General features: G+C 45.9%; 1 protein-coding gene and 2 pseudogenes across 1 annotated transcript; 1 reads left to right on the top strand and 2 right to left on the bottom strand.

Moving 5' to 3' along the window:
* Window positions 1–1,012: 1,012 nt before the first annotated feature.
* LOC148513520 (protein FAM118B-like) lies at window positions 1,013–81,534 on the bottom strand. The gene is made up of 7 exons (XM_088481870.1): window positions 81,486–81,534; window positions 80,140–80,228; window positions 24,317–24,569; window positions 21,180–21,407; window positions 18,789–18,917; window positions 15,315–15,600; window positions 1,013–1,495 (listed from the first exon to the last, which is right to left on the bottom strand). Exons 2-7 carry the CDS (start codon window positions 80,214–80,216, stop codon window positions 1,380–1,382), a joined length of 1,089 nt encoding a protein of 362 aa, XP_088337996.1. The 5' UTR covers window positions 80,217–80,228; window positions 81,486–81,534; the 3' UTR covers window positions 1,013–1,379.
* LOC148513522 (5S ribosomal RNA) lies at window positions 66,312–66,430 on the bottom strand (annotated as a pseudogene).
* LOC148513521 (5S ribosomal RNA) lies at window positions 74,438–74,556 on the top strand (annotated as a pseudogene).
* Window positions 81,535–105,903: the final 24,369 nt, after the last annotated feature.

Genomic DNA, 105,903 nt, shown 5'->3' with positions numbered 1-105,903 from the left:
GGGCTTAAGGTTGACGAGACCCTACCCTAGGGTCTCGTCGTAAGCCCCGATGGTCGCGATGGTCTTGACCATCGCGACCATCTCCCTTAGCGGTCGTTAGAGCTATGGGTGTTAACCCACAGCCTAATGACCGACCTGGAGGCGGCCGTTCAGGATGCAAGCGGCCGCCCTGTTTCTGAGCGACCACTTGCATCCTACGACCGCCTCTGAATGAGGCCCTATATCCCGTGTCTCAGCAGCCCCCTGAGGTGTTACGTAGGGGAACGCTGCTTATTACAATGTTTCTTCTTGCTGATGTGCAATATATGGATCACTGGGCCTGATTCAGACCCGCTCGCGAGCGCTGAGCGCTCGCAAGCGGGTCGATGGTGCCCTAGTGCGCATGCGTACGACGGAGGGAGCTCCGTCGTGCGCATGCACGAGACCCGGGGAGCGACGGGGAAGCCGTCGCTCCAGGTCTCGCACCACAGGGGGCGTGCTGTCGATGTTGATTGACAGCACGCCCCCTTTGGTGGGTGTGCCGGGGGCGTGGCTGCCAGACGGAGGCGTTCCCATGGGAATGCCTACCGCCTGGGTCTGGCCCCACTAACATCACTAGTGATGTCAGTGGGAGTGATTTTGGCTCTGATAGAGCCAAAATCACTCCAGGGCTTGCGGTCACCGAGACCCTACCGCAGGGTCTCGTCGCAAGCCCGATGGTCGCGATGGTCTTGACCATCGCGACCATCTTTTTGGCCGCTCGCATATGCTGTGGGTGGTCACCCACAGCTATGCAAGCGGCCAGGAGGCCGCTCCAAGTTTAGGTAGGAGGGCCCTGATTCAGAGCGAGTGCTCTGGTCAGAGCGTCCAGCTCTGAATCAGGCCCACAGTCCATATAAGAGAGTAAAACCTTATTTATAAGAGAATACATTTCTTACATAAGTGTGTTTCTGTGTACATTTATTTGCTATGTAATGTGAAATATCCAGTCTTATTTTTATATGTATACAAAGCTTTTATTTCTTATGCAGGAAAATACAACATGGTTCTGGAGAGTAGTAAAAAAAAAAATATCCATAGTTATTGCTGCTGTTATATGAATGTAACATACACATGTTTATAGGTTTTGAGTGTAAAATACAAAGGTCTCTATTTACTAAGCCTTGGAGAGATGTAAGGTGGACAGAGATAAAGTCCCAACCAATCAGCCCCTAACTTTACAGGCTGTGTTTGAAAATTGTCAGTTAGGAGTTGATTGGTTGGTACTTTATCCCCATCCACTTTATCTTTCTCTGTGGCTTAGTACATAGACCCCTTAGACGAGAACAGCTGGACTCCACTAAAGGAGCACCAAAGCCATTGTACAAGACTGCCACCGCCACGTGCAGCTACAGCTGGCGTTATAAAGAGTGCGCTAGTGCTCCGCCGTCCACGTCTCTCACTCCCAATCGCTCTCCCGCTGCAGCCACAGCCTCTGCCCTTTTTACAACGTGATTGCTGGATCCTTTGCTGTAACCTGGGGGAAGAAGTGAGGGGTTACTGAGTAATGAAATAGATGTAATAGTTGCCCACTAGATGGCGCTGTAATGCTGACACATGATCATGGAGGATGCTGTGTTTGGCCGTTTTCCTGTAGTTCTCATTTGTGGTAGGGATGGCCATCGGTGGTGTAACCATTGATGGTTCTCATCGATGGTAAAATAGCAAAGAACCATCGATGGTTACAAACTATTCACTGGATGACCATCTATGGTTTCACCAATGGATGGTCATCCCTGTCTTTTGTCTGACTGGCCCGTAGACCAATCAGAACTTGGGGGCAGGGCTTCGCAGGTGCAGGGGCGGAGCTATAACCTGGTGTCGGCACTTGGTAAAAAAAAACGAAAACATTCGGTTATGCTTTTACATCGATGAAGGGAAACCATCTGTTTCTCCCCCATCGATGTAAAAAAACATTCAACATCGCCCATAAACCATTGATGATTTTGAATCATCAATGGTCGGTGACAAGACTTGCCTACCCTTCTGAACATCGGGTGCCACTCCCAGCCCCCAAGAAAGGCAGGCAAGCCCCCCTGACCCCCCCCCCCCAGAGTAAATATAAAAGCCCCTGCAGCGGGAGGGTCGGTTACGCGACTCGCGGTTAATCACATAATCGTAGCCCCTCAACCCCTGCTTCACAATGCCGTTAATTTTGCCCCCGGCCCTGCCCCCAATACTTCATCATTGCCCGACCAAACCCTCCACTGTAGGCAGACTTTAAGCTCCCTCCCGGAAGGCAGGAGCTGAATGTCAGCAAGTATGTCGATGACCATCCCGAATTTGTGAAGAAGTAAAGGTGCCCATCCACTAGCAGACATGAAAACGACTGCATGATGACGACATTGTAATCGTGCAGTCGTTTGTCAGTCTGTGATGAGCCTGTACTGAACGAGCATGTCATTCAGTGCAGGCTCATCAATCATCTGCTGACATGCTGAACCTCACGTTATCGTCAGATTGTCCAGCATGTTTGCCCGATGATAGATGTCTATAGAACCAGTGGGAGCACGCATCGCTGGTCATTTTTGGACATTTTTGCGAACGATTTGCAAACGATTTATGAACGATTGAACGAATGAAGTATCTGTATCGTTCAATCGCTCAACTTTAATTGTCTAGTGGATGGGCACCTTTAAGACTTTACACTTAGTTTAGGACATGTCTGTGATGTGTGGACTAGAATTCAGGGCCTGGGCTGAGCGCTCACAAGCGGGTCGATGTTGGGCAAGTGCGCTTGCGCACAACGGAGGCTGCTCCGTCATGCGCATGCGCGAGACCCGGATAGCGACGACCAAGCCGTCGCTCCGGGTCTCGCACCAAAGGGGGCGTGCTGTCGATGGTGAGTGACAGCACGCCCCCTTTGGTGGGCGTGCCAGGGGCGTGGCTGCCCAGACGGAGGCGTTCCCATGGGAACGCCTACCGTCTGGGTCCGGCTCCACTGACATCTGGCCCCACTGACATCACTAGTGTCCGGCTCTGAATCAGGGCCTCAGTGCCCAGTGTTAGTTATTGCTGCTAACATTTCCTGCTATGAATAATGGTCCCCAGGTATTATCTTCTGTCTCAGATACCCCCTACATTACATCTGCAAACTTTGTAGCAGGAAAGCTCTCTACCCACCCCACTCCAGCCAATTTCCCTTCAGGTCTGATTTGGCTTATGCATCTTTGCAGCAGCCTACAGGCAACATGATAGAGAGATAGCGATGTGTCCACATACATCTTAAGCCACGAATCCACTAGACAATATTTTGAATGACTGAACGATAATGATATTGTTATCGTTCAGTCATTCACTATATTGTCCAGTGGATATGCCGTCAACGACCAACGATGCGCGCTCCCGCTGGTCGTTGATGACGTCGGTCATCGCCCGAACCACGTCATGTTGTGCAGGTTCGGGGAAGAGGGAGGGTGCTGGCACTGAAAGACATATCGTGAGTGATATTGTTCAGTGTGGGTGATCAATTTCATTAAGGACATAGGCCCTCATTCAGAGGCGGTCGCAAGAAGCGATCGCTCTCTCTGAATGAGGGCGGCCGCTTGATTTTTTAAGTGCGGCCTCCTGGTGGCTAGCTAAGCTGTGGGTTACCACCCACAGCTTTAGCGGCCGACCAGGGTGATGGCCGCGATGGTCAAGACCATCGCGACCATCGGGGCTTGCGACGAGACCCTAAGGTTGGGTCTCGGCAACCGCAAGCTCCAGGGAGCTTCCTGCTCTGATCGAGCAGGAAGCTCCCCACTGACATCACTGCTCATGTCAGTGCGGCCTACAAAACGGCAGCGTTTGTGTAGCCACCCCCCCACCCGCCTACAAAACGGGGCGAGCTGTCGATCAACACCGACAGCCGCCCCTTTTGTAGTGAGCTCTGGAGCGAGAGTTTCTCTCTCGCTCCGGGCTTGCGCACGTGCAGTGCGGCCGCTGCGCATGCGCAGGGCCTTAACATCGATCCGGTTGCGAGCGCTCAGCGCTTGCAACCGGGTCTGAATGAGACCCATTGAGCACACTACTGCCAAGGACACACTACACGATATCGCTCATGGAGCGAATCATGTAGTGGATGCGTGGCTTTACTTCCACGGTAGTGCCGACCATTTTTTCGTGCAACTTTTTGTATCTTATTCTCAAAGTGATGCTAATAGGACGCACATAAAGGTTCTGCTGAGTAAATGATTTGAAGCATGTTCTGTGTGCGGCTGCGGGTGTATCTGTAACACTGTAACGTAGCATTTCGTGCGCTGATACACTCGCAGTCGCACATATACAGTCAGGTGCATAAATATTGGGACATTGACAGAATTTTCATATTTTGGCCTCTATTCACCACCACACTGGCTTTGAAATTAAACAAACAAGATGTGCTTTAACTGCAGACTTTCAGATTTAATTTGAGGGTAATTACGTACAAATCAGGTGTAGGAATTACAACGGTTTCTATATGTCCCTCCCACTTTTTAAGGGGCCAAAAGTAATGGGACAAACTAAACAATCCTAAATCTAACTTTCATTTTTTAATACTTTGTTGCAAATCCTTTGCAGGCAATTACAGCCTCTGGAACGCATAGACATCACCAGACACTGGGTTTCATCCCTGGTGATGCTCTGCCAGGCCTCTACTGCAAATGTCTTCAGTTCCTGCTTGTTCTTGGGGCATTTTCCCTTCAGTTTTGTCTTCATCAAGTGAAATGCATTCTCAATCGCATTCAGGTCAGGGGATTGACTTGGCCATTGCATAACATTCCACTTTTTAGCCTTAAAAAACTCTTTGGTTGCTTTTGCAGTATGCTTCGGGTCATTGTCCATCTGCACTGTGAAGCGCCGTCCAATGAGTTCTGAAGCATTTGACTGAATATGAGCATATAACATTGCCCGAAACACTTCAGAATTCATTCTGTTGCTTTTGTCAGCAGTCACATCATCAATAAATACAAGGGAACCAGTTCCATTGGCAGCCATACATGCCCACCCATGACACTACCACCACCATGCTTCACTGATGAGGTGGTATGTTTTGGATCATGAGCAGTTCCTTTCCTTCTCCATACTCTTCTCTTCCCATCACTCTGGTACAAGTTGATCTTTGCCTCATCTGTCCATAGGATGTTGTTCCAGAACTGTAATGGCTTTTTTAGATGTTGTTTGGCAAACTCTAATCTGCTCCTCCTGTTTTTGAGGCTCACCAATGGTTTACATCTTGTGGTGAAACCTCTATATTCACTCTTGTGAAGTCTTCTCTTGATTGTTGACTTTGACACATATACACCTACCTCCTGGAGAGTGTTCTTGATTTGGCCAACTGTTGTGAAGGGGTTTTTCTTCACCAGGGAAATAATTATTCTGTCATCCACCACAGTTGTTTTCCGTGGTCTTCCGGGTCTTTTGGTGTTGCTGAGCTATCCGGTGCGTTCTTTCTTTTTAAGAATGTTCCAAACAGTTGATTTGGCCACACCTAATGTTTTTGCTATCTCTCTGATGGGATTGTTTTGATTTTTCAGACTAATGATGGCTTGCTTCACTGATAGTGACAGCTCTTTGGATCTCATATTGAGAGTCGACATCAACTGATTCCAAATGCAAATGTCACACCTAGAATCAACTCCAGACCTTTTACCTGCTTAATTGATAATGAAATAACGAGGGAATAGCCCACACCTGTCCATGAAATAGCTTTTGAGTTGATAGTCCCATTACTTTTGGCCCCTTAAAAAGTGGGAGGCACATATAGAAACCGTCGTAATTCCTACACCGTTCACCCGATTTGGATGTAATTACCCTCAAATTAAATCTGAAAGTCTGCAGTTAAAGCACATCTTGTTTGTTTCATTTCAAAGCCATTGTGGTGGTGAATAGAGGCCAAAATATGAATATTCTGTCAGTGTCCCAATATTTATGCACCTGACTGTATGTACAAGCCGCATATCATTTTACTCAGCAGAAGCTGGTCGTGCATCCTATGTGCATCGTTTTGAGAATAAAATGCATTTAAAGGTTAAAAGTTGCACAAAAATACGCTTTGCGCTACCAAGTTGTATTTCGCTCACGCGTTATGTTTAACTCGACTAGTAGCGCATGGAGGTAAGATGAATGTGGACACGTCTGTAAATAGACAAATAGCATTGGTGAAATGCAGATAGGATGTGATTAATAACCTTAATAGGCTGACAATGAGACTTGCTACAGAACTGTCAGTTATCAGCTGTATCTGTTATTATATAGCTACTGACCTTGTAATGCAAGCTTAAAGATACATCATAAATACATTATAAAGAGATAACAATGGCAAACTGTATGCAGGATTTCAGTTTTCACCTCAGTACACTGATAATTTGACTTGTTGCATCTTAATAGCCTTTGTGACGTCACTTACCTTTGGTAGCAAAGTCACCATTTTGTAAAAAACTGTCAGTTATTAACTGTACATGCTGATATGACATCTCACAATGTAAGGTATGCATATTTTATCTTAAATGTTATATATGGAAATAATGTTAGATGAACAGAGGTAGATAGATAGATAGATACAATCCGATAGATAGATAGATAGATAGATAGATAATAAATACATTATATATAGATAGCAATAGCAAACCGCATGCAGGAGGTGATTTTTTTCTAGCCTCAATATACTGACCATGTGATTTGTTACATCAAAAATAGCCTTTGTGATGTCACTCAGCTTTGGTAGAAAGGTCACCATTTTGTAAAGAGCTGTCAGTTATCAACTATACAAGCTGATTTGACATCTTACAATGTAAGGTATGCCTATTTTAACCTAAATGTTATATATGGAAATAATGTTAGATGAATAGAGATATATATGAGATAGATAGATAGATAGATAGATAGATAGATAGATAGATAGATAGATAGATAGATAGATAGATAGACACATATGAGACAGATAGATAGGTAGATATGAGATAGATAGATAGATAGATACATACAATCTGATAGATAGATAGATAGATAGATAGATAGATAGATAGATAGATAGATAGATAGATAGATATAGATAGATACAATCCCATAGATAGATAGATATGAGACAGATAGATAGATATGAGACAGATAGGTAGATAGATATATAGATAGATAGATATGAGATAGATAGATAGATAGATATGAGACAGATAGATAGATATGATAGATAGATAGATATAGATAGATACAATCCCATAGATAGATAGATAGATAGATAGATAGATAGATAGATAGATAGATAGATAGATAGATAGATTGATATGAGACAGATAGATAGATATGAGACAGATAGATATGATAGATAGATAGATAGATAGATAGATAGATAGATAGATAGATATGAGATATATAGATAGATATGAGACAGATAGATAGATAGATATAGATATGAGATAGATAGATAGATAGATAGATAGATAGGTTAGGGGGAGGGTTAGGTATTAGGGGAGAGGGTTAGGGTTAGGGTTAGGCACTAGGGAGGAGAGGGAGGTTTGGGGTGCGGGGAGGGAGGGTTAGGAGTAGGGAGAGGAGGGGGGGTTAGGATACCTACCAACAGGTCTGTACCCTAACCCTGTCGGGTTGCCGGGATCGGGATTGTGATCGCCGGGATCCCATGCGCCTGCATCCCGTACCCATCCCCTACTGACTATGTAGTGTCTACTGACCTTGTAATGCAAGCTTATTTTAATCTGATAGATATAGATCGATCGATAGATCAATACATAGATCGATTATAAATAGATAACAATGGCAAACTGCATGCATGAGGGGTTTCTTTACACTGACTATGTGACTTGATGCATCATAATTGGCCTTTGTGATGTCACTCAGCTTTGGTAGAAAGGTCACCATTTTGTAAAGAACTGTCAGCTATTGGCTGTACATGCTGATATAACATCTCACAATGTCAAGTATGCCTATTTTAACCTAAACATTATAAATAAAAATATTAGATGAATATAAATAGATATTAGATAGTTTTAATATAGAATGAATTTATGTTATTGTTTATTCTAGTTAGATTTTTTTAAATTAAATCTATAGTTTTTTTTTTTCAATCCAATAATTTTTTTATTTAATTTTTTAAACATACATACAATAATTAAAACATAAAATAAATCTATAAAGTTAATGTTAAAGCCTCCCTGTCACATTAGATGCAGCAATTGTGCAGGATAAAAAATATATTCAGTAAGGCAGAGTTTCCCAAACGCCCCCATTACAGTCCAGGTTTTAAGGTTATCCATGCTTGAGCAAATGTCACTTAATTAGTTCCTCAATTTGATTTAACCATCTGGACACAAGCATGGCTATCCTTAAACCTGGACTGTAATGGCAAAGTTTGGGAAACTCTGCACTAAGTCATGAGGCACTGTCAGTATTTCCTGAGAATAGTACTGGCTGGAGACACAGAAGGGGAGCTGGCTGGGGACACAGAAGGGGAGCTGGCTGGGGACACAGAAGGGGCTGGCTGGAGACACAGAAGGGGCTGGCTGGAGACACAGAAGGGGGGCTGGCTGGGGACACAGAAGGGGAGCTGGATGGAGACACAGAAGGGGGGCTGGCTGGGGACACAGAAGGAGAGCTGGCTGGAGACACAGAAGGGGGCTGGCTGGAGACACAGAAGGGGGCTGGCTGGGACACAGAAGGGGGGCTGGCTGGAGACACAGAAGGGGGGCTGGCTGGGGACACAGAAGGGGAGCTGGCTGGAGACACAGAAGGGGAGCTGGCTGGAGACACAGAAGGGGGGCTGGCTGGAGACAAAGAAGGGGAGCTGGCTGGGGACACAGAAGGGGGGCTGGCTGGGGACACAGAAGGGGAGCTGGCTGGAGACACAGAAGGGGGGCTGGCTGGGGACACAGAAGGGGAGCTGGCTGGAGACACAGAAGGGGGGCTGGCTGGGGACACAGAAGGGGGGCTGGCTGGAGACACAGAAGGGGGGCTGGCTGCGGACACAGAAGGGGAGCTGGCTGGAGACACAGAAGGGGGGCTGGCTGGGGACACAGAAGGGGGGCTGGCTGGGGACACCACACCCCCTTTGAGTGGCCATACCTCCTTTTTTATGGAGCGGGCGTCACTATCAGGCACCTTGCCCCCTGCACCTCTAGAGAATAAAAAATAATTATATATATATATATATATATATATATATATACACACATTAATATGTGATAGCATTTTTTTTAAGAAACAGTAACAATGGGCAGGATGTATGACACATCGCATTAGGGATGTGATGCATTCCGCCACCCTACGCCGGTATGCTTGAAGAAAATCACAGAGGACAGCTCTCACGGTAAGAGCTGTCCTTTGCTAGTGAGGGACCTCTGGGTCTATAACCCAAGTCCCTCTGGCATCCTTCTGCACATGTGCAGAAGGATGCGCACCACAGTGGGGGTCGCGGATAGTAGCCCACAGGCTTCTATTGAGCAACGCTATCCCACTGCCTCAAAGCCCCAGAATGTATCTCATTCGGGGCTTAATGCATATGAGAAATGCGGTCAGACATCCGGACACTGCATTTTCAGGGGTTTGACCGCATTTGTGACGTTAGTGCATCCCACCCTATATCTGACACGGTGCTAAAACTGGGACCACCCACTACCAGATCTCTAGTTTCGCCTATGCTTGCAGTGCAACTATCTTACTCTTTTCTCAAATCTGAATCAAACCTACAGATCTAAACAAAAGTCTTATAATGCAGGATCTATGCGGAGGGCACTGCAGTAAGATTATAAACAGAGTTTCATGTACAGTGCATCCAGAAAGTATTCACAGCGCGTCACTTTTTCAACATTTTGTTATGTTATAGCCTTATTCCAAAATAGAATAAATTAATTTTTGTTCTCAAAATTCTACACACAATACCCCATAATGTAAAAAGTTTTTTTTAGATTTTTGCAAATTTAATAAAAAAAAAACCCTAAAAAAATCACATGTACATAAGTATTCATAACCTTTGCTCAATACTTTGTTGATGCACTTTTGGCAGCAATTACAGCCTCAAGTCTTTTTGAATATGATGCCACAAGCTTGGCACACCTATCTTCGGGCAGTTTCGCCCATTCCTCTTTGCAGCACCTCTCAAGCTCCATCAGGTTGGACGGGAAGCATCGGTGCACAGCCATTTTCAGATCTCTCCAGAGATGTTCAATCGGATTCAAGTCTGGTCTCTGGCTGGGCCACTCAAGGACATTCACAGAGTTGTCCTGAAGCCACTCCTTTGATATCTTGGCTGTGTGCTTAGGGTCATTGTCCTGCTGAAAGATTAACCGTCGCCCCAGTCTGCGGTCAAGAGCGCTCTGGTGCAGGTTTTCATCCAGAATATGTCTGTACATTGCTGCATTCATCTTTCCCTCTATTCTGACTAGTCTCCCAGTTCCTGCCGCTGAAAAACATCCCCACAGCATGATGCTGCCACCACCATACTTCACTGTAGGGATGGTATTGGCCTGGTGGTGAGCAGTGCCTGGTTTGCTCCAAACAGAACACCTGGCATTCACGCCAAAGAGTTCAATCTTTATCTTTCATGGTCTGAGAGTCCTTCAGGTGCATTTTGGCAAACTCCATGGCGGGCTGCCATGTGCTTTTTACTAAGGAGTGGCTTCCGTCGGGCCACTCTACCATACAGGCTTGATTGGTGGATTGCTGCAGAGATGGTTGTCCATCTGGAAGGTTCTCATCTCTCCACAGAGGAATGCTGTAGCTCTAACAGAGTGACCATCGGCTTCTTGGTCACCTCCCTGGCTGGGGCCCTTCTCCCCCGATCGCTCAGTTTAGACAGATGGCCAACTCTAGGAAGAGTCCTGGTGGTTCCGAACTTCTTCCATTTACGGATGATGGAGGCCATTGTGCTCATTGGGACCTTCAAAGCAGCAGATATTTTTCTGTACCCTTCCCCAGATTTGTGCCTCGAGACAATCCTGTCTCGGAGGTCTACAGACAATTCCTTGGACTTCATACTTGGTTTGTGCTCTGACACGCTCTGTCAAGTATGGGACTTTATATAGACAGGTGTATGCCTTTCAAAATCATGTCCAATCAACCGAACTTACCACAGGTGGACTCCAATTAACCTGTAGGAACATCTCAAGGATGATCAGTGGAAACAGGATGCACCTGAGCTCAATTTTGAGTTTCATGGCAAAGGTTGTGAATACTTATGTACATGTGATTTCTTAAAGTTTTTCTTTTTTATTAAATTTTCAAAACTCTCAAAAAAACTTTTTATACGTTGTCATTATGGGGTATTGTGTGTAGAATTTTGAGGACAAAAATTAATTTGTTCCATTTTGAAATAAGGCTGTAACATAACAAAATGTGGAAAAAGTGACGCGCTGTGAATACTTTCCGGATGCACTGTACCTGGTGTTGTAGAGATGGACACCCTGACAGCACCGAGCTCTGTACCACTGCATCTAGCGTGCTTCAGGCAGACACCAAGTATGGTCAATACCCTTCTCCCCTGTGATATTTCTATTCACATGAAGCGGAGGCTCATTATAATAAACACTGTTTCAGATAATACAGACTTTCCTAAGAGCAGTGGCGGCCTGCACTCCTACACTGCGTGACACTGCGTAAGGGGTGTTTCTAAGCTGGATCAATAACTCTGCAACCGCACATTGCCTCCTCACTGGTAACTGTTCCGCTACTTAGGTGGTAGGGTGGCGTTAGCATTGTGAACTTAAAATCTTAAACAATAAACTCAATGAAACCAAACATAATCCATAAATAAATACAACATAACCGGGTGATAAACCCTAATAAGGCCAATATAACATATAATTGGTTAGGACAGACAACGGAAACGTCACTACTAAACAGAATGGTACACAAAAGCTCGCCACAGGGATGCGAGTCTCAGGGCCTGATTCTGCAATTGCAATTGCAAAGCTGCACGCAGGCTATAGATATATGATGTATGCAAGCAGGCTATAGATATATGATGTATGCACGCAGGCTATAGATATATGATGTATGCACGCAGGCTATAGATATATGATGTATGCAAGCAGGCTATAGATATATGATTTATGCACGCAGGCTATAGATATATGATGTATACATGCAGGCTATAGATACAGGATTTATGCACGCAGGCTATAGATATATGATGTATGCAAGCAGGTTATAGATATATGATGTATGCACCCAGGCTATAGATATATGATGTATGCACGCAGGCTATAGATATAGGATGTATGCACGCAGGCTATAGATATAGGATGTATGCATGCAGGCTATAGATATAGGAATTATGCATGCAGGCTATAGATATATGATGTATACATGCAGGCTATAGATATATGATGTATACACGCAGGCTATAGATATATGATTATGCACGCAGGCTATAGATATGATGTATGCACACATGCTATAGATATATGATGAAATGCACGTAGGCAGCTTTGCAATTGTGATCCTTTCAGATATGGTAATGCAGCAGGAGGCATCACACCTCCTGTGCATTACTTATCCCAGCTGCGTTGTCCAACGCAGCAATGGATAATCTGCGTAACCCATGGGGGTCACGCAGCTGGCCGCCGCAGTTTAGAGGAATAGGCCAGGAAATCTCCGTTGGCCGACGGAGATCCTGGCCTCTTTCCTCCCCCCCCAACGGCGGCGACACCCCCCCGTTTCAGGAAACAGAGACCATCGCCGCCCACTCCCGGCCCACAAACGGCAGCAGAATGTCAATTCCTGACAGTCTGCTGACAGTCTACAAGCGAGGTCACATACTCGTTCTGCACATGCGCAGAACGGGTCATGCGCCTGCACATCGGGAATCTGCGTTCAGAAGGCATCCCGGGAAATTGACAGTGGTAACTAGCATCATATGCCCCATAATTAAATGCTATGTTTATGGTGGGATTATCTCCCTCTCTCTCAGGTGTATCATTAGCCTATATATTATACTGAAGCCTGGATTATACATCAACAGCGCATCTTTTCTGAGTTTAACATCCCCTGCAGGTGGCGTGAACTTGGCCCCCTCTCACAGCTGCAGTAAAATAAATATTCTAGTTTTCAAACATTTTAATATTATTACAAACAAAAATAGGCTTTTCAGATATTTTCCATAAAAAAAAAAGTCCTTAAAAAACGCAAACTATCAACATAGGAGAGTTCAACAACACAACTTTTTATTTACGTCCTCTTTCTGCGGGACTTTGTCTTGTGTGTTTTCTGGCTCGCATAGAGTAGCGGTATTGGCTGTGCGGAGGATTTAAAGTGACGGTTACAGGCGGACTGCTGGGTGCGTTGCTCTGCGCATGTTGAACAAGGAACGCAACTCTCTCTGGTTGGCATTCTGTTGGATGGCCAAGAGCTGCAAGCTTGGGTCCAATTTACCAGTGTTCGTATTCATCTGCGAGAGCAAATGGTTTCGGTCGGTCTCCATCTTTAACATTCTCCTAAACACTGCGCTATTTTTGTTATCTCCCATGATCAGCTGGCATAAGTCTATGTGCAATGCATTCATCTTTTGTATTAGCCCCTTTCTCAGTACTTCCTGTGCATCAGTAAAGCTCTTGAGATGTTCCTCAAAGCTCCATGGAGTTGGTCATTGGCTGGAGTACTGACCAATTTGATGTCCTAGGCAAGATTTTGGCTGGTGCCCCCCTAATGTGGGACCCAAGAAGGGGGTATGGCCTCATCGAATGGGCATGGCATCATAACAGTGGGTGACTGGGGAGGCAGAGGGTGTCAGTTTCTACAGCCATCAAATCTATCCCCTTGTTTGTCTCCAGCCAAAATTTATCCCCCTCGTGTGTCTCTATTCATCAAATCTCTTCCCCTTGTGTGTCTCCAGCCATCAAATATCCCCCCCTTGAGTGTCTCCAGCCATCAAATCTCTCCCCCTTGTGTGCCTCCAGCCATCTAATCTCTCCCCTTGTGTCTCTCCATTCATCAAATCTCTCGATAGAGCGGATAACTCTTGGACTGCTCAACGAGATGTGTTCTTCTGCTGGGTTACAGCCTTTCTCCAGAATGTCCTTCATTCAGAATATCTGTAGTGCTCAGTATTTTCTCTACTCCCCCCCCAAAATCTCACCGGCCAGTTACTCACAGAACACACAGTTACAGGCACAGAGACTACAAATCCCAAAACTACACGGAGCGCTGTATAAAGTGAATTGGTCATCTCCGTGCATGTGTTATGTACTATCAAAGGACAGAGGTTACGGGATGTACACTACATGCAACTTCAGCCATTTCACTTTAAAGCTAGGTACATATAGGACGATCTGTGTACCCAGCCGACGCACGTTACACCAGCCGCATCCAAATGCATGGGTTCGTTCATCAAATTGACGGATTCAGCAGCATGAACGTTCAGTCGGTCGTTGCAATGAACGACCCTGCGGGTGTGTGCATGGTCGCTCATAGCGAGTACACACTTGCAGATGTGGACGATATGTCGGCCCGATCCGCTGGATCATGTGATGCAATATATAGCACCTATCCTTGTGTATTACTGCCTATTTCCCTATAGATTGTAAGCTTGCGAGCAGGGCCTTCCTACCTATATATCTGTCTGTTATTACCCAGTTTTGTTCTATCAATGTTGACAATTGTAAAGCGCAACGGAATATGCTGCGCTATGTAAGAAACTGTTAACAAAATAAAATAATTCAGCTGCGAGATCTTGTCCTGAGATGGAGGAGGGGAACAAAGACCAGAACTGGTGCTGACATCAAGCAGGAATAGTTGTGAAAGAGACAAGACAAGAAATGTACCTCCATTCCCTGACAAGTACTGGAAACAATCTGATGGGCTGATCATTTCCTTGGGGTTTAGGTTTCTTTTACGGACATTATATCAGAGATTACTCTGCAGAGGATAACACATTCACCCTCTCAGTAGCCCCCTCCTGGTCTAGCAGGTCCCCTGACATTGGCCAGAAGCAGCCGATATCTGGCTCCCGCTACACTATTACCAGCAGAGATCTCGGAGGAAAAGACTACATCTGATTGGACGGCCACAGCAATTAGTCCAGCCAGGATCAACCTTTTAGTCCCCAGGGCGTACTGCTTTCCTCACATTTTGGGGGGCTGTGTGTATTATGAAAAGATTATGCTGCTGTTTGGCCATCGGTGTAAAGTGCAGCGTCCTAGAACATCTAAAGGCCACAAGTCAAGTCATCCCGTAATCTTTGGGAGATTGGGAAGCAGATTACAACCCAGCACAATATTTACATTTATACGTAATGATTAGAAAACACGTTAACATTTGTAAAGAGGATTATTATCAATACTAACAGGAACACATCCACATTGAGGTGCTATCAAGAACCTGTGCTTTACCTGTGCATCCTTTGGTGGAGATTTCGTTTGCCAGTCTCTCAAAGTACTCGGGTAAATCGGTGTACTCTGTGCCATAGGAGATGACCTTAATGCCCTTGTCCAGCATGTTGTCCTGCAGCTTCTTGAAGTCATCCACATACTGTGGGCAAACCAGCATGAAATGTTCCAAGTCCGACTTATTTTTCACCGCCTGCAGGAACAGCGCCTGGAACGTTTCGTCGTCCATGGTGCGGCCGCAACCCAGGTACAGGAAGGACTTGGTCTCATAAAGCTTCTGAATTTCCCTCTGCAGGATGAAATAATTACATTACAGCATAACATTATAAATGGCTTTAATGACACTTTGCTGACTGACCACGTTACTATGAGTTACTGCAGTCAAAACAACTGTAAAGTTGACATTAGATTGTGCTAACACGGTCTGTCTATGATCATGCGGTCACAGAATGCTGGTCACTGAGAGCGCCTATAGATTGGTGACAGTACTGCAGTGTCACAGTAGCAATTTACTGCTAGTCCTCATTCCTGTACTATCCTAAAGCACCAGGAACAGTTCCCAGGAACACAGACATAGCTGATGCTCTGTAACTCACATGTCACAGCTGCTGGGCCTCATTCCTGTATTCTGCAGCTCTATCCCAAAGCACCAGGGACAGTTCCCAGGAACACAGACATAGCTGATACTCTGTAACTCACATGTCACAGCTGCTGGGCTCATTCATGTATTCTGCAGCTCTATCCCAAAGCACCAGGGACAGTTCCCAGGAACACAGACATAGCTGATACTCTGTAACTCACATGTCACAGCTGCTGGGCCTCATTCCTGTATTCTGCAGCTCTATCCCAAAGCACCAGGGACAGTTCCCTGGAACACAGACAGAGCTGATACTCTGTAACTCACATGTCACAGCTGCTGGGCTCATTCCTGTATTCTGCAGCTCTATCCCAAAGCACCAGGGACAGTTCCCAGGAACACAGACATAGCTGATACTCTGTAACTCACATGTCACAGCTGCTGGGCTCATTCCTGTATTCTGCAGCTCTATCCCAAAGCACCAGGGACAGTTCCCGGGAACACAGACATAGCTGATACTCTGTAACTCACATGTCACAGCTGCTGGGCTCATTCATGTATTCTGCAGCTCTATCCCAAAGCACCAGGGACAGTTCCCAGGAACACAGACATAGCTGATACTCTGTAACTCACATGTCACAGCTGCTGGGCTCATTCCTGTATTCTGCAGCTCTATCCCAAAGCACCAGGGACAGTTCCCAGGAACACAGTTATAGCTGATACTCTGTAACTCACATGTCACAGCTGCTGGGCTCATTTCTATATTCTGCAGCTCTATCCCAAAGCACCAGGGACAGTTCCCAGGAACACAGACATAGCTGATACTCTGTAACTCACATGTCACAGCTGCTGGGCTCATTCCTGTATTCTGCAGCTCTATCCCAAAGCACCATGGACAGTTCCCTGGAACACAGACATAGCTGATACTCTGTAACTCACATGTCACAGCTGCTGGGCTCATTCCTGTATTCTGCAGCTCTATCCCAAAGCACCAGGGACAGTTCCCAGGAACACAGACATAGCTGATACTCTGTAACTCACATACAGCTGCTGGGCTCATTCCTGTATTCTGCAGCTCTATCCCAAAGCACCAGGGACAATTCCCAGGAACACAGACATAGCTGATACTCTGTAACTCACATGTCTCAGCTGCTGGGCTCATTCCTGTATTCTGCAGCTCTATCCTAAAGCACCAGGGACAGTTCCCAGGAACACAGACATAGCTGATACTCTGTAACTCACATGTCACAGCTCCTGGGCTCATTCCTGTATTCTGCAGCTTTATCCCAAAGCACCAGGGACCTCGATCAGAGCAGGAAGCTACCTGGGGCTTGCAGTTGCCGAGACCCAACCTCAGGGTCTCGTCGCAAGCCCCGATGGTCGCGATGGTCTTGACCATCGCGACCATCAACCTGGTCGGTCGCTAAGCTGTGGGTGGTAACCCACAGCTTAGCTAGCGACCAGGAGGCCGCACTAAAAAAAAAGAAGCGGCCGCCCTTATTCAGAGAGAGCGATCGCTTCTTGCGAGAAGCGATCGCTCTCTCTGAATGAGGGCGGGCGCTTCTTTTTTTTTGGTGCGGCCTCCTGGTTGCTAGCTAAGCTGTGGGTTACCACCCACAGCTTAGCTAGCGACCAGGGTGATGGTCGCGATGGTGATCACCATCGCGACCATCGGGGCTTGTGACCAGACCCTAAGGTTGGGTCTGGGCACTCGCAAGCCCCAGGGAGCTTTCTGCTCTGATCGAGCAGGAAGCTCCCCACTGACATCACTGATGATGTCAGTGCGGCCGCCCACAAAACAGTAGGCGTTCTCTAAAGGAACGCCTCCATTTTGGAAACCACCCCCCCGGCCCGCCTACAAAAAGGGCCGAGCTGTCGATCAACATCGACAGTCGCCCCTTTTGTAGCGAGCTCCGGAGCGACAGAGTTTCTCTGTCGCCCCGAGGCTTGCGCACGCGCAGTGCGGCCGCTGCGCGTGTGCAGGGCCACCCATCGACCCGGTTGCGAGCACATCGGTGCTTGCGACCGGGTCTGAATGAGCCCCTAAGTCCTACTATTTTAGTGACACAGGCTTGTTTTGTCGACATTCTAATCATGTTGACATTTCATCCAAGTCACCATGATTAATGTTGATGTGATCAATGTTGATGTAATCAATGTTGACATGCCGACATAATTCATGCTGACAAAATATATTGCACCTCCCTAGAAAAATTCCAGGCCCACATACCTACAGATCAGTCTTTAAGAGGCATGTGGTAATAACATCCTGCAATGTATGCAGTGTAGGGTGACTTGTGAGTAGCTGATAACTGACCCTGGAGCTGTTACAGAGATACAATGTTGTAAATAAAGACTCGGGGGGTCATTCAGACCCGCTCGCGAGCGAAGGACGCTCGCAAGCGGGTCAATGTTGGGCGCATGCATGGTGAGTGACAGCACGCCCCCTTTGGTGGGCGTGCCGGGGGCGTGGCTGCCAGACGGAGGCGTTCTCATGGGAACGCCTACCGTCTGGGTCCGGTCCCACTGACATCACTAGTGATGTCAGTGGGAGTGATTTTGGCTCTGATAGAGCCAAAATCACTCCAGGGCTTGCGGTCACCGAGACCCTACCGCAGGGTCTCGTTGCAAGCCCGATGGTAGCGATGGACTTGACCATCGCGACCATCATCATGGACGCTCGCATAAGCTGTGGGTGGTAACCCACAGCTATGCGAGCGTCCAAGAGGCCGCTCCATTTTTAGGCAGGAGGGCCCTGATTCAGAGCGAGCGCTCTGGTCACAGCGTCCGGCTCTGAATCAGGCCCTCATTCACATAAGGGATGAATATTCGGAGAACTAAACTCTGTCTCTGCAGATGTATATACTGGAACATATAGAATATTTGAGGAGTAACTTCACCATGACCTCTGTGCTTTGGAGAACGTTCTGGTATCCGGCCGGATTAAGGGCGATCCCGCTGGGGTTGGTGTATACCCCGTGGATGTGCAGGACACTCAGTTTCTTCTTCTCCTGAGCCCATTCTAGCACCTGGTAAGAAAACATTTCAGTCTCATGGAGGGAAAGAGGCGGCACTGGTAATGGTGCCTCATGTGGGGAACATTTTATATCTGTCAACACAACTGTACCTCTTCTGAGCAGCTAGAGAACCAAAGCGCTGTGAGGGCATGATTCAGAGCCGCTCGTAAGCGGCCGCTCGTTCGTTCCGAGTGATGTTCGCACATCTGCGCATGCGTATGGGTTGTAATACGCATGCGCGAACCAGTCAGTGCAGTCGAAATTCATGTGCTCGCAAAATAGCGAATGCCTGCTAATTTGAGTGACAGGAGGAGGCGTATGTGGGTGGTAACAGGGGAAGGTGCTTGAAAACGGGGAGTGGAGATCCGAACGCAGGCGTGCTTAAAGGTCAAAACGGGCGTTTTAAGGGTAGCATAATTAACAAAGCAGCGTCATCGACCACGTCAGTTGGTTGTATTTTAGCCAGAACTGCTTGCATGATTGTGGTAGGAAAATGCTACCACAAGAATAGCGAGCAGTTCATACGCCTTTCGATGTACTCGATTAATCTAATAGCGGAGATGACGTATGATGCGAGCGGCCAGGGGGCGTTTTTTACAAAAAAGCGAGCACATGTTTCGTTCGATCGTTCAGACATAGAGGCGTCAACAGACCGCAAAGAGCGAGCGCTTAATTTAAATATCCGGCCCCTTTTTCAGAACGACCGTCCGCAAATAGCGTCCGGCTCTGAATCAGGCCCTAAGTGCAGAAAGCTAAAGGGTTGTCCGATGAAAATATGACGTTGGTTGGGCTCAGGGGCAGACAACAGGCAGTTAACGGGGATAACTGTTATGATACCTGATTAACTCCTGCACTGTCGAAACCTAAACAGAGTGCTCTTCATCAATAACAACCTCCTTTCCTGGAACACACATTTGTTCATAGGGTACTCGGCTGCCACATGGATTTCGCACTTAAAGTAATAACAGTGACAGAGCACAGGCATCAAAATATAGATATGGGAATGTGACACTTTAAGAACTCATATAGGGAACTACACCTAGGGGGTAAACTTACTAAGATGGGAGTTCTATTAAGAAGTGATTTTGCCCATAGCAACCAATCAGATACTACTTCTTATTTATCTAGCACCTTCTAGAAGATAATACCTGGAATCTGATTGGTTGCTATGGGCAACATCACTTCTTAATAGAACACCCATCTTAGTAAATTTACCCCCCTAAATTCTCCGAAAGTCTCCCATCTAGGAATAAACCCAAGTCCTTACTGCTTAGCTTCCAAAACTAGACAGAAGAAGTCTGTGTAAAGCGAATTGATGTAGTAATTCAAATAATGCTTCTAATAAGCTAGTACAAACAAGGTTTCAATTTAGCTATTTAAAATAAAGCAGCTACCAAAAGGGTATGCAGTTATATTTTCACTACACTGATAATATTTACAATCTTAAGCAATAGTAACAATTCCAGAATGATAACTCAATAAACATGAGAGAAATTGCAAAACTCAGCAACTTTTTTAGATATGCAGCAAACTGCAGGATAACACATTTCAGAACACATGGACTATCCAGAGTAGTATATAAGCCAGGTGTACATCTGCTAACAATAATATGTAATAGAATGTATCCAGGATACTTAGCAGATGAAGAAACCAGCAATCCTTCCTAGGCAGCTTGCAAACAGCTAGTAACAAGGGATCAGGCAATACATGGAATCCTGTAAGAGACTCAGCCAGAACAGAACAACCCACACCGGCCCAAGAGCCAGCACCCAATTAAAACTACTGGCAAACCAATCACAGTCAACCAGGACAACGCCCAGGCTGACATCATCACAACAGGTGAACAAGCAAGCAACCATTCCAATGATTCAGTTTAGACTCGACCAATTGAGTACAGATTACTAGGTCCACTAGCAACATTTTTAAGGGTTTCTTTCACTCCTCATCCTACCCCTGCCAAAAAATAACTTACTAAAGGGAACAATTCTAGTGGATACAGTGGCAGTAGCATCTATGGGCCACAAGCCAACTCTTGTGGAAGCTACAGTAGACTGGCAAAGAGCTGGACGGGAACACTGAGTTCTCAATGCATAGGGTAGTCAGCCTATCCATTTTTCAGGTCACAAGTGAAACACCACTGCCGGGAAATCTGCTACCATGAAAGGGGCAAGAGTGTTCTGCAAAACCGTAGGCAACAAACGCCATAAATGCTACCAGTGTGTATATTCTCCTGTGGCATACCACTAAGGCACTAACCTGTAAGCCCGGTCTTACCTTCTTTTCATCTGAGAGGTCTATGGACTCCAACTGTTTTCCCTGCTGAAACGCGTAGATCTCCAGCAAGTTGTCAAAATTGGTTGTAAGGACCAAGGCACCATGTTCCATCAGCTGCAACACGGACTGTAATATCTGCTTCCCTGAGTCTTCCATCTTGGACTCGAGGTCATCAAATACTTCATATAAGCAGTCCTTGAAGAAGGTGGAGCGTTTGTTACTTGTACGCTACAGAGACAAAAGGAAATGAGCAGAAGAGTTAGGTGACAGCGGTTTATAACACACAGATAATTGCTTTTTATAAGCAGGACTGAAGAAACCTCGAGTTTAGAGTTATAGAAAAGTGACTATTATATGTGGTTTTAAAATCAGTCACAACTCATAGGCCTCATTCCTGCAGCAAAAACACAACTTTAAGTTCTCTGGAAGCCTATTAAACATGTTTTTATGCAGATAGTCCAAAATATATGTAAGTGACTGGACCTATACACGAGTTTATACTTTGCTTCACGTTCTTTATGTCATGGCAGCCTTCAGAAACATTTAACACATGCTAAAAAGTAACATTTCTATGGGAACCCTCGCTTAGTGCCTGTGAATGCCATCAGCAAGCTTCCAACATTACGCGTTTCACAGATTACCAGAGCACTTGCCATACAGTACAGTACGGCTTATGGTTTTATATTTGGTCTAATAACCTGGTCACTGGGAATCCCCATTAAGTTACTTGAATTGTTTGTCCCTTTCAAGACATTACTTTATTTATTTTTTTTAGAGGCCATTTTACATTGGATCTTCCAGAGTAATAAATATATGGGGAAAGGGAAAATACTGGGGTATCCGAAGAACACAAAGCAGTTAAATCAATACACTAAGGGTGAGATGTATCAAGCCTTGGAGATAGATAAAGCAGAGAAGTTACGCAAAGCACCCAATCAGCTTAATTTATCTAGCCCAGTCTTTGAAGTAACAGAAGTTGATTGGTTGCTTTGGGCAACTGCTCCACTATATGTCTCTCTAAGATTTGATACATCTCCCCTTAGATGTGGCATATTCAAAAGTTTGGGATCCATTAAGCAATGGGGAAGGAGGTGGAACGGTTATGTGCCACCTAGTAGCATAGAGTATTGTCTGGTTAGAATTAAGGGCCTGAGGGCCTGATTCAGAGCCGGACGCTCAGACCAGAGCGCTCGCTCTGAATCAGGGCCCTCCTACATAAAAATGGAGCGGCCTCTTGGACGCTCGCATAGCTGTGGGTTACCACCCACAGCTATAGCGAGCGTCCATGATGATGGTCGCGAAGGTCAAGACCATCGCGACCATCGGGCTTGCGACGAGACCCTGCGGTAGGGTCTCGCTGCCGCAAGCCCTGGAGTGATTTTGGCTCTATCAGAGCCAAAATTACTCCCACTGACATCACCAGTGATGTCAGTGGGGCCGGACCCAGACGGTAGGCGTTCCCATGCAGCAGTGATGTCACAGACATAGCTGATACTCTGTAACTCACATGTCACAGCTGCTGGGCCTCATTCCTGTATTCTGCAGCTCTATCCCAAAGCACCAGGGACAGTTCCCAGGAACACAGACATAGCTGATACTCTGTAACTCACATGTCACAGCTGCTGGGCTCATTCCTGTATTCTGCAGCTCTATCCCAAAGCACCAGGGACAATTCCCAGGAACACAGACATAGCTGATACTCTGTAACTCACATACAGCTGCTGGGCTCATTCCTGTATTCTGCAGCTCTATCCCAAAGCACCAGGGACAATTCCCAGGAACACAGACATAGCTGATACTCTGTAACTCACATGTCTCAGCTGCTGGGCTCATTCCTGTATTCTGCAGCTCTATCCCAAAGCACCAGGGACAGTTCCCAGGAACACAGACATAGCTGATACTCTGTAACTCACATGTCACAGCTCCTGGGCTCATTCCTGTATTCTGCAGCTTTATCCCAAAGCACCAGGGACCTCGATTAGAGCAGGAAGCTCCCTGGGGCTTGCGGTTGCCGAGACCCAACCTTAGAGTCTCGTCACAAGCCCTGATGGTCGCGATGGTCTTGACCATCGCGACCATCACCCTGGTCGGTCGCTAAAGCTGTGGGTGGTAACCCACAGCTTAGCTAGCGACCAGGAGGCCGCACTTAAAAAATCAAGCGGCCGCCCTCATTCAGAGAGAGCGATCGCTTCTTGCGACCGCCTCTGAATGAGGGCATATATCTGAGCTGAACGAGTTCTGCTGGGGGGGAGAAGGGGGGCCGGAGTGATCTTTATAGCCAGAACAGAAGTCTGTTAGCCAAGTACCCCAAGACATTTGGAAGCTGTCATTGCTGCCAAAAGGAGGCATTATAGAGTACTGACTGGCAGCTACCCAAACCTACACACGTGGCACATTAACGGTTTTATTTTATTCAGTCAGCTAAACTTCAGACAATTAATGACTATAAGTCGTAGTGATGCAATACATTGTGCATACATAGGCCTGTAAAAGTGAGTGGCCTGCATGGACGTGCAGTCAGGGTAGCCAGGGGAGGCAGATCCTCCCTTGTCATACTCTTGATATTTGATATAATTGATTAAAAACTTTTGTTTATTGTAATCATTTTTATAGTTAACACTCACCAGCTTTCTGGAGCTCCCTGGAACTGCAGGGAGACCAGAGAGATGAAGCAGCAACAGCTCAGCCTCGCTTTTGTATAGTCAGACACTGCTTGCAGAGCTGAGGGTGGGGCCACACCTTGGGCAGTAAGCTGCACAGAAAGAGAGCTAATAGAGGCATGCCTCTGGGTATGGGGGTGTGCCTTGAGCACTGATGGACATCTTGGATGTCTCATGTGACCAGGGAGTGCACTGCAGTGTTTAGAGATCGGAACTGTCAGCAGCAGCAAGAGAAGACACAGTGATGCAGGTAGGAGAATCAATGGATACTTAAGCTTAGTGTAGTGAGAGGCGAGTTACAGTGAGTAGGGGATGAGACAGCACTCAGACCCATCTCCATGTGTGCCACTTTTCTAAATCTGACCATGGTGGACAAGCATCTGCATACCACTGTATCTGTGTGTATAATTGTGTATAGTAGAATACAAAATACATATATACATTATACAGTATATCTCATATCCTGACTTCACTGACCGGAGACAGCTTCTGGATGAGGTCATGAGCCACATGAATCAGATTCTTGTCCTTATGGAGACATTTCTGGATTTTCTTGCTCTCTTCTTCTTCTAGAAAGTTAAAGTCATTAGCAGCATCGAGCAGGGCCTGGATTAACCCATTCCAAGACTTCAGTGCAGGAACCTGGGGTGCTACAGCTGCGCTGATTCCTGTTCCGATGACTAACACCAGCTCCTGGGGTTTCTTGTTTTTTAGGCTTGGTAACAGCTTTCTGGAAAACACAAGATCCAGGGGGGAGATGCACTAAGCCTTGGAGTGTGATAAAATGGGGAGAGATAAAGTACCAACCAATCAGCTCCTGTCATTTTTCAAACACAGCATGTAACATGACAGTTAGGAGCTGATTGACTGGTACTTTACCTCTCCACTTTATCACTCTCCAAAGGTTTTAGTGCATCTCCCCACCAGTCTGATAGAATCAGTACCATGTGCCAACATTGGCAGCACCCAAGGCGTCTACAATGACATACTGTGACTACCGCCGTTACAGGGTAATAATATAACTAATGACAGGCGGCCTGCTTCTCACTGCCAGGCTGGGGAAACTACTGGACAATGATCGGTTTATGACTTCAGAAGACATTTGTGATTATGAAGGCAGTACAAGTTGTACTAAAAATGGGCTCAATGAAAAGAAATGGAATCATTTATCAATATGTGAATTGGTGATTTGGCTGACGGCAGAGACAAGGAGCAGGGGACTAAGGCCCTCATTCAGAGCCGGACGCTCTGAGCAGAGCGCTCGCTCTGAATGAGGGCCGTCCTCCATAAAACTGGAGCGTCTTCCTGGATGCTCGTATAGCTGTGGGTCACCACCCACAGCACATACGAGCGTGCAGGATGATGGTCGCGATGGTCTTGACCATCGCGACCATCGCCAGTGCGACCAGAAGCCTGTGGTCGGGTTTTTCGACCACAAGCCCTGGAGTGATTTTGGCTCTATCAGAGCCAAAATCACTCCCACTGACATCACTAGTGATGTCAGTGGGGCCGGCTTCTGACGGTAGGCATTCCCTTGGGAACGCCTCCGTCTGGCAGGCACGCCCACCAAAGGGGGCGTGCTGTCAATCAACATCGACAGCACGCCCCCTTTGATCAGACACAACGAGCGAAGTAAAGTCCTTCGCTCGTCGCGTCTGGCGCATGCGCACGACGGAGCTCCATCCGTCGTGCGCATGCGCAGTGCACACCATCGACCCACTTGCGAGCGGACAGCCACTTGCGAGTGGGTCTGAATGAGGCCCTAAGATACATGGGGATTGTAGGGATTAGAAGATGGGTGCTGGTTGTTGGGAGCAGAGGAGGGACGGTGACCTTTGAAATTATTTGTACTGTTGTAACTGAGTTTACAAATACAGTGCTTCAATAAAGAAACAATTAATATAAAAAAAGAAATATGGATTACCTTGTATTGTACAAAGGGATGCCCGAGTAATGGGAGTAATGTGGGGCTGATGGCCAAGGATTGATGATAACCTGTACTTGGAAATACAGGGTCCAAATCCCAGTGACTAGAGCACTGGGATTAGCACAGGGATGACCACCATGGCATTGTGGGTAGAGATTGAGTTTGGAGTATGCTGATGACTGGAGAATTAGGTTTTGAAGTTATGATTTGGATTAGAATGTGGTTGCTTTGGGATTAGTTGATGACTAGAACCCTGGTCCTTGGGATTGGACAATGTTTTATGACTGCTGCATTTTTAATTGGTATTTGAATAGAACTGTTCTGGAGACTGAGATCAGAAGGAATGAGGACTGTTGTATTGGGGTTTGGTATTACCGTAAAAGTGATGGCTGTTGTTTTAGAGTTACATTATGGGTGACTTGGACACAGGTGTTGCTATTAGAGCAATATGATGACTGTTGGATTAGGGTTACAGTATCGGGCAGGGTGGGGCGCCCTGCTAAAATAGCCTAGTGGGAACGCTATTACAGTATGGGTGACTGGGACACAGGTGACTGGGATTAGAGCAGGTGTGATGACTGTTGGATTAGGGTTACAGTACAGGTGACAGACACAGGTGACTGGGATAAGAGCAGGTGTGATGACTGTTGGATTAGGGTTACAGTACAGGTGACAGACACAGGTGACTGGGATTAGAGCAGGTGTGATGACTGTTGGATTAGGGTTACTATACAGGTGACAGACACTGGTGACTGGGATTAGAGCAGGTGTGATGACTGTTGGACTAGGGTTACAGTATGGGTGACTGGGACACAAGTGACTGGGATTAGAGCAGGTGTGATGACTGTTGGACTAGGGTTATAGTATGGGTGACTGGGACACAAGTGACTGGGATTAGAGCAGGTGTGATGACTGTTGGATTAGGGTTACAGTATGGGTGACTGGGACAGGTGACTGGGATTAGAGCAGGTGTGATGACTGTTGGATTAGGGTTACTATACAGGTGACAGACACAGGTGACTGGGATTAGAGCAGGTGTGATGACTGTTGGATTAGGGTTACAGTATGGGTGACTGGGACACATGTGACTGGGATTAGAGCAGGTGTGATGACTGTTGGATTAGGGTTACAGTATGGGTGACTGGGACACAGGTGACTGGGATTAGAGCAGGTGTGATGACTGTTGGATTAGGGTTACAGTATGGGTGACTGGGACACATGTGACTGGGATTAGAGCAGGTGTGATGACTGTTGGATTAGGGTTACAGTATGGGTGACTGGGACACAGATGACTGGGATTAGAGCAGGTGTGATAACTGTTGGATTAGGGTTACAGTATGGGTGACTGGGACACAGATGACTGGGATTAGAGCAGGTGTGATGACTGTTGGATTAGGGTTACAGTACAGGTGACTGGGACACAGGTGACTGGGATTAGAGCAATATGATGACTGTTGGATTAGGGTTACAGTATCGGGCAGGGTGGGGCGCCCTGCTAAAATAGCCTAGTGGGAACGCTATTACAGTATGGGTGACTGGGACACAAGTGACTGGGATTAGAGCAGGTGTGATGACTGTTGGACTAGGGTTATAGTATGGGTGACTGGGACACAAGTGACTGGGATTAGAGCAGGTGTGATGACTGTTGGATTAGGGTTACAGTATGGGTGACTGGGACAGGTGACTGGGATTAGAGCAGGTGTGATGACTGTTGGATTAGGGTTACTATACAGGTGACAGACACAGGTGACTGGGATTAGAGCAGGTGTGATGACTGTTGGATTAGGGTTACAGTATGGGTGACTGGGACACATGTGACTGGGATTAGAGCAGGTGTGATGACTGTTGGATTAGGGTTACAGTATGGGTGACTGGGACACAGGTGACTGGGATTAGAGCAGGTGTGATGACTGTTGGATTAGGGTTACAGTATGGGTGACTGGGACACATGTGACTGGGATTAGAGCAGGTGTGATGACTGTTGGATTAGGGTTACAGTATGGGTGACTGGGACACAGATGACTGGGATTAGAGCAGGTGTGATAACTGTTGGATTAGGGTTACAGTATGGGTGACTGGGACACAGATGACTGGGATTAGAGCAGGTGTGATGACTGTTGGATTAGGGTTACAGTACAGGTGACTGGGACACAGGTGACTGGGATTAGAGCAATATGATGACTGTTGGATTAGGGTTACAGTATCGGGCAGGGTGGGGCGCCCTGCTAAAATAGCCTAGTGGGAACGCTATTACAGTATGGGTGACTGGGACACAGGTATTGGAATTAGAGCAGACATGATGACTGTTGGATTAGGGTTACAGTACAGGTGACAGACACTGGTGATTGGGATTAGAGCAGGTGTGATGCCTGTTGGATTAGGGTTGTAGTATGGGTGACTGGGACACAAGTGACTGGGATTAGAGCAGGTGTGATGACTGTTGGATTAGGGTTACAGTACAGGTGACAGACACAGGTGACTGGGATTAGAGCAGGTGTGATGACTGTTGGATTAGGGTTACAGTACAGGTGACAGACACAGGTGACTGGGATTAGAGCAGGTGTGATGACTGTTGGATTAGGGTTACAGTACAGGTGACAGACACAGGTGATTGGGATTAGAGCAGGTGTGATGACTGTTGGATTAGGGTTACTATACAGGTGACAGACACAGGTGACTGGGATTAGAGCAGGTGTGATGCCTGTTGGACTAGGGTTACAGTATGGGTGACTGGGACACAAGTGACTGGGATTAGAGCAGGTGTGATGACTGTTGGACTAGGGTTATAGTATGGGTGACTGGGACACAGATGACTGGGATTAGAGCAGGTGTGATGACTGTTGGACTAGGGTTATAGTATGGGTGACTGGGACACAAGTGACTGGGATTAGAGCAGGTGTGATGACTGTTGGATTAGGGTTACAGTACAGGTGACTGGGACAGGTGACTGGGATTAGAGCAGGTGTGATGACTGTTGGATTAGGGTTACTATACAGGTGACAGACACAGGTGACTGGGATTAGAGCAGGTGTGATGACTGTTGGATTAGGGTTACAGTATGGGTGACTGGGACACATGTGACTGGGATTAGAGCAGGTGTGATGACTGTTGGACTAGGGTTATAGTATGGGTGACTGGGACACAAGTGACTGGGATTAGAGCAGGTGTGATGACTGTTGGATTAGGGTTACAGTATGGGTGACTGGGACAGGTGACTGGGATTAGAGCAGGTGTGATGACTGTTGGATTAGGGTTACAGTACAGGTGACTGGGACAGGTGACTGGGATTAGAGCAGGTGTGATGACTGTTGGATTAGGGTTACTATACAGGTGACAGACACAGGTGACTGGGATTAGAGCAGGTGTGATGACTGTTGGATTAGGGTTACAGTATGGGTGACTGGGACACATGTGACTGGGATTAGAGCAGGTGTGATGACTGTTGGATTAGGGTTACAGTATGGGTGACTGGGACACAGGTGACTGGGATTAGAGCAGGTGTGATGACTGTTGGATTAGGGTTACAGTATGGGTGACTGGGACACATGTGACTGGGATTAGAGCAGGTGTGATGACTGTTGGATTAGGGTTACAGTATGGGTGACTGGGACACAGATGACTGGGATTAGAGCAGGTGTGATAACTGTTGGATTAGGGTTACAGTATGGGTGACTGGGACACAGATGACTGGGATTAGAGCAGGTGTGATGACTGTTGGATTAGGGTTACAGTACAGGTGACTGGGACACAGGTGACTGGGATTAGAGCAATATGATGACTGTTGGATTAGGGTTACAGTATCGGGCAGGGTGGGGCGCCCTGCTAAAATAGCCTAGTGGGAACGCTATTACAGTATGGGTGACTGGGACACAGGTATTGGAATTAGAGCAGACATGATGACTGTTGGATTAGGGTTACAGTACAGGTGACAGACACTGGTGATTGGGATTAGAGCAGGTGTGATGCCTGTTGGATTAGGGTTGTAGTATGGGTGACTGGGACACAAGTGACTGGGATTAGAGCAGGTGTGATGACTGTTGGATTAGGGTTACAGTACAGGTGACAGACACAGGTGACTGGGATTAGAGCAGGTGTGATGACTGTTGGATTAGGGTTACAGTACAGGTGACAGACACAGGTGACTGGGATTAGAGCAGGTGTGATGACTGTTGGATTAGGGTTACAGTACAGGTGACAGACACAGGTGATTGGGATTAGAGCAGGTGTGATGACTGTTGGATTAGGGTTACTATACAGGTGACAGACACAGGTGACTGGGATTAGAGCAGGTGTGATGCCTGTTGGACTAGGGTTACAGTATGGGTGACTGGGACACAAGTGACTGGGATTAGAGCAGGTGTGATGACTGTTGGACTAGGGTTATAGTATGGGTGTCTGGGACACAAGTGACTGGGATTAGAGCAGGTGTGATGACTGTTGGATTAGGGTTACAGTATGGGTGACTGGGACAGGTGACTGGGATTAGAGCAGGTGTGATGACTGTTGGATTAGGGTTACAGTACAGGTGACTGGGACAGGTGACTGGGATTAGAGCAGGTGTGATGACTGTTGGATTAGGGTTACTATACAGGTGACAGACACAGGTGACTGGGATTAGAGCAGGTGTGATGACTGTTGGATTAGGGTTACAGTATGGGTGACTGGGACACATGTGACTGGGATTAGAGCAGGTGTGATGACTGTTGGATTAGGGTTACAGTATGGGTGACTGGGACACAGGTGACTGGGATTAGAGCAGGTGTGATGACTGTTGGATTAGGGTTACAGTATGGGTGACTGGGACACATGTGACTGGGATTAGAGCAGGTGTGATGACTGTTGGATTAGGGTTACAGTATGGGTGACTGGGACACAGATGACTGGGATTAGAGCAGGTGTGATAACTGTTGGATTAGGGTTACAGTATGGGTGACTGGGACACAGATGACTGGGATTAGAGCAGGTGTGATGACTGTTGGATTAGGGTTACAGTACAGGTGACTGGGACACAGGTGACTGGGATTAGAGCAATATGATGACTGTTGGATTAGGGTTACAGTATCGGGCAGGGTGGGGCGCCCTGCTAAAATAGCCTAGTGGGAACGCTATTACAGTATGGGTGACTGGGACACAGGTATTGGAATTAGAGCAGACATGATGACTGTTGGATTAGGGTTACAGTACAGGTGACAGACACTGGTGATTGGGATTAGAGCAGGTGTGATGCCTGTTGGATTAGGGTTGTAGTATGGGTGACTGGGACACAAGTGACTGGGATTAGAGCAGGTGTGATGACTGTTGGATTAGGGTTACAGTACAGGTGACAGACACAGGTGACTGGGATTAGAGCAGGTGTGATGACTGTTGGATTAGGGTTACAGTACAGGTGACAGACACAGGTGACTGGGATTAGAGCAGGTGTGATGACTGTTGGATTAGGGTTACAGTACAGGTGACAGACACAGGTGATTGGGATTAGAGCAGGTGTGATGACTGTTGGATTAGGGTTACTATACAGGTGACAGACACAGGTGACTGGGATTAGAGCAGGTGTGATGCCTGTTGGACTAGGGTTACAGTATGGGTGACTGGGACACAAGTGACTGGGATTAGAGCAGGTGTGATGCCTGTTGGACTAGGGTTATAGTATGGGTGACTGGGACACAAGTGACTGGGATTAGAGCAGGTGTGATGACTGTTGGATTAGGGTTACAGTATGGGTGACTGGGACAGGTGACTGGGATTAGAGCAGGTGTGATGACTGTTGGATTAGGGTTACTATACAGGTGACAGACACAGGTGACTGGGATTAGAGCAGGTGTGATGACTGTTGGACTAGGGTTATAGTATAGGTGACTGGGACACAGATGACTGGGATTAGAGCAGGTGTGATGACTGTTGGACTAGGGTTATAGTATGGGTGACTGGGACACAAGTGACTGGGATTAGAGCAGGTGTGATGACTGTTGGATTAGGGTTACAGTATGGGTGACTGGGACAGGTGACTGGGATTAGAGCAGGTGTGATGACTGTTGGATTAGGGTTACAGTACAGGTGACTGGGACAGGTGACTGGGATTAGAGCAGGTGTGATGACTGTTGGATTAGGGTTACTATACAGGTGACAGACACAGGTGACTGGGATTAGAGCAGGTGTGATGACTTGGATTAGGGTTACAGTATGGGTGACTGGGACACATGTGACTGGGATTAGAGCAGGTGTGATGACTGTTGGATTAGGGTTACAGTATGGGTGACTGGGACACAGGTGACTGGGATTAGAGCAGGTGTGATGACTGTTGGATTAGGGTTACAGTATGGGTGACTGGGACACATGTGACTGGGATTAGAGCAGGTGTGATGACTGTTGGATTAGGGTGACAGTATGGGTGACTGGGACACAGATGACTGGGATTAGAGCAGGTGTGATAACTGTTGGATTAGGGTTACAGTATGGGTGACTGGGACACAGATGACTGGGATTAGAGCAGGTGTGATGACTGTTGGATTAGGGTTACAGTACAGGTGACTGGGACACAGGTGACTGGGATTAGAGCAGGTGTGATGACTGTTGGATTAGGGTTACAGTACAGGTGACTGGGACACAGGTGACTGGGATTAGAGCAATATGATGACTGTTGGATTAGGGTTACAGTATCGGGCAGGGTGGGGCGCCCTGCTAAAATAGCCTAGTGGGAACGCTATTACAGTATGGGTGACTGGGACACAGGTATTGGAATTAGAGCAGACATGATGACTGTTGGATTAGGGTTACAGTACAGGTGACAGACACTGGTGATTGGGATTAGAGCAGGTGTGATGCCTGTTGGATTAGGGTTGTAGTATGGGTGACTGGGACACAAGTGACTGGAATTAGAGCAGGTGTGATGACTGTTGGATTAGGGTTACTATACAGGTGACAGACACAGGTGACTGGGATTAGAGCAGGTCTGATGACTGTTGGATTAGGGTTACAGTACAGGTGACAGACACTGGTGATTGGGATTAGAGCAGGTGTGATGACTGTTGGATTAGGGTTACTATACAGGTGACAGACACTGGTGATTGGGATTAGAGCAGGTGTGATGACTGTTGGATTAGGGTTACTATACAGGTGACAGACACAGGTGACTGTGATTAGAGCAGGTGTGATGCCTGTTGGACTAGGGTTATAGTATGGGTGACTGGGACACAAGTGACTGGGATTAGAGCAGGTGTGATGACTGTTGGATTAGGGTTACAGTACAGGTGACAGACACAGTTGACTGGGATTAGAGCAGGTGTGATGACTGTTGGATTAGGGTTACAGTACAGGTGACAGACACAGGTGACTGAGATTAGAGCAGGTGTGATGCCTGTTGGATTAGGGTTGTAGTACAGGTGACAGACACAGGTGACTGGGATTAGAGCAGGTGTGATGACTGTTGGACTAGGGTTATAGTATGGGTGACTGGGACACAAGTGACTGGGATTAGAGCAGGTGTGATGACTGTTGGATTAGGGTTACTATACAGGTGACAGACACAGGTGACTGGGATTAGAGCAGGTGTGATGACTGTTGGATTAGGGTTACAGTACAGGTGACAGACACAGGTGACTGGGATTAGAGCAGGTGTGATGACTGTTGGATTAGGGTTACAGTACAGGTGACAGACACAGGTGACTGAGATTAGAGCAGACATGATGACTGTTGGATTAGGGTTACAGTACAGGTGACAGACACTGGTGATTGGGATTAGAGCAGGTGTGATGCCTGTTGGATTAGGGTTGTAGTATGGGTGACTGGGACACAAGTGACTGGAATTAGAGCAGGTGTGATGACTGTTGGATTAGGGTTACTATACAGGTGACAGACACAGGTGACTGGGATTAGAGCAGGTCTGATGACTGTTGGATTAGGGTTACAGTACAGGTGACAGACACTGGTGATTGGGATTAGAGCAGGTGTGATGACTGTTGGATTAGGGTTACTATACAGGTGACAGACACTGGTGATTGGGATTAGAGCAGGTGTGATGACTGTTGGATTAGGGTTACTATACAGGTGACAGACACAGGTGACGGGGATTAGAGCAGGTGTGATGCCTGTTGGACTAGGGTTATAGTATGGGTGACTGGGACACAAGTGACTGGGATTAGAGCAGGTGTGATGACTGTTGGATTAGGGTTACAGTACAGGTGACAGACACAGGTGACTGGGATTAGAGCAGGTGTGATGACTGTTGGATTAGGGTTACAGTACAGGTGACAGACACAGGTGACTGAGATTAGAGCAGGTGTGATGCCTGTTGGATTAGGGTTGTAGTACAGGTGACAGACACAGGTGACTGGGATTAGAGCAGGTGTGATGACTGTTGGACTAGGGTTATAGTATGGGTGACTGGGACACAAGTGACTGGGATTAGAGCAGGTGTGATGACTGTTGGATTAGGGTTACTATACAGGTGACAGACACAGGTGACTGGGATTAGAGCAGGTGTGATGACTGTTGGATTAGGGTTACAGTACAGGTGACAGACACAGGTGACTGGGATTAGAGCAGGTGTGATGACTGTTGGATTAGGGTTACAGTACAGGTGACAGACACAGGTGACTGAGATTAGAGCAGACATGATGACTGTTGGATTAGGGTTACAGTACAGGTGACAGACACTGGTGATTGGGATTAGAGCAGGTGTGATGACTGTTGGATTAGGGTTACTATACAGGTGACAGACACAGGTGACTGGGATTAGAGCAGGTGTGATGCCTGTTGGATTAGGGTTACAGTATGGGTGACTGGGACACAAGTGACTGGAATTAGAGCAGGTGTGATGACTGTTGGATTAGGGTTACTATACAGGTGACAGACACAGGTGACTGGGATTAGAGCAGGTGTGATGACTGTTGGATTAGGGTTACTATACAGGTGACAGACACAGGTGACTGGGATTAGAGCAGGTGTGATGACTGTTGGATTAGGGTTACAGTACAGGTGACAGACACAGGTGACTGGGATTAGAGCAGGTGTGATGACTGTTGGATTAGGGTTACAGTACAGGTGACAGACACAGGTGACTGAGATTAGAGCAGACATGATGACTGTTGGATTAGGGTTACAGTACAGGTGACAGACACTGGTGATTGGGATTAGAGCAGGTGTGATGACTGTTGGATTAGGGTTACTATACAGGTGACAGACACAGGTGACTGGGATTAGAGCAGGTGTGATGCCTGTTGGATTAGGGTTACAGTATGGGTGACTGGGACACAAGTGACTGGAATTAGAGCAGGTGTGATGACTGTTGGATTAGGGTTACTATACAGGTGACAGACACAGGTGACTGGGATTAGAGCAGGTGTGATGACTGTTGGATTAGGGTTACTATACAGGTGACAGACACAGGTGACTGGGATTAGAGCAGGTGTGATGACTGTTGGATTAGGGTTATAGTATGGGTGACTGGGACACAAGTGACTGGGATTAGAGCAGGTGTGATGACTGTTGGATTAGGGTTACAGTACAGGTGACAGACACAGGTGACTGAGATTAGAGCAGACATGATGACTGTTGGATTAGGGTTACAGTACAGGTGACAGACACTGGTGATTGGGATTAGAGCAGGTGTGATGACTGTTGGATTAGGGTTACTATACAGGTGACAGACACAGGTGACTGGGATTAGAGCAGGTGTGATGACTGTTGGACTAGAGTTATAGTATGGGTGACTGGGACACAAGTGACTGGAATTAGAGCAGGTGTGATGACTGTTGGATTAGGGTTACTATACAGGTGACAGACACAGGTGACTGGGATTAGAGCAGGTGTGATGACTGTTGGATTAGGGTTACTATACAGGTGACAGACACAGGTGACTGGGATTAGAGCAGGTGTGATGACTGTTGGATTAGGGTTACTATACAGGTGACAGACACAGGTGACTGGGATTAGAGCAGGTGTGATGACTGTTGGATTAGGGTTACAGTACAGGTGACAGACACAGGTGACTGGGATTAGAGCAGGTGTGATGACTGTTGGATTAGGGTTACAGTACAGGTGACAGACACAGGTGACTGAGATTAGAGCAGACATGATGACTGTTGGATTAGGGTTACAGTACAGGTGACAGACACTGGTGATTGGGATTAGAGCAGGTGTGATGACTGTTGGATTAGGGTTACTATACAGGTGACAGACACAGGTGACTGGGATTAGAGCAGGTGTGATGCCTGTTGGATTAGGGTTACAGTATGGGTGACTGGGACACAAGTGACTGGAATTAGAGCAGGTGTGATGACTGTTGGATTAGGGTTACTATACAGGTGACAGACACAGGTGACTGGGATTAGAGCAGGTGTGATGACTGTTGGATTAGGGTTACTATACAGGTGACAGACACAGGTGACTGGGATTAGAGCAGGTGTGATGACTGTTGGATTAGGGTTACAGTACAGGTGACAGACACAGGTGACTGGGATTAGAGCAGGTGTGATGACTGTTGGATTAGGGTTACAGTACAGGTGACAGACACTGGTGATTGGGATTAGAGCAGACATGATGACTGTTGGATTAGGGTTACTATACAGGTGACAGACACTGGTGACTGAGATTAGAGCAGACATGATGACTGTTGGATTAGGGTTACAGTACAGGTGACAGACACTGGTGATTGGGATTAGAGCAGGTGTGATGACTGTTGGATTAGGGTTACTATACAGGTGACAGACACAGGTGACTGGGATTAGAGCAGGTGTGATGCCTGTTAGACTAGAGTTATAGTATGGGCGACTGGGACACAAGTGACTGGGATTAGAGCAGGTGTGATGACTGTTGGATTAGGGTTACAGTACAGGTGACAGACACAGGTGACTGGGATTAGAGCAGGTGTGATGACTGTTGGATTAGGGTTACAGTACAGGTGACAGACACTGGTGATTGGGATTAGAGCAGGTGTGATGACTGTTGGATTAGGGTTACTATACAGGTGACAGACACTGGTGATTGGGATTAGAGCAGGTGTGATGACTGTTGGATTAGGGTTTCTATACAGGTGACAGACACAGGTGACTGGGATTAGAGCAGGTGTGATGCCTGTTGGACTAGGGTTATAGTATGGGTGACTGGGACACAAGTGACTGGGATTAGAGCAGGTGTGATGACTGTTGGATTAGGGTTACAGTACAGGTGACAGACACAGGTGACTGAGATTAGAGCAGACATGATGACTGTTGGATTAGGGTTACAGTACAGGTGACAGACACTGGTGATTGGGATTAGAGCAGGTGTGATGACTGTTGGATTAGGGTTACTATACAGGTGACAGACACAGGTGACTGGGATTAGAGCAGGTGTGATGACTGTTGGACTAGAGTTATAGTATGGGTGACTGGGACACAAGTGACTGGAATTAGAGCAGGTGTGATGACTGTTGGATTAGGGTTACTATACAGGTGACAGACACAGGTGACTGGGATTAGAGCAGGTGTGATGACTGTTGGATTAGGGTTACTATACAGGTGACAGACACAGGTGACTGGGATTAGAGCAGGTGTGATGACTGTTGGATTAGGGTTACAGTACAGGTGACAGACACAGGTGACTGGGATTAGAGCAGGTGTGATGACTGTTGGATTAGGGTTACAGTACAGGTGACAGACACTGGTGATTGGGATTAGAGCAGGTGTGATGACTGTTGGATTAGGGTTACTATACAGGTGACAGACACTGGTGATTGGGATTAGAGCAGGTGTGATGACTGTTGGATTAGGGTTACTATACAGGTGACAGACACAGGTGACTGGGATTAGAGCAGGTGTGATGACTGTTGGATTAGGGTTACAGTATGGGTGACTGGGACACAAGTGACTGGGATTAGAGCAGGTGTGATGACTGTTGGATTAGGGCTACAGTACAGGTGACAGACACAGGTGACTGAGATTAGAGCAGACATGATGACTGTTGGATTAGGGTTACAGTACAGGTGACAGACACTGGTGATTGGGATTAGAGCAGGTGTGATGACTGTTGGATTAGGGTTACTATACAGGTGACAGACACAGGTGACTGGGATTAGAGCAGGTGTGATGACTGTTGGACTAGAGTTATAGTATGGGTGACTGGGACACAAGTGACTGGAATTAGAGCAGGTGTGATGACTGTTGGATTAGGGTTACTATACAGGTGACAGACACAGGTGACTGGGATTAGAGCAGGTGTGATGACTGTTGGATTAGGGTTACTATACAGGTGACAGACACAGGTGACTGGGATTAGAGCAGGTGTGATGACTGTTGGATTAGGGTTACTATACAGGTGACAGACACAGGTGACTGGGATTAGAGCAGGTGTGATGACTGTTGGATTAGGGTTACAGTACATGTGACAGACACAGGTGACTGGGATTAGAGCAGGTGTGATGACTGTTGGATTAGGGTTACAGTACAGGTGACAGACACTGGTGATTGGGATTAGAGCAGACATGATGACTGTTGGATTAGGGTTACTATACAGGTGACAGACACTGGTGACTGAGATTAGAGCAGACATGATGACTGTTGGATTAGGGTTACAGTACAGGTGACAGACACTGGTGATTGGGATTAGAGCAAGTGTGATGACTGTTGGATTAGGGTTACTATACAGGTGACAGACACAGGTGACTGGGATTAGAGCAGGTGTGATGCCTGTTAGACTAGAGTTATAGTATGGGCGACTGGGACACAAGTGACTGGGATTAGAGCAGGTGTGATGACTGTTGGTTTAGGGTTACAGTACAGGTGACAGACACAGGTGACTGGGATTAGAGCAGGTGTGATGACTGTTGGATTAGGGTTACAGTACAGGTGACAGACACTGGTGATTGGGATTAGAGCAGACATGATGACTGTTGGATTAGGGTTACTATACAGGTGACAGACACTGGTGACTGAGATTAGAGCAGACATGATGACTGTTGGATTAGGGTTACAGTACAGGTGACAGACACTGGTGATTGGGATTAGAGCAGGTGTGATGACTGTTGGATTAGGGTTACTATACAGGTGACAGACACTGGTGATTGGGATTAGAGCAGCTGTGATGACTGTTGGATTAGGGTTACTATACAGGTGACAGACACAGGTGACTGGGATTAGAGCAGGTGTGATGCCTGTTGGACTAGGGTTATAGTATGGGTGACTGGGACACAAGTGACTGGGATTAGAGCAGGTGTGATGACTGTTGGATTAGGGTTACAGTACAGGTGACAGACACAGGTGACTGGGATTAGAGCAGGTGTGATGACTGTTGGATTAGGGTTACAGTACAGGTGACAGACACAGGTGACTGGGATTAGAGCAGGTGTGATGCCTGTTGGATTAGGGTTGTAGTACAGGTGACAGACACAGGTGACTGGGATTAGAGCAGGTGTGATGACTGTTGGACTAGGGTTATAGTATGGGTGACTGGGACACAAGTGACTGGGATTAGAGCAGGTGTGATGACTGTTGGATTAGGGTTACTATACAGGTGACAGACACAGGTGACTGGGATTAGAGCAGGTGTGATGACTGTTGGATTAGGGTTACAGTACAGGTGACAGACACAGGTGACTGGGATTAGAGCAGGTGTGATGACTGTTGGATTAGGGTTACAGTACAGGTGACAGACACAGGTGACTGAGATTAGAGCAGACATGATGACTGTTGGATTAGGGTTACAGTACAGGTGACAGACACTGGTGATTGGGATTAGAGCAGGTGTGATGACTGTTGGATTAGGGTTACTATACAGGTGACAGACACAGGTGACTGGGATTAGAGCAGGTGTGATGCCTGTTGGATTAGGGTTACAGTATGGGTGACTGGGACACAAGTGACTGGAATTAGAGCAGGTGTGATGACTGTTGGATTAGGGTTACTATACAGGTGACAGACACAGGTGACTGGGATTAGAGCAGGTGTGATGACTGTTGGATTAGGGTTACTATACAGGTGACAGACACAGGTGACTGGGATTAGAGCAGGTGTGATGACTGTTGGATTAGGGTTACTATACAGGTGACAGACACAGGTGACTGGGATTAGAGCAGGTGTGATGACTGTTGGATTAGGGTTACAGTACAGGTGACAGACACAGGTGACTGGGATTAGAGCAGGTGTGATGACTGTTGGATTAGGGTTACAGTACAGGTGACAGACACTGGTGATTGGGATTAGAGCAGACATGATGACTGTTGGATTAGGGTTACTATACAGGTGACAGACACTGGTGACTGAGATTAGAGCAGACATGATGACTGTTGGATTAGGGTTACAGTACAGGTGACAGACACTGGTGATTGGGATTAGAGCAGGTGTGATGACTGTTGGATTAGGGTTACTATACAGGTGACAGACACAGGTGACTGGGATTAGAGCAGGTGTGATGCCTGTTAGACTAGAGTTATAGTATGGGCGACTGGGACACAAGTGACTGGGATTAGAGCAGGTGTGATGACTGTTGGATTAGGGTTACAGTACAGGTGACAGACACAGGTGACTGGGATTAGAGCAGGTGTGATGACTGTTGGAAGAGGGTTACAGTACAGGTGACAGACACTGGTGATTGGGATTAGAGCAGACATGATGACTGTTGGATTAGGGTTACTATACAGGTGACAGACACTGGTGACTGAGATTAGAGCAGACATGATGACTGTTGGATTAGGGTTACAGTACAGGTGACAGACACTGGTGATTGGGATTAGAGCAGGTGTGATGACTGTTGGATTAGGGTTACTATACAGGTGACAGACACTGGTGATTGGGATTAGAGCAGGTGTGATGACTGTTGGATTAGGGTTACTATACAGGTGACAGACACAGGTGACTGGGATTAGAGCAGGTGTGATGCCTGTTGGACTAGGGTTATAGTATGGGTGACTGGGACACAAGTGACTGGGATTAGAGCAGGTGTGATGACTGTTGGATTAGGGTTACAGTACAGGTGACAGACACAGGTGACTGAGATTAGAGCAGACATGATGACTGTTGGATTAGGGTTACAGTACAGGTGACAGACACTGGTGATTGGGATTAGAGCAGGTGTGATGACTGTTGGATTAGGGTTACTATACAGGTGACAGACACTGGTGATTGGGATTAGAGCAGGTGTGATGACTGTTGGATTAGGGTTACTATACAGGTGACAGACACAGGTGACTGGGATTAGAGCAGGTGTGATGCCTGTTGGACTAGGGTTATAGTATGGGTGACTGGGACACAAGTGACTGGGATTAGAGCAGGTGTGATGACTGTTGGATTAGGGTTACAGTACAGGTGACAGACACAGGTGACTGGGATTAGAGCAGGTGTGATGCCTGTTGGATTAGGGTTGTAGTACAGGTGACAGACACAGGTGACTGGGATTAGAGCAGGTGTGATGACTGTTGGACTAGGGTTATAGTATGGGTGACTGGGACACAAGTGACTGGGATTAGAGCAGGTGTGATGACTGATGGATTAGGGTTACAGTACAGGTGACAGACACAGGTGACTGAGATTAGAGCAGACATGATGACTGTTGGATTAGGGTTACAGTACAGGTGACAGACACTGGTGATTGGGATTAGAGCAGGTGTGATGACTGTTGGATTAGGGTTACTATACAGGTGACAGACACAGGTGACTGGGATTAGAGCAGGTGTGATGCCTGTTGGATTAGGGTTACAGTATGGGTGACTGGGACACAAGTGACTGGAATTAGAACAGGTGTGATGACTGTTGGATTAGGGTTACTATACAGGTGACAGACACAGGTGACTGGGATTAGAGCAGGTGTGATGACTGTTGGATTAGGGTTACTATACAGGTGACAGACACAGGTGACTGGGATTAGAGCAGGTGTGATGACTGTTGGATTAGGGTTACTATACAGGTGACAGACACAGGTGACTGGGATTAGAGCAGGTGTGATGACTGTTGGATTAGGGTTACAGTACAGGTGACAGACACAGGTGACTGGGATTAGAGCAGGTGTGATGACTGTTGGATGAGGGTTACAGTACAGGTGACAGACACTGGTGATTGGGATTAGAGCAGACATGATGACTGTTGGATTAGGGTTACTATACAGGTGACAGACACTGGTGACTGAGATTAGAGCAGACATGATGACTGTTGGATTAGGGTTACAGTACAGGTGACAGACACTGGTGATTGGGATTAGAGCAGGTGTGATGACTGTTGGATTAGGGTTACTATACAGGTGACAGACACAGGTGACTGGGATTAGAGCAGGTGTGATGCCTGTTAGACTAGAGTTATAGTATGGGCGACTGGGACACAAGTGACTGGGATTAGAGCAGGTGTGATGACTGTTGGATTAGGGTTACAGTACAGGTGACAGACACAGGTGACTGGGATTAGAGCAGGTGTGATGACTGTTGGATTAGGGTTACAGTACAGGTGACAGACACTGGTGATTGGGATTAGAGCAGACATGATGACTGTTGGATTAGGGTTACTATACAGGTGACAGACACTGGTGACTGAGATTAGAGCAGACATGATGACTGTTGGATTAGGGTTACAGTACAGGTGACAGACACTGGTGATTGGGATTAGAGCAGGTGTGATGACTGTTGGATTAGGGTTACTATACAGGTGACAGACACTGGTGATTGGGATTAGAGCAGGTGTGATGACTGTTGGATTAGGGTTACTATACAGGTGACAGACACAGGTGACTGGGATTAGAGCAGGTGTGATGCCTGTTGGACTAGGGTTATAGTATGGGTGACTGGGACACAAGTGACTGGGATTAGAGCAGGTGTGATGACTGTTGGATTAGGGTTACAGTACAGGTGACAGACACAGGTGACTGAGATTAGAGCAGACATGATGACTGTTGGATTAGGGTTACAGTACAGGTGACAGACACTGGTGATTGGGATTAGAGCAGGTGTGATGACTGTTGGATTAGGGTTACTATACAGGTGACAGACACAGGTGACTGGGATTAGAGCAGGTGTGATGACTGTTGGACTAGAGTTATAGTATGGGTGACTGGGACACAAGTGACTGGAATTAGAGCAGGTGTGATGACTGTTGGATTAGGGTTACTATACAGGTGACAGACACAGGTGACTGGGATTAGAGCAGGTGTGATGACTGTTGGATTAGGGTTACTATACAGGTGACAGACACAGGTGACTGGGATTAGAGCAGGTGTGATGACTGTTGGATTAGGGTTACTATACAGGTGACAGACACAGGTGACTGGGATTAGAGCAGGTGTGATGACTGTTGGATTAGGGTTACAGTACAGGTGACAGACACTGGTGATTGGGATTAGAGCAGGTGTGATGACTGTTGGATTAGGGTTACTATACAGGTGACAGACACTGGTGATTGGGATTAGAGCAGGTGTGATGACTGTTGGATTAGGGTTACTATACAGGTGACAGACACAGGTGACTGGGATTAGAGCAGGTGTGATGACTGTTGGATTAGGGTTACAGTATGGGTGACTGGGACACAAGTGACTGGGATTAGAGCAGGTGTGATGACTGTTGGATTAGGGTTACAGTACAGGTGACAGACACAGGTGACTGAGATTAGAGCAGACATGATGACTGTTGGATTAGGGTTACAGTACAGGTGACAGACACTGGTGATTGGGATTAGAGCAGGTGTGATGACTGTTGGATTAGGGTTACTATACAGGTGACAGACACAGGTGACTGGGATTAGAGCAGGTGTGATGACTGTTGGACTAGAGTTATAGTATGGGTGACTGGGACACAAGTGACTGGAATTAGAGCAGGTGTGATGACTGTTGGATTAGGGTTACTATACAGGTGACAGACACAGGTGACTGGGATTAGAGCAGGTGTGATGACTGTTGGATTAGGGTTACTATACAGGTGACAGACACAGGTGACTGGGATTAGAGCAGGTGTGATGACTGTTGGATTAGGGTTACTATACAGGTGACAGACACAGGTGACTGGGATTAGAGCAGGTGTGATGACTGTTGGATTAGGGTTACAGTACAGGTGACAGACACAGGTGACTGGGATTAGAGCAGGTGTGATGACTGTTGGATTAGGGTTACAGTACAGGTGACAGACACTGGTGATTGGGATTAGAGCAGACATGATGACTGTTGGATTAGGGTTACTATACAGGTGACAGACACTGGTGACTGAGATTAGAGCAGACATGATGACTGTTGGATTAGGGTTACAGTACAGGTGACAGACACTGGTGATTGGGATTAGAGCAGGTGTGATGACTGTTGGATTAGGGTTACTATACAGGTGACAGACACAGGTGACTGGGATTAGAGCAGGTGTGATGCCTGTTAGACTAGAGTTATAGTATGGGCGACTGGGACACAAGTGACTGGGATTAGAGCAGGTGTGATGACTGTTGGATTAGGGTTACAGTACAGGTGACAGACACAGGTGACTGGGATTAGAGCAGGTGTGATGACTGTTGGATTAGGGTTACAGTACAGGTGACAGACACTGGTGATTGGGATTAGAGCAGACATGATGACTGTTGGATTAGGGTTACTATACAGGTGACAGACACTGGTGACTGAGATTAGAGCAGACATGATGACTGTTGGATTAGGGTTACAGTACAGGTGACAGACACTGGTGATTGGGATTAGAGCAGGTGTGATGACTGTTGGATTAGGGTTACTATACAGGTGACAGACACTGGTGATTGGGATTAGAGCAGGTGTGATGACTGTTGGATTAGGGTTACTATACAGGTGACAGACACAGGTGACTGGGATTAGAGCAGGTGTGATGCCTGTTGGACTAGGGTTATAGTATGGGTGACTGGGACACAAGTGACTGGGATTAGAGCAGGTATGATGACTGTTGGATTAGGGTTACAGTACAGGTGACAGACACAGGTGACTGGGATTAGAGCAGGTGTGATGACTGTTGGATTAGGGTTACAGTACAGGTGACAGACATAGGTGACTGGGATTAGAGCAGGTGTGATGCCTGTTGGATTAGGGTTGTAGTACAGGTGACAGACACAGGTGACTGGGATTAGAGCAGGTGTGATGACTGTTGGACTAGGGTTATAGTATGGGTGACTGGGACACAAGTGACTGGGATTAGAGCAGGTGTGATGACTGTTGGATTAGGGTTACTATACAGGTGACAGACACAGGTGACTGGGATTAGAGCAGGTGTGGTGACTGTTGGATTAGGGTTACAGTACAGGTGACAGACACAGGTGACTGGGATTAGAGCAGGTGTGATGACTGTTGGATTAGGGTTACAGTACAGGTGACAGACACAGGTGACTGAGATTAGAGCAGACATGATGACTGTTGGATTAGGGTTACAGTACAGGTGACAGACACTGGTGATTGGGATTAGAGCAGGTGTGATGACTGTTGGATTAGGGTTACTATACAGGTGACAGACACAGGTGACTGGGATTAGAGCAGGTGTGATGCCTGTTGGATTAGGGTTACAGTATGGGTGACTGGGACACAAGTGACTGGAATTAGAGCAGGTGTGATGACTGTTGGATTAGGGTTACTATACAGGTGACAGACACAGGTGACTGGGATTAGAGCAGGTGTGATGACTGTTGGATTAGGGTTACTATACAGGTGACAGACACAGGTGACTGGGATTAGAGCAGGTGTGATGACTGTTGGATTAGGGTTACTATACAGGTGACAGACACAGGTGACTGGGATTAGAGCAGGTGTGATGACTGTTGGATTAGGGTTACAGTACAGGTGACAGACACAGGTGACTGGGATTAGAGCAGGTGTGATGACTGTTGGATTAGGGTTACAGTACAGGTGACAGACACTGGTGATTGGGATTAGAGCAGACATGATGACTGTTGGATTAGGGTTACTATACAGGTGACAGACACTGGTGACTGAGATTAGAGCAGACATGATGACTGTTGGATTAGGGTTACAGTACAGGTGACAGACACTGGTGATTGGGATTAGAGCAGGTGTGATGACTGTTGGATTAGGGTTACTATACAGGTGACAGACACAGGTGACTGGGATTAGAGCAGGTGTGATGCCTGTTAGACTAGAGTTATAGTATGGGCGACTGGGACACAAGTGACTGGGATTAGAGCAGGTGTGATGACTGTTGGATTAGGGTTACAGTACAGGTGACAGACACAGGTGACTGGGATTAGAGCAGGTGTGATGACTGTTGGATTAGGGTTACAGTACAGGTGACAGACACTGGTGATTGGGATTAGAGCAGACATGATGACTGTTGGATTAGGGTTACTATACAGGTGACAGACACTGGTGACTGAGATTAGAGCAGACATGATGACTGTTGGATTAGGGTTACAGTACAGGTGACAGACACTGGTGATTGGGATTAGAGCAGGTGTGATGACTGTTGGATTAGGGTTACTATACAGGTGACAGACACTGGTGATTGGGATTAGAGCAGGTGTGATGACTGTTGGATTAGGGTTACTATACAGGTGACAGACACAGGTGACTGGGATTAGAGCAGGTGTGATGCCTGTTGGACTAGGGTTATAGTATGGGTGACTGGGACACAAGTGACTGGGATTAGAGCAGGTGTGATGACTGTTGGATTAGGGTTACAGTACAGGTGACAGACACAGGTGACTGAGATTAGAGCAGACATGATGACTGTTGGATTAGGGTTACAGTACAGGTGACAGACACTGGTGATTGGGATTAGAGCAGGTGTGATGACTGTTGGATTAGGGTTACTATACAGGTGACAGACACAGGTGACTGGGATTAGAGCAGGTGTGATGACTGTTGGACTAGAGTTATAGTATGGGTGACTGGGACACAAGTGACTGGAATTAGAGCAGGTGTGATGACTGTTGGATTAGGGTTACTATACAGGTGACAGACACAGGTGACTGGGATTAGAGCAGGTGTGATGACTGTTGGATTAGGGTTACTATACAGGTGACAGACACAGGTGACTGGGATTAGAGCAGTTGTGATGACTGTTGGATTAGGGTTACTATACAGGTGACAGACACAGGTGACTGGGATTAGAGCAGGTGTGATGACTGTTGGATTAGGGTTACAGTACAGGTGACAGACACAGGTGACTGGGATTAGAGCAGGTGTGATGACTGTTGGATTAGGGTTACAGTACAGGTGACAGACACTGGTGATTGGGATTAGAGCAGGTGTGATGACTGTTGGATTAGGGTTACTATACAGGTGACAGACACTGGTGATTGGGATTAGAGCAGGTGTGATGACTGTTGGATTAGGGTTACTATACAGGTGACAGACACAGGTGACTGGGATTAGAGCAGGTGTGATGACTGTTGGACTAGAGTTATAGTATGGGTGACTGGGACACAAGTGACTGGAATTAGAGCAGGTGTGATGACTGTTGGATTAGGGTTACAGTACAGGTGACAGACACTGGTGATTGGGATTAGAGCAGGTGTGATGACTGTTGGATTAGGGTTACTATACAGGTGACAGACACTGGTGATTGGGATTAGAGCAGGTGTGATGACTGTTGGATTAGGGTTACTATACAGGTGACAGACACAGGTGACTGGGATTAGAGCAGGTGTGATGACTGTTGGACTAGAGTTATAGTATGGGTGACTGGGACAAAAGTGACTGGAATTAGAGCAGGTGTGATGACTGTTGGATTAGGGTTACTATACAGGTGACAGACACAGGTGACTGGGATTAGAGCAGGTGTGATGACTGTTGGATTAGGGTTACTATACAGGTGACAGACACAGGTGACTGGGATTAGAGCAGGTGTGATGACTGTTGGATTAGGGTTACTATACAGGTGACAGACACAGGTGACTGGGATTAGAGCAGGTGTGATGACTGTTGGATTAGGGTTACAGTACAGGTGACAGACACAGGTGACTGGGATTAGAGCAGGTGTGATGACTGTTGGATTAGGGTTACAGTACAGGTGACAGACACTGGTGATTGGGATTAGAGCAGACATGATGACTGTTGGATTAGGGTTACTATACAGGTGACAGACACTGGTGACTGAGATTAGAGCAGACATGATGACTGTTGGATTAGGGTTACAGTACAGGTGACAGACACTGGTGATTGGGATTAGAGCAGGTGTGATGACTGTTGGATTAGGGTTACTATACAGGTGACAGACACAGGTGACTGGGATTAGAGCAGGTGTGATGCCTGTTAGACTAGAGTTATAGTATGGGCGACTGGGACACAAGTGACTGGGATTAGAGCAGGTGTGATGACTGTTGGATTAGGGTTACAGTACAGGTGACAGACACAGGTGACTGGGATTAGAGCAGGTGTGATGACTGTTGGATTAGGGTTACAGTACAGGTGACAGACACTGGTGATTGGGATTAGAGCAGACATGATGACTGTTGGATTAGGGTTACTATACAGGTGACAGACACTGGTGACTGAGATTAGAGCAGACATGATGACTGTTGGATTAGGGTTACAGTACAGGTGACAGACACTGGTGATTGGGATTAGAGCAGGTGTGATGACTGTTGGATTAGGGTTACTATACAGGTGACAGACACTGGTGATTGGGATTAGAGCAGGTGTGATGACTGTTGGATTAGGGTTACTATACAGGTGACAGACACAGGTGACTGGGATTAGAGCAGGTGTGATGCCTGTTGGACTAGGGTTATAGTATGGGTGACTGGGACACAAGTGACTGGGATTAGAGCAGGTGTGATGACTGTTGGATTAGGGTTACTATACAGGTGACAGACACAGGTGACTGGGATTAGAGCAGGTGTGATGACTGTTGGATTAGGGTTACAGTACAGGTGACAGACACAGGTGACTGGGATTAGACCAGGTGTGATGACTGTTGGATTAGGGTTACAGTACAGGTGACAGACACTGGTGACTGGGATTAGAGCAGGTGTGATGACTGTTGGATTAGGGTTACAGTATGGGTGACTGGGACACAAATGACTGGGATTAGAGCAGGTGTGATGACTGTTGGATTAGGGTTACAGTATCGGTGACTGGGACACAGGTGACTGGGATTAGAGCAGGTGTGATGACTGTTGGATTAGGGTTACAGTATGGGTGACTGGGACACATGTGACTGGGATTAGAGCAGGTGTGATGACTGTTGGATTAGGGTTACAGTATGGGTGACTGGGACACAGATGACTGGGATTAGAGCAGGTGTGATAACTGTTGGATTAGGGTTACAGTATGGGTGACTGGGACACAGATGACTGGGATTAGAGCAGGTCTGATGACTGTTGGATTAGGGTTATAGTATGGGTGACTGGGACACAGGTGACTGGGATTAGAGCAGGTGTGATGACTGTTGGATTAGCGCTACAGTATGGGTGACTGGGACACAGGTGACTGGGATTAGAGCAGGTGTGATGACTGTTGGATTAGGGTTGCAGTATGGGTGACTGGGACACAGGTGACTGTTGGATTAGAGCAGGTATAATGACTATTGGATTAGGGTTGCAGTATGGGTGACTGGGACACAGGCGACTGTTGGATTAGAGCAGGTGTGATGACTATTGGATTAGGGTTGCAGTATGGGTGACTGGGACACAGGTGACTGTTGGATTAGAGCAAGCATGATGACTATTGGATTAGGGTTGCAGTATGGGTGACTGGGACACAGGTGACTGGGATTAGAGCAGGTGTGATGACTATTGGATGAGGGTTGCAGTATGGGTGACTGGGACACAGGAGACTATTGGATTAGAGCAAGCATGATGACTATTGGATTAGGGTTGCAGTACAGGTGACAGACACTGAATATTGGGATTAGAGCAGATGTGATGACTGTTGGATTAGGGTTACAGTATGGGTGATTTGGACACAGGTGTTGAGAGATTAGAGCAGGTGTGATGACTGTTGGATTAGAGTTACATTATGGTTGACGTAGACACTGGTAGAGGTAAATTTACTAAAGTGACAGTTTTTAGAAGTGAGTTTTAGAAGTGATGTTGCCCATAGCAACCTATCAGATTCTAGCTATTATCTTCTAGAAGGTGCTAGTTAAATGTTAAGTAGAATCTGATTGGTTGCTATGGGCAACATCACTTCTAAAACTCACTTCTAAAAATTCTCACTTTAGTAAATTTACCCTGTAGAGTTCAATCTAGCCTCTAAATGCATCTAAACCAGTATATTAGGCCATGACATGCATGAAAAGCAATGGACTCCCAGTGCCGGAACAAACAATTTAATATTGGCCTGCCTAAAGCGGCTGAAACAAATGAATCACCCCCTAAAAGTCAGTGTAACAAATCCGTATTACATAGTATTTCTATATCGGGCGTTTCTACAGAGGAGGGGGTCAGTGTGCAGTCTCGGACCCTGGCCCCCTCCTCCCCCTCCGGTGGCCGGCAGTGCACTGAGCTGTGGGCGGCCAGCACCGCACTTATAGACTCTCGGCACTAGAGTGTGCCCAGAGTCTATAGTGCATGCACAACTCATCGGGAAAATGGCCACGGTGGCCATTTTCCAGACTTTTTTTTTTTTTTTTAATCTTTTATTTTAAAGACACTATATAACAATAAAAGATTCAGCAAATAGCAAATTTCAAAAAGTGGGAGAAAAAGATATAATAAGAGATATCATTCAGAGGATCCCACCAATCTTACTTTCAAATATAGCAATAATATGTAGTAGTTTTTAAATTTCAAACTGATAATTAAACAATGGATCAAATATCCTTGTTGTGACAAAATTAAATAAAGAGAAATAATAATAATAATAATGATAAAAAAATATATATATAAAAAATAGGAAAAACAAAAATTAAATGTAAAAACCTATAAAGAAAAGGAAAACAAAGAATGGGGGAGGAAGCAAGGGGGGATAGGGCAATACTGAGACATAAAGAGAGTATCACAGAGGGGCTCCCGGCAGGGAAGAAGTGTGGAAAGTAAACCAAAGATTCCACACCTGTTGGTATGCGGACACAGTATTGTTTAGAAGGGAGGTAATGTATTCCATGGAGGAAACATATTGTACTCTATTAATTAAAGCAGTTTTGGAAGGAGATTGAGGTGATTTCCTGTGTTTGGCTATTAAGAGTTTAGAGACATTACATATATGTACAATCAATTTATTCTCAGCCTTCGACACCGAATGCAAGGGCTCATTAAACAAAAGTACAAGCGGATCCATGGGAACAGCACAGGAAATGACCTCTGACATTAAATCAACTGTCATAGACCAAAACTGTTGGATCACAGGGCAGCCCCACCAGATGTGGAAAAAAGAGCCCACCATACCACAGTTGCGCCAACACTGATCAGAAGAATATGGATACAAATGATGCAACCTTTCAGGAGTTAAGTACCATCGAGTATATACTTTGAAAGCCTTTTCTTTGATGCTGACACTAATGGAAACTTTAGCAATCCGTTGTCGGATGCGGGACCATCCCTCGTCGTCCAATTGCAACCCGAGGTCGCGTTCCCATGCCACTTCAAAAATTTCTTTAGTGGGTTGTTCAGGAGTTAAAATAGAATAGAACACGGAGATTGCACACTTATGTCCCACAGAGTACAAACACTGATGTTCAAATGGGGTAGGTTGGCGGAGATTCCTGGAATGGCATTGGGTATGGACAAAGTGAGAAATTTGTAAGTAGGGGTAATGAAGTGTGGAGGGGAGGTTATAACATTCCTGAAAGTCTGCAAATGTAGATGGAGCTAACTCCCCAGATAATGCAAAAAACGTGTAATCCCAGGGGAGAGCCAAGGTGCGGCCCATCTTGTAGAACAACCCGGGGGGAATAGAGGGTGTTTCCAAAGAGCAGTTAGGGGAGATGGATAGGATGTGAGTGAGAGACGTCTATTAATTGCATCCCAAGTTGACAGTGTAAATTGGATAGAAGGATGAGTGAAGGCCGAGGCTGGTCTGTGGATACGTGGTAGCCAGGGGAGAAAGTCTACACCCAACTCTGAGGATGAAGCACTTTCGATATCTACCCATTTCTTGGTACCAGGGGGAGAGTGCCACAAAATAATATGACTCAATTGGGTGGCGTAGTAATAGTTCTGCAGCAAAGGAAGGCCTAAACCTCCATTATCCGTAGACTTGGACAAAGTCAAGCGGCTCAGGCGTGGTTTTTTCCCCCCCCAGATAAACTTCCCAAACAAAGTTTGCAGGGACTGTAGTACCTGCACAGGGACTCGTACAGGAAGTGTTTGGAATAGGTATAAAGGTTTAGGAAGTGCGTTCATTTTCACTGAATTTAACCTGCCTACCCAAGATATGTACAAAGAGTTCCAAGTTGATATGTCTTGCTTTAGCCTCTGAAATAGGGGGGTATAGTTTGCATGATATAAATGGGCGTAGTGTTTTGTGATATAGATTCCTAAATATCGAATTTTGCGGGTCGCCATTGAAATTTATAGGTGGATTCCAAGCGGGCCCTAATTTGATGCGGGACATGCAGGGAGAGCGCCTCAGACTTTTCTTCATTAATCTTGTAACCTGAGAAAGCACCAAATTGGTGCACTTCCTGAAACAAGGATGGGAGGGAGACAGTCGGGTTGGACAGCGTGAGAAGCACATCATCAGCAAATAATGCTATCTTATATTGGTGACACCACAAGGACATTCCAGTAATATTAGAGTTAGATCTAATGCATGCAGCGAATGGTTCTATACAAAGTGCAAACAGCAGAGGCGAGAGAGGGCATCCCTGCCTAGTCCCATTCCCCAACCTGAATACTTCTGAACAAATACCATTAGATGAATCATAGAGAGTGGATTTTGATATAGAGACCGGACAGCATGTAGAAAACGATCACCGAAGCCAAACGCTTCTAAGGTATAGAACAAAAACGTCCAGGAAACCCGGTCAAATGCTTTCTCAGCGTCAATTGCCAGAATCACCGAGGGTAACTGAGAGCAATTGATACTGTGTATAAGATCAATAGTTCTACGAGTATTGGCCCTCATTCAGAGCCGCTCGTTAGCGGCAGTACGCTCGTTCCGAGCGATGTTTGCACATCTGCGCATGCGTACGGTTTTTAGTACGCATGCGCGAACCAGTCAGTGCGGCCGAAAATCGTTGGTACGCAATATAGCGAGGGCCTGCTATTTTGAGTGACAGAATGAGGCGTATGTGGGTGGTAACAGGAGAAGGTGTTTGAAAATGGGGAGTGGAGATCCGAACGCAGGCGTGCTTAAAGGTCAAAACGGGCGTTTTATGGGTGTGCATATTTAAAACAGCAGCGTCATTGACCACGTCACTGGGTTATTTTATAGCCAGAACTGCTCGCAAATTTGTGGTAGCAAACACCAACCACAAGAATAGCGAGCAGTTCATACGCTGGTCGATGTACTCGATTAATCTAATAAATAGCGGACATGACGTAGGATGCGAGCGGCCAGGGGGCGTTTTTAACAAATAAACGAGCGTATGTTTTGCTCGCTCGTTCAGACTTAGAGGTGTGAACAGACTGCAATGTGCGTACGGATCATTTGAATAGCCACCCCTTGTTTTTAAACGAGCGACCACAAATAGCGAACGGCTCTGAATCAGGCCCATTGTCCAGTCCCTGGCGGTGGGGTATAAAACCTACTTGATCCGAATCAATTAATACAGGCAAAATCTCATTGAGTCTATTCGCCAAGACTTTAGCGAATAATTTGATGTCTGTATTCAAAAGGGAAATGGGTCTAAAATTAGAGCACAAGTTATGGTCCTTGTCGTGCTTAGGAATAACAATAATTTTGGATTTAGTAGATTCAGGGTGGAAAAAAGTTCTGTCTAAAATAGAGTTAAATAGATTTGTTAGGTGAGATATTAAGGTGGCACCAACGGTCTTGTAATAAATCATCGGGAAGCCATCTGGGCCCGGGGCCTTCGAAGGCTTTTGGGATTTAAGAGCCTTAGTGACTTCATCTATCGAAATATCCCGACCAAGATGAAGCGCCGTGTGGGAGCTAATGGATGGGAGATTACATGAAGCAAGGTATTCCTTACAATACCGTGCGGATGCAGAAGGATCAAAGGATGTGGGCAGATTATATAATGCCTCATAGTAAGCTTTGAATGTCTGATTGATAACCTTAGAATCAAAAGACAATCTACCTGAATTATCTTTTAGAGAAACTATCGCTTGAGCGGCACATTTAGCTCTCAGTTTGTTAGCTAATAGGGTGTCCGCTTTGTTGCCTTTATCATAACATTTTTGCCCAAGCCAGCGAAGACTTTTTGCTGTTTTTTCAGCTAGGAGATTGTGCAGCTCGCCCCTGGCCTTATCAAGTTGTCGCAGTATCGAAGCAGAATGAGTGCATTTATGTTCCGCTTCCAAGTGTTGAATCCGACCGTTCAAAACCGACACCGCAGCAAGTTGAGTTTTTTTACGCTGAGAAACATACTTAATAATTTCCCCCCTAATTACTGCTTTATGCGCCTCCCACACCGTCCCCACCGACACATCAGGGGTAGAATTAGTCACAAAATAGTCTTTCAATTTTGTAGTTAACATTGCCTGGAAATCTGGTAGCTTCAGGAGTGTCTCATTAAGCCTCCAGAAGCGCCCTCCCAAGCATGATGATGTCAGGTCTAATCGAATTACTAACGCAGGGTGGTCAGACCAAGGGTTAGCATAAATGGTCGAATCTACAAGAGAGTTAGTGAAAGAGACACAGCAAAGGAGCATATCGATCCTAGAGTAGGAGTTATGGGGGCGGGAGTAAAAGGTATAATCCCTGGCTGTGGGATAGAGAGCCCTCCAGGAGTCAAACAGACCGGCCTCGACCATTTGTTTCCCCAAGGTCTTGGAGCTAGCAGAGCAGGAAGTGTAAGGGGAGCTACCTGAGCGATCTAGGGTATGTGAAAGAATTGTGTTGAACTCACCTCCTAATATGACCTCCCCTTGGCGGAAATTATGGAGTTCTAAGAAAAAACTACGGAAAAAAGCAGACTGACCTGAGTTTGGAGCATACACTGTTGCAAGGGTGATGTCCCTTCCACTGAGCTGACCTTTCAGCATTAGGAAATGACCATTCTCATCGTGGCGCGAGTCAAGCAGCGTAAAAGGAACAGAATTGCGAATAAGGATTGCCACCCCGCAACGTTTGGACCTATGGTTCGAATAGTAAACGGTTGGGAACCACCGTGAGGACAACGAGGGATGGCCCGCTTGCTTAAAATGTGTCTCCTGCAAAAAAACAATGTCAGCAGAATGGGAGTGGACATAAGAAAACAACATAGAGCACTTCTGTGGAATATTGAGGCCCTTAGCGTTCAGCGTCAAAACAGAAAACGTCATGATAAATACAGAAGGAAGGAGGTACAGACTGAAGAGAAATAATGAGAAAAATAATAGGGAAAAGAAAAAGAAAAGAGGAAAGAGGAAAAAAGGTAACAGGGAATGTGTGCGAGGACCCCCCAAGGAGGGAGACCGGCCACACTGTTAGAGCACCCGTAAGGAAGTGGGGCTCAGGGTAGGGTATGAGAAAATTAAACCCACATGGGTAACAATAAAAAATGTTTATCAGAAACAGTATAGAAACACCCTAAAAATAAAGTGGAGGCGTGGACAGATAAAGAAAAGAAACCAAGATATAGTGAGACGCTTCCAGAGCCCTCAGATAAAGCAGAATATAGCAAGTACAACCATATTAAACAACATCGAACAGTCATATAATAATATAACACATGTAAATGTAAAGGTTGAACAACTGGTACCCAAACGAGGGAGTCCCAGATGTACAGGGGCATATAGCCCACACCAAACAGCTAAAGGGGGAGGCGTATACAGTGGCGGGGCCACCAAGCCTCATAAGCATCGATATAACTTAATAAGATATGTACATATCAAAACAGTTCAGGTAATTGGGTCGTCATCTCCAACAATCAAAGGGCCTGGAGGAGCAGAGCGCAGGTTCAACTGATGGAGAAGTTCTTTACCCTCGTCTGGGGATCGGATAACATGTTGGCGGCCTCCAATCTCTACAAAAAGACGAAAAGGGAATCCCCAGCAATATTTGTAGCCATGTTCTCGGAGGGCGAGAGTAACTTCCCTGAGATCCCTACGTTTGGCTATGGTAATAGGGGCGAGATCTTTGAAAAATTTGAAGCTTTGATCCTTCAAAGGAAATGGAAGCAGCATTACGACTCACAGATAGAATTTGTTCCTTAGTAAGAAAGGATAGGAAACGTAGGACCACATCTCTGGGAGGCTCAGATTCTTTAGGTTTAGGGCGTAGGACACGATGTGCACACTCAATGCCTATATCTGAAGGGGACAAAAAGACGAGTGAGATTTGTAGGCTCGATTGATTCTGATATATTCCGGATGCGGAGATTATTGCGCCTTTCTCTATTCTCAAGGTCCTCATTCTTTTCCTTCATGATATCCAGTTCACGACTAAGGTATTCCAAGTCCCTGCATGTTTCAGATTGGAAGTTAGAATGCTGGGAGGAGGTAGCTTCTAATGCTGTAGTACGTTTATCAAGAACAGAGATATCCTGCTTCAGTTCGCCTACCCTCTTGTGTAGTTCAGTGTAAGGGTGTTGTTAAGGGACACAAGTAGAGTCCGGAGATCAGAGATATCTTTCTTAGTAGCCGGTGCTTCTTCTTGGTCCATGTCGGGATCAGTGGAGTGGCGGGGAGAGACAGATTGAGAATTGGTGAGTCCCAATTTATCCTGTTTGCTGAAATGATGTGTGATTTCGACCTGGGCCCCTTTTTTTACCTCTGGGCTGGGTTTTATTCATAGCGTAAAAAGAATGGTGTGTTCCAATAATACAACTGATAAAGGGTAGACTTGCTAGGAGAAAGAAGCACAGGAAGCAACACTTGGGAGTTAGCAAGGCATTATTACACAAAAATAAAAAAATAATGTAAGTATCAATAAGAGTGCCGAGGCAGGGGTGCATGTCCCATTTTTAGGGTTCACTCTTTTTGCAGTGTCCAGCAAAAAGAGTGAACCCTAAAAATGGGACAAATTGGTAGGCACTGTCCAGAAGCTACAGCTGTGCTCCAGGAAAAAATAAATGAAAAAATGTATGGGTTGGTGAAGGTACTGCACAGGGAGAGTGTGGCAGGCTCTGCATTATGGGAGAGATGTCGTGACGTCTCTCCCATTACCCACTGTGGGAGCCGGAAGATGGAGTTCATGAGTGAGCTCCAGCCCGGCTCCGGCAGTGGGCGCAGCAGCCAATGAGAGTCTGACAGACTCTCATTGGCTGCTAATTACAACAAACACACAGCTGCCGGTGCCAGCGGCTGTGTTTGTCACTGTGTAGAGCTGACCGAATTCCGTCCGGTCAGCCCTACACGCGCTGTGCAGCTGTGTCAGAGATACAGACTGCCCGCATGGTTGCAGCCGAGGCGGTGGCGCCCTCCACTACGGTCGCTCGTCACAGAAGAGGGGGGGGGTCGCTCGTCACGGGGGGGGGAGGGGGCTGGTGGACAGTGCACTTGCCTTGGGCAACTGCCCTAAAAGACCAATGGAAGAGATGGCCCTGCCTATAATCCCATTCCATTGATCTATTGACATCTGTGCACTTCCCCTGAGGTCTCCTCACGTCTTCCCTCTCTGGTACTTCTAGCAACTGAGGAGCTGCAGCCCAGGCTGGAACTATTTTTTGGTGGCATGGATATACTGAAACTATTAGTCTTTGGTTGTGCTTTAACAGTGAATGGTCTTGAAAATGACCCCACTTTTGAAGGCTGAGATGTGAAAAAATCTAAACTTAACCTGGTGACACACTAGACTATGGAGCTCATTCAGACCCGCTCGCAAGTGGCGGTCGCTCGCTGTCAAAAAGGGGCCGGATATTTAAATGAAGTGCTCGCACTGCGTCGCGTAAGGACGCCCACTATGTTTTAGCGAGCTATGGCAAAGTGCGCTCGCAAGTGTCTAAAGACGCCCCCTTGCCACTAGCAAACACACGTCATCTCCGGGAAATGAAGGATTAATCGGGACCATCATGAGCCATCGGAGCTGCTCGCAGCCCTTGGGGTTGCCTTAGCCTGCCGCAAGCACAGCGATCAGCGCTGGCTGAAATACATGCAGGTGAGGTGCACAATGACACTACTTTGCTAATTATGCACGCCCTTTAAACAGCATTTTGGCAGCCTGACACGCCTGCGTTCGCACATCCACTCCACCGTTCACAAGCACCTACCCCTGGTACCACCCACAAATGGCAGCGACCTGATAGTGGCTTACGAGCAACTAAAATCAGATTGCAATGAATGGCTTGCGCACGCGCACTGCGAATTATACGCATGCGCAGATGGGCGAAAATCGCTCAGAGTGAGCGATCGCGTCTTAGCGAGCGGGTCTGAATCAGGCCCCATGTGTGTACCTAGCGATGTGACTGATGACCCCCCTGGCAACGGGCTGACATTTCGGGAGGGCAGTACACACTAGACGATCTGGTGTCTGACCGCCCAATATAACAGCCCCTGCCGCATCCTGCTGCATGGGGGTCATCATTCGCTTTGTCAGGTTGGCCATTACGTAGGTTTGACCTGATGATGCGGTTGACGACCCCACGGGAGTGCACACTGCATGACATAGTGCGTACACACTTAACGATTTTGGTCAGTGTGTACACGCTATGTCACTGATGATGCTCATCTGGCGCATCATCGGACCTGTTAGCGAGGGCCATGCTGCCGAATGCAGCATGGCCCCTGATGTTGCTTTGTTCCTGCTGGCATCGCCAAGTTTGTACGCACCTGCCAATGCCGGCACCCCGCCGGGTCCCATCGCTAACAAGGTCAGTACACATATCGTCTAGTGCAGTGGTTCTCAAACTCGGTCCTCAGGACCTCACACAGTTCACATTCTGTAGGTCTCCTAGCAGGTGCACAGGTGTAATCATTACTCACTGACACATTTTAAAAGATCCCCAGGTGGAGCTAATTATTTCACTTTTGATTCTGAGGAGACCTGGAAAACATGCACTGTTTGGGGTCCTGAGGACCGAGTTTGAGAACCTGTGGTCTGGTGTGTATCGGCCTTAACTGTCAGTGCAGGTGCAGTGCGATGGCAGATTCTCCGGACTCAATGCTCTTCCGTTGGAGCTCTGCCTGCCCCCCACATATCAGCCTGAGCCTTGAGATCAGTGCAGCTTTAAGCTGGGCACACATTAGAAAACATGTACCTAGCAATGCGACCCCCCCCCCACTACCCCACCTCCAATAACCCCAACCTATCGGGCATTCGTTACACACTAGACCAGTGGTTCTCAGACTCGATCCTACCCCACACAGTTCACGTTTTCCAGGTCACCCAGCAGGTGCACAGGTGTGTTCATTACTCACTGACTCATTTTAAAAGATCCACAGGTGGAGATAATTATTTCACTTGTGATTCTTTAAGGAGACCTGGAAAACATGCACTGTTTGGGGTCCTGAGGACCGAACTTTGAGAACCTGTGCACTAGACGATCAGGTTCCTGACCGTCCGATAGAACAGACTCTGCTGCATCCCGCAGCATGGGGCCGTCAGTCGCATCGTCCGGTTGGCCATTCATGTAGGGCCAATCTGACGATGTGGCTGACGACCAAATGGCAGCTTGTCCCGCACAACATAGTAGGTACACATTAGACGATTTTGGGCGATTTGTTGTTCAGATCCATCGGAGTCGACAAAATCGTTTAAATATAATCGTCTAATGTGTGCCCAGCTTTAAGCGCTGGAAGACCCTGAGCGAACTTGATTCACGGCCTACTTATTCAATAAGTTTTGGACCCACGATAAAGTTTTGCCTACCCGACTTTCCGCCTACATCGCGTGGTTTGGACGCGAAAACTTATCGTGCGTGCCCCCGCTATTCGCCCTATTCAATTCCAAACCACGCGAAAACGGCAAGCCACGAAGTCAGAACAGGCGGAAAGTGCTGTCAGAAATGGGGAAATCAGCCTGAACCCCCCAAAAAGGTGCAGTAACATTGGGGATCAAAGTAGATGTCCCCGAATAGCCCTAATAAAGCTATTTGGGGTACTTAAGTTGCGTCAATAGCTTCTTATTAGCGTCTTTGCGCAAGTGGTGAAGAATAGCATAAAGCAGTATTTTTTGGAAAAAATAAGTAGTCCTGTCAAATTTGGGGTACCTGAAAATGGGGGCTAGCATATTTTAAATTCTCTAAAGTGAAGTTAACAAAATCGTGAAAAACGCACTTGTTGCATACACCTGAATCATCCTTGCAGACCCCCCAAAAGTCTATTTTGCTAGTTTTTATGCTTGTCCCCCCACTTTGTACTTTTTTGACCCCCAAAATGAAAATACTTTTTTGGGGTATTCTTAACTTTTTTTTTTAGGGATTTTTTGACACAGTTGTTCTTTGGGGGGGCTGTCCCAAGATTTCTGAGTGGTTTCCCCACCTTTGCACCCCAAAATAAAAAAAAATTCACTTTTTTTCTCCTGCTATTCAGAGGTCGAACCTTTTCCACCTATAACATTGCATTGAGTTTCCGCGGATGCGAAAAATATTTGGAATTGAATACGGAGAAAGGTTTCCGTAGCTGTATACAAAACTCTGTACGTGCTTGAAGCACAAACAGACAGACACGCTTTCTCGCTTATTATATAGATAATGGGTATTTTATAGTCAGAGAGGAAACTGTACATTATTCCTTAATATATCTCCATAGGGTGCAGCAGCCGCTGCTGGATAAAGCCCTGTATCAATAAATGTACAGTACTATCGGGAGAGACTAAAGGTGCCCATCCACATAGCGATATTTGCAAGCGATTGCATGATAACGACGTCGTTATCGTGCAATCGCTTGCAAATCGTGCATGCATCGTGCACATTTATGTCAGAAACGACCAGCGATGCGCGCTTCTGCTGGTCGGTTCCGACATCTATCATTGTGCAAACAAGCTGGACAACCTGACGATAACGTCAGGTTCAGGATGTTTCCAGATGATTGATGAGACTGCAGCGAACGACTGCTTGTTCAGTGCAGGCTCATCACAGACTGACAAACGACTGCACGATTACAATGTCATAATCCTGCAGTCGTTTTCAGCTCGTCTAATGGATGGGCAGCTTAACACACGATAGTGACTGTACTGCTACTTTGCTTAGGCTTCATCATGAATATATAGTGCAGATCTCTGCACAGGACACAGGCCAGTACAGCTACTAAGTCTATATCATATGCAAGACAATGAATAAGGATTGCTGTAGAGATAGAGAGATGTATTCTTTATAGGAAGCTGCACAGGGCAATGTTCTAATACAGCAATTATCACATAGAGGCAACACTTCAGATCCTACTTCAAGGCAGGCTTGCCTTCCCTCCCGATTTGGTTGGGATTTCGCTCCCGACCCCCCGGAAAGGCAGGCCAGCCTCCCGGCTGCCGCGTGCCCCCTGCCCCCCCCCCCCCCGACTACCTACTAGAAACCCCCGCAGCTGGGGGGCCCGATGACATGATTCGTGCTGAATCGCATCATCGTGGCTCCGCCCCTGCTTCACAATGCCTTTATTTCCCGCATTGCGAGGAGGTGGGGCCACGATGATGCTATGGTGCGGCATTGTCCGTCCCCAACACTGACCCAATGCACGGCCACACCCCCCCACTGTTTGCAGGCATTCAGCTCCCTCCCGGAAGGAGGGAGCTGAATGTCGGCAAGTATACTTCAAGGCACAGAAAAGGAGAAAATGAGATTAGGATAATTAAGATAATTGCCAACAATATATTAATCAGGCACTTAGGGGGAAATTCAATTAGGTGAGAGTTTTCAAAAGGCGAAAAACTCGCACACTTCGCCTTATAATTCGCACACTTCGCCTTCATGCGCGCACCCGAGATACGCACAATTCAATTAGAAATGCAAATTTGCACTACTCGCAGTGAGAAAATTTTTTCCAGAAACTGAACATCTTAAATAGCAAGACAAAGTGGGGAGACCATCCTGGATCCCTAAAAAGTGACAACGTCATTAGCAGAATCATGTAGAAGACTGTTAGTGGGAATAAGGAAACTACTGGAGGCTTTTAAAATGTGTCAAATGGCTGATTTGTGAATTTTTTTTTTAAAGTTAAATAAATGTAAAAAAAGCTGTAGAATTTTGTTTCATTACAAAGGAATTAAACGGAAAATGCAAAAAAATAAAATAAAAAACGTGCAACTTTTAAAAATAATGTAAAAATATGATAGAAATCAATTATTTTTCTGTGAAATGAATTCTTTCACTAAATTTAGGGTGCATTATTTAGCTAAAAAAAAACAAAAAAAACTTATTTTGCTGTAATTTGAGGCAATTTTTTTTTTAGCCAAAAATGACATGTAATTATTGGCCCAATTAAGATATTTTTTAAAAATTCCAAATTTCTAGTTAGTCATTATGAGGGTTGTCCAAGGGCTTCTGAAGCAAGTCCCGACATTTTTACTTTAAAATACTTATTTTCCCTACCTTTTCACCTGCTCGGTGGGGGAGGGGTCGAACAAAAACAGGTGAATTTACTCAAAAAAAGAAATGCGAGTTTGGAATTGAATTGCAAATGTAATTTGCAAGGCAAATTTGCCGTGATTTCACTTTGCGGGGACCAAATTCGCACCTAATTGAATTCCCCCCGTAGCATCCCCTTTCTACTAAACGTTAATGGAGGCTGGAAGCCATATTAGATTACATAGGGTTAATGTTACAAGTATAATAATGTCTGATTACGGTGTTTCTGTGTTACCATGTACGCGTATGGTTACTAGGATTACCATGTTCAACAGGTTCTTTCCCACCTGTTATGCTATAATATTTTGACTACTAGAAGTGCTGGGAATGTGGTGGTTACATGGGAACTGACCGTAAGAGTTTTTCCTTATCTTGGGAAACGTCTCTATTACGCCATAAAATGACAGTTGATATAGCCGGTGTGATGACTGTTGGATTAGGGTTACAGTATGGGTGTATAGGCGTGCACGCCAACCATGTTCAGGAAGTACAAAATAACATTAAACATGTGGAAGCTTAAGTATGTATAAATAATCTAATGTATAAGTATGTAAAAATTATTCAGTACATTTTTAGGAGGGTGATATGGTTATAAAAACATACACGTTTTAACATAGATTAAAATATGTATGTATTTTATAATCATACCTAAAAATGTATTGAATTATTTTTACTTATATATCCCCCCTGGCTGGATTTGAAGAGCGATGGAGACTACTACAGAGAATAGATTATCCTGGCGCCCATAGCACTATAATCTCTAATGGATGATTGTGACAATAGCTGCTGCACACCTCCTGAGTGTATTGCCAATTCTCTCTGACAAACATAAGAAAAAAAGAAAACCAGTAGGTGGAGCGGCACACAAAAGCAAAATAACCGATAAATGTAAATTATCTTATTTATTAAAAAGCATATATAGTGTATATTTAATATCCAAAGTATAATTACATAAAATCTAAAAACACTCCCGGGAATGTATGCTAGACATTATGGGCCAAATGTAATAGGGTGAGAGTTTAGAAAATGTGACAGTTTAGCAGGGCCGTAGGGGGGTGGTGTGGCCGGTGCCTCCGCACAGGGCGGAATACTTCCAGGGTCACCGGCCACACAGTTTCCGGCTCCGGAGGTCTGCAGGAGTAGACCTCCTGCAGTGGTGCGTGGCGCACCAAGAAAGCCATCGGGAGGTCCCGCCCGCCCTCCGCCCCCTGCATGGAAAAGTAAGCGCTCAGGGGGAGGAGGGGGCAGGGAAGGGACGCACTGCCGTCCTGATACGGCACTGCAGTTTAGCAGTAATCTCTGACACTTTTTAAACTCACCCAATGAAATAGAGGGCCTGATTCAGACCCGCTCGTGAGGCTGCTCCGTCGTGCGAATGCGCGAGACCCGGATAGCGATGAGGAAGCCGTCGCTCCGGGTCTCGCACCAAAGGGGGCGTGCTGTCGATGGTGAGTGACAGCACGCCCCCTTTGGTGGGCGTGGCTGCCCAGACGGAGGCGTTCCCATGGGAACGCCTACCGTCTGGGTCCGGCCCCACTGACATCACTAGTGATGTCAGTGGGAGTGTTATTGGCTCTGATAGAGCCAAAAGCACTCCGGGCTTGCGGACAACGAGACCCTAACGCAACCATCTTTTTGGCCGCTCGTATAAGCTGTGGGTGGTTACCCACAGCTATGCGAGCGGCCGGGAGGCCGCTCCATTTTCAGCTAGGACGGCCCTGATTCAGAGCGAGCGCTCTTGTCAGAGCGTTCGGCTCTGAATCAGGCCCAGAGTTCGAGAACAGGCAAAACTCTCACAATTTAAACTCTCATCCAGATGTTTTCCCATTTTGAAGGTAAAACTCGACCAATGTGAGAGGTTACTGCTAAACTCTCACATTGTCTAAACTCTCATCCTATTACATTTGGCCCTATATACGAGTATGTAATATATATATATATATATATATATATATAATTATATATACATATATATTGTATGTAATGATACACCACTACAAGAGTATTATGTCTAATAAATAGACTGAATCTCAGCCACTGTGCACACAATAGTAATTACAGCACTAAACCTTCTATCGGATGAGGTGTGTCATGTGTGCAAACCACTCACCCCTACTAAAATAAATAAAGACACTGAGACGTAGATTTGGCAGATAACTTGATGGCGATTTATTGGAGCAATAATTATTTATAATTTATTATTTATTTAAGGATGTATGGTGGGATGGGATGTAAGAGGGATGTCCATCCCTCTTAGTTTTTAGAGCGGCCCCCTGGCCGCTCGCATAGCTGTGGGTTACCACCCACAGCTATAGCGAGCGGCCAAAAAGATGGTCGCGATGGTCAAGACCATCGCGACCATCGGGCTTGCGACGAGACCCTTGTGATGTCAGTGGGGCCGGCCCCAGACGGTAGGCGTTCCCATGGTAACGCCTCCGTCTGTGCAGCCACGCCCCCAGCACGCCCACCAAAGGGGGCGTGCTGTTACTCACCATCAGCAGCACGCCCCCTTTGGTGCGACACCCGGGTTGGCCGTCGTTATTCAGGTCTCACGCATGCGTCCGTCGTGCGCATGCGCTTGGCCAACATCGACCCGCTTGCGAGCGCTAAGCGCTCGCGAGCGGGTCTGAATTAGGCCCAGAGTGCATAAACATAACAATATAAACCATATAATCAACAAAAGGTATCACATATTGTATGTAATAATGATACACCACTGCAAGAGTATTATATCTAATAAATAGACAGAATCTCAGCCACTGTAATTACCGCACTTCAGAGAGTCCTGCTGGTAAATGTCACTCTGTCCCAGGTATATTACAGGATGCAGACGGCCAAAATTACAGTGTATTTCTTCCGCCGGACATTGGGGCTCCTGTGCACATGCGTGACCTGTGGGTCACACACATGAGCACTTGTGAAAAGATTTACTTGTGAAAGGAGCAGTGAAGCCGCTCGCGGAGACAGCTGATTTTCGGATCAGTTGTCTCTGCACCGGAGCAATTAATCATTGTGTGACTGCACCAAACATCGTACACTTATTTGGCAAATACTAATATACAGTAAAAGGCAAATATACACCCAAAACGGATGCAATAAACCCAAAATATGCTGCCACTGATATAAAAAGAGAAAAGTTCACTACTTTCCTCTAACAAGTACAAAGCCAAATAGGATTGTCCACCTCGAAGCTTATAATGAATTGTATGTACTGTATATACATCAGTCTGTGAGTTTGGATAACAAAAGACAACAAGCAAGAGAAGGCAAGGCTATTTGCTGGGGCACACTTAGATGATAATTCATACACAGAAAAATTAATTGATTAAAATATAACCTTTATTAAATATCCATAAAATTAAGAGGTATCCATACACATTATGGCCCTGATTCAGAGCCGGACGCTCTGACCAGAGCGCTCGCTCTGAATCAGGGCCCATCTCCATTAATATGGAGCGTCCTCCTGGACGCTCGTATAGCTGTGGGTCACCACCCACAGCATATACGAGCGTGCAGAATGATGGTCGCGATGGTCAGACCATCGCGACCATCGGAACTGCGAGTAAAAGCCTGCGGTTGGGTTTTTCAACCGCAAGGCCAGGAGTGATTTTGGCTCTATCAGAGCCAAAATCACTCCCACTGACATCACTAGTGATGTCAGTGGGGCCGGCTTCAGATGGTAGGCATTCCCTTGGGAACGCCTCCGTCTGGCAGGCACGCCCCCGGCACGCCCACCAAAGGGGGCGTGCTGTCAGTCACCATCGACAGCACGCCCTCTTTGATGAGACACTCCGAGCGAAGGAAAGTCCTTCGCTCGTCGGGTCTCGCGCATGCGCATGACGGAGCTCCCTCCGTCGTGCGCATGCGCAGTGGGGACCATCGACCCACTTGCGAGCGGACAGCCGCTCGCGAGTGGGTCTGAATGACCCCCTATATTCTTAAGAATTAAGGTATGTTTCAAAATAAACTTTCGGTGTTGAAATCAAACACCCACAATTTATATGGCGAAAATATTAAACAGAATCTGCATTCCACTAAACACGCTTGGAATGGATATCAATTACTTTGTAATGGTGAAATATCAGTTTTGTTATCACAAATTGGTTGCATACTTGCTACACCATGTGCATTCCTATCCCATTCATCATCCAATATAGGTTAACCTACAGCACCTGGGCTACCTGGGTGGTCTCCCATTCAAGTACTAACCAGGCCCTTTGCTGTATTGCTTCCAAGATCAAACGAGATTGGGCAGGTTCAGTAAAGTATGGCTATAGGCAGAGCCGTAACTAGACTTTTTGGTGCCCTGTGCCAAAGAGAGCATTGGCGCTCCCCCCCCATTTTTTAAATAGGGACATCATAAGATAGTGCACCTGAAAAAGGGCGGTAGCCTCATGGGGAAGGGCCAGGGAGGAGATAGGGGAGACCAGGAGATGCTGGGGATAAATAGGGACTTAATGTAGAGCACCTGAGAGAGGGCCATGGCCATATGGGGAAGGGCCAGGGAAGAGATAGGGGAGGCCAGGAGATGCTGGGGATAAATAGGGACATAATATAGTGCACCTGAGAGAGGGCCATGGCCTCATGGGGAAGGGCCAGGGAAGAGATAGGGGAGGCCAGGAGATGCTGGAGATAAATAGGGACATAATATAGTGCACCTGACCTGAGAGAGGGCCATGGCCTCATGGGGAAGGACCAGGGAAGATATAGGGGAGGCCAGGAGATCATGGGGATATATAGGGACATAATATAGTGCACCTGAGAGAGGGCCATGGCCTCATGGGGAAGGGCCAGGGAAGAGATAGAGGAGGCCAGGAGATGCTGGGGATAAATAGGGACATAATATAGTGCACATGAGAGAGGGCCATGGCCTCATGGGGAAGGGCCAGGGAAGAGATAGGGGAGACCAGGAGATTCTGGGGATAAATAGGGACATAATATAGTGCACCTGAGAGAGGGCCATGGCCTCATGGGGAAGGGCCAGGGAAGAGATAGGGGAGGCCAGGAGATACTGGGGATAAATAGGGACATAATATAGTGCACATGAGAGAGGGCCATGGCCTCATGGGGAAGGGCCGGGAAAGAGATAGGGGAGGCCAGGAGATGCTGGGGATAAATAGGGACATAATATAGTGCACCTGAGAGAGGGCCATGGCCTCATGGGGAAGGGCCGGGGAAGAGATAGGGGAGGCCAGGAGATGCTGGGGATAAAAGAAGAGGAAGCTACAAGTGAGAATGATAATAAACAGGAAAACTGACCGGCCCAAACAGCGCCCCTGCCCTGCGGTGCCCTCTGCCAAGGCACAGGTCGCACTACCCTAGTTACGGCCCTGGCTGTATGATTATCGCGGCAGAGATGAGTATTGCCCTTGCACATGGTCTGAGCAAAATTGTATAGATGTAGGACTATCACCTTTGGAAAAGTCCAATTTATTAATAACAGACAAAATTCAAGAAAAGTAATGCATAAGGCATACTTTAATTGTTTATACATAGGTATAGTATGATACATTAAACTGTCTAAACATTAACATATAATAATAACACCATCGCCATATATTAATTCCATAGACCAAAAAACATTACGGTTTCACATGTCCCATTAAGGCTGCTTAGACATGATCTGAAAATTCACAAAACCTACTGAATTTGTGCCACGCAAACTTCAAAAAGCAATGAAATTACGATCATTAAGGCTGACGCCTTAATGGACGTGTTCCTTCCGTAATACAGATATGGTATTCCATGACACCACATGGTTAACTGTAGATTCAGCACTCTCACAGAGTGAGATTGCTGTCACTCACAAAATGGTGGAGCTGCTAATTCACAGAATTGTGTGCTCATTGGAATACACACATGCTTTTGATAAAGCTTTTGATAAAGCTGTGACTCCACACAGCGAAACCGGCCAGGGACTGGATTTTATATGACCACCACCAACTATTAGGAGCCCACCCATCTCTCTATTTATTGGTGACACTTTTTACTGCACAAAACTGCTATTTGGACCAAACCGTGCCCAAGGGACTACTATCCATGCGACAGCTCTGCAAGCTTTGGTAATCAAGACCCTGCATTCTATTTGGACACTGGAACTGGTAAATATAGCTAATGCTATATGGGAACGCACATCCCTATTCACCATAGGAGATATTTTGGACTTGGAAATTACGTGGGACAATTGCTCCAGATTTGTTTATGAACTGCGAATTCAACATTACATGGTAGATCATATTGTGGCATTTTATTGTGGTTTACTTTGTATTCAGATACCACCAAGAACTGTGCATATATTTGCATATTTAAATATTTACAATTTATTTGTCTGTATGATTAAAATGTATGCCGGGGAGAACTTCCTCGAGTAGAACCCACAGTTGATCCTATTCTCTTCAAATCTTTGAGATAGAACAGTCCCCACTGCTTCAGATGAGGTATCTACCTCCAATAAAAAAAGGCCTGTTGGTATCTGGTTGTCACAATACTGGTGCTGCAATGAAGGCTTGTTTAAGTAGCTGGAAAGCTGTCTCTGCCTCAGGAGGCCAAAATGAAGGATTGGCACTTTTCCGGGTTAAGGCCGTGATGGGAGCCATTAACGAGGAGAAGCCTTTAATGAAGCATCTGTAGTAATTGGAGAAGCCAAGGAGTCTCTGGATGGCTTTCAGAGATGTCGGCCGGGACCAATCTAGTATAGCCTGGACCTTCTTGGGGTCCATTTCCAACCCAGATCCGGAGATGATATACCCCAAGAAGGGGATGCTTGGGACACTGAAGACACACTTATCCAATTTACAGTATAGGTGGTTCTTCCTCAACCGAGACAAGACTTCTTCAACATGGTGCCGGTGTTCAACGTGGGAAGAAGAGAAAATCAGAATGTCGTCTAAATAGACCACAACCGAGACATATACAAGTTCTCTAAAAGTCTTGTGACGAATCCCTGAAAAACTGCAGGTGCGTTGCAAAGCCCGAATGGCATGACCAGATACTCGAAGTGACCGTCACGTGTATTGAATGCAGTTTTTCACTCTTCAACCGGAAACGAATACGGATGAGATTATAGGCACATCTGAGGTCCATTTAGTGAATATGGTGGATCCTTTGACTCTGTCAAACAGTTCAGTAATTAATGAAAGGGGGTATCTGTTCTTAGCTGTGATGTCATTGAGGCCCCTGTAATCAATACATGGCCAGAGGCCTCCATCTTTTTTAGGAACAAAAAAGAACCCTGCACTGGCAGGAGATGTAGAAGGTCGGATGAATCCTTTTCCAAATTCTCTTTGATGTATTGTGACATGGCAACGGTCTGGGCAACGACAAAGGATAAGTGCGGCCACGAGGGGGCGTCTTTCCAGGCATCAGTTAGATTGGACAGTCCCATTCCCTGTGAGGAGGTAAGACGTTAGCCTGTTTCTCAGAAAAAACATCAGAAAAAGATTGATATTCTTCAGGAATTTGTGGTATTTCAGAAGTGACAATCTTTCTTACAGGTTGAATCTTTGGAAGGCAAGAACCTTGGCACGCCTTACTCCAAGACTGAACTTGCATAGTCATCCAGTCTATCTTAGGGTTGTTTTTACCTAGCCATGGGAATCCGAGTATGAGATCATGGGATGCCTTGGGTATTATTAAGAAACTGATATGTTCAGAATGGATTGCTCCAATACGAACCCGGAGAGGTTGGGTCTTCCTAAAAACAATTCCATTAAATATGGGTCTACCATCGATAGAGGTCAAGGAGATAGCATGTCCAAGGTGATGCAAGGAACTTGCAGTTTATCCACCAACTGAAGAAACAAGGTACCTGATTCAGACCCGAATGCTATTTGTGTCCGCTCGCTGGCTAAAAGGGGCCGGCTATTTAAATCATGTGCTCGCACTGTGTCGCGTAAAACTGCCCACTAAGTAATAGCGAGCGGCGCGCACTATGCGCTCGCACCTGTATAAAGACGCCCCTTTGCCACTTGCAACACACGTCATCGCCGGCAGTTGTAGGATTAATCGGTAACATCGAGAGCCATCGGAGCTGCTCGCAGCGCTTGTGGTAGCCTTTTCCTACCACAACATTGTGAGCAGTTCTGGCTAAAATACAACCCAGTCACGTGTGTAATGACGCTACTTTGCTAATTATGCACACCCATTAAACGCCGTTCTGACGGTCGGGGACGCCTGCGTTCGCACAACCACACCCCCGTTTTCAAGCACCTTCTCTTGTTACCACCCACAAACGGCACTATCTGTCACTCTAAATAGCCGCCCGACTGCGGGCTACGGGCGAGCACTTTCCCATCGCAATGACTGGTTCACGCACGCGCACTGCGACTCATACGCATGCGCAGATTGCGAAAAATCACTCAATGCGAGTGAGCGCAGCACAGCGTCCAGGTCTGAATCAGGCCCAAAGTTCTCTGCTGTCCCAGAATCCAGGAGGGCAGACACAAACACAGGACTAGACTTGATATCAAGGGCTACAGACAAGACAGAATCATTTTTCTTTGGGGACGGAAGTATTACTCCTAACTGGGTGTCCCCGGGACTAGTTAGGAACGGGAGTTTCCCGGCTTACGGTTACAGGAAGCCACCAGGTGACCAGTCACTCCACAATACATACACAGATTCTTTTGGAGACATCTCTGTCATTCCTCTTTAGAGAGTCGGGTTCGGTTAACCGGCATGGGTTCTTCATCTGTAGATGAGGGAGGAGAGTAGGCAAGAGAGGGGGTAGGAGGAGGTCTAGGGCGTTCCAATCTATGCTTGTCAGCCTGGCGTTCTCTGAAGCGAAGATCTACTTTGTTGCATAGCGAGATAAGGTCATTGAGGCTGATGATGGGTAAATCACGAGTGGCTAGGTCATCCTTTATCCGATCTGAGAGTCCATGCCAGAAGGCCGATGTCAGGGCCTCCTCGTTCCATTTGAGTTCAGACGCCAATGTCTGGAACTGGATTACATATTGACTGACATGACAGATTCCTTGTTTCAAATGTAAGATACTGTATGATGCGGAAGTGGTTCTTCCAGGTTTATCAAATATCCTCCTGAATGAAGTTAAAAACTCAGAGTAATTATCCAAAAGAGGGTCCGATCGTTCCCAGAGTGGAGAAACCCAGTCTAAGGCTGAACCGGATAACAATGATACAATATTTGCCACCTTGGTCTTTGGAGTAGGGAAATTTGGAGGCTGGAGTGTAAAATGCACATCGCACTGACTGAGAAATCCACGACACAGTTTAGGGTTGCCATCAAACTTGCTGGGAGTGGGCAGATACAGACGAGGAGAAGACCCAGCAGTAGAGATCACTGAGGTAGAGACAGCGGTAGCTGCAGGAGTGCCAGGGGAACCCAGCAATACCTGTAATGTATCCTGGCGGAGCGCCATCTCCTGTACATACTGTGCCATTTGTTGTTGCATGGACTCCAGGCCCTCCAGACGTGTTGCTATGCCCTGGAATAAATCTGTTCTGGACTCCTGACCAGTGGCTGAATCCATTTGGCCAATGCAAACTGTTACGGACTGGAGTTTTTGTGGACCCGGGGTGGAAACAGAAGTAAAAGCAGAAACAGATTTAAATTTATAAAGTCGGTTGTTTTATATGGTTATTGGTAGACATGAAAATATACAGGTAATAATTAGAGTCCAAATGTGAATAAACTTAGAACTGGGGTATATGGATGATAGGTCACTGTAGTGGGAGAGAACAAAGTCAAAGTCCATAAAAGTGGCAGAGATGTCTAAAGTGGAATCCAGAAATGATGCAAATATGGCTGAATGAGATATCCTTGATGAATGGCTGAATGAGATATCCTGATATGCTGCAGAGTGGCTTGAATGAGATATCCTTGATGAATGGCTGCAAGAGGGGTTAACGACAGGTTCAAAACACAGGAGTGGGTACCCAGTGGGAGACAGGGCAGTCACATTTTATTGAAACAGACTGGAGACTGTGGGACTGGTCAGAACGGTGCTGAGAGATCTGTGGTAGCCGATTAGCTGACAGGAGGCAGAAACAGCACCGGAGCAGGAACAAGGCTTAGGAGCACAGGGAACTCTCTCACAGCAAGCTGTGAAACACATTGCACTGGCAACTACAGGGAGCTCCAAACCCCCTTAAGTACACAGAAGCAGAGCGTGAATGGCTGGGAGAGATCACCTGATGCATCAGGATAGGCCCACTATGTCACATGACCTGAGGCAAGATGGCCGTGCCCAGACACTCGCAGCATGGTGATGCTGACAGCCTTACCCCTACCAGCAGAACCAAGACATCAGACCGCCACGAGCACCCAGTGCCAGTCTCCAAGCACCAGCTCCCCCACTGGAAGGACCACACCACAGCATCCGCACTAGTAAGCACTGCCGGCTCCTGGGAAGAGATACCCTGATCGTGACAAAAGGTTTATTAAAGGTTATACACACTGAGCGGATACAATGGTCCGTCAGCTTTATCTCCTGAGAAACAAATTATCAGCAAGTAGTGTTCAAAACACTGCTTGCTGATAATTTGTTTCTCAGGAGATAAAGCTGACGGACCATTGTATCCGCTCAACGTGTATAACCTTTAATAAACCTTTAGCCTGTGCATGCCTAGTTTCCACCACAAAACATATATACTGGAATAATGATTTACTCTATCTGGAAGTATGAGATGCCAGCACTAATGTGCTTAATTTTATGTATTCTGGCACTGGTGGTTCCTCTCTGTTGAAAAGCATATATCTACTAACTATATGTACCATAAGAATACAGTAATAGAGGTTAAACATTGCTTGCTGATTCTATATATCTGAAGACTAATCAGGTTATGATACTTTTCCAGGCTCATTTGGACCTTACTGATCAGTGATTGATCTTTTGTGATGGAGATACCGAGCTTATTGGAATATGGTATCTTCAAGTAATATTAATACATGGTGATGGTGTTATTATTAAATGTTAATGTTTTTTTTTTTTTTAAACATTTTATTGAAACATCTGAAGAGTTCACAAGGTTACTAGTGACAAAATAAATATGAATATTTTCCAAAAAGATATAACCTCATATATACTATCAAAATAAGGTGAATTTTGATGTTATTTTTTTTTTTACTTGTTCCTTATGTAATACAATACAATATTATCAGCTTACCAAATAAATTGAAAACAGGAACAAAGGAAGAGGGAGGTCAGTCTGAGGGGAGAAAGAAAAATAATAACCGGGGTAAAAATTAAAAAATAAAAAGCGACATTAGTATTGCCAATACTATTAAACCATTCAGATATGTCTGGATATTGAAAGGATCAAATGGAAATATCAAGGGATATAGCATTATGTCATACAACATGTTGGAGAAGATACCAGGTCGTATTTTCAAATACTTTGTTTATACCAGTCTGTACTTGTAATGGGAGAGTGAGTAGGTACGGCTCCCACTTAGTATAGAATCTCCGCACACCTTGTCCAGTATCAATAGCATTATGCCTATCAAAATATATATGTTCCAATATCATTGCTTTAAGTTCTTCAATGGAAGGGGCTGTCCTCTTAATCCATTTTTCAAGTATAAGCTTTTTTGCTATCGTAACTATAAGGATTAAGAGCGGTAAAATATGCCGTATACGTGTTCCGTCTTTCCATGCTTCGAAATGTGCAAATAACATTGGGATAGGTAAAAAGGGCAGATTAATATCAAAAGTTTGATTAATAAATTTGAATACCTTACGCCAGAATTTTTTGATCTTATAACAAGACCAGAAAGCATGAATATAATCCATAGAACACTTCGGACATTGACCAGTGGAGCCCGAAATCATGTATTTCCGTTGATTCGGAGGAATAAATGCTCTAAGTATGAATTTGATATGGACCTCTTGTAATCTAGAGGATCCCAATGTTTTCAGTATAGTCCCTATGTGTGAAAACAATTCTTGAATGTTTGATAATTCAGGAAGGTCTCTTGACCATCTAACCTGAAGATTACGCCATAATTTATCAGGGTAAATCAGTAATAAATGGGGGTACAGATATCTGATCCGGTAGGGAGATGTAGAACTTATCTGTAGCAAAGACTATCACATTAGACAGAGGGTGTGTGGAGTTGATGCCTAATATGTTAATGTTTAGACAGTTTAATGTATCATACTATACCTATGTCTAAACAATTAAAGTATGCCTTATGCATTACTTTTCTTCAATTTTGTCTGTTATTAATAAATTGGACTTTTCCAAAAGGTGATAGTCCCACATCTATACAATTTTGCTCAGACCATGTGCAAGGGCTATACTCATCTCTGCCGCAGTAATCATAACCTACACCCATACTTTACTGAACCTGCCCAATCTCATCTGATCTTGGAAGCGATACAGCAAAAGGCCTGGTTAGTACTTGAATGGGAGACCACCCAGGAAGACCAGGTGCTGTAGGTTAACCTATATTGGATGATGAATGGGATAGGAATGATTTACTACCTAGGACAATAAGTTGCCAGCACTGAAGTGCTTAATTTTGTGCATGTTGGGACTGGACAGTGGCAGGTGGGAAGTGTGACTGGGGTGGTACACCTGCCAAACCGTAATGCAGGTGTCCTGAGGCCAGCTCATGGGGGACAGAAACCTCCCGTGGAGCAGAGTACCTCTGCCACGATAATCGTAACCTACACCCATACTTTACTGAACGTGCCCAATCTCATCTGATCTTGGAAGCGATACAGCAAAAGGCCTGGTTAGTACTTCAATAAGAGACCACCCAGGAAGACCAGGTGCTGTAGGTTAACCTATATTGGATGATGAATGGGATAGGAATGCACATGGTGTAGCAAGTATGCAACCAACTTATGAGAACAAAACGGATGTTTCACCATTACAAAGTAATCGATATCCATTCCAAGTGTGTTTAGTGGAATGCAGAGTCTGTTCAATATTTTCGCCATATAAATTGTGGGTGTTTGATTTCAACACCGAAAGTTTATTTTAAAACGTACCTTAATTCTTAAAAATATAATGTGTATGGATAATTGTTAATTTTATGGATATTTAATAAAGGTTATATTTTAATTAATTAATTTTTCTGTGTATGAATTATCATCTAAGTGTGCCCCAGCAAATAGCCTTGCTTTCTCTTGCTTGTTGTCCTACTGTATGTCAATTCTTAGGCTTTGGGAGCACCACCAACACCATTAAATATGGTATTCTCAGAGATGCAGGATGGTTGGTTAATAAATAAAAAATATATATTAAATACTTAAGGCCATACACAATTAGAGGCGAAAAGCCTTTTTCACCTGTAATTTTTAGAAAATTTCACCTAAATTTTTTTTGCCAAATTCAATTCCAGGGCAATTTTTCCTAAGCGGAAACTCGATGCAGTGAATTCCCCAAAAAAGATTCTCCAATCAATAGCAGGTGAAAAGAAATGCAAAATCTTTATTTTTGGGTGCAAACATGGGGAAACTACTCAGAACCCTTGGGTCAGCCCCCCAAACAGACAAATCTGAATTAAAAAAACCTAAAAAAAAACCTAAGAACACCCCAAATAAGACATGTAATTTTTGTGGTAAAAATTTAAAAAGTGGGGGGACAAGCATAAAAACAAGCGAAATACACTTCTTGGGGGGCTGCAAGGATGGGTCAGGTGATTTTGGGATTGCAGGTACATGCAGCAGGTGGATTTTTCACGTTTTTATTTTTTTTAAAGTTCACTTTAGAGACATAAAATTTTTTTGCTAGCACCCATTTTTAAGTACCCCAAATTTGACTGGACTACTTATTTTCACTAAAAAATACTGCTTAATGCTATTCTTCACCACTTCTACAAAGACACTAATAGCAAGCAATTTACACAACTTAAGTACGTAAAAGAGTTTTATTAGGGCTATTAGTACACATCTACATTGATTCCCTGTGTTAGTGCATCTTTTTCTGGGGTACAGACTGATTTCCCCAATTCTTTCAGTACTTTTCGCCTGTTCCGCATTCGCCTAATTATTGAATTAGGCGAAAAGCGGGGACGCACATGGAATGATTTCACCTCTAAAGCAGACGAAAAGTCGGACAGGCAAAAATTTTCCGACTTTTCGCCTGTAATTGAATACCCTTCTTAAGCTGGGTGCGCACTGACAGATGTATCTGTCCAATCTGTCTGGTAGGAAGGAAAATCTGGTAATGTATGGAAGCAAATACCAAAAGAAATTTGCTCCAAAACCCTGGAAGACAGACCAGATTTTCCTTTCCACCAGACAGATTGGACAGATATATCTGTCAGTGTGTACCCAGCTTTAGTTGCTTTTTGGTGCTGTGCGGAATCTCTCTTGTTCTTCCGTTTGGATAACAAACAAGGTGGGGAGTGGCACCGCACCCTTCAGTGTATAACAGAAACTTCCTTATTCTAAGGAAACTGAGGATATCAATGTCACACAGCTCCTCATGGATCTGTACTCCTCTTGTGCTAGAAATAGAGGCAATGATCCTTTCACTTTATTTGATGGATGATGGAGGTGACTGTGGGGCCTATTCATCATAACTAAACATACGATGGAGGTAATTAGGTTTAGAACTCGCATGGAGTTTTACCTAATTACCGGAGGAATTCATCATTCCTCCTCTCCATCAGTATCTATTCTGAAAAGCTGTTATTTTTGCGATGACAGCTTTTCGGGAAATAGATACTTTTCCCTGCCTACACTACCTTATCGAAGTTGTAGTCAGTTCTGCGCATGTGCCGCTTCTAATTGCAGAATCGGCGCATGTGCAGCATTGTTTCAGCTGCCGTAAGAATATGAAATATATTTATATTTCTATTCTCTAACTTTTATCCATGTCCCCCCCCGGCACTCGATCCTGCTGCAGACTGAAGCATCTCCCCTCTGCACTTGTAAGTGCTCCAACAGTAAGTAAAGAGTCCATCATTAAGTTTACTTACAAATGCCACTGGGGGAGATGCCTCAGTCAGGATGGAGCGCCGGGGGGTGTCACAAGTTATGCCGGAGCCGGAGCGTCGCGTCAGGTCCCGCAGTAGGCAGCGGCCGGGGTAAGATCTGTGTCCTGCTGAGGAGTGGGCGGCCGCTGCCGGAAGAGTAGAGGGAGGGGGAGCGCACAGAATGGGGGAATATGTGCTATACAAGCTGCCGTACCGTCTAAACGGCAGCTTGTTGGCACTTTCGGGGGGCTGTACGCCGTCTGCAGACGGCGTAAATTAACAGCATCAATTACCGAAAATCTTACATTTTCGGTGTTTGATGAATACAGTAATTTCCACATCCCCATATTAATATATGGGGAGTGTGGAAATTAACGGAGACTGACTTAACAAGGAGATATTTGTCATATCTCCTGCGTTAAGTCTTTTAATGAATACAACACATACATAAGTATGTGTAAAAATACTTGAAAAATGATACTTTTGGTTTAATGAATAGGCCCCTTTATCTTGATCCTCACAGCATAATCACAATGAGATGTGTAAGTCATAACAAAAAAAAAAAAAAGTTGTGCAACACGTATAATAACATTTAAAAGGTTTAATAAATCATTTGCACTCACATTTTCCGGGGGCTGACACCATGCTTCTGGATGCGGTGGGGGAACCACATATCGGGCGGTCGTACACCAGATCACGCAGTGTGTACGGACCGCCCAATATATTGTGCAGTCGCATCTGCTGTTTCTGGGTACACACATCGTCTAGTGTGTACCCAGCCCAAGGGAATCATAGACACATCAAGTCCCAGTTACCAGAAGTCCGATAAGTGGGCTGAACGTCCAACGAAGTCCTGTCCTGTCCGGCCAGAGCACCACAAGGGAGTCAGAGGTCAGGCAAGCTGTGTTCTTTATTTGTACTTCCTTAGTGTAACCCTATCAATCTTCTTAAGGATTTCAATCCCTGTTCTCTTAAAATCCTCCAGATCTCTAAACAGTTATACAATACCGTGTAAGCATTGTATTTAATGGTTTCATTTGCTAAGAATCCCTCGGAATTGGTATGAAATACCGCTGCATGGCCGGCGGTTCGATTCCCGTCAGCGGCAGCCCGACATGAGCAGAGTTCTAAGCAGTGGAAGCCCGACAGCGCTGGAAATCCCGATCGCGGATAGGTGAGTATCTACTAACCTAACCTAATCCCCCTAACCCTAACCCTCCTTAGGGGTGCCTAACCCTAACTTCCCCTCCAAGTGCCTAACCCTAATCCCCCCTCTAAGTGCCTAACCCTAACCACCCCCTTCCCCGCTGCCTAAACCTAAGTCCCCCGGGGGGATGCCTAACCCTAAGTCCCCCCCGGGGGTGCCTAACCCTAACCCTCCCTCGCCCTAGCCTAACCCTAACCCTCCCGGGGGGGTGCCTAACCCTAAGTCCCCCCTAAACCTAACCCTCCCCCCCCGCGGCTGTCCGCTCGCGGCGCCCGGCAGCACTACGATCGGGATGCCGGGTGCCGGTCTCCCGGCGTCGGGGAAATGCGGGCGTCTACATCTAGACGCCCGGCATTTCACCCTTGCCGGGATATGACAGTCGGGAAGCCGGCTGCCGGTATTTAGGCAGTCGGCTTCCCGATTGCATACCGAATCCCTCTTCTTTCCTTTAGTATTAAATCAATTAACTGAAGGAATAATTATTTAAAATTGTACCCCATTCTTTTCTAAATGAATCACTTGCTGTTGTGAATGAGGGGCTTTGTCTTTAAACCGTTAGGGATAAGGTGGTCGGCTTGTTACCTTTCCAGAGTTCTTACCTCCCCACCATACCAGCAGAATAATGAGGTCTAAAACCTCATCACTGACACCCTTATCTTCAACATTAGTATCAAAGCCAGTTCTCAACAAATCCCTTCTCTTGTCTCTATAAGAAAACATGTTAGCAGGACAATTGGATGATAGTGAGCAACAAGGCAACAGAAATGGTAAATATACACCCGTAACGAGCGCAGTAAACCCAAAATGTGCTGCCAGTAAAACAAAAAAAGAAAAGTTCACTACTTTCCTCTAACAAGTATAAAGCCAAATAGGATTGTCCACTATGGTGCTTATAATGAATTATATGTATATACACACCAATCCGTGAGTTTGGATAACAAACAAGGTGGAGAACCGGACCCTTCAGTGTATAACAAAAATTTCTAAGAAAATAGAGGATATCAATGTCACAGAGCTCCTGATTGATCTTTACTCCTCTTGTGATGGAAATAGAGGTAAGAATCCACTACGGCGATTATAATGAAGGTGTTGCACTACTATTTTGTTTTGTGTTTTTATGAGTTAAACATCTCATTATGATTCTGCTGTGAGGATCAAGATAAAGTCACCTCCATCCTCCAATTCATATAAAGCAAGAGGATCATTACCTCTATTTTCCATCACAAGAGGAGTACAGATCCATCCTCTATTTCGTTAGAGTAAAGATGATTCTATTATACTGTACACTGAATGGTGCCATTCTCCACCTTGTTTGTTATCCAAACTCACATATGTGTCATCCATTATAAGCTCCGTAGTGTAGAATTCTATATAATGAGGAAGGAAGGACAGCGCTTGTGTGCTGCACTGCTGCCATTACTGGCTATAGGGAATTATTACACACAACAGGTTGGTAATGACACTGCAGCTCCTATTCCTACTGTATAAGGTCCACTAATATTACTTTGTAACTCACACAATCTGCAATGTCTCAGGGTTTAACCAGTCTGTAATCTCCTACACTCTGAGATTTAAAAAAGAAGATTTTTATTGACTTTGTTGAGTAGTTTATATTGCCTGAGATATTATATGTATTGTTGGAATAATTAGATGTTCTTGTGTATGTGACATCCCCTCAGTGTGACGCAGATCATAGACATAATAATTACCTCCTATCCTCCCTGGCCAGGCACTGGAGGGTGCACATACACCAGGAGAACACACTGTATGGGACAGACCTGCTAGTAGCAGAGTATAAACCCTATACATGAGACAATACATGTGACAGAGGGATAGATATCATTATATCTGGGGGCCAATGGCTGCAGGATTCATGGAGAACATTTACCTGGGTTTCTTGGGTGGGGGAATTTCGTCCTGCATCGGCTTTAGTCTATCTGACTTCATATTCAGCAGAGATGCCATCTAATCGCAAGGCTGAGGAAAGAAGACGGAAACATGCTGAGTGAGACGGCACAGAATCATGACCCGGCCATGCCTGAATTAACACAAGTTTGTGGAGTTCCAGGCACTGGCGTAGGGACTGCTCATCCCCCAGACTCACTAATATGCCTGTAGGAATTCACACGGCAAGTCACATTCAAGATCCTCACTCATCCAGGTCTATTGTATAACAGGACAAGACTTACACTCTACCTAGCTTCCCTTCCTAGTGTCTAGTAGTCCTTCATGCAGCTGTTCCTAAACCTGCATCACAGGACCGGTCCTATCCTGCCCTCCCCTGCAGAATAAAATCCCAGTTCCCCAGTGTCGCTCCTGTCCAGTCTGCCCCAAGGTCACCAGAGAAGGGTACAACCATTTACATCATCTTTTCAGCATGCTTCAGGGAAAAGAGACAGTGATATAGTGCTATACCTCAATGTGGCAGTAGGAATATAATATGTACATTAGACTTGCCCAGCCTATTAGGTAACAAACTCCCTGAATAGCCTGCACATTGCTAGATTTATAGATGCACAAGGACAGTGGTCACAGGATAGTGACTGACATCATGGTTTCACCTTTTTGTCACTCTTTATGCTGTATGATTGCCAACTGCTGTTTACAATATAGTAATTTATTTATCCTTTTAGTTAGTGTAGGGTCACAGAAATACTAAAACTGCATCTTTAAACAAAAAAGAAATGACACACAACAAAAAAAGAAATGACACACAATGCACAGAGGTGGAATACAGGTGTATCAGAGGTAAAATTCCTGCACCTGCCTGTTATATACACTCTGCTACACCTAACCCACGATCAGATATAGGGCAGGGAATCTACCTACAATATAATACACAAAGGTACGCTTCTAACCTGACACATACAGCACTCAGCCTCACATATAGCGTGCCAAGCAGTGACCACATTTACTCCAGCAAAAACCCAGTTACATTCCTAATAGTACATGCACCGTCAGTCATTCCTCACAAACAAAGGAATCACAAGTTATTGCTCAATCCAGGGTGGTAATTTTCTATCCTTTGGACCATGTAAAAATAAATAATAACAGTTTTAAAGTAAGCCATTTTATACTTTAAGAAGAAAATCACCAATTACAAGAGATTAATAACATCACAGCATCCTGTCAAAAGAGCTGACAATCGACGCCTATAAATGCTGTGCTAAGGCATACTACAGTGAGAGGGTCCTGTGACTACAGGAGGGGGAGACAGAGCGGTATGAGCATTACCTTCAGTCACACACAGCAGCAGGTGATTGATGCAGTTGCTCCCTGTGTTTGCTCAGGTAATATGTAGGGAATGGAGGCAGACCAGTCCAGCCCCGTCTAGTCACAGCTCAGGATTACCTGGGAAGGTGATGTAACCTGAGGCCGGGACAACACTCTGAAAACCTCAGCACATGCTTTGTATGCTGTGACGAAACAGGGTGACCTGTCAATTACTGCAGGCTGTTTCTCATTCCCAAATTTGACTCAGCAGCATGTCAGGACTTAAGGATCTCCTCACCAAACAGCTCAGTGATATTAGTAAAAAAAAAAACCTGGCTAATGACCTGTCCTGCTAGGACCAAAAAGAGAAAATATAAACTTCACTTAAACAGTTAAAAACAAACTTTATTATGTTCCATTACAAATTAAAAAACCACAGCAGTTAAACATCAACATCAAAACAAAAGAAAAGAAAATATCAAATGACTGCTCCAGGGCAATGTTCTCATTTGTCACTTCCATTTATATACATATTAGCCTCTGGAGAAACAATTCTGCCTGACTTCAAATATTCTGATGACGAAGTGTATAAACAAGACTAGATAAATAATGTATCACCGTTTCCAGGGTTGGACTGGCTCACAGGGGTACAGGGGAAATCCCCTGGGGGCCTCACCTCCCTTTCTAATACTAGGTTTCAGAAAGTGCACTTGAATTATGCATTGTTACTCTATTACAGAGGAAGACAAAGGAAAAAACATCTGCACTCAAAACTTTTCCAAAAAAACCCCCTTCAATCCTTAAATACATAAGAAGTGCTGCCAAAAGACAAAGGAATGTATGCCATCCTAACCTCACGAAGGAGGGGAGAAGAAAAGAATGTCTATGGTATGGCGCACAACAAAAAGTAATAAGAAATAAAAACAAATCTTTATTAAATATACATTAAAATGCCCTCACATGGGACATGACCAGCGAAATAGAGGTTAAAAAATAGAGAAAAATAATAATTATATGAAAAAGTGAAAATGATAGAAATTAGTGATAATAAAAAGGAGAACCCTTGCTGTGTGACCGTGTTTTAATTCTTAAGGTCCAAATATGGGTAATATTCTCAGTCTCTGTGTCACTTGCTTAAGTAGAAAATAGCAACTTAAGTTGAGTGGTCTTAATGTCCTTAAAGAACCACTTAATTATAATAATTGTCCTTAATTATAATAATTCTAAAATTATAGGATCATATACTGTAATTACTACGTAGACATATATCGGTCATAGGCTTTTCCACATATATCCTTATATCCAGTCAATCTGGAGAGCCTCGCTATTATAGGGAATTCATTGTAAAAATCCCTTTATATTTCAATGCAGACATATATCAATTACAAGTATATTCATACAGTTGTCCTTATAACCGGACACTCTGAAGACCTCGATGTTGTAGAGATTACTCTCATGTATGTTGGAATTAACATAAAGATAAGCTGCTGATATTGTAGCTATGCTGTAACACGCCGACACAATGTTGCATAGTATAAATCGGTAACAAATGACAGGGATTCTACCCACCCATTTTGACTAGCAGAATGTCACAGTCATCCTACTGGGTATTGGTAGTGGAAACGGCGCCAAATGCTGCTATTATGGCTGTGCTATCAATAATTTAACACACAGACACAATGTTGCAAGGCACGGAGTGATAATATGTAACGGAGTTATTACACACCCATTTGAACCATTATAATTCAAAGTAACATGGTGTAAACTTATTGATTCATCTCATCTATAACATGTAATATTGATTTGTTTACAACACATGTGGTACACACAGCGGGTATGCCAATGCGCGTTTCGCTGTGAGTCAGCTTTATATGTCAGCTGTATGAATATACTTGTAATTGATATATGTCTGCATTGAAATATAAAGGGATTTTTACAATGATTTCCCTATAATAGCGAGGCTCTCCAGATTGACTGGATATAAGGATATATGTGGAAAAGCCTATGACCAATATATGTCTACGTATTAATTACAGTATATGATCGTATAATTTTAGAATTATTATAATTATCATAGGGGAGTGGTTCTTTAAGGACATTAAGACCACTCAACTTAAGTTGCTATTTTCTACTTAAGCAAGTGACACAGAGACTGAGAATATTACCCATATTTGGACCTTAAGAATTAAAACACGGTCACACAGCAAGGGTTCTCCTTTTTATTATCACTAATTTCTATCATTTTCACTTTTTCATATAATTATTATTTTTCTCTATTTTTTAACCTCTATTTCGCTGGTCATGTCCCATGTGAGGGCATTTTAATGTATATTTAATAAAGATTTGTTTTTATTTCTTATTACTTTTTGTTGTGCTCCATACCATAGACATTTTTTTCTTCTTCCCTCCTTCGTGAGGTTAGGATGGCATACTCTATTACAGAGTCAGTTACCTGGTAGAGCAGGAACATGAATGAACAGACCATGCACTATAGTATCCATGTTGTCTAAAAGCTATGCCCTCTACAATGGTTAGTCATAAAAGAACAAAGAACTGCACAATTAAAATAATGAGATTCTGCTATTAATCATCTGTCCATGGCATCCAATGATGAATGAGTGCTCTCAAACTAAAGTGGCAGTTATAACAGTAAGAAAAAAATCTCAGTTAGTAGTAGATATCAGAAAAGACTGGGTTATGGGGGTCAGGCATCTGCTTTCATTTCTCTTGCTTCCAACGTACGTGCAGAGGAGAAATGATGAGAGTGCATAGAGAGATCCCCATAATATAGTGTAAATAGCTGCATCTGCTGTCAGCAATGCTGTATCCGGCTCCGGCAGATCAGCACCGATGAGAGTCCAGCAAAAAGAATAAAAGAGTATTTCTATATATGACTGTGGGTAAAGGTGTCTGGGGTTCCCACCGTTCGCACAGCGGGAGACCCTGATCCTCCGACTATATTGTTTCGCCCTCAGGCTTTGTCACGGGTAGTTCTGGGTTCAGGAGTGAGACTCATATTAATTAAAAAACAAGGACCAATTATGATCCTCCATTAGTAATTTGGCCGGAGCTTCCTCCAATCTGGAAGGAGTGGCTGTGTTCTGGCAAAAGCTACTCCAAATCTGGGAGGAGTGGGTGTGTTCCGACTGAAGCTACTTCAAATCTGGGGGGAGGGGAAGCAGCAACGGTCTCAATGTGTTTATTTACATTAGTTGTCTCAGGTGCAACAAATGTGGATTGCCTATCGCTCCTTTTATATACTGATTGGTAGGGTGTTTGTTATTATCAGAGTTGTGTCCCCACTGAGTATAATAACACATAGACATATTAAATACATGAGAAACGTTCATATCATGGGAAAATCATGTTAGATCATTATTCACATGTGTGATCCCCCGATCTATATAGCAATGACTGTTACTATATATCACAGCAGGTATGTATATATGCTACATTAGAGAATGTATATATTCTGCATTGGAGAGTGATCTTAAAAGGTATCCAATTATTGGTCTGGTTGGAGTGCTATGATACATATATATCTTATGCATGTAAACCCATCCATGCTAAATATCATGTCACAAGAATCACAGTAAAAATCATAAGGTTCAAAAACACGATTCCGTCATCCGATTTATCATGATTCTATATGTTGCTGAAAACAGGTCCTCCGTATTTATATATACATATATCACGTCCCACAATTCCTGTCTCCTACTGCGGATCCGTCAGAGATTCCCCTGCTCTGTGAGGAGGGGGTATATCTCAGTGGGTCTCTCCCTAAATCCGAGAGGAGGAAGTGTATGCTACAGTTATTGATTTTAGATTAGGTAACAACGGCCAATTTATACTTCATATTTAAAGAAGAGTTATATTATATACAGTATATTATATATTAGAGAAGAGTGCTTGTATAAGGGTTATAACAATACATCTATATACATATGGGAGAAAAAACTAAGACAAAGATACTATACAATTCTAATCATAGGTAGATTCCAAAATGACAATAATTATTCTGTTGAGCTTTGCTGGGTCTTGATCACCCTAAGGGGGAATCTCTACGCTTAAGAAGAAACTGCTCAAACAACGCAGATTTCAGGATCAGATGCAAAGAACTAACTGGGAGGTTACGTGAGAGGGGTTACAGACACAGGAGCATTGAGAAAGCTATCTATCATACCAACAGCATCAAGAGGGAAACATGGATCTTCCCAAGAAATACCAGGAATAAGGAGAAGCAAAATACAGTGAGAATTGTGGCCCACTTTTGCCATGAATGGCCAGAGATCTGCAAAATAATTCAGGACAAATGCCCGATTGTCTTGATGGATAATGATTTGGGCCGAAGATTACAACCAAAGGTACCGATGGGATGGAGAAGGTCGACCAACCTCAGAGACTTATTGGTTAGGAGGACTAGGTGTCACTATGAAAAAAACAATAAATGTCAACCCAAAATCAAGGGGTCATACCCATGTGGCGCGTGCAAAGCCTGCACTTACTGTACATAAGAAAAACTGTTTCCATACTTATGACCAATATGGAGAAAATGTGAAACTTAAGGACTATATCAACTGCAATACAGTGTGGACCACCTATTGCCTCGAATGTGAATGTGATAAGAGATATGTCGGTATGACAACAAGACCGTTTAAAACTCGCATCTATGAAGATATAGGGAATAATAGGAATACAACAAAGGACTCACTGTTAACATCTGCAGCAAGACATTTCCACCTGACCCACAGAGGAATACATAATTATATTAAAGCTTTTGGATTAGAGAGAACGAGACTAGGCCAGTGGTTCTCAAACTGTGCGCCGTCACCCTAGGGTGCCTCGTCGGGACCCTTGCAGGGGTGCCTCAGGATGGTGGTTCAGCACCAAATCAAATTATTTATGCTGAATGTAATGTAAATATGTGAACAAACAGAAGCACAAACCTGTCCTCCACCACATAACTGACCCTAAGGATTTTAGGTAAGCACAATTTACTTCACTTTACTACATTTTTTTCTGAATTTCTCAATAACAAAATTTTGGTTTACGGTTGCCATGAAAACAATGCTAATACTCTAGGATGCCGTGATGCAAAAATGTTTGGGAACCACTGGACTAGACATTCAAGAGGGGGATCAAAACAAGGAACTTCTTAAAAAAGAGTCGCTGTATTTTTAGATCAGGGTTTCTCGCTGTGCGCACGGCGGGAACCCCAGACACCAGACTGCTTTACCCACAGCCATTCATAGAGGTACTTTATTATTATTTTTTCTGCACTCTCATCGGCGCTGATCTGCGGGCGCCGGACACAGCTTTGCTGACAGCAGATGTAGCTGCTTACACTGAATTAAGGGCATCTCTCTATGCACTCTCATCATTTCTCCTCTGCACGTACGTTGGATGCAAGAGAAATTAAAGCAGATGCCTGACCCTCATAACTCAGGGCCTGATTCAGCTTCTGACGGAATTGCAAAGCCGCTCACAAGCAGCTTTGCAATTCCATCTGTGCAGATATGGTAATGCATAGAAGGCATCACGCCTCCTCCTGCATTACTTATCCGAGCTGCGTTGTGCAATGCAGCATCGGATAATCTGTGGAACACCAGCCGGCTAAGGTGACCCATGTGGTCATGCATCCGGCCGCCGCAGATGAGAGGAAGAGGCCAGGAAATGTCTGTTAGATAACGGAGATCCTGGCCTCTTCCCTTCTCTCCAACAGCGGCAACATACTTCCATTTCAGGAAACGGAGGCCATTGCCGCCACCTCCCTGCCCACAAACGGCAACAGACTGTCAATCAATGACAGTCTGCTGCCAGTCTACATGCGGGATTGCAGACCCGTTCTTCACATGCACAGAAAGGGTCAGGCACCTGCACAGATTCCCGATCATCAGGAATCTGCGTTCAGCAGTGCACTAGTGTGCACTGCTGAATAAGGACCTTAGGGCTTGATTCAGCGAGGAAGGCAGATGATAATTCACATGTATGTATGCGTATGCATCGCACTGCTCGTGTGCGAACTAGTCAGTGTGAGCGCGTAAGGGTACGCAGGCTACACGCAGTGTGTAGACACTGCTGATATTGATTGACAGGAAGTGCCATTTGTGGGTGTTGATAGAGGGGTTGGTCAGGCAAACACATGCGTGCCTGTGCGCAGTGGCGTAACTTCATCCCAGGTGCCCGGAGGCAAGATAAATGTTGGTGCCAACCAAATTAAAATATACCACCCCCCCAGCACATATGCCAGCCCCAGCTGCTGCCGCCCCCCTATGCAGTTCCTTTTATACAATACCCCCAGTAGTGCTCCCTCTATGCAGTGCCCTCAGTAGAGGTCCCCCTATGCAGTGCCCGCCTATGTAGTGCCCCCCAGTAATGGTCCCCCTATGCAGTGCCTCCAGTAGTGGTCCCCCTATGCAGTTCCTCCAGTTGTGGTCCCCCTATGCAGTGCCTTCAGTAGTAAGGCCCCTGTAGTGCCCCCAATAGTAAGGCCCCTGTAGCACCCCCAATAGAAAGGCCCCTATAGTGCCCCCATATGATGACCCCAGTAGTAATGCTGCTGTAGTGCCCCCATATGATGCTCCCAGTAGTAAGGCCCCTGTAATGCCCCCTGTAGTGCCCCCAGTAGTAAAGCCCCTGTAGTGCCCCCAGTAGTAAGCCTCCTGTAATAAGCCCCCAGTAGTAAGCCCCCTCTAGTGCCTCCAGTAGCAAGCCCCCTGTAATGCCCCCAGTAGTAAGCCCCCTGTAGTGTCCCCAGTAGTACGCCCCCTGTAATAATCCCCCAATAGTAAACCCCAGTAATAAGCCCCCTGCAGTGCCCCCAGTAGTAAGCCCCCTGCAATGCCCCCTGTAGTAAGCCCCCAGTAATAAGCCCCCTGTAGTGCCCCCAGTAGTAAGCCCCCTGTAGTGCCCTCCAGTAGTAAGCCCCTTTAATGCCCCCAGTAGTAAGCCCCTGTAATAAGCCCCAGTAATAAGTCCCCAGTAGTAAGCCCCCAGTAGTAAGTCCTCTGCAATAAGCCCCCTGTAATGCCCCCAGTAGTAAGCCCCCTGTAGTGCCCCCCCTGCGTGCGCACACACGCATCCAAAAAAAAAATACTTGCCTTAAACCCCGCTCCAGTGCCTGCTGCCGTCCGTCCCCGGCGCCCGCTCCTCGGAACTATGGGAGTGACGTCATGACGTAGATAGGAGACGCTTTGCTGGACCCACTATACATATCCTTGTCATGATGTCACTCCCATAGTGCACTGCGGGACCCAGAAGCCGGAGCTCAGGAGTGAGCTCCGTCTTCTGGCTACTGCCGGGGGGAGGGAAGGAGCCGGGCGCCCGCTGGTAACACATTCAGCGGGCGCCCGGCAAATGGAGGGTGCTGGAGGTGCGACCACACACCCTGCACCCTCCATAGTTACGCCACTGGAGGTGGAGCGCCGATCAGCGGCGCTCCTTCTCCATGCAGCTCCGGGTGACAATGGAGCCAGGTGCCCCCTTCAGGGCTGGCGCCCGGCGGCAAATGACTCCATTGTTTCTGTTAGTTCCGCCACTGTCTGTGCGTTGGGACGCCGTTATAGGAGCGTGCATAATGAAGGCAGTGCGGCAGCATACGCAGCCAGATGACTCGATGCACGCAGGAAGTGGCTAAAATGCTGCACGAGATCAGGTCAATCCCTATTGTGTGTATGCTTCCGATGGTTCTCGATGTTTCTGCTGTCTTGCGGACTACTCAGGCTTTGAGTAGAGGGAAGTGGGCGGCATTGTGTAGTGCTGGGCGTCTGCATCTTAAGCTGAGTTTGCCGTGCGTATGCATTGATTAGCATATATTCACAGCGGCCGAGTGCGTGTGTGTGCACACTTGCGTTGCTTGCTGAATCAGGCCCTTAGTCTTTTCTAATATCTACTACTAACTGTGATTTTTTTTTTCTTACTATTGTAATTGCCACTTTAGTTTGAGAGCTCTCATCCATCATTGGATGCCATGGGCAGAAGATTAACAGCAGAATCTCATTCTTTTAGTTGTGGAGTTCTTTTATGTCTTTTTACTACTTACCTCTATTTTCTGATACATATTGAATCTGTACCATTTCAGCAGTTACATTGGCACAGCGAATGTTAATTGGTAAATGGTTATCTATGGGACAGGAGCGTCTAGTACTTTCAGTGCACATGCCCCCATACTCTGACGGGATATACATATGAGTAGAATAATAATAATTATTATTATTATCCTTTATTTATATGGCGCCACAAGTGTTCTGCAGCGCCTTACATAGTACATAGAACTAACAAGTGAACAAGAAACAAGTAACTTACAGTACATTACAGTGCAGGACAAGGACACAATTTATATACATTGCTGCAATAGCAGTTAGACACTCACAATAAGCAGCAGGGAGTTGGCAGTCATGTGTTAGGTGCCCTAATGGGGAGAAAAGAGTTGAAGAAAATATAAAGAGAAGCACATGAGGGCGGAGGTCCCTGCTCATGAGAGCTTACATTCTAAAGGGGAGGGCAGACAGACAGGCGTGACACAGAAGGGGAAGATAGTGAGGAAAGAGCATGAGGTGGGTTAGGATGAGAGCTGGAAGGCCTTGATGAAGTAGGGGGGCTTGAGAACCCTTTTGAAGATTTGTAGAGAGGTGGAGAGTCTGATAGGGAGAGGGAGAGCATTCCAAAGGTAGGGAGCAGCACGGGTAAAATCTTGGATGCGGGAGTGGGAGGAAGTATTCAGTTGGCAAGAGAGGCGGCATGCATTAGATGAGCGAAGTGGACGGGCAGGAATGTGAGGGGAGAGAAGGTCAGAAATGTATGTGGGAGAGGATTTGGTGAGGGCTTTGTAGGCGAGTGCAGGAACCTTGAATTGGCATCTGAAGGGGAAGGGGAGCCAGTGTAGGCCTTGAAGGAGACGGGAAGCAGATGTAGAACATCTGGAGAGGAAGGTGAGCCGAGCAGCAGCATTGAGAACTGATTGTAGTGGAGAGAGGTGGGAGACTGGGAGGCCAGCTAGGAGAAGGTTGCAGTAGTCCAATCTGGAGATGACCAGTGAGTGGATGAGGGTTTTAGTGGCATCCTTTGTGAGGAAGGGTCTAATCCTGGAGATATTTTTAGGTGGAGACGGCAGGACTGCGAAAGGTGCTGAATGTGTGGTTTAAATGAGAGGGAGGAGTCTAGGATAACTCCAAGGCAGCGCACTTTGGGGCTAGAGGAGATAGTTGTGCCATCAATAGATAATGAAATTGTGGGAAGTGAGGTAGTGGAAGAGGGTGGGAAGATGATCAGCTTAGTCTTAGACATGTTAAGTTTAAGAAAGCGCTGGGACATCCATGAAGAGACAGCAGAGAGACAATTGGAGATACGGGTAAGGAGCGAGGGGGAGAGCTCAGGGGTGGAAAGGTAAATTTGAGTATCATCAGCATAGAGATGATATTGTAGGTCAGAGGAGTTAATGAGTTCACCTAAAGAGGATGTGTATAGGGAGAAAAGGAGAGGTCCAAGAACAGAACCTTGGGGAACTCCTACTGTTAGTGGAAGTGGGGGGGAAGAGGAGTCATGAGAGGACACAGAAGGAACGATCAAGGAAGTAGGGGGAAAGCCAGGAGAGGGCAGTGCCACGTAAACCAAGAGAGTGAAGGATTTGCAGGAGGAGAGGGTGGTCTACAGTGTCAAATGCAGCAGAGAGGTCAAGGAGAATGAGCAGAGAGTAGTGGCCCTTGGATTTGGCAGCAAGGAGGTCATTGCTGACTTTCGTGAGGGCAGTTTCAGTGGAGTGGAGAGAACGGAAGCCAGATTGAAATGAGTCAAGGAGGGAGTGGGAAGAAAGGAAGGTGGTAAGGCGGTTGTAAACAATACGCTCAAGTAGTTTGGAAGCAAAAGGGAGAAGAGAGATGGGTCGGTATTTGGAAAGTATGTTAGGATCAAGGGTAGGTTTTTTAAGAATGGGGGAGACAAGGGCATGTTTGAATGCAGAAGGGACAGTGCCAGATGATAGGGAGAGATTAAGGAGGTGAGCAAGATGGGAACAGGCAGAAGGAGACAGGTAACAGGAGATGGGAAGGGATAGGGTCAAGAGGGGAGGTGGAAGGAGGGGAGGACCTGATTAGGGCCATGACTTCCTCTCCAGAAACAGGGGAGAAGGATGTCAGGGTTGGTGAGGCAGAATTGGAGGGGTGGTAGGGAAAGGAGGGGGAGGAGTGCTGAGGGTCTGATGGGATATGATGTCATTACGTATGGAGTCAATTTTAGATGTAAAGTAGGTGGCAAAGTTAAGGGCGGAGAGTGAGGAGGGGAGGTGAGGAGGGGAAGGGCAGAGGAGGGAGTTGAAAGTGGCAAAGATATGCCGGGGGTTTGAGGACTGGGAGGAGATGAGGTTCTTGAAATATGTTTGTTTGGAGAGGGACAGGGCAGCACTGTAGGATGAGAGAATTAATTTGAAATGGAGGAAGTCAGCCTTAGAGCGTGATTTTCTCCACTGACGCTCAGTAATTCTTGAACACTTTTGCAGGTACCTGGCGCATTTGGAATGCCAGGGTTGTGGTGTGGACCTGCGAGGGTGAGTAGTTGTTGCCGGAGCAACAGAGTCAAGAGCAGAAGTAAGGGAGGAATTGTACAGGGAAGTAGCTTGTTCAGGACAGGAGAGAGAAAGGATAGGGGAGAGAAGAGAATCTAGCAGGGAGGAAAAAGCAATAGCCTCAATGTTCCGCTTAGTAATGGCTTAGTAATGGCGGCCTTAGCAGGTAAAGGAGGGGAAGGAGAGAGGGATAGGTTAAAAGAGAGAAGGTTATGATCAGAGAGGGGGAATGGGGAATTGGAGTGATCAGAAATATCACAACGGTGAGTAAAGACCAAATCAAGTGAGTTCCCACTCACATGGGATGGTGATGAGGTCCATTGGGGGAGACCAAATGAAGAGGTGAGGGTAAGCAGTTTAGCTACAGAGGGTTCTGTGGGAATGTCAATAGGAATATTAAAATCATCTAGGATAATGGAGGGAAGATCTGAGGAGAGAAAGCGAGGAAGCCAGGAAGCAAAGTTGTCAAGAAATTTGGAGGGCGAGCCAGGGGAACGGTAAATGACAGTTACTCTGATGTTTACTGGTTGGAAGAGGCGTATAGCATGAACCTCAAATGTTGGGAATGTAAGGGATGGTTCAGAGGGTATTAGCTGGTAGGAATAATTGGTGGATAGAAGGACCCCAACACCACCACCATGGCGACCCCCAGGCCGGGGAGTGTGGGAGAAGGTGAGGCCCCCAGTGGATAGAGCAGAAGGAGAAGTGGTGTCAGAGGGTGAGATCCAGGTTTCAGTAATGGCTAGGAGATTCAGGGAGTTGGAGATGAAAAGGTCATGAGTGGGGTCCAGTTTATTACAGACTGACCTGGCATTCCAGAGGGCACAGGATAGAGAGACAGTGTTTGTGGGGGAGATGTGAATAAGATTATCCGGGTTGCTGTAACGTGGAGGTAAGATAAATTTGGGGGACCGGTATGAATAGAGGTTAGTGATGGTGCGGGCACCTGAGCTAGAAAGGGAACCTGTAGGAGGTGGGCAGGGGGGGAGATATGGATGGCAGTGGGGTGAAGTGACAGGGAGAGGAGTGTAGGAGGAGGGTTTGGTGGTAAGATAGTAGGACAGAGGGGGGGTAGAACAGGAAGAGGGTGGAGTAGTGGGAGAGGAGGGAATAGTAGGCAGACTGAGGAGGGGGGAGAAGGGGAGGAGGAGGTGGAAGAGATAAGGGGGAAAGGATAAAGTTGGAAGCAGGGGGCAGAACAGAGGATAAGGTAGAGACTGATTGAAGCAGATAGTTAAAGAAAACTTTGCCATGGTGTTTTAGAATTAAACAAGAGAAATTATTTTTAGAAATGAAAATGAAATATGAGTGCAAGAGATTTGTAGAAATGCAAGTGAAAGAACAGTGATGGTAAATATGTATGTTGATAAACAAGTTTGTTATTGAGAGGATTAAAAGTGTGGATGTAATGTGTGCAGAATTTGAATAATAACACAGATTTTAAGCAGATTGAGGATGTGAGGCTAGGCAAGAGAGCTAAGATAAAGGACAGTGTTTCAAAGAGGAAAGATGTAAACTGACGTGGGGACTAGGACAATAAGCATTGAGATGTATGAGAGTATCAGAAAGCCAGCATTATTAATAGCAATAGAACTGTTGTTTTCTTGTCTTGATTGAACAGGGAATCCTGGTTTAACAGTCCTGATTCTTTAGCCCGTTGAGAATTGTTGTTTGTTGGGTCTTAGAGTTTTTTCCTTCTGTTTTCCTTCGGAATAACGCCGGTCTAACGCTACAGTTAATGCACTTAAAAAATTCTGCACTTTGAAAATCTGCACCATCCAGCTAGAAACACACTCTTATATTGAGAAGCAGGCAAGTGTGGACACTAATTAATGAAAACCACCCATTGGCCCTCCACAAGAAAGCTAGCAATAAAAATGGCTAAAGTCAACAAGAAACACATACCAAACTTCTAGGACTAGTAATAAATCAGACCTTCACTACAGTCAATAGACTGAGAGGTATGCAATCGGGAAGCCGACTGCCTAAATACCGGCAGCTGGCTTCCCGACTGTCATATCCCGGCAAGGGTGAAATGCCGGGCGTCTAGATGTAGACGCCCGCATTTCCCCGACGCCGGGAGACCGGTGCCCGGCATCCCGATCGTAGTGATATCGGGCGCCGCGAGCGGACAGCTGCGGGGGGAAGGGTTAGGGCTCCCGGGGGGGACTTAGGGTTAGGCACCCCCCAGGAGGGTTAGGGTTAGGCTAGGGGGAGGGAGGGTTAGGGTTAGGCACCCCCGGGGGGGACTTAGGGTTAGGCACCCCCCGGGGGACTTAGGTTTAGGCAGCGGGGAAGGGGGTGGTTAGGGTTAGGCACTTAGAGGGGGGATTAGGGTTAGGCACTTGGGGGGGAAGTTAGGGTTAGGCACCCCTGAGGAGGGTTAGGGGAGTTAGGTTAGGTTAGTAGATACTCACCTATCCACGATCGGGATTTCCAGCGCTGTCAGGCTTCCGCTGCTCGGAACTCTGCTGATGTCGGGCTGCCGCTGACGGGAATCGAACCGGCGGTATTTCATACCGATTCCGACTGAGAGAGTCCTTATAACAATTTAACTAGTACAAATCATAAGTCATTAGAAACAATAGCATAAGGATTCAGTAAAGAATAAGCTAGTTACCTATAAGTTGTCGAAGACTAATTTACATATATCCATATTTACATATGCTTTATGCTGTATAATGAAGCAGTACATGAGATATAATAGGGCATTTGTACGTCCATGTTGTTTCTCTGTCCAAACTCAGATTTAAATGGAAAGTAGTGTGTGTCTTTAAGGCAGCTCCCAAGGAAAACTGTTCATCTAACAAAATGAAGAAGGGTATGCCCGTATATGTATCCTTGTGATGAGAACACCATTCAGACCAAATATGGGGATACAGCAAGCAATGAGTATCTCTCAAAGGAATTCAGTTTCGATTCTGATTGCTAATGTCAGATAGACAAAGCTTGTTCTATCTGACAATGTTAGTGGGTGTATAAGGGGCGTATTATTTGAATATTGTAATAATGTATAAGCACTGTGTGATAATGTCAATCGGGGTTGACTGCTGCATTAGCCCTGGGAGAATATGTCCCAGTTAAAAGGGCTTGATCTATTTAATTAATTAATAAAATGACAAATTCTTAAGTGTACTAAATTGGAGTATATTACTTATTATGGAACAACACCTGGTTAAAGGTAACTTAAACAAAGTATAATTAACAAAGCAGGCACAGGAGATGGAATACTCTGCAGTCAGATTCAATTACCTAGTACAGCTGAGGCTGGGACATACAAATACAATGCAGCAGAATATGCTGGGACCTGTAGTCGTTTACCTAGTACAGCTGAGGCTGGGACATACAAATACAATGCAGGAGAATATGCTGGGACCTGTAGTCGTTTTCCTAGTACCGCTGAGGCTGGGACATACAAATACAATGCAGGAGAATATGCTGGGACCTGTAGTCATTTACCTAGTACAGCTGAGGCTGGGACATACAAATACAATGCAGCAGAATATGCTGGGACCTGTAGTCGTTTACCTAGTACAGCTGAGGCTGGGACATACAAATACAATGCAGGAGAATATGCTGGGACCTGTAGTCGTTTTCCTAGTACAGCTGAGGCTGGGACATACAAATACAATGCAGGAGAATATGCTGGGACCTGTAGTCATTTACCTAGTACAGCTGAGGCTGGGACATACAAATACAATGCAGGAGAATATGCTGGGACCTGTAGTCGTTTACCTAATACAGCTGAGGCTGGGACATACAAATACAATGCAGGAGAATATGCTGGGACCTGTAGTCGTTTACCTAGTACAGCTGAGGCTGGGACATACAAATACAATGCAGGAGAATATGCTGGGACCTGTAGTCGTTTACCTAGTACAGCTGAGGCTGGGACATACAAATACAATGCAGCAGAATATGCTGGGACCTGTAGTCGTTTACCTAGTACAGCTGAGGCTGGCACATACAAATACAATGCAGCAGAATATGCTGGGACCTGTAGTCGTTTACCTAGTACAGCTGAGGCTGGGACATACAAATACAATGCAGGAGAATATGCTGGGACCTGTAGTCGTTTACCTAGTACAGCTGAGGCTGGGACATATAAATACAATGCAGCAGAATATGCTGGGACCTGTAGTCGTTTACCTAGTACAGCTGAGGCTGGGACATACAAATACAATGCAGGAGAATATGCTGGGACCTGTAGTCGTTTACCTAGTACAGCTGAGGCTGGGACATACAAATACAATGCAGGAGAATATGCTGGGACCTGTAGTCGTTTACCTAGTACAGCTGAGGCTGGGACATACAAACACAATGCAGGAGAATATGCTGGGACCTGTAGTCGTTTACCTAGTACAGCTGAGGCTGGGACATACAAATACAATGCAGGAGAATATGCTGGGACCTGTAGTCGTTTACCTAGTACAGCTGAGGCTGGGACATACAAATACAATGCAGCAGAATATGCTGGAACCTGTAGTCGTTTACCTAGTACAGCTGAGGCTGGGACATACAAATACAATGCAGGAGAATATGCTGGGACCTGTAGTCGTTTGCCTAGTACAGCTGAGGCTGGGACATACAAATACAATGCAGGAGAATATGCTGGGACCTGTAGTCGTTTACCTAGTACAGCTGAGGCTGGGACATACAAATACAATGCAGGAGAATATGCTGGGACCTGTAGTCGTTTACCTAGTACAGCTGAGGCTGGCACATACAAATACAATGCAGGAGAATATGCTGGGACCTGTAGTCATTTACCTAGTACAGCTGAGGCTGGGACATACAAATACAATGCAGCAGAATATGCTGGGACCTGTAGTCGTTTACCTGTTGATTAAGGACAGAGAAGAGAGGCGAGGTCAGTTCAGTCAGGATAAGCAGAAGAATTAACTAAAAAATAATAACACCGGTCTAACGCTACAGTTAATGCACTTAAAAAATTCTGCACTTTGAAAATCTGCACCATCTAGCTAGAAACACACATTGAGATATTATATGTATACCACTCCTGTGTGAATATCTTTTGTGGGATCTGCTATATGCACTACAATGCAATCATGATTTCATATGTAACATATACGGTGATGATACATTATTTATCTAGACTTGCAGGGGCAAACGCAGGATTTTTAAGCGGGGGTTTCTAGTATATATATATATATATATATATTATATATATATATATTGTTGTGACACAGTCAGATTAGGAGGTCCCTCTTCTGGGTAGGGGACTCCTTCCTTACACACACACAGCAGCAGGGAAGCAGCACACTAGTCTGGAAGCGAGTACAAGCTGGTCGGCGCCAGTCTTTATTGTGCAAAACAGAAACAACAAAAGAAACCATAAACATAAATCCTAGCCCTGGCCGGGCTCTAACTTTACAGGTGGTTCCCTCACTACCAGAACCTGGCAGGGCCTAATGCCCTCGCCAGCAAACAAGGCACAGCACAACACTCACAGTTAGGTTTTCCAGTGTCTCTGAGCAAACTCCCTGTCTGCTCTCCCAGGTGAGACACTCAGCCCTAAACACACTAGGCTTATATTGGCCACTCTCAGGTGGAAAACTAACAAGCCTGTTACCAGGCTGTGAGAACCAAAACCTGGAGTGGCCGTGGGTGGAGCCCTCCCTCTCCTCTCACCCACAACCCCCAGGTCCCAAACCGGCTTTTCAAAAAGCCGAAACTCAAGCCTGCTACACTGCAGACTTTCTCCTGGGGGTTTAAAACACAAAAGACAGGAATCTGGGACAAATGTACCTGCCACAGACCACTTTACCAGTGATCCTATCACATATCCCCCCCCTTTGTTTCGACCTGTGGGGCGGAACAACTGAAGCCCCCAAATAATGAACGCATGACAACGCGTCAGCATTGGCCAGCTGGCTTCCTGGCCTGTGTTCCACTGAAAATTTTAAAGTTTGTAACGCCAAGAACCATCTTGTAATTCTCGCAGTACTGTCCTTATTTTCAGACATCCACTTCAGAGGGGCATGGTCAGTGATCAATTTGAACTTTCTTCCGACCAAGTAGTACCTGAGAGCCTCTAACGCCCACTTTATGGCCAACGCCTCCTTCTCCACTGTGGCATAGTTTCTCTCATGTACATTCAACTTTCTGCTAAGATAGAAAATAGGGTGTTCCTCACCCTCCTTGTTCTGGGACAGGACCGCTCCTATACCTACTTCTGATGCATCGGTTTGTACTATGAATTCCCTTTCAAAATTAGGAGTCATCAGGACTGGTTGGGAACACAACGCTACTTTCAACTCCTGAAAAGCTTTCTCTGCCTCAGGACTCCATTCTACCATGACTTTTTGTTTGCCTTTGGTCAGGTCAGTCAGTGGGACTGCCATGGTGGCAAAGTTGGGTATAAACCTCCTGTAGTACCCCGTAATTCCCAAGAAGGCTCTCACCTGCTTCTTATTCAGAGGCCGTGGCCAGTTTTGTATAGCATCAACTTTATTGAGCTGAGGCTTTATCAGGCCTCTGCCAATGGTGTATCTCAGATATTTTACTTCCTCCATGCCTAGACAACACTTTTTTTTGTTGGCTGTCAAACCTGCCTTATAGATGGAGTCCAACACTGCTTGTACCCTGGGTAAGTGAGACTGCCAATCAGGACTATGAACGACCACGTCATCCAGATAAGCAGCCGCATACCGTCTATGGGGCCTTAGAATCCTGTCCATCATTCTTTGGAAGGTAGCAGGTGCCCCATGTAGCCCGAAGGGCAACATCTTGTACTGAAACAAGCCCTCTAGTGCTGAAAAAGCTGTCTTTTGTTTGGCGCTCTCGGTTAACGGTACTTGCCAATACCCTTTGGTTAGGTCAAGAGTGGTTAAATACCTTGCTGTCTACAGTGAGTACGCACATGTGCTTATCAGTCTCAGCCTGCCGGTCAGCCGTACAGGCTATCTGTGCAAAGAACGACCCCCTGCGGTAGACATGAGCAGTATCACATTGCATAGGTTCAGTTGTAAGTGAACAATTAGCGGCAATATGGCCGAAGCCACCACATCAGAAACACTGAGTCATCTTAATGTCTAGTCGTTTACGGGGCAAGAACCTTCCCGGCCTGGCAGGCATGTCTCCAGGTTCTACACCCTCAGTCTTAGGTACATTCCATCCGCCCAGCACCCTTCTCCCCTGGAACAGTCTTACCAGTGTCTGTGGGAGTTCGCCGGTGCACCATCGGGGCTCGGTGGGGCATACTCATCAGCTCCTCAGCCGCCACGTACCTCTCCACCAGCTCGACCAACTGGTCCGCGGACTTAGGGTCTGCATGGCTCACCCACTTGCGCAGAGTCACAGGTAATGATCGCAGGTACCGGTCCATCACGACCCTTTCCATGATCTGTGGTCCCGTCAGCGTCTCGGGCTGTAGCCATTTTGAGGACAGATGGATGAGGTCATGCATCTGTGAACGTGGAGGCTTGTCCTTATGGAACTCCCAGCGGTGGACCCGTTGGGCACGAACAAAGGTGGTGACTCCCAAGCGAGTTAGGATCTCCTGTTTTAGTTTTTTATAGTCCTTGGCATCAGCCAGGCATAAGTCGAAATAGGCCTTTTGTGGCTCCCCAGACAAAAAAGGTGCCACCAGACTTGCCCACTGCTCCTGGGGCCAACTCTCCCTTTCGGCCGTTCTTTCAAATGCGGCGAGATAGGCCTCCACATCATCGCCCGAAGTCATCTTTTGGAGGAAGTGACTGGCTCGTACGGAGTGAGTGGTGGTGGGAGGACCAGTAGTAACATCTCTGGGCCGGGCGACCAGGTGCTGTAACACCTCTTTTATGGCCTGGATGTTTTCCGCTAAGGCCTGGCGGGTTTCCTCGATGGTGACCTGTTGTTGCCTCTGGGCTGTCTCCAAGGCCAACAGTTGCACCCTGGTGGATTCCTGCTGAGCCCTGGTAGATTCCTGCTGAGCCCAGGTAGATTCCTGCTGAAGTTTGTTCGTCTCCTGCTGAGCTCTGGTAGATTCCTGCTGAGCTGTTGTAGCTTGGAGCAAGGCCTTAATAATGTCCTCCATTTTGTCCTGGGGTGTAGGTTGGAAGCTGAACCTTGCCTCTCTGAGCATTGGCTGACGCCTCCTCTATGGGACTCCAAGGACACAGTGTTATTTCCACACTCACAAATTGGGTGTCTGTCCCTATAATTTTTAAATGGAAAGTTTTCCTCTCGCAACTTCAGTGTGTGTGGATGCCCGCATTCTCCACCATATTGTGACACAGTCAGATTAGGAGGTCCCTCTCCTGGGTAGGGGACTCCTTCCTTACACACACACAGCAGCAGGGAAGCAGCACACCAGTCTGGAAGAGAGTACAAGCTGGTCGGCACCAGTCTTTATTGTGCAAAACAGAAACAACAAAAGAAACCATAAACATAAATCCTAGCCCTGGCCGGGCTCTAACTTTACAGGTGGTTCCCTCACTGCCAGAACCTGGCAGGGCCTAATGCCCTCACCAGCAAACAAGGCACAGCACAACACTCACAGTTAGGTTTTCCAGTGTCTCTGAGCAAACTCCCTGTCTGCTCTCCCAGGTGAGACACTCAGCCCTAAACAAACTAGGCTTATATTGGCCACTCTCAGGTGGAAAACTAACAAGTCTGTTACCAGGCTAAGAGAACCAAAACCTGGAGTGGCCGTGGGTGGAGCCCTCCCTCTCCTCTCACCCACAACCCCCAGGTCCCAAACCGGCTTTTCAAAAAGCCGAAACTCAAGCCTGCTACACTGCAGACTTTCTCCTGGGGGTTTAAAACACAAAAGACAGGAATCTGGGACAAATGTACCTGCCACAGACCACGTTACCAGTGATCCTATCACAATATATACATATATATATATATCACAATATCTGCATTCGTTCCATAGAGCTAATGAGCTAACAAATACTTGCTGGGGTGCTCATCTTGGGGTGAAGTGCCCCTCCATATAAATTATTTCAGAAAAAATGGCACTCCCAGACCTGATGACGGGGGGGTGGAACCCGAAATGTTGCACAGTAAAGCACTGGAGTTCGTTTGACTACTGCAGTCATGGAGTGCTGCTTTTTTCTGAAATCATTTATATTATATATATGCAGTACACACACACTTGCATGTATATATACAAACACACACACACATATATTTCACACATACATTATACACACACTTACCATGCAGCAGCTGCAGGTTGGATGGAGACAGGACCAGGCACCATGTCGATAAGCCCCGCCCGTGATTCGTGGGTCAAATGGAAGGGGGCGGAGCCAAATTATACAATTCTAATTATATTGCATCATATTAGTTCCGCCTCCTCCCCATTGACCCGCGAATCGCAGTATTTTTCCGCAAGGGTGCGGGGCTTAACATGGTGGTGCCAGCCGTCTCCTCTGTCAGTGGGGGTTTCTGGGTACTCAGAAACCCCCCCTGCATGCGCTACTGTCTTGTTTATACACTTTGCCGTTAGAATATTTGAAGTCGCACAGAATTGATTCTCCAGAGGCTAATATGTATATAAATGGAAGTGACAAATGAGTACATTGCCCTGGAGCAGTCATTTGATATTTTCTTTTGATGTTGGTGTTTAACTGTTGTGGTTTTTGAATTTGTAATGTAACATAATAAAGTTTGTTTTTAACTGTTTAAGTGAAGTTGTGAGCCCCCCAAAAAAGAGTTTTCTCTTTTTGGTCCTAGCAGTAATATTTCAAACTCTAGGGAAGCACCGCCAGACAGATTATTGATATTATTGACCTTGGTTAATTAAGATAGACCTTTGATATCCTTTGGTACATAGAATTCTGCTATATTCTGGCCATAGGACATGTTTTTGTGTTGCCTGTGCAGAAACACTCTCCTTGTCTCCACTAACGATAACCAGTCCATCTGTATAACGGACAGGTGTCCTTATGAGGCTGCTGACCAAGACAGCACATTGTAAATCAGGCTGAACTAGTGTCCATTAAAGGATGGTCAAGATATACACTATAAGGGGGATTGAGGTGTGTTAAAAAGCAGTTGCAGAATGATGCACTGCCAGTGTCTCCCATCTCCTCAGGAACCTAAACAGGCCATGTTTTCCATGCTCCGTGCTCGAGCACAGTATGAATTCATAAATGAGCCACAGGTGGTGCTAATTACATTACTTTCGATTCTGAGAGGAGACCTGGAAAACATGCACTGTTAAGGTTCCCTGAAGCAGTGGCGTAACTAAGGGGGGTCGAGAGGGGCACGTGGCAGGCCCAGCAGAGGGGGGCACCGCCGGCCAGGGCATCCTACCCGCAACCCCCGCCCCCACTGCGTCTGGCCTGAACGACGGCAAGTCTGTGAGCTGTGACGAGCAGCAGACAGTGCTAGGCAGCTGTACCTGCTGGGGCTGACTGTAGGGGGAGCTTCAGCGGAAGCGTGCAGACCCTCTCAGACAACCTTCTTATTCTGCATGCTGATAGGCTGCCGCCACCGCCAGGTAACAGCTAGTGATTTTTCCTTCCCCGGCACTCTGGAGCCGCACCGCAGGTGTGTTTAGTGTGTGGTGCCGGAGGGGTGGGGGGATTTGTGTCACTGTGTACTGCAAACACCTTAATGGTGCCTGTGTGAACTGTGCATGGTTAGACCTGGGGTAGGACAGGCGCACTGTACAATAGGAATGGTCAGTGAAGTTTTTAGAAACATGGGGTACTAAGCTCTAGAAAGTGATAAATTGGACAGTGATGACAAATCAGCTCATGTAATTTTTCAAACACAGCCTATAACATTAGGCTTACCATGTCATCCCTTTAAACTGGGACACTCATGGATTTCTGTGGATGACTAAAACCAGGTGAAATCTAGGCTTGAAGTCAGCCAGCCACAGCCAATGCATGTCCCGGTTTAAATGGATAGTATGGTAAGCCAATGTCACATGACAGTTAGGAGCTGAGTGTCTGGTAGTTTATCACTTTTCAATTGATCACTTTCCAGAGCTTAGTACATCTCGGTGCATATACCGTTACGTTTGTCTCTCATCTACAATACACCTTTTGCGCACCTTTTCCATCAGGCAATGCTTTTGTATAACACAAATAAAGTGTATCCCAGCTGTGCACCACTTTTGACAACACTAAATATAGTCTAGCTCTAGCAGGAGCATTGCAAACTGGGCAAACAAAAAAATAAAAATGTGGCTTTAAAAAAATCATTAAAAAGTGCTGTTTCTACATCGTGCTCTAAAGAGTTTAAATTCAGAAAGATACATAGAATAAAGGTGGTCTCACGGTGGGACCATTAATCCCATTGTCTGTAGGTCTCAGAGGGTGTGAGGGTGATAATTGTGCATGTGCGTTTTTTTTTGTTAAGATGACTTTGGGGCCTATTCATTAAACCTAAAAATTCTCTAGAGATAATTAGGTTTAGAACTCTCATGGAGTTCTAGCTAATTATAGGTGGAATTCATCATTCCACCTCTCCATAAGTATCTATTCCGAAAAGCTGTCATTTTTGCGATGACAGCTTTTCGGGAAATAGATACTTTTCCCTGCCTACACTACCTTATCGCACCTGGAAACAGTGCCGCGCATGCGCTGTTACATCTGTAAAACCAGCGCATGCGCAGCACTGCCCACAGATGCGGTAAGTTTGTGTACCCCCCCGACCCCCCCCCCACCTCCCGACCCCCTCCGCTCACCTCCTCTCCCCCCCCGACTTACCTGTCCACGCAGCAGCCTCCGGCTCCGTCCTGCTGGTCTGTCATGTGGTTTCCCAGCAGACCACATGACAGATTAGAAAAAAAACAAAACCTTTTTTTTTTTTTTCTAAACTTTCTTGTGCTCTGCTGGGGAGCACACATGTCCGACCAGCCTCCGGAGCCTGAGGACGGAGCAGAGCGCCGGAGGGACTCGTCGGGGGACCTGCACACGCGGATACAGGTAAGTCGATTCTGCTATTCGCCACCTCACAGTGGCGAATAGTAACTGCATCAAATTCCGAAAATTCATAACATTCGGAATTTGATGAATACCACAATTTCCACATCCCCATACTAATGTACTAATGTATGGGGAGTGTGGAAAGTAACGCAGGGGAACTTAGCAAGGAGATATCTGTGATATCTCCTGTGCTAAGTCTGTTCATGAATACCAAAATAACGTTATTTAAGGAAAATGTCCTTAAAAACGTTATTTTAGTGTTGATGAATAGGCCCCTTAGTTGGAAGAACGACATGCGGAAACACATACAATCCCAAGAACAACAAAATACAAAAGGTCACATAGTACAATAGACAACCAGTGCGATGAAATGATAGGCAACTCGCAAAAGTCCAAAGAGGAATGAGTAGATTGAGTCATTCAAATATGCTGAGATAAGAAAAAGGAAGACAGGATAGAGAAGAAGGAAAAGAATGACAGAAGAGGGCGTCCATCTGCACCAGAGGAGGGAGGAGAGATGGGGAAAGAAAGGGATAACCAGGAGGACTGTCCAAACGTGTAAGAAGAGAGTAGTTATAGGGAAAACGGGAGTCAAGCACCAAAATACGAGGTCCAGGGCTCCGAGACTTAAGTGAAGGCTTTTGATGAGTTACATAAGATACTTGTTATATATTCCATGTGGTAAACATGCCAAATTATATTTATAATAGCTTGTAGAGGAAGGGGGAGCTGACTGCCGCTAGGCAGGAGAGATTGGTCGAAGAGGCCGCACGGTCGTACGGGAAAAGGGGCCGGATATGCAAATGATTCCCTCGCAAGTTGCGTCCCTAAGTTCGGATCGGTAGCTGGCCGACCAAGGGGAGGAAGCGGCCGAAATTCAAAAATATACGCCCCCTTCTCGTACGCATTGCACGTCATCTCCGGCCATATAAGGATTAATTGAGACCATCGGAACTGGTTGTAGAGCTTAAGGTTGACCATACCCTCTCTTAAGCTCTACGATCATGTCAGTGTAAAAACCTCCCATGTCACATGTGCCATGACGCTACTTTGTTAATTATGCACTCCCATAAACCGTATGCACTCCCATAAAACACTGTTCGCATAATTAGGCACGCCTGCGTCCGGATCTCCACTCCCCCGTTTTCAAGCACCTTCCCGTTACCACCCACAAACGCCTCCATCTGTCACTCAAACTACCGACCTGGCTGTGTTCAAGGAGAGAGAAATTTCTGATCGCAGCGGCTAGTTTGCGCATGCGCATTGCGAACTTTTTCGCATGCGCAGTATAGCGAACATCGGTGGCGTACGACCGTGCGGCCGCTTCGACCGACTCTGAATGAGGTCCTCAGTCCTCAGGCAGGTCACATTATCCAGGTCACCCAGCAGGTGCACAAGTGTAGTCATTACTGACACATTTTAAAAGATCCACAGGTGGAGCTAATTATTTCACTTGACGTCGTCAGGTTCTCCAGCAGGGCGCGCGCATCGCTAGCTGTTTTAAACATTTAAATGCCCGATTCATGCACGATTGAACGATATCGTTATCGTTCAATCGGGCATAGAAATCAAGTGGATACGGACCTTAAAGGCAGCACTAGTACAGCTCGGAGGGAAGTCTTTGTTATTGAAGAGAGAGATAAGGAATCTGGGAGGTTGGGGCCAATTTATATTTAGCATTTTCTCTATCCCAAATACTAAGGGAGTGTGAGATGGTGGGGTGACTAAGAGGGGGGCTGTAAGGCGCTTAGACCTGGAGAACCAGAGCAGAGAGGAGACCAACACCACACAACATACTCCACCTCAATCAATGGCCAGACCCTAGCATGGGGAGGGCCATTCCAGACCACAAATTGCGGGAGATGCATCGGCAAGAAATAATGTTTAAAATTAGGGATACCTAAGCCATGGCCTTGAGTGGCACACTGAAAGAGATGAAGGTTGACCCCGGGTCGCTTATGTCGCCAAATAAAGAGTGATACAGAGT

Source organism: Taudactylus pleione, unplaced genomic scaffold, assembly GCF_031769625.1.
Source record: "Taudactylus pleione unplaced genomic scaffold, aTauple2 ptg000278l, whole genome shotgun sequence".
NCBI classification, from domain to species: domain Eukaryota; kingdom Metazoa; phylum Chordata; class Amphibia; order Anura; family Myobatrachidae; genus Taudactylus; species Taudactylus pleione.
Note: the sequence above shows the minus strand (reverse complement) of the source record. Positions and strands in the feature narration are given on the sequence as shown.

Excerpts from the sequence above, each read along its gene's own strand:
- LOC148513520 (XM_088481870.1), bottom strand. The coding sequence starts at position 80,216 with ATGGCATCTCTGCTGAATATGAAGTCAGATAGACTAAAGCCGATGCAG. Across the intron at positions 21,408-24,316 it reads TCATCCAGAAGCTGTCTCCG|CGTACAAGTAACAAACGCTC; the intron begins GTCAGTGAAGTC and ends TTGTCTCTGTAG. Across the intron at positions 18,918-21,179 it reads ACCTCTCAGATGAAAAGAAG|GTGCTAGAATGGGCTCAGGA; the intron begins GTAAGACCGGGC and ends TTTTCTTACCAG.